General features: G+C 56.1%; 10 protein-coding genes across 13 annotated transcripts; 4 read left to right on the forward strand and 6 right to left on the reverse strand.

Moving 5' to 3' along the window:
* Positions 1 to 8883: 8883 nt before the first annotated feature.
* Positions 8884 to 19642, reverse strand: CCS (copper chaperone for superoxide dismutase). 2 transcript variants are annotated; one of them, XM_004596637.4, is made up of 8 exons: positions 19493 to 19641; positions 19109 to 19181; positions 15570 to 15707; positions 15127 to 15304; positions 14296 to 14356; positions 9368 to 9445; positions 9195 to 9298; positions 8885 to 9087 (listed from the first exon to the last, which is right to left on the reverse strand). In XM_004596637.4, the coding sequence occupies exons 1-8, from the start codon at positions 19529 to 19531 to the stop codon at positions 8934 to 8936; spliced, it is 825 nt and encodes a 274-aa protein (XP_004596694.2). In that variant the 5' UTR covers positions 19532 to 19641; the 3' UTR covers positions 8885 to 8933. The 2 variants fall into 2 exon arrangements, with proteins under 2 accessions (XP_058518742.1, XP_004596694.2); XM_058662759.1 differs by having other exon boundaries at positions 8884 to 9087; positions 9195 to 9445; positions 19493 to 19642.
* Positions 19643 to 19644: 2 nt separating this feature from the next.
* CCDC87 (coiled-coil domain containing 87) lies at positions 19645 to 22386 on the forward strand. The gene has a single exon (XM_004596833.2). It carries the CDS (start codon positions 19768 to 19770, stop codon positions 22366 to 22368), a length of 2601 nt encoding a protein of 866 aa, XP_004596890.2. The 5' UTR covers positions 19645 to 19767; the 3' UTR covers positions 22369 to 22386.
* Positions 22387 to 36171: 13785 nt separating this feature from the next.
* CTSF (cathepsin F) lies at positions 36172 to 41280 on the forward strand. Its single transcript, XM_012930246.2, has 14 exons — positions 36172 to 36549; positions 36739 to 36837; positions 37506 to 37590; positions 37686 to 37747; positions 37866 to 37941; positions 38491 to 38604; positions 38738 to 38883; positions 38992 to 39088; positions 39178 to 39258; positions 40158 to 40277; positions 40400 to 40464; positions 40571 to 40661; positions 40953 to 41011; positions 41103 to 41280. The coding sequence occupies exons 1-14, from the start codon at positions 36319 to 36321 to the stop codon at positions 41175 to 41177; spliced, it is 1401 nt and encodes a 466-aa protein (XP_012785700.2). The 5' UTR covers positions 36172 to 36318; the 3' UTR covers positions 41178 to 41280.
* A 405-nt stretch (positions 41281 to 41685) lies between these two features.
* ACTN3 (actinin alpha 3) lies at positions 41686 to 53404 on the reverse strand. Its single transcript, XM_004596638.3, has 21 exons — positions 53069 to 53404; positions 49975 to 50089; positions 49764 to 49883; positions 49413 to 49499; positions 49244 to 49331; positions 48393 to 48471; positions 48218 to 48299; positions 47554 to 47639; positions 47356 to 47448; positions 46733 to 46963; positions 46464 to 46611; positions 45058 to 45208; positions 44656 to 44764; positions 44428 to 44568; positions 44104 to 44286; positions 43562 to 43696; positions 43281 to 43460; positions 42745 to 42891; positions 42572 to 42637; positions 42076 to 42234; positions 41686 to 41981 (listed from the first exon to the last, which is right to left on the reverse strand). Exons 1-21 carry the CDS (start codon positions 53201 to 53203, stop codon positions 41823 to 41825), a joined length of 2694 nt encoding a protein of 897 aa, XP_004596695.2. The 5' UTR covers positions 53204 to 53404; the 3' UTR covers positions 41686 to 41822.
* A 617-nt stretch (positions 53405 to 54021) lies between these two features.
* Positions 54022 to 61003, forward strand: ZDHHC24 (zinc finger DHHC-type containing 24). The gene is made up of 3 exons (XM_004596835.2): positions 54022 to 54351; positions 55405 to 55682; positions 60497 to 61003. Exons 1-3 carry the CDS (start codon positions 54071 to 54073, stop codon positions 60790 to 60792), a joined length of 855 nt encoding a protein of 284 aa, XP_004596892.1. The 5' UTR covers positions 54022 to 54070; the 3' UTR covers positions 60793 to 61003.
* Positions 61004 to 65801: 4798 nt separating this feature from the next.
* Positions 65802 to 80087, reverse strand: BBS1 (Bardet-Biedl syndrome 1). The gene is made up of 17 exons (XM_004596836.2): positions 80022 to 80087; positions 79744 to 79820; positions 79611 to 79645; positions 77147 to 77419; positions 76731 to 76777; positions 76597 to 76635; positions 76431 to 76503; positions 73850 to 73981; positions 72726 to 72832; positions 71487 to 71607; positions 71185 to 71343; positions 69518 to 69587; positions 69132 to 69290; positions 68319 to 68452; positions 67488 to 67622; positions 66383 to 66469; positions 65802 to 66290 (listed from the first exon to the last, which is right to left on the reverse strand). Exons 1-17 carry the CDS (start codon positions 80075 to 80077, stop codon positions 66204 to 66206), a joined length of 1791 nt encoding a protein of 596 aa, XP_004596893.1. The 5' UTR covers positions 80078 to 80087; the 3' UTR covers positions 65802 to 66203.
* Positions 80088 to 80627: 540 nt separating this feature from the next.
* Positions 80628 to 96157, reverse strand: DPP3 (dipeptidyl peptidase 3). Of its 2 annotated transcripts, none has more exons than XM_058662760.1 (18): positions 96082 to 96157; positions 94875 to 95149; positions 93034 to 93123; positions 92168 to 92305; positions 91732 to 91806; positions 91413 to 91506; positions 90161 to 90291; positions 89901 to 90031; positions 89767 to 89825; positions 88920 to 89114; positions 88700 to 88812; positions 88358 to 88450; positions 87239 to 87301; positions 87019 to 87143; positions 86817 to 86937; positions 85811 to 85990; positions 84061 to 84223; positions 80628 to 81156 (listed from the first exon to the last, which is right to left on the reverse strand). In XM_058662760.1, exons 1-18 carry the CDS (start codon positions 96131 to 96133, stop codon positions 80984 to 80986), a joined length of 2271 nt encoding a protein of 756 aa, XP_058518743.1. In that variant the 5' UTR covers positions 96134 to 96157; the 3' UTR covers positions 80628 to 80983. The 2 variants fall into 2 exon arrangements, with proteins under 2 accessions (XP_058518743.1, XP_058518744.1); XM_058662761.1 differs by lacking the exon at positions 96082 to 96157 and adding an exon at positions 96049 to 96068.
* A 6131-nt stretch (positions 96158 to 102288) lies between these two features.
* Positions 102289 to 109763, reverse strand: PELI3 (pellino E3 ubiquitin protein ligase family member 3). 2 transcript variants are annotated; one of them, XM_004596639.2, is made up of 7 exons: positions 109612 to 109763; positions 109141 to 109212; positions 106153 to 106282; positions 105245 to 105346; positions 104575 to 104769; positions 104099 to 104287; positions 102289 to 103019 (listed from the first exon to the last, which is right to left on the reverse strand). In XM_004596639.2, exons 1-7 carry the CDS (start codon positions 109761 to 109763, stop codon positions 102450 to 102452), a joined length of 1410 nt encoding a protein of 469 aa, XP_004596696.2. In that variant the 3' UTR covers positions 102289 to 102449. The 2 variants fall into 2 exon arrangements, with proteins under 2 accessions (XP_004596696.2, XP_004596697.2); XM_004596640.2 differs by lacking the exon at positions 109141 to 109212.
* A 10204-nt stretch (positions 109764 to 119967) lies between these two features.
* On the forward strand, positions 119968 to 123232 carry MRPL11 (mitochondrial ribosomal protein L11). The gene is made up of 5 exons (XM_058662377.1): positions 119968 to 120323; positions 121144 to 121239; positions 121709 to 121802; positions 121893 to 122052; positions 122941 to 123232. Exons 1-5 carry the CDS (start codon positions 120201 to 120203, stop codon positions 123047 to 123049), a joined length of 582 nt encoding a protein of 193 aa, XP_058518360.1. The 5' UTR covers positions 119968 to 120200; the 3' UTR covers positions 123050 to 123232.
* Positions 123233 to 129693: 6461 nt separating this feature from the next.
* Positions 129694 to 134770, reverse strand: NPAS4 (neuronal PAS domain protein 4). The gene is made up of 8 exons (XM_004596642.4): positions 134501 to 134770; positions 133746 to 133897; positions 133503 to 133605; positions 133146 to 133413; positions 132900 to 133009; positions 132484 to 132619; positions 130924 to 132359; positions 129694 to 130352 (listed from the first exon to the last, which is right to left on the reverse strand). The coding sequence occupies exons 1-8, from the start codon at positions 134673 to 134675 to the stop codon at positions 130324 to 130326; spliced, it is 2409 nt and encodes an 802-aa protein (XP_004596699.2). The 5' UTR covers positions 134676 to 134770; the 3' UTR covers positions 129694 to 130323.
* Between the last annotated feature and the right edge of the window lie 305 nt (positions 134771 to 135075).

Here is a 135075-nt window from a genome sequence, read left to right on the forward strand (position 1 = left end):
GATTAACATAGATATGATACACTTTGAGATATTAGATGACCAAACGCAGATACAATTAGGTAGTTAGATAGAAATTTGGAGTTCAGGGGAGAGGTCTGAGCTAAAGATAATTGAAAATGTTAATACCTGATTTTTTTAAAGATTTATTTATTTTTATTGATGAGTCAGATTTACAGAGGAGAGATAGAAACATCTTCCGTCTGCTAGTTCACTCCCAAAATGGTTGCAGTGGCCAGAACTGAGCTGATCTGAAGCCAGGAACTTCTTCCAGGTCTCCCATGTGGGCACAGGGTCCCAAGGCTTTGGGCTGTTCTCCACTGTTTTCCCAGAGCACAAGCAGGGAGCTGGAAGGGAAGTGAAACAGCCAGGACACAAACCAGGCTCATGCAGTTGCCCATAGGCGACTGCACCAGGCCCAACTGACAATTTTTAAAATATATTTATTATTTTTTAATTAAAAGATAGATTTACAGATACAAATGTGAGAAATTAGATGGGCTACGAGGCAGTTAGGGTCTCTGATAACCAATAAAGTTACCTTTTAAAATATAAAATTGGGCCTGGCGTGGTGGTCTAGCAGCTAAAGTCCTTGCCTTGAACGCCCCAAGATCCCACATGGACGCCAGTTCTAATCCCAGCAGCTCCACTTCCCATCCAGCTCCCTGCTTGTGCTCTGGGAAAACAGTGGAGAACAGCCCAAAGCCTTGGGACCCTGTGCCCACATGGGAGACCTGGAAGAAGTTCCTGGATCCTGGCTTCAGGTCAGAGTAGCGCTGGCTGTTGCAACCGCTTGGGGAGTGAATCAGTGAACAGAAGATCATCCTTTCTGTCTCTCCTCCTCTCTGTGTATCTGACTTTACAATAAGAATAAATATTTTAAAAACATACATATATATGTATAATTGTGCTTCTCCCCATTTCTTATGCTTTCAAAACATGTTCTTCCTTTGAGGGACAGAATCAGCATATCAATCCCCATTTCTAGAGTTGTCATGACAAAACAAGGAGACAGAACCTGAAGCCACCCACATCTCTGAGTTACTGGTCTGGGAGGTAGTGCCTGAGACTTCAGCTTCTCAGGATGGGAGGAGGAAGCCAGCAGACACACCTTTATGATTCCCGAGCAAAGTGCAGGCCACGTGGAAGGAGTTTTTTCCTGCCATTCTAGTGACTCATTCTGTTCCCTCTCCCCTGAGATGCTGCATGAAAGACACCACTTCTACCATCTCCTCAGGTTTTTCCTTGCTTGGAGCACCCTCCTGTTGCCATGGCAAAGGACCTTTCTTTCATTCTCCCAAATCTTGGGTTTTTTTTTTTTAAGATTTATTTATTTTATTACAAAGTCAGATATACAGAGAGGAGGAGAGACAGAGAGGAAGATCTTCACCTGTTGATTCACTTCCCAAGTGACCACAATGGCTGGTGCTACGCCATCCAAAGCCGGGAACCAGAAATCTCTTCCAGGTCTCCCAAGCGGGTACAGGGTCCTAAGGCTTTGGGCCGTCCTTGACTGCTTTCCCAGGCCACAAGCAGGGAGCTGGATGGGAAGTGGAGCTGCTGGGATTAGAACCGGCGCCCACATGGGATCCTGACGTGTTCAAGACAAAGACCCTAGCCACTAGGCCACGGCGCCAGGCCCTTAAATCTTGTTTTGTACCCTAAAGTTGTCCACATGAAAATTCTTTTATGTGAGACAAGAAACAAGCTTGCTGTTATCTTTTGCCTCGAATTCCCTGCAATAGAAGAAAAGACAGAGGTCTTTCTCTCGCTGCTAATGTTCCTGGGAAAAGAACAGTATCAGAACCCCTGCATCCATGGCAGAGACCTGGATGGGATTCCAGGCTTCTGGCTTTAGGCTGGCATAACACAGAGGTTATGGCCATTTAGGGATGAACCAGTGGATGCAAGATCCCTCTCTCTCTCTCTCTCTCTCTCTCTCTCTGCCCCTCTTTGTAACTCTGCCATTTACAAAAGTAAATAAAATCTTAAAAAAAAAAAAAAAAAGACAGAGCCCTTTCACCTGCTGGTTCACGCCCCACATGGCCACCATGTCCAGAGCTGAGCTGATCTGAAGCTGGGAGCTAGGAGCTTCTTCGGGGTCTCCGACACAGATCCAGGGGCTCAAGCACTTCAGCCACCCTCCACTACTTTCCCTGACCATCAGCAAGGATCTGGTTTAGAAGAGGAGAAGCCAGGACAGGAGTCAACACCCTTATGGGATGCTGATGCTACAGGTGGAAGATGAACCAACTATATCCCAGCCCTGCCCCTTCAACTCGCAATTTCATAGGAAAATTAATATAAATGGTCAATAAATATAAAATCTAACTAATACCCAGGGAAATTCAATTTCTTAAGAAACACAAAAATTTTCACCCCTCAGATTTGCACAAATGTTTCACAAGGATGTCATTTATTACTGGTAAGGATGTGATAGAAGTATTTTGGCATACTGCTGATGGTGTGAGTTTCACATTCTTTTTGGGATTTAGCCTGACATTATGGAAACTATGCCCAGCTTTTGACATGCCAATTCTATTCTGGGAGCCTAGCTTACAAAAGACTTATAAATACTTTAGTATAAGCTTATGGCCGTCTTGTCTGCAGTCACGAGCAGTAGGGTAACCCTGAACGTCCGCAATTAGAGTGACAGGAACAGGCATTATGGGCAGCTGGTTAGGCTACTGTTCACCAGCTTCCGGCATCACACTGCCTGTCTGCACCTCTGCTCTTCAGGTTCCTGCTAAGGCACCTTGGAGGTAGCAGATAGGAGCTCGAGCAACGGAGTCTCTACCAGCCACGTGGGGAGACCCAGATGGAGTCTAGTGTCTTGGCTGACTTTATTACACATCATGTCCTCAAGATGCACCCAAGTAGTCTGCCTCAGGATTTCCTTTTCGTGGCTGAATAACATGATGTAGTGTACGTATGCTCCAGCTCATGCATCTAGTCACCCATCAACCAATTTGTGGGTTGCATTACCAAATGGCTATTGTGGGCGACAGCTATGAACATGACTGCACAGATATCTAAATGGGTTCCTCATTTTGGTACACACCCAGATGTGGAATTACTTTTTTCTTTTTTTATTTTTATTTGAGAGGCAATGAGAAACAGACTGGCCTAGCGCTCCCTAAACACCGCAATGGCCAAGGCTAAAGCTGGGAACTAGGTCTCCCATGTGGGTGGCAAGAACCCAACTACTTAAGTTATCACCTGCTGCTGCATTCTAGGATCTAATTAGCAAAAAGCCAGAATCAAGAGCAGAGCCAGGAGTGGAACTCTGGCACTGTGATGGGGGACATAGGTGTGTTAACACACTGCAGGGTCAAATGGCCAAAACAGCTAGAGCTGGGCTGATCCGAAGCCAGGAGTCACGAGAGCTTCTAAGCAGTTCTCCCATGTGGGTACCAGAACCCACTTAAGCCATCGTATGCTGCTTTTCTGAGTTCTGACCGAAAGTGGAAGAGCCAGAACTCTAACTGGCACCCATATGGGATGTTGATGCTGCAAATGGTAGGTAGCAGCTATACCCACTATGGCATGGTACCAGCCCCCAAAATCACCCTATGTAGAATACAGTTTTTTGAGTCTGGAGAGACATTTTGCCATGTACCCACCACCACACCTGAGCTGCAGAATGGTTTTAACACCTCATATGGTTGCTTTGCGGCTTTTCCCCATCCCCCAATCCTCTAGAAAGCATCTGTTTCGCCTTTCCCAAAATCTCACAGAGATGGTGTCACCCTGCATACAACATGATGTATCAGAAACACACTGAATGTTCATTGATGTCATTGCATCACAGATAGCTTTTTTTTTTTTTGAACAATGTCCTGAGGATCATATTGCATGGCTAAGCCACGATCTTTTCCATTTCCTAGGAGAAAGACATCTGGATTGTTTCCAGCTTCTGACGGTTAGGACTAAGTTCATGAGCAGGTATTTGTGCAAACAGAAGTTTTAATTTCCCCTGCTGAATATCTGTAAAGCTCAAGGTCATTTTGAGCAATAACAAGAGATTAAGAAGTGTAGAGCCTTCTATCAGGTGCACAGGACGAAGCCCAGGAAGCAGGTTTTTTTTCAGTAAAGTTTGCTATGGAATCCAATTACAAATCAAATGGAAATAATCTACTTAAAGAAGCTCAACCTGGGGCCCTGCACAGTAGCCTAGTGGCTAAAGTTCTTGCCTTGCATGCACAAGGGCCCCATATGAGTGCTGGTTCATGTCCCAGCTACTCCTCTTGCCTTCCAGCTCTCTGTTTGTGGCCTGGAAAAACAGTTGAGGATGGCCCAAAGCCTTGGGACCCTGCACCCATGTGGGAGACCTGGAAGAAGCTCCTGGTTCTGGCTACAGATTGGCTCAGCTCTGGCTGCTTTGGCCATTTGGATAGTGAACAGCTGAAGGAAGAGCTTCCTCTCTCACTCCTGTTCTCTGTATATCTGCCTTTCCAATCAAAATAAACAAATCTTTTTCCTTTTTTATTAGTATTATCATTTTATGACATAGTTCCATAGGCCCTGGGGTTTCCCCTACCCCCGCCCCAAGTTCGAACATATTGTTACAACAGCATAGTTCCTCATAGACATCATAAAGTCCATCACTGTGGGCATGGGCAATGGCAGAATCTGCAGCATCCCATTGTCAAGACACATCCAACGGTTTCACTGGAAGTCCATCCTCGATCTGGAAGTGGAGATGCACACTGTACCGTATCCTCACATCTGGACATGTCAGTCTCCACTACACAGTCACTATTAATCCCCCTAAGTGAAGACCCACAAAACAAAATCAACAACAGGAAGAAATTTACAATGCCATGAAGTTAAAAAACATGCCACTGGATATGATAGTCTCCATTTCACAGTTACTATACATCCCCTTAAATGAAAAGTCACAAAATAAAATCAACAACAGAAATAAAAATAGAAACTTACAACATCATGAAGTTAAAAAACATGCTACTGAATTATTAATATGTCAGTAAACAAATGAAAAAAAAAAACCAAGAACCTTCTTGACTGGACAACTACTCCAGTCAAATGATGACTTCAAACATCTCAGTGAATGGAGACTTGAGGCTTAACTCTATAAGCCAATGGACATTGGGAGGGTGACATCCTTGGATCAATGAAATTGACAGCATTCCAGAACTATCCAAACGACTTGAGCAGAATCCTCGGAATAGGTACACATTGAGACTGGTTTAATATGAGGTGACGGTTCCTCATCCCTGGGTACTGGGACGTTGGAAAGTTGTGTGTGGCTTCCCCCTTTGTCGCTCCCCTTCCCCAAGAAACAAGGAGAAATAGCAAAATTGAAAACAATGAACTCACCCAGTTTTCCTGAAACCTCAATTCTTTCCACCCTAATCAACCATGTAATCATTATAAAAAAAACAAAATTAACTTAAAAAGAACCTTCTTGGGCCCAGCACATAGCATAGTGGCTAAAGATCTCACCTTGAACACGCCAGGTTCCCATATGGGTGCCATTTCAAATCCCAGTCACCCCCACTTCCAATCCACCTCCCTGCTTGTGGCCTGGGTAAGCAGCCGAGGACGGCCCAAAGCCTTGGGACCCTGCACCCATTGGGAGACCTGGAAGATGCTCCGGGCTTCTGGCTTTGGCCTGGCCCAGCTTTGCCTATTGTGGCCACTTTGGGAGTGAACCAATGGATGGAAGATTTTTCTGTTTCCCTATCTGCAACTCTGCATTTCAAACAAATAATTAAGACTAATTTTTTTAAAAATTAGATTTATTTATTTATTGGAAAGGCAGATATACAGAGAGGAGGAAAGATAGAGGAAGATCTTCCGTCCGATGATTCACTCCCCAAGTGACCGCAATGGTTGGAGCTGAGCCTATCCAAGCCAGAAACCAGGAGCCTCCTCTGGGTCTCCCACATGGGTGCAGGGTCCCAAGGCTTTGGGCTGTGCTCAACTGCTGTTCCAAGCAGGAAGCTGGATGGGAAGCCGTGCCACCAGGGGTTGAACCATTGCCCATTTGGGATCCTAGCATATGGAAAGTAAGGACTATAGCCACTAGGTTGTCATACAGGACCTGTTAAGCCTAATTTTTTTTTTTAAAGATTTATTCATTTTATTACAGCCAGATATACACAGAGGAGGAGAGACAGAGAGGAAGAACTTCCGTCCGATGATTCACTCCCCAAGTGAGCCGCAACGGGCCGGTGCGCGCCGATCCGATGCCGGGAACCTGGAACCTCTTCCGGGTCTCCCACGCGGGTGCAGTGTCCCAATGCATTGGGCCGTCCTCAACTGCTTTCCCAGGCCACAAGCAGGGAGCTGGATGGGAAGTGGAGCTGCCGGGATTAGAACCAGAGCCCATATGGGATCCCGGGGCGTTCAAGGCGAGGACTTTAGCCACTAGGCCACGCCGCCGGGCCCAAGCCTAATTTTTTAAAGAGCAGTTTAAAGTAAAATATTTGGTAAATTATAGGACAGAGGGTTTGTGGACATGGCAAAGGTCAAAGATAACACAAAATGCCCATGCTGGGCAAAGATTTTCAGACCATCTTCGCTGGAGCGACAGGGATTGGGCAGCCCTTGGGCAGGGCTAAGCATCTTCCACTTTGCAGATGAGGCCTTAAGATACCTGAACGGACTTCTATGATTTTAAAGTTAAGGTTGCAGGGCCTGGTGCAATAGCAAAGTGGTTAAGGTCCTCGCCTTGAACTCTCCAGGATCCCACATGGGCGCCGGTTCTAATCCCGGCCGCCCCACTTCCCATCCAGCTCCCTGCTTGAGGCCTGGGAAAGCATTTGAGGATGGCCCAAAGCATTGGGAGCCTGCACCCGCGTGGGAGACCTGGAGGAGGTTCCTGTCTCTTGGCTTCGGATCGACGCAGCACCGGCTGCGTCTTCCATCGGATGGAAGATCTTCCTCTCTATTTCTCCTCCTTTCTGTATATCTGCCTTTCCAATAAAAATAAATAAATCTTTCAAAAAAAAGTTAAGGCTGCAGCCAGTTGTGATGGCTCAATGGCTAAATTCCTCCCATTGCAAGCGCTGGAATCCCATACAGGTTCGTGTCCTGGTGTTCCACTTCCCATCCAGCTCTCTGCTTGTGGCCTGGGAAAGCAGTCGAGGATGGTCCAAGGCCTTGGGACCCTGCTCTCATGTGGGAGAACCAGAAGAAGCTCCTGGCTCCTGGCTTCAGATCAGCTTTGCTCCAGCCATTGTGGCCACTTGGTGAGTGAACCAGTGGATGGAAGGTCTTTCTGTAAATGTGCATTTCCAATAAAATACATGTATGTATGAAAGTGAATAATGCCAACAAAATAGCTAAGTGTTCAGAAGAGAAAAAAAGATATGGGGTTGATAGCTTGTAAGTGTCAATACAGTGGTGGGTATAGCAGCCCATTTTGCTCTAACATAGTTAAACGCAGCTGTAATCCCAGAATGTCGGTGAGAAGGGTTCAGGGGACATCTGTGTGCACCAGTGGAAATTCTGTACAGCGACCAGGATGTGGGGACAAACAGCCTGGGCTCTGGGTTTAGAAGACTTGGGCCCCTAAAGCCAAGGGGGATGGGGAAAGAGCCAGAAGGACGGATGTGGCAAGACAGAGCCAAGTCCAAGGGCTAGGTGCAGGGGCAATCTGGCTTTGCAGAACAGGAGCTGAGCCAGGAACCCGGAGGCCAAGGCCAAATGACCGTGAGACCACCTACCTGGTTCCAATCAGGCAGCAGAGGGACAAAGTCTGATAGCTCGACCAGTTGTAAAAGCATCTTTATCCAGGCCAGGCAGGCCAGATAGGCCAGATGTGGTCCAACATGGGGTCCAGGGATGGAAAGGGTTCTGGGGAGCCCTGACCCCAAGGCCCCACATGCTGTGCCTTCCTCAGTGGCTGCCATGATTTGACAATTTCCCACCTTCCAACTACTGAGTTGAGCCACCCCCGCCAGTCTTAACAGCCCTCAGAGGGTGGGGACTAAATCCGTTGAAGGCATTTTGGAAGTGGAGCCTTGAGAAACTGATTAGATTGGATGAGTGCCCCCCCCCCCCACCGCCCAACTGATTCCTGGAAGCTTTATCCAAAGAAAAAATACACACGTTTGCACACACTCTGGCCTCTGGCCCTGGGATGCTCCGCCCCTGGACGGTGACACTCCAGAACCCTGAACCACACTCAAGCTGTGTCCTTGACAAAGGCAACCGGCCCGGGGAACTTTGCAACAATGACAGGAAGCTGATTCACCCAGCAGCCACCCCTTTGCCAGGGATACCTCCTGGGGACTCACAGGAGCACCCTCCATGGCGGCTGCTGCCCTTGCTGGCTGTGTGCCAACTCTGTGCCACACACTTAATTATTAATGAAGTCTTACTCAGGAGTGAAAAAGGGCAACTCAAGCCAGACTCTCTCTGGGAGCACTGGGAGGATACGGGAGTGTCTTCTGAATCCCGAGGCAGGGGGAGGCTGGCCCCAGGAAAGGCCAAGGAAGGAAAAGCACTGGGCCTCCAGCCTCCCCAGACTTCTCTCTGTGCCCCTGCCCCATCCTCCCTCCTCAGCAGCTCAGCCTTCTCTGATGCCGTCAACTAAAGAGGAAAAAGTCCCACGGATGTTCCCCTTGTCCCCTGCTATGGGTCCAACCCCAGGCAGCAACCACATCTGGAGCAGGCACAGGTGCAGACAGCCACAGTGACAGCAGGGGCAGGCCACAAAGATACGTGACATCTAGAGCAGGAAGAAGGGCTCTGAACATGTGTCGATCTGCAAAGCTAAGAGACGGCCCTGGATGGGGAGATTATGTCACCACGTGACACAGATATACACACACACACACACACACCAACTTCCATATGAAAATAAGTTTAATTTGTCAAACAGAAATCCTGGCAGCCCCTATACACCCCATGATCAGTTCCCCCCTGGAAGAGGAAAGTGGTCTGCTGGGAACAAGGGAACAGGCTCAGAGGTGGGCTGGGCGTGGAACGGGCTCCTTCCGGCCCTTGCCGGCGATAGGCCGCCCTCGCTCCTCCCAGATGGTGAGGCCATCGCAGGAGCATATCTGCTTGGGGTTCTGGAAAAGGCCTGCGGAACGTGCAATGATGCCACAGGCCAACCTGAGGAAGAAGGTGTGGTTAAGAGTCTGGTCAGGGCCCTCCCATGGTTCCCCAGGCGCAGCCAGTACAGCAGAGCGCAGCCTCCTACTGGGCATGGCTCCACTCACCTCTCCCCAGAGTTCCCCGTGATTTTGGACAAGGGATGGTCACCACGGCCCAGGTCATCTTCTCCTTCATCAATGACCAGGCTGCGGCCAATCACGTCCCACACCTTGGGGTTAACAACAGGGTCAGACGATGAAACGTCACTTGAAGGGCCCCACCCTCCCTCCCACCATACCTTCAGCTGCTCGTCCTCCATCCTGAAGACGGCTCGGCCATCGGCGTCAGCATGGACATTGCCCAGGTCTCCTCGGTGCTAGAAGGAGACCAGGTGGAGTTGGGGGCAGGGTTCCCTAGAGAAACAGCTGCCATTCCTGGCTTCCCAGCATCTTCCCGTATCTCCTCTTTCCCCGACCCCAGAAACAGGTGTCCTATTACTGGTGACCAAGTAGGGTTAAGGGATGGGCCCAAGATCAAGGAAGGCAAAGGAGTCCCTCCTAGGAATGTGAGAGGCAGGAGGGCAGCGATGCTGGAAGAGCTAGCACTCTCTCTGCTATACACACACCCACTCCCTGGACCAGGCTCCTGCCTGACACCATTTCCAGCCCCAGAGAGCCCAGCTCCTGCCGGCTCTGTGATCCCTGGGAAGCCCCCATCTTCTGGGTCAGCAGTACCTGACTGCCAGCAACAGGGCGGTCAGCATCATTTCCATGATTCCCAACCTGGGCCCCATTGCAGAAGGCGAAGTCACGTGCTACATACAGCTGGTGAGCGCAGAGCACAGCAGACGCTGTGTCAGGCACGGGCTGGGTGTGGAGGAAGTCTGTGTGGTCACTGCCTTCTAGAGGGAGGCGGGACCTCACTGGGGAGCCGCACACTGGACAGCAGGACAGCCGGGTTGGGGGCGGGGAGAATGACAGCTGATGTGACATGGGACGATAGTAATGAGCCACAGAAACCCTTGGTGGTGGAAACAACGCGTCCCCAGGTCGGCACCTTGGGCAGAAGCAAATGCCTACGCTGGCATGGGCTGCTCTGCACAAGCTTCCCGCTGAGGGACAAAGTGTGGCAGTGCAGGACGGGCTGCGTGCGGCAGGGAGTGCCCGCTGTGCTTTATCTTCCAGTCCAGAGGGACATCTGCTACCCGCACCTGGCACACTTTGTCACGGTGGCCCCATGTCAGTTCATGGCAGAAAGCTCAAGGGGAGTAAGGGGTGAGGGAACCCAGCGCCTTGACTGGAGTTTCTTTACTGGGAGGGGAGAGGGCGTAGCGCTGGGCAGCCTTCCCAGTCCCCGCCTCAGCACACAGGCAGGTGGACGAGCCAGAGAGGCTGTCAGTGTCACACCAAGGAGTTGGACCCCAGCCTGTGTATAGCCTCAGGCACCAGTGGGGACAGGACCCAGTTCCTCTCAGTTTTGGAGCAAGCTCTCTAGTTACAAGGAATGAAGAGGGAGGGCTGGAGGAGGGAATGAGAGGGACAGAAGCCAGCTAGGAGACGTTCCAGCGACAGCCGGGCCTGGCTGCGGATTCTCACACTGAATTCCTTTCCCCTGGAGCAGCAGCAGGTGCCAAAATCCCAGAGAATATGTGCTGCCAGATACCGTGGCGGCCCTGGCCACTCAACTCTTGCTTCAATCTTCCCCGACATGTGCAAGGAGCTGCTGCCACTGGCCCCATTAAACTTCCTCACCCAAATCAAGTCTGAGACCAAAACACAGGTGCCTGGGCTGCCTCTGTGGCCTCAGGAGCATGCCTTGCTGTCCTGCCCAGGGTAGGTTTCTCTGCTGGGTCTCCCACCCCTACTCTTGGCCCCTGCACCTGCACTGGGGGCTCAGTGGGGCAGACAGCTTCTCTAGGGTTTGTGTTGGGTGTGGGCTGGACCTGGCATCACTTTCCAGATTCTTCTACAGGCATGTGGCTTCAGTCTCCAACGCCCTCTCACCTGTCAGCAGAAGCCCGCTGACATGCCATGGAGTGGCTACATTGGCAAAGAACCCACACTTCTGGCAACAGCCGGGGAGCTCTCCAGGATTGTGGCCAGCAGTGCAAGTGAGCATAAAGTATCCCCCCGGTGTCCCCTCCTCAGATAGCCGCAGGGAGACCCAGGGTTCTGACCCAGAGATACCACAAGCTAACCAAAGTCTAGTGCTGAAAGCCTTGGAATCCTGGGCTGTTGCCACAGAACACGAAGACACAGCCCCGAGGCAGCTGCTGCTCAAGACCCTGGACACACACACCTCCTCAACTTCCTGGGGCAGGGAGTAAAATTTTGGGGCCATCACGATGACACTTTTATATCAAAAACCCACCAAGGGACTGGTGGTATGGCACACCAGGACATGGGCATCCCATAGGGTTCGAGTCCCTCCTGCTCTGGTTCCAATCTAACCCCCACGTTCAAGCAGCGGAGGACAGCCCACTGTACCCACGTGGGTACAAGCTCTTGACTGCAACTCGTCCCAGCTCTGGCTGTTACAGCCATTTGGGGAGTGATCCAGCAGGTGGAAGATCTTTCTTCCTCTTTTCCTGTCTGTCTCTTCATCCTACCTGGTGTCACACTCCCTTTCCATAAAGAAATCCACCTTCTAGGGCCCGGCAGCATGGCCTAGCAGCTAAAGTTCTTGCCTTGAACGTGCCGGGATCCCATATGGGCACCGGTTCTAATCCCGGCAGCTCCACTTCCCATCCAGCTTCCTGCTTGTGGCCTGGGAAAGCAGTCAAGGATGGCCCAATGCATTGGGACCCTGCACCCGTGTGGGAGACCTGGAGGAGGTTCCTGGCTCCTGGCTTCAGATCAGCGCAGCACTGGCCGTTCTGGTCACTTGGGGAGTAAATCATCGGTTGGAAGATCTTCCTCTCTGTCTCTCCTCCTCTCTGTATATTTGACTTTGTAATAAAAAAAATTAAAAAAAAAAAAGAAAAGAAATCCAACTTCTAAAAAGAAAAATCCACCCACATCTCAGCTACACGCCATCACTGTTTCTTGTGTCTGGAGGTCAAGACAACAGACAGTCAGCAAGAAAGAGGTGATGAAGTCTCCGGTCCCGGAAGCGCACAAGCTAAGAGGCAGCACTTTCTCAGGAGAAGCAGCCAGAATCTGCCCTGGGACTGAGGCCCCAAGAGGGCAGGAGGGGAACAGGAGCTGAGAGCAAGCAGGGGATGGGGTGCAGGGAGCAAGCCTGCCCTCAGGCATTCCTCAGAGGACACTGAGGACAGAGCCCAGAGCCAGCATTACCGTGACCTTGCACCAAGCTGGCATCTGCTTATCTCCACTGTGATGGGGGGATTGGTGGTGAAGTGGCCCCTACCCTTTCTCCTGTGCCTTGAAGCTCAACCTTTAGCAGGAGGCATACATCATGTTTTTTTTTTTTTAAAGCTATCTTGCTGTTACAAGTGCTCATTTTTCAGAGGTGTTTTCTGGTTAAAAACTACGTTTGGGCCCGGCAGCATGGCCTAGTGGCTAAAGTCCTCGCCTTGAACGCGCCGGAATCCCATATGGGAGCCAGTTCTAATCCTGGCAGCTCCACTTCCCATCCAGCTCCCTGCTTGTGGCATGGGAAAGCAGTCGAGGACGGCCCAAAGCCTTGGGACCCTGCACCCGTGTGGGAGACCCGGAAGAGCTTCCTGGCTCCTGGCTTCGGATCAGCGCAGCACTGGCTGTTGTGGCTCACTTGGGGAGTGAATCATCGGACGGAAGATCTTCCTCTCTGTCTCTCCTCCTCTCTGTATATCTGACTTTATAATAAAAAAAAAAAAAATCTTTAAAAAAAAAAAAAAAACTATGTTTGCTGGGCCCAGCGTGATAGCCTAGTGACTGAAGTCCTCGCCTTACACACACAGGAATCCCATAGGGTGCCAGTTTGTGTCCTGGCTGCTCCAATTTCTCATCCAGCTCCCTGCTTGTGGCCTGGGAAAATAGTGGAAGATGACCCAAAGCCTTGGGACCCTGCACCCTTATGGGAGACCAGGAAGAAGCTCCTGGCCCTTGGCTTCAGATCAGCTCAGCTCTGGCCGCTGTGGCCACTTGGGAAGTAAACCAGTGGTTGAAGGTCTTTGTCCTTCCTACTCTCTATAAAGCTGCACTCCAATAAAAATAAATAAAATTTACAAAACAAAAACCAAAAAACCCTACATCTACCTTCATTACATGAACTGAAAATGATGTCTGGATTTGGCCCCAAATAAAAGGACTCGCAGTGAAACAGCTAAACAGGCCTCATTCACACGACACTAGATTTCCTACCCTGGTCGCCACCTACAGCGCCATCATATGTGTGTAAACAGCAGAATGTTAGACCTGTAACAGCTACTAAGGGATTATATTGCTCTCATAATACAGGAGGGAAATATGTGGAGAGGAAGTGGCAAAGCAGAAAGGGGCGGGAAAGGGGGCAATCCCTACAAGACTATCACAGGAAATAATACAATAATAATTTTAAAAAGCAGCAGCAGCAGTATGGGGAAGGACCCCGGGGTGCAGCGGACAGAGGACTGGCCCTGAACTTGCAGCTGGACAACAGGGACCCAAGAGTTCATGACTTCAATGCCTCTACTTGGCCATTTCCCATGATTTAGGGAAGAAAACAACAACAAAACACACTCCAGTTATCTAAGGGAAAAAAAGGGAGTTACTTTAAACCAAACATCGCACAGAGAAGCAGCAAAGTTGTACTTAGATAAAAGCAAACATCATCAAGGCAATGAGTGCCTCCCTCGATGGGAAACCAACTGCCTGGCACGAAATGACTTCAGGCCCAGGGATAAGCTGAGGGGCAAACCCCACACCTTGACCTTCTTTGGGTAGCTCTCCCTTGCTGCTGCTGCTGCCCCTTGGGGCTCCCTGGGGACTCCCCTGGGGCCTCCGTCCAGCTGCTGGGAGGAGCATCTCCCTGCACCCCAGGCAAGGCAATGTGCAACCAGAATTCCATGATCTGAATCCTGCCTCTAGCCATGACTTCCAGGCACACGAGCACTGAAGTGGGCTGTGTTCTATCTCTCCCAATGGTGTTAACAAATGAGTTTCAGCAGAACAACAGAAACTGAGGGAAAAAGACCCCACCAGGCAGGATCTACCCTCAAAGGCCTGTGCCATCCCCCGGCCCCTGCCAGCACTGCCAGTCCCGCCTCGGCAACCTGCTTCAAGCCCAGCCCCAGGGGACACTTACCCGCTCAGCGTCCTGGGGGCCCCCGTGAGATGTTCCATCGGGGTTAAAGTGGTCTCCACAGCTAAGAAGGAAAGGCAGCAAGGGGGCAGTAAAACGAAACCCAGGTCGTCCACTCCCTACGTTTGCTTGGTCACAGTTTGATTAGTTTGTTTAATTCACATTAGTGCCAGGGATCGGGTTCCTGCCCTAAGCAAGTTTCTGGTGCAGAGGAGGGACACATGGTTACTGCTGACCACAACACAGGGCTGGGGCAGTGGCTGGGCAGGCTAAATGTCTGCCTTGTAGTGCCAGCATCCCACGTGGGCACCCGTGTGTGGCCTAGCTGCTCTACTTTCCAGCTCCCTGCTTGTGCCCTGGGAAAGCCCTAGAGGATAACCCAAAGCTTTGGGACCCTGCATCTGTGTGAGACCCAGAGGAAGCTTCTGGCTCCTGGTTTCAAATTGGCTAGCTCCAATTACTGTGGCCATTTGGGGAGTGAACTAGTAGATAGATGATCATTTCTCTTAATCTCTTCTCTTTGTAAATGTGCCTTTCAAATGAAAAATAAACAAATAAATATGGCCCAACAGATACCATGGACATAGGCTAGTACTCTCTTCTCTTCCCAGGGCCACCGTCCATCTCAGATGTAACACATAGTGGTTACAAAGAGGGGGAGAGGTTTCAAGGTCAGAGCTTGGTTCCAATCCCAGTTTCCTGGTGCAGGTTTTGGGGCCTTGGGCAAGCCCCTGGGCCGCTCTGCACCTCACCTTCCTTGTTTGTGGTGTCAGCTTGTGTGTCTATGTGGCTCACAGGGCAGGGCAGCCACGTGGGCGAGGATGGAGGACACACCTGCTGCAGTCATTTGTAAGGTCGCCGAGCTGATGAACGTGCAGTCCATGCAGCCCGGGAGCCAGACCATCAATGGTTCCCTCGATGAGGCAGCGCTCAGGGCTCAGCTGCAGGAAGCGCACTACCCCCTGCACGGTGCCCGGGCCTCCCAGAATGGCCACTGCTGCCCCCAGATTCTCTGAAAGGAATCAGATGCTTAGCATGGTTTGCCATTTCAGCCAACCCCCACCACCTGCCCCACCCTGTATCAACACGGGAGACAAAACTAGTAAAACCCTCCTGGAACCCTGTAACGTTCAAGCCTTCCCCACAGCCGCTCCCACTCACAGCCACAAGAATCCTGGGTTTAGAGTTGTACCAGCTCTGGGCCAGTTCGCTCCCCCTGCCGCCCCCACCACACCCCAGTCGGAGAGGGAGAGGCCAAGGCCACGAGGGTCACTCACGCAACTGCTTGCTGCCCATGCCCTTGAGGACTGCCTGCCGCCCTGTGGCTTCCAGCAGCGCCTGCACCTCCTGGCTGGGCAGAGAGGTCTGCACCAACACCATCTGGTTTTCCAGCTGCACCTCTACATCCTGGACACCTGTAAAGAGGGGAGAGCAGCGGCAGAGGTGACCCCGCCCCCGTGCTTCCGCATCTTCCCTTGGCCAGCTGGAGCTCACCATAGCTGTGTGGTACTGGGGAAACCTCTTAACCACTCTGGGTAGGAGAAATAACAATACCTCACCCAGAATTTTCTCAGGTCCTTATTATATGCAAAGATTACTTATAACTTTTTTAAAACAAAGGATATTTATTTATTTATTTATTTATATTGCAAAGTCAGATATACAGAGATAAGGAAACACACAGAGAAAGATCGTCCATCCTCTGGTTCACTCTTCAATTGGCCACAATGGCCACAGCTGAGCAGATTCACAGCCAGGAGTCTTCTCCAGGTGCCCCACGCGGGTGCAGTGTCCCAAAGTTTTGGGCTGTCCCCGACTGCTTTCCCAAGCCACAGGCAGTGGGAAGTGCAGCAGTCAGGATTAGAACCGGTGTGCATATGGGATCCTGGTGCATGCAAGGTGAAGACTTTAGCCACTAGGTTATCGCACCAGATCCTACTTATAACTTTTTTTAAAAGTTTTTTTTTTTTTTTAGATTTATTTTATTTTTATTACAAAGTCAGATATACTGAGAGGAGGAGAGACAGAGAGGAAGTGGAGCTGCTGGGATTAGAACCAGCGGCCATATGGGATCAAGGCGAGGACCTTAGCCACTAGGCCACGCTGCCGAGCCCCCTACTTATAACTTTTTAAAACATAGTTATTTATTTGAAAGGTAGAGTTACAGAAAGAGAGGGGGAGACAGAAGGACTGAGAGAGAGATCTTCCATTGGCGGCAACACTGGAGCTGAGCTGACCTGAAGCCAGGAGCCAGGAGCTTCATCCAGATCTCCCACTTAAGTGGCATGGTTCCAAGGACTTGGGCTGTCCTCTGTTGTTTTCCCAGGCCACAAGCAGGGAGCTGGATGGGAAATGGGGCAGCCGGGACACGAGAAGGCGCCCATAGGGGATGCCAACGTCACGGGCAGCTTAGCCTCCACAATGTCATCCTTATTACTTATAATTTTTGAAACACAGAAAGTACTTTTTAAAATATTACTTTAAAAATGCTTGATCCATGGCTCAATACCACCTTCAAGCAGCAGCATCCCATATGTGTTCCGGCAGCTCCACGTCCCTGCTTGTGGCCTGGAAAGGCAGTTGAGGACGGCCCAAAGCCTTGGGACCCTGCACCCATGTGGAAGACCTAGAGGAGGCTCTGGGCTCCTGGCTTCAGATCACCTTAGCTCTGGCCATTACAGACCAACTTGAGGAGTGAAACAGCAGATGGAAGATCTTTCTCTCTGTCTCTTTACTGTGCCTGAGAAACACTAATAAAAAAATAAAAAGTGCCACATTAAAAAAAAAAAGTGGCAACATTATTTATAATAGCCAAAAGCTAAAATCGACCCATCTGATCACCATCTAATATATGGAAAAAGAAAAGATAGCATCCATATGATAGGATTTTAGTCAGCAATAAAAACAAATTTAGGGGCAGCTATTTAACTCAGAGCTGAAGACACAGGTTACAAGGCCCACATCCAGGAGCTGGCACCGCAGGTAAAGCTACTACCTGTAATGCCAGCATCCTGTTTGGGTGTTGGTTTGTGTGCTGGCTGCTCCACTTCCCACCCAGCTCCCTGCTTGTGGCCCGGGAAAGCAGTCAAGGACGGTCCAAAGCCTTGGGACCCTGCACCTGTGTGGGAGACCCAGAAGAGCTCCTGGCTCCTGACTTCGGATCAGCCCAGCTCTGGCTATTGTGGCCACTTGCAGTGGACCAGCTGATGGAAGATCTTCCTCTCTGCTCCTTTTTTTTCCCCTGTAAATCTGCCTTTCTAATAAAAAAAATAAATCTTAAAAAAAAAAAAAGGTCCATATTCCACCTACAAGTGCACTGAAGTTCAACTCTTAGCTCAGGCTCTCAACTTCAGCTCCCTAATACAGACCTCTGGGGGAAGAAACGGGTGACAACTCAAGTCATCGGGTCCCTGGCACCCACATAAGAGACCTGGGCTGGGGTCCTCGCCCAGCGGCAACAGCTGGCATTTGGAGAGAAGGATCAGTGGATGGGAACACTCTCTGTCTCCCTTGCCTCTCAAATTGAAAAACAAGAAGAGGAATGGGGAATGCTGCCGCATGGGTGAACCCCCAAAATTGTGCGGCAAGTCACACGCATCACAAGATGCTGTTCCCATGAACGATTCCCCCACAGGCAGGTCTGCAGGCAGGAAACACATGCAGAAAAAAAGCAGGAGAAAAGAGACATAGTTATAGGACCAGGCGTTCGTATGCTCAAGGCGATGGTGGTGCTGGTTCCAGAACTCTCTGAGACCAGACCGAGAACAGCGACGTGGCCCACTCGTGATGAGTGGGGTTTTACGGTAGGAGGACACATCTCAGGGAAGGAAGAGGGGCCGTCAACAGTACCATGAGCACCCCATTTCCTTGGGTCACCCCTCTGGGATGCGTTTTTACCTGTACTAACTCACTTTTTAAAAATACTGATTTATGTATTTGAAAGACAGAGTTGCAGAGAAAAGGAGAAAAAGAGAGAGAAATTATCTTCCATTTGCTGGCTCACTCCTCAAATGGCTACAACGACGGCAACTGAGCCAGTCTGAAGCCGGGAGCCAGGAGCTTCCTCCCAGTCTCCTTCATGAGTGCAGGGGCCTAAGGCCCTGGGCCACCAGCTGTTGCTTTTCTAGGCCAGAAGTAAGGAGCCAGATGGGAAGTGGAGCAGTTGGAATTTGAACCACAACACAGGCAGAGCCTACTGCACCATGGTGCCGGCTCCTGTACTAACCTATTGGACACTCACTTCGTTTACAGATGAGGAAATGGAGGCACAGCGAGGTCAAAACACTTGTGCCAAGTTGTACTGCAGCATATTGTGCAACTCGAATTCCAGAGTTGAGCACCCTCCCTGGGCTGCCAGTTCCAGGAGGGAGCATCGTAGGGTCCACCAGGGTCATGTCCAAAGGGCAACAGTCAGGAAGAGAGCCCATGGAGATCCCGGTGGTGCAGCACTGTGAGATTCTGCCCTGACTTCACTTCACTCTGTCCAGCACGTGGCTCTTAAGGCTGTGATTCCTGGGGTGGTCTGCCCTAGCCTCAGCACGGGTGTTTTTCCCCTAGATTCTGGGGGTCTCCCATGAAGGGCTGGTTCACTGCTCCTAAGGCAGCCAAAGCCAAATTCTTCAGTCTGAACTCAACAGGTGGGCTCCCTGCTCAGCAGCAATAAGGTTTGGCCCACCTCCAGGCCAGGTTTGGTTAGCTGAGGGATCTGGGAGGATGAAAAAAAAAAAAAAAAGCCACAGCGTAGGCCTAAGAGATTGGCCTGTTCCCTTCTAGAAGCTTCCTAGGTTAGGTGCACCAGAAAAAGCCCATCTCTTACCTGCCACCCCTTGCAGGGACTTGCGCACGGCATCCACGCAGCTTTGGCAGGTCATCTGCACGGCGAACTCCAGCTGCAAAGGGCGATGATGAGTGAGGGCTGAGGGGATGTGTCCGGGGGACCACCCACAAACACCTGGGGGACACTCCCCTACGTGGTCCCTCTCCCAGCGCCTTTCCCGGCATTTCCCACGCTCCTTCGGGACCGCAGCCTCACCCACCACCCACGCCCTCGCCGGGGGAGGAGAAGGGGCCACCACCCACCTCTCCTTCACCCCCCAACCCCGCCTGCGGTCCTAGGCCCTGCCCCAGAAGTGCGCTCCTTCCCTGTTTGGCGAGATAACGATCAGCCCAGGCCCTGGCGAGGCCTGCCCACGACCCTCACCGTGCAGAGGGTCCCGCGGTCCCCCGAGTCCGAAGCCATCCTGGACCCAAGCACCTGCCCGCGGAGCCCAACTTGCACCCAGGAGCCCGGCGTCACGACGGGGGCGGGGCCTCGGAAGCCACGCCCTTCTCACCGCCTCCCATGGCGTAAGCACGCAAGGCCCCGCCCCCGGCCTGCTGGCCGCACGGACTGCGCAGGCTCACTGCCGCCGGCGGTTGCCTTAGCAACCATTCGGCGTCTCGGCGCCCGGAGGGCGGGAACCGCCAAGCGCCAAGATGGAGCCGCAGAAGCCCGAGCTGGAGCTGCAGCGCTTTTACCACCAGTTGCTGGGTCCTCTGTCGCTCTTTCCCCCGCGCAAGAAGACGACCCCAGAACCCCCTAAACCGGAAAAGCCTCAGCGACAGGAGGAGTCGATGCTTCAGTCCATCCCGCCCGCGAAGCTGAGCGTGAGGTCCCTGTGCAAGCAGGTGTCCCAGCTGCTGTCCGGCAGCGGGCTGGCGGCGCGAGTGCCCCCCGGGAGCCGGCACCGCTTCATCCAGGTCATTCTGAACGAGCTCAGGTGCAGCTGGCGGGAGCCTCCGGCCGAGCCCAGCCTCAGCTACGCCAACAACCAGAAACTGCGCAAGCGGCTCGAGTCGTACGTGCTGCTGTGCACCGAGCAGCTCTTCTTGCGTTACCTGCACCTGCTGGTGACCCTGTCCACCCCGACGGGCATCTTCACCGAGTCCGCCAACCTCACCCGCCTGGCTGCCAACCTCGCCCAGGACTGCACGCTCTTCCTCACTGGTCCTAACGTCTACCGTTCCTTGCTGGCCGATTTCCAGGCCTTGCTGCAAGGCGGCGGAGGCACTGACAAGCTGCGCCCAGCCTGCCCTCTAGGGGCTTTCAAGTTCTGCCCCCTGCCCTGGCCTCACAGCACGGGCTTCGGCCAAGTGCCGTGCTCCAGCCTGACCCTCAGCTATCTCATCCGGCTCAGCCGCCCTCCAGAATTGCTGAGTGAGCCAGACCTGGACCCAGTGAAGGAACTTGAGTCTATTCCCACACTTAAGAAGAGGCCTCTCCGCTGGCTGTCCACCCTCACAAAGAAGAGGGAGGGCGAGCCCAGCCTCTCACAGCAGGAGCCGGAGCCCAGGCCGTCCATGACCCCCACCGACAGGACATCCGCTGTCCTGGCCTCTCCTCTCAGCTTGCAGCTCGCCCGGGGCCAGTCCTTGCCCTGCTTGAGGAAGGGCTGGACGCTGGCGGACGAGCTGGGCCTGCCACCGCCCCCGGCTCGACCTCTAACCCCGCTGGTTTTCACAGTGGACCGCCGGCCAGAGCAGGCAGGAGACGTGGTGGCTGAGGATCTGAAGCAGATGATGAAGAACATGACGCTGGAGCGGACACGCTACCGCAAGGTGGACCTGGGCCTGCCCCTTCTGCTGAGGGTGGTGACCCGGCGCCCAGCTGCAGGCCGCCAGCTGGACGAGCTGCAGAGGAAACTGCAACAGGGCATCGAGGAGGAGGAAGAGGGGACCCCCTGGCAGTGGGACCGCCAGGCCCCCAGGCCCTCCCCACTGGCACCACAGCCAGTGACGGTCACTTTGAAGATGAGAAATCAGGTGACGGTGCAGGTGGCCACTGTGCGGCTCTCAGACCGAAACGTGTTGGACACCCTCCAGGTGGAGGAGGCTGGGGTGCTTTACAACCACCTGGCTGACGAACTGGATCCCAAAGCCATCGAAGACATGGACGCCAGTCACTTTGTGGGCAGCGACATCAGGGAAGTCTACACAGAGTTGCTCAGCCGCGTCTCCACTGACCACTTCCGCCTGGACCAAGGACCCCTGGTGGAGCCTGCTGCTGACCGCGACTGGTCAGCCTTCCTCTCCTCATGCACCCTGCGCCAAGACAAACGGCTCCGGATCATCAACCCTGAGCTGGCCTGCCTTTTCTCACGGACAGCAGGCGGCATGGAGCCTGGCTCCCAGAAGACACCCACCTTCAAATCGTCGCTGGCCCATAAACCCTGGGGGAAGCACTGGGGGAAGGACGTTTGGGCCGACTGGTGGAAAAATGCCTTGTCAGTGGACGACTACTTCAAGTGCCTGTCCAGCCGTGAGACGGATTTCCTCCACGTCCTCTTCCACATGTACGAGGAGGAGGCCCAGGTGGAGGAGGTGGTGGCGGCACCCGTCCGCCGGTCCCCAAAGATCGAGCGCCCTCCTCCGCTGCTGGAAGAGGAGGAGCCCGACTTTGTGCCAGGACTGTGGAATTGGAACACGGTGCTGGAGCACCGGCTGGGAGTTGGGAAGGCCCAGCCCCTGGCAGAACCCCACAAGATCCCGAGCCTGCAGAAACGCCTGGAACAGCTGTGGCTGGTGCTCGAGGTGCCCGCCCAGGACCAGCTGAAGATGGCCGTCAAGTACAGCTCCAACGCAGGGCTGAGGCAGCTGCCCGCTCTGGTGACCGCCTGGGAGCAGGCCCTGAAGCCCATTGGCCTCCGGGAAGCCTGGCTCGGGAGGCTGGAATGGTTTGAACGCCAGGCATCCGACCCCAACCGCTTCTTCCTGAGGAACCCATGGAGCTTGGATCACTTGCTGGAGGAGAGCCAGTTCCGCAGCCATCTGCACAGGAAGCTGCGGCTGCTGGAGTCCTCCCTGATGGCCCTCCTGCAGGAGATCGAGTCCGCCTTCGGGGAGCCCGTGACCTTCCGGGGACGGCGCTACCTGGACAAGATGAAACAGGACAAAGTGGAGATGTTGTACTGGCTGCAGCAGCGGCGGCGGGTGGAGCACCTGCTGCAGGCACAGCGGGTGTTGCGCCAGTCAGCTCTGCTCCGCAGGCGCGCCAGTCAGTCGCTGGTGGTGCCAGAGAACACGCCTGTTGCCCCTTAGCTGGGCCAGGTGCCTGTCTCCAAACACCCAGACAGAATGGGTATCCCCATCTGGGAGCACGGGGTTCAGGAGTAAGGCCCAGCAGATGGTGAAGTGAAAGTTGTCTGGATGGTGATGATCTGGCAAAGAAATTCCCAAACCCAATGTTCCCGCACAGCTACAGCCACGGTCTCAGATTAAAAGAACCGAGACCATCTCCCTCAGCGTCCATTGTCACGGCAAAGGGCAGACAGGAACAAGCCAAGGCAGGATTTTCTGGGAACAACTCGGTTTTAACATTGTTTTTTTTTTCTTTAAGTTATTTGTTTTGGGCCCGGCAGTGTGGCCTAGCGGCTAAAGTCCTCGCCTTGAAAGCCCCGGGATCCCATATGGGCGCCGGTTCTAATCCCGGCAGCTCCACTTCCCATCCAGCTCCCTGCTTGTGGCCTGGGAAAGCAGTGGAGGACGGCCCAATGCATTGGGACCCTGCACCCGCGTGGGAGACCCGGAGGAGGTTCCGGGTTCCCGGCTTCGGATCGGCGCGCATCGGCCCGTTGCGGCTCACTTGGGGAGTGAATCATCGGACGGAAGATCTTCCTCTCTGTCTCTCCTCCTCTGTGTATATCTGGCTGTAATAAAAATGAATAAAATCTTAAAAAAAAAAAAAAAAGTTATTTGTTTTTACAGAGAGAAGGAGAGACAGAAAGTTCTCCCATCCACTGATCCACTGTCAGAGTGGCTGCAAGTGGCTGAGCTGATCTGAAGCCAGGACTTTCTTCCGGGTCTCCCACACGAGTTCAGGGTCCCAAGGCTTTGGGCCGTCCTCCACTGCTTTCCCAGGCCACAGGCAGGGAGCTGGAAGGGCATCCATATGGAATTCTGGTGCATGCAAGATGAGGATTTAACCACTAGGCCACCGCTGGGTCTAGTGTTGACTTTTTTTTTAAATTTTGTAGAATTTATTTTATTTGTGATGATGTTTACATAGTTGATCAGGGTGGGAAGGGTCAAGGATCAGAGGATAGTGGGTGGGACCCTTGTTTACACATTTTCTTTTTCTTCTTCGCATATATCGGGGAGACGAGGGTACAAGAGGAGAAACCACGCCCAGCCTCCCAGCCACCACATTACCAGGGGGATGGAGAACTGCCACCCGATGTCATCCCAAGGTCCCCGTTGTGGAGCATTTCCTGAGGGTTCTGCTCATGCGGTTTCGATAGTTCTGACATGCTGCTCCCGCCACTCCAAGGGTGAGGAAATCCTTCCAAGGTTGGTTGGCTGCAGCGTTGACCTTGTCTCACAGTGTGAAGCTGGCAGATTGGGGCCCCCAGCCAGGCTCCCATGTGGGTTGTATGTGGCCTTCCGTTCTGGCCATGTGGCTCCTAGATCATCACATGTTAAATGCAGGGCCTCGGTCTGGGCTTGTTGCTTCTTCCAGGCCTCATGTGCCGTTGGTAAGGCTGATTTTCATTTTTAGAGATTTATTTATTTTTACTTGAAAGGCAAGTCTACAGAAAGAGAAACAGAGATCTTCTATCCATTGGTTCATTCTTAAAATGGCCACAGTGGCCACAGCTAAGCTGATTCAAAGTTAGGAGCCAGGAGTTTCTTCTGGGTCTCCCACGTGGCCTGCTTTCCCAGGCCACAAGCAGGGAGCAGGATCGAGAGAGGAACAGCCAGGACTAGGACTGGTGTCCATGTGGGATATTGGCACTTGTAGGCAGAGGATTAGCCTGTTGAACCAGGCTGAAATTTTTATATAATTTTTTTACCAGTTAGTACAATACCATACTACAAAGTATATCAGGGTTCGTGCTAGGCCCTGCCACACCTGCCTCTGATGGCTCAGTCCCTCTCCCTCCTGGGAGGACCACTGTGGCCAGTTTCTGGTATCTAGCCCCTGCTTAGTATCCTATCAGCAGAACCAAAGTTCCCTCCCTTTGGCAGGGGTGGGGAGGGGCGTCCCAGAAGCAGCCAGGTCACCGTGAGCAGAGGGGTAAGAGGCAGAGAGATGGCGAGTCAGACTCGGGTGTCAAGGGAAAGCCTGGCAGGGCGTTGCCCAGCAAGGCTCATGGACAGCCTGTGCATGTTGGAGCATGCGGCTACATGTGCGTCATACATGTGCTTACAGCCAACGTGGCAGCAGCAGGTAAATTATTCACTCACTGGTTCACTCCCCAAAAGTCACAAGAGCCGGGCCTGGGCCGGCCAAGGTCAGGAGCTGGGAATGCCCATCCTGGTGTCCCACTGAGGTAACGGGCTCAAGCACTGGGAACATCTTCCATTGCTTTAGCAGAGATCTGGGACTTGAACCAGTGCTCTGATATGGAATGCCAGTGTTGCAAATGGCAGCTGAACCAGTTGCACCACAGTGCCAGCCCTCATCTCCACTTTGCTAGTGACAAAATGCTTTTCTCCGTCATTTAACTGATTCTCGCCCTGCCCTTGGAGTGGGACGGGGAGTGGGCATGACTTAAACCCCATCTTGAGGCCTTCAGTTTCCCGCCACTGAAGGGCCCCTGCCCCATGCCAGGGTATGTTGGTTCATTTGCCAGTAACACACAGTTAATCCTCATGGCAACCTGTTTTTTCTTTGTTTTGTTTTTAAGATTTATTTACTTGAAAGGCAGTTACAGAGAGAGGGAATGACCTTCCATCCACCGGTACTTTCCCTAAAAGGCTCCGATAGGCAGGGCTGGACCAGGTCAAAGCCAGGAGCCTGAAATTCCATCAGGGTCTCCTGCATGGATGCAGGGGCCCAGGCCCTCTTCTACCACTTTCCCAGACACATGGAAAGAGAACTGGATAGGAAGTGGAGCAGCTGGGATTTGAACCGACGTTCAAGTGGGATGCCGACACCATACTCATTGTACTACAACACTGTCCCTGGAAGCTGTGTAGTTATCTGTAATCATTCCACCCGAACATGTGTTTGATGCCAGATGCTGATGGCATCTTAGGATGGTACCTTAGGTATTTTGGTCAGGCTGAAGCCAGGCAGCAAGAGGTCCCTCTAGACTCTCACCTGGACACAGGGGCCCAAGTATTTGAGCCATCCTCCTCTGCTTTTCCAGGTGCATGAGTAGGGAGATGGACCAAAAGTAAAGCAGCTGGAATTCAATGAGATGCTGGCCTTGCAGAGGAGATCTTCTGTCTTTTAGTTCGCTCCCCAAGTGGCCACAATGGCCAGAGCTGAGCCAACCTGTAGTCAGGAGCTTCTTCTGGGCTTTCCATGTAGATGCAATGTCCTAAGGCTTGTGGCCACTGCTTTCCCAGGCCACAAGCAGGGAACTGGATGGGAAATAGAGAAAACAGGGACAGGGACTGGTGCCCATATGGGATTCCGGCGCATGCAAGGTAAGGATTTAGCCACTTAGCTGTCGTGCTTGGCCCTGAAGGCTGATTTTCATCCGGTTACACCAGATCTTTCTCTGGCCCTGCCTCCCTGACCCGGCGGTTATGCTTTGGCCAGCAGGTCAGGGGAAAACTGGGTCATGTGTGGGCCCGAGTCTCCCCAGCGCCACCGTGTGTCAAGGAGAAGTCATAGCAGCAGTGAGCTCCCAGACACAGGCAAAGACTGGCCATGGCGTCGACTGACCACCAATTCTGCAAAACTCAAAGGGCGGAAAGGAGAGGGCAAGACATGGCTAGCCAGCAGAGTTTGCAAAATCACTTCAGGAAAATAAAGTGCTGTTGCTGTAGTAGGATGCCGCACAAGGTTCGTGGAAATATGAAACTAAAAGATGCTTTTTTTTTTGGCAGCAAAATTGAAATCCTTGTATAGCTTTTACACAATGTGTATTTTTCCCCCAGAAAGTTTCTTTGAAAGGTAGAGAGACACAGAAGGAGAGAAAGAGATTTTCCACCTGCTGGTTTACTCTCCAAATGTCCACAATGGCCAGAGCCAAAGGCAGGAGCCAGCAGTTTCATCTGGTCTCCCGTGTAGGTTCAGGGAGCCATTTTCAACTCATTTCCCAGGCCATTAGCAGGGAGCTGGATCGGAAGCAGAGCAGCTGGGACACAGACTGCTGTCCACACGGATGCCAGCATTGCAGGCAGAAGCTTTACCCGCTGTGTCACAGTGCCTGCCCTAGGGACCGAATCTTCTGAAGTGATGCCGAATCCTTCATAAAGACCTGAACTCCTAGAAGGAAAAGTCTTGTCTTTGAGTTATCTGTTCGTAGCACTTCTGGAACATTCAGTGTATATTAAAGCAGTGCACAGAACATTTACATATTTACACAGACAACAGAGTTTAGGTTCTTAGTTTAGATCACACTGAACAAGTGTTCCACTTGTGCAAACAGCTAGTGGGACATTAGGAAGCCATGCAGTTCACGAAGCAGCCCTGTGTGCAACAGAATGTCCTAAATTCTGAGAGGCGCCTGGCACCCCAGACCCATCCACTAAAAAGACATGGAGAACCCCATCAGTGTGGCAACCAAAAAAAAAATTAGTGCACCAACACCCACCTGAGTCTGCGTTCCCAGGGACAGTACATCTCCCTTTAACAAACACCTGCAGCGTGGGTTTTAACTCTCTGGGCATTTCCAGACCTGGGCCTCCGTCTCTTCTCTTGGGAGTTACTCTCCACGTGGAACTTTTCCCAAGAGAACGGAACCACTGTGATGAGTGAGATGCATTTCTACCTGCATCTGATTTCAACAACAGGGTTCCAAGAGAGGGACGGATCACAGCCACCTGATGTGGCGGCGCTGCAGTCGGAACTCCAGTTCAGCAGGGGCCCCAGAAGCTCATGCCTTTTTTTTTTTTTTTTTTTTTTTTGGTAAAGATTTATCTATTTATTAAAGATTTTTTTTATAGGAAAGTTAGATATACAGAGAGGAGGAGAGACACAGAGGAAGATCTCCTCAAGTGGCTGCAACCGCTGGAGCTGAGCTAATCCGAACCAGGAGCCAGGAAGCTCTTCCGGGTCTCCCACACAGGTGCAGGGTCCCAAGGCTTTGGGCCGTCCTCAACTGCTTTCCCAGGCCACAGGCAGAGAGCTGGATGGGAAGTGGGGCTGCCGGGATTAGAACCAGTGTGAAGCTCATAACTTTAAAAAAATATATATGAATTTCTTACTTGAAAGGTAGAGTTACACACAGAGATCTTATATACACTGACTCACTCCCCAAATGGCTACAATGGCCAGAACTGAGTTGATTCAAAGGAGTAGGAACTTTCTTGTGGTCTTCCATGCAGCTGTAGCGTCCCAAGAACTTGGGCCATCTTCCACTGCTCTCCCAAGCAATAGCAGAGAGCTGGATTGGAAGTGGAACAGCCAGGACATGAATCAAAGCCCATATGGGAAGCTGGCATTGCAACAGGAGGCTTAGCTTGCTATGCCACGGTGCCAGCCCCCAAAAAGCCCATGCTGATCCCCTTCCAATCCATCCACTTTGCCTTCCAACTTCCAGAAGAGCGTGTGCCCTGTCTGATCCCAGGAAGGAAGGTACCAGTGCCGTGTGGCTGGCAGTGCCCTTTCCTATGTGAACAGGCCAGACCTAAGCTCAAGGGGGCAGAAGTGCTGCGGTTGGAACACTCATCCTCCTGCTTCCAGGCTCAGGGGTCTCATGTTGATGGGCCTGAGAGGGTAGAAGCCTCATGTAGTTGAGGCTTGCAGGCGGGGCCTGTGGGATGAAATGGGTGTTAGGGTGATTGAGTCTCAACCACACTGACACAAACAGGTGCACACCTTCCCTGTCTTTTGCACGAAAGTTCGTGAACCAGAAACATCCCTTCCTTTTTGACTGCCCCCAGCCTCGAGTTCTAGTGATGCAAAACAGAGGGTGGACTCTCTGCCTTCCCCCAGGACCCAAGGCGAATGGGCTGCAAGTGACCGCCATCTCATTACAAGCCCAGGAGGTCCCAGAAGAAAGGCTAAAAGGATGTGGGGCTGAAAACAAACTTCACCCCTGTGTGTGACGTGGGCTCTACCAGCTGAGCTAGCTGGGCACTTGAGCCCCCCTCAAGAGAAAGTTGATGTTGAAGGGCACATATTGTAAGACTGAATTGGTCCCAGCAGGCATCAGTATATTCCCAGTTCCACAGCTGGTGAAGCAGCAGGCAGGACCACACGCTGTCAGCCACTACTCACCCGCTGTCCACCGGGCAGTGGATTCATTTACCTGGTAAGTATGCTGGGAGGTACAGGGCACCACGGGTCCATTGGTTTTGAACAGCATCTGCCAGAGGCCTGCAGCAGTCCCTGCAGGACACCCCTGTGGACATACCCCAGACTGGACCTAGCTACGCAATCATACCAAAAGCTTACCCCTATAGGGGCATGGTGGGGAGCAGAGAGTCCAAGAGCAAGTGTTGAGTAGTCAGAGCACAGAAGATTCTGTCTCTCCTCTCTATAAATCTGCCTTTCAAATAAAAATAAAATCTTATTTTTAAAGCTTTTTTTTTTAAATTGGAAAGTTAGATTCATAGAAGGAGATAGATCTTCTGTCCACTGGTTCACTCCCCAAATGACCACAATGACCAGAGCTGAGCCAATCTGAAGCCAGGAGCCAGGAGCTTCTTCCGGGTCTCCCACGTAGGTGCAGGGTCCCAAGGCTCTGGGCTATCCTAGTCTGCTGTCCCAGGTCACAAGCAGGGAGTTGGAAGGGAAGTGGAGCAGCTGGGACACGAATCGGCATCCATATGGGATCCCGGCGCAGGCAGGGTGAGGACTTAAGCCATTAAGTTATTGTGCCAGGCCCTAAAAATCAAATCTTAAACAAAACAAAACAAAACGGTCTCCAATTCTGCTTCACCACTTCTGCAGCCTGAGCAAGTTTGTGGGTTACTTTTGGCCTTTCATTTCCTGTGGCTGGCACCCTGCTTTTCTGCTGGGACTCTGAGGGTCCGGTGGGCCGACACACTGAGGACAGCAGGGGCCCAGAAGGCGGACAACAGGCATTCAAAGATGACCATGACTTGGGCCCTGCACAGTGGCCTAGTGACTAAAGTCCTTGGCTTGAATGTGCCAGGATCCCATATGGGCACTGGTTCTGAGCCTGACAGCTCCACTTCCCATCCGGCTCCCTGCTTGTGGCCTGGGAAAGCAGTGGAGGACAGCCCAGGGCCTTGGGACTCTGCACCCAAGTGGGAGACCTGGAGGAAGTTCCTGGCTCCTGGCTTCTGATCGGCGCAGCACCGGCCATCGCGCTCACTTGGGGAGTGAATCATCGGACGGAAGATCTTCCTCTCCTCTCTGTATATCCAACTTTGTAATAAAAAAAAAAATAAATCTTTAAAAAAAAGATGACCATGACTGCTCTGTGTGCCAGGGACGCCTCCGTGAGAGGTGGTGAAGACGCCTGCGGCAGGTACACAGCGAGGTGGTCCCCATGCTTCCTCCCTGCTATTTCTCCCCGTGGCAGCCTCTGCCCTGGAGTCCCCAGAGCTGAGACTCAATTCTGTCCAAAGAAACAGAAGCAGAGGTTACGGGCACAAGTGACCCCACGATGGGGCTTTCCTAACCTGGGCTGTGTCACCTCTCCCCCATACTGAGCCCTGCGTGATGCCGCAGCTCGAACTGACAGCCCCACGTTGCCTCACAGAGGACCCCGCCAGTCCAGGCCACCACTGGGCCACCTGAGCTGTAGGGAACAATAAACCACTGGTTCTGTGTTGATGTTTTGAGCTGAGCAGTGACAAATACCTGCCCTGGTCTTCCCAGGCGGCTAGCACCTGCAGGTCTGTCCTCTGGCTCCTGCAGCTAGTACCCAGGCCAGTTCGTATTCCCCTTAGCCTGTCAATAGGTTCTGGTCCTTTGGTCCTAAAAGCTCTGAGCTGTCGCTCAGCCCCCACGGATCCCCGCATCTCGTCTCTCTTTCCCAGCAAAGCTTCTTGAAATCCTTGCCTTGCACATCCGTCCTATTTCTCAATCCACTGTCCTATGAGAAAAGAAATTCTTAATTTATTATTTAATAGATTAGAAAAAATAGAGGGAGCCACCTGCAGAACAAGAACAACTAAATAGATTTGAAAAGGAAAGGAAGACAGAGACAGACGGAAAGAGAGAGCGCACACGCAAGTGTGACCACGTCTTCCGTCTGCTGGTCCACCCTCCAGCTGGGGCTGAACCAGGCAGAAGCCAGGAACCAGCACCAGCTCCTGCATCCCACGTGGGGTGCCAGGAACCCAACCACTTGAGTCACCACCTATTACTACCCACTGTGCATTAGCCACAGCCCCACCCCTGTATTCAGTATTTAAGAAGAAAGAATTTTTTCCCAGCTGGAGGCAACTGCCTAGATTGCATTGTACCTAGGCAAGTGTTACACTGCTAGAAAAAAAGCAGCTAAGAGCTGGTGGGCATAATGCCAAATTTGTGTTAACTATATCAGTGTGCCATCATAGTTGCCTATTCTAGATTTTTTTAAAAAGATTTATTTATTTTTTATTACAAAGTCAGATATACAGAGAGGAGGAGAGATAGAGAGGAAGATCTTCCGTCCGATGATTCACTCCCCAAGTGAGCCGCAACGGCCGGTGCGCGCCTATCCCAAGCCAGGAACCTGGAACCTCTTCCGGGTCTCCCACGCGGGTGCAGGGTCCCAAAGCATTGGGTCATCCTCCACTGCTTTCCCAGGCCACAAGCAGGGAGCCGGATGGGAAGTGGAGCTGCCGAGATTAGAACCTGGTGCTTTCAAGGCAAGGACTTTAGCCACTAGGCCACGCTGCTGGGCCCCCTTACACATCTTTTAAAAAAATACAGAATAGGGGGCCAGCACGATGGCCTAGCGGCCAAAGTCCTCGCCTTGAACGCACCAGGTTCTAATCTCGGCAGCTCCACTTCCCATCCGGCTCCCTGCTTGTGGCCTGGGAAAGCAGTTGAGGATGGCCCAATGCTTTGGAACCCTGCACCCATGTGGGAGACCTGGAGGAAGTTCCTGGCTCCTGGCTCTGGATCGGCTCTGCACCCACCGTTGCGGTCACTTGGGGAGTGAATCATCGGACGGAAGATCTTCCTCTCTGTCTCTCCTCCTCTCTGTATATCTGACTGTAATAAAATAAATAAATCTTTAAAAACAAACAAACAAACAAACAAACAAACAAGATGTGTAGGGGTGGACACTGGCGTGCCAGCAGATGGCATCTGGGGACCTAGGTGCGAGCATGCATGGGGTCTAGATAGGTAGGCAGGACCTCAGACCAGACAACACACCCCCCAGAGGACCAGGCTTAGGGGTCGGCACCTTCATGGGCATGGAGGGTGGCTGTGGATTGCTCAGGGAAGTATGTCTGGGGATGTGTAGGAGGGAGGACTTCTGTGGATATATGGGCTCACAGGTGAAGAGAACCGGACCTGGGGGTAGATTTTGTGGGGGATCATGGGGCTCGCATCTGTGGGCCTGCCATACCAGTTGGTTTGCTTGAGGGCTGGGAGCAGTGACGGGCCAAGCTAGGCACGACCATGGAACTCAATAACACTCATGTGTACTGGCACTGGGAACAGGTCAGGCTGGTCCCAGCTGCAGCACCCACAGATACATCCAAGAATTAGGTGTGGGACAGCAACAATCACCAGCACACACAGAGGCTAACACTAGAGGGCAGACTGTGCCAGGTGAGGATCACCACCTTCTGGCACATGAAGATCTGGGTCTTGGAGTGGGCCTGGTGGGGGACTTGGGGAACTCCTTGGTGGGTTGTTGCTCCTGCTGGTGAGCACGTGAGTCAGGACTGGGTATTGGTCAGACCAGACAGGGCTGCTTCACTTGTTGGCATGTGTGTGGGTTGGCTCTGTGGGGGCAGACCAGGCAGGGCTAAGCCAAACTGTAGCACACTGGCATGCACAGCAGCCAGGATGGGCTGTGGGCCATGCCACACTAGGCTAGGCTCTCATATCTACTGGTTTTCATGAAAGGCAGAGATGGGTACAGACTGGGCATGGCTAGGCTGCAGCACCCACCAGCAAGAGTTGGGATTGGGGTTTGCCAGGCAGAGCTGACAGTAACATCCAGAATGGGTATGGGAAGATCAGGTAAGGTGGCTATACTTGCCAGGACAGGAGGTAGGCCAACTCAGGCTATGCCAAGAATCCACCGGCGTGCATGAGATCTACAAACATATGACAGAGGAGTGTCTGTGGTCTTACTGTGGACTTACCTGTGTCAGAACAGGGCCTCCTCTGTTGCTGAAGATGGTGCAGTGGACGGCATGCCCAGACGCTCATGGGGGACGTAACCACCAGCTCGTCAAGGCCTGCAGAGGACGTCTAGTACCCTGGGGGGCAGAACAAACCTGACAGCTCTCCAGACAAGCTTTCACAGCAAGTATCTGGGAAAATGGAAACTCTAGGGTAGACTGTCAGCCAAGGGACCTTGGCAGGATTTCCTCAACCTTGTAGCAACGAAATCGACAGCATCTCAGAACTATTGAAACCAACTGAGCAGAACCTTCAGAGTGGGCTCCACATCGGGAAGCCTGGGATGACACTGGGTGGTCGTCTCCTATTTCTGGGTACTGATGCTGTTGGCAGCCTTCTCCCCTTATCTCTCCACTTTCCCCCAATACAGAGAAAAAAGTAGATTGGAAACAGTTGTGTCATGCATTTTCCCTCATTCCTCAGCGCTTCCCACCCCAATTTAATCGGTGGTCCACATGGACATGCATCCTTCTCAATTACATAAATATCATCAAAAGTAAAATCAACTCATTATAAAAAGAAAGAACTTCTTCCTTTTTAAAATGGTTTATTTATTCGTATTGGAAAGGCAGATTTACAGACAGGAGAGACAGGGAAAGATCTTTCATCTGCTGGTTAATTGCCCTGACAGTCACAACTACTGGAGCTGACCTGACCTGAAGCCAGGAGCCAGAAGCTTCTTCCTGTGTTGGCAACGCCTGCGTCGCCACGTACCCCGAGCCGAGCGGAGGGACTAGGGTTACACAAAAGACAATACGCAGAGAGCCAACACACAGTACACAGAATGCCAATCGATGATAGATTGATCTTTATTGCAACTCCAGGCTTTCTTTTATACTCTGCTTAGCTCCTCCCAGTGTTTATCCAGTCCTCAAGTGGCCACCCTAAATCCCTCGTGTTCCTCCCAGTGTGTATCCAATCCTCTGGTGGCCACCCTAAATCCCTTGAGTTTTATCCAATCCCTTGGCAGATAACTTGAGAAATAGGAAGCAGGCACTTGCGGTTAAGCCAGTGGCTAGATGTATCAGGCCAAAATTGCCAATCCTGTTATGCTCTGAGAAATAAGCTAAGCTGTGGAGTTAATCCTTGGGAGACCGGGGCCTGCATTCCTGGTATCTCACATGGGTGCAGGGGCAGGGGCCCAAGGCTTCTGTGCTTTCCCAGACCATAAGAAGGAAGCTGGATAGGAAATGGGGCAGCTAAGACACTGACTAGAACCCATATGGAATGCTGGTGCTTGCAGGCAAAAGATTAGTCAGTCGAACCATTGCACCAACCCTGAAGAACTTCTTTTATTCATTTCTTTATTCAAATTGGAAAGTCAGATGTACAGAGAGGAGGAGAGAAGGAGAGGAAGATCTTCCATCTGCTGGTTCACTCCCCAAGTGGCTACACCAATCTGAAGCCAGGAGCCTCTTCCAGGTCTCCCACATGGGTGCAGGGTCCCAAGGCTTTGGGCCGTCCTCCACTGCTTTCCCAGGCCACAAGCAGGGAACTGGATGGGAAGCGGAGCAGCTGGGACACAAACTGGCACCTATATGGGATCCTGGTGCTAACAAGATGGGGATTGAGCCATCACACTGGTCCCTGGATTTAATTCTTTTTTACATTGTATTATGAAATTATAACATCTTGTGTCCCATGAAGAGATACAACTGCAATTTGTCAGAATATGTTTTGTCCCCCATCAATAGTGCTGTGGCACAGTAGCTAAAGCTGCCACTTGCAGTGCCGACATTCCAGTTAAAGACCTAGCTGCTCCACTTCTGATCCAGTTCCCTGCAAATACGCCTGGGAAAGCGGTGAAGGATGGGCCAAGTCCTTGGGCCCCTGCCCGATGTGGGAGACCTGGAAAAAGCTGCTGGCTCCCGACTTCGACCTGGCCCAGCTCTGGATGTTGCAGCCATTTGGGAATGAACCAGTCGATGGAAGACCTCTCTCTAACTCTGCCTTTCAAATAAGTAAAAATAAATCATATCTATGTCTATGTCTATGTCTATGTCTATGTCTATATCTATATCTATATCTATATCTATATCTATATCTATATCTATATCTATATCTATATCTATACATACATTATTATTTGGAGAAGGTACCGAGGATTAGGCAGGCAGAGGAAATGGCCAAAGTGGGGGTTCCAAAGTGTGCAAGCATGGGGCTTCTTGCACATACACACATGGAGACTGGGCAGTCCGTGCAGCAGATGGACAGGCACCTGCTGGACTTAGGAGCTACCCTGATGAGCTGGGACAGGCTCCTGGAGAGCTGTGGGGAGCCCCAGTGGGGTGAAACCTGGACAGGGTCAGCATCTACCGGAAGCCCTGCCCTCCTGGGCCTGCGCCCTCTGCCGGGAGCACAGGGTCAGGTTCCTGCACAGCCTCCTGAGTAGCTGGGATGTCTGCTCCTGGGAAGGCCAAGTTTGGACTTGATGAGCTTGTGGGTTTTTTGTTTTGTTTTGTTTTTATATTTATTTTGAAAGTTGGGGCAGGGAGGGGTGGAGAGTGCGATTGTCCTTCTGCTGGTTCATACCCCAGATGGCCACAAGAGCCAGTGCTGGGTCAGGCTGAAGCCAGCAAGTTCCACGTGGGCCATCCTCCGCTGTTTTCCTAGGCCATTAGCAGAGAACTAGATGGGAAATGGAGCAGCTGGGGCATAAACTGGTGCCCACATGGGATTTTGGTGTCACAGGAGGCAGACTGACCGGCTATGCCACCATGCCGGTCCCTGCTCTCTCCAGCCCCGTCTGGGACTTCTTCAGTTCCCTTAAACTCCTTCCTCCCTGTTTCTTCGCTCCTGGCCGGGAACATCTTTCAGGAAAACTACCTCCTCTGCTGGCTTCCTCACCAGACCCCAAGCTCCCGGCACACAGCACCTTGCGTAAAGTACCTGCACCTGCCTCCCACAAAGATGGCTGGTGCAGAGTCCCAGACAACACTCTCAGGAACAGGGACGAGAGGGGCCTCACAGTCCTCCTAAGATGAGAACCGTCTCAAGAACCTCTCCCAAAAGTTCCCACCCCCCCAAATCCTCCCCACGCCTCACGTTCTTCACGACGCACACGTAGCCACACATGTCTGCAGCAAAATTTAACATGCCTTAAAGTGGCGTTGGGAGCAGACGCTGTTCCAGCAAGTGCCTCCACCAACGAGCTGAAGCCAACTGCCGCCAGCGGGCTCCAGGCTGCGCACGCCAGGTGCTCCCGGCAGAGAGCTCCAGCGCCCCTCCCCATTCCCCAGTGCAAGCACCTGGTGGCTTCCCACCACGCGCATTCCTGATTACCATCCTTTCGCTCACGCCTGAATAAATCCTTTATACTTGAGGATATTTTTCTCTCTCTGCTGTTTATTTCCACCTTGGACTTCCTCTTTAGTATAAGGTAGCCTGAGCACGAACGATGTTAGTAGCCAGGAACCTAGGCCAAGTTCTTGGGTTCAAGTTCGCTCTCTGCTTTCCAGGTTGGCACGCCACTCAATCTCTGAACCCTTAGCATGAGGACAACAGCTACTCAGGAGGTCTTCAGGGAGCCCTACAAAGGGCCCGAAGTTCCCGGTTTAACCCTCCGGGCACCGGAGATCCTCCGCTCCCCACACCCCTGCGCCCCAGCACACGCCCCAGCACGCGCGCTCTCCCACGTGCCTCGCGTAAATAAGCCTGCGCGCAGGCGCCTCTGGCCAGCGCCCATTGGCCGGTGCCCGTCACCTCCGGAGCAGGTGGGAGCGACCGGCCCCCACTACCAGAAGCCGCGGGTGCAGCCCCCGGGTCGGTTGGTTGACACGTCTGTGGGTCGGTGCGTCCTGACCCGCCCGCTCTTCGCCCTCACCATGGCTCCCTGGCTGCAGCTGCTTTGGCCACTTTGGCCGCTGTGGCTGCTGGGGCTGCTGCCCAGCGCCGTCCCCGCCCCTGCCCAGCCCCGAGCAGTGGTCGCTCGGGCCTGGAGGCCGCTGGACCCAGAGCTGCTGGGAGCCGCCCGCTTCGCCCTCAAGATGTACAACCAGGGCCGGGCTGCGGGCGCGCAGGCCGTGCTGGGGGCCGTTCGCGGGCGCGTCCGCCGGGTAAGGCTGCCGGGCCTCGGCCCTGGGATGGGGATTTTGGCTTGGACTTGCGGGGGTGGTGTATATTGGGGGGTAGGAGAGGGAATGGACGGTGGAGAGAAGGCTCTCTGGGGTCGGGAACTGGGAGGGGAGGCACCATGGGGAGGGAAGGAGTGCGTCCCTGTCCGCCTCATCTGCCGCTCTACCCAGGAGGGTCAGGGGTCGCTCTACACACTGGAGGCCACCCTGGAGGAGCCGCAATGTCATGAACCCACGGTGTGCCAGCTCCCTGTGTCCAGGAAAACCCTGGTGAGTGCTGGGGCTTCTGGGGTGAGTCGGGCATCCCAGTCCCCACTGGCTGCTTGCTGGTGATCGTGCCCCCTGCTAATGCACTGGGGAAAACAGCCATGGGTGGCCACAGAACTTGGCTTCCTGCACCCAGATGGAACTCCTGGCTTTTGGTTTTGGTCTGACCCAGCCTTGGCTTTTGTGGCCCTTTGAGGCGCGAGCCAGCAGACAGGAGAGAGCTTTCTTCTCTATGTCTCGGTCTGCCTTTCAAATAAATAAATAAATAAGTCTTTAAAAAGCAGGTGGAGATGGGATCTTGGGTGTAAGCAGTCACTCCATCTTGAGTCACCTCCCAGGTCCTGAGGGCAAATGTGTAAAAGGGAGGCTGCCTGGGTGCTGCTGGGTGCTGACTGGGAGCTGCTGGGTGCTGACTGGGTGCTGCTGGGTGCTGACTAGTGCTGCTGGTAGCATGACTGAATACTGCTGGGGGCCTACTGGGAGTCTGCTGGGAGCCACTGGGAGCTGGCTGGGTCCTGTTGGGTACTGGTTGGGTGCTACCTGGGAGCTGCTGGGAACTGCTGGGAGCTGGCTGGGATTGTCTGGGAGCTAACTGAGAGCTGGCTGGGTGCTGCTGGTGGCTGTGGGGTCTCTCGCCACACCCCAAGACTGGCTGCTGTTTCTCCCTGCAGCTCTGCAGCTTCCAAGTCCTGGACGAGCTGGGGAAGCACATGCTGCTGAGGCGGGACTGTGGCCCGGTGGAAACAAGAGTGACAGGTGCCAGGCTCCCCTGGGGGTGCTGTGAGAGTCTCCCCAGATCTCTCCAGGACCTCACTCAGTTCGGCCTTGGTTTCTGTTCTGACCTTCTTCAGATGACGGAAATGAGACTTTGAAATATGTGCTCCCAGGGCTGGGCAGGAATTCCTTGTCCCAGGTGAGGGGGCCGGTCCTTGTAGGCAACTGTAGCCTTACTCCCCTTGGCATCCCCACCCCCTGCCGGGGACTCCCCACATCCAGCTGAACTCGTTGGAGAGATGCTTCTGCCTTTCCAGGACTTTTCTGTGAAGATGGCGTCAATCTTCCAGAAGTTTATGCACACCTATAACCGGACTTACGAGTCGAAGGAAGGTGAGGAGCCCCGTCCCTGCCTTGGCTGTGCCTGTCCACCATCAGGTCAGCTGGCATTGGATGAAGGAAGGGACATGAAAGACAGGACAGCCCTTTGAGGAGCCCCTCTCCTGCAAGTCCCCTCGCCCCGTTCTTGTGGGACTGAGCAGGTATGCCAAGCACCTGGTGAGCCTGCCAGCTGACAGACACTCCGGGCGGGGTGAGGTGGGGGTGGGGCAGGTGTGCTGTGTGGGAGGCCCCAGCGCCAGGTGCTTCCCCCCCCAAGGCGTTCCTGGTTGATGTCTTCTGGACTCCACTTTGGTTACTGCTTTCTGCCACCTGCTACCACAAAAAGTTGTCACTCTAGCCTGACCCGAAGAATCCATCCCACCTCCCACCGCATCCCTTGCTGAGGCTTTCCTTCCGTTCCCGTCTGCCCCCGCCCTCCTCTGTTGTTGAAAAGAGCTTCAGGCCTGTCCCAGCATTCAACTCCTCCCTCGTGGGGTGGAGAGGGAGCCCTGCCTGCTGGCCCCAGCCAGTCCCCCTCCTCTCCTGCTGTTTGTTCCTCAGAGGCCGAATGGCGTCTGTCCGTCTTTGCCAGTAACCTGATGCGTGCCCAGAAGATCCAGGCCCTGGACCGGGGCACAGCTCAGTATGGCATCACCAAGTTCAGTGACCTCACAGGTAGGAGTCCTGGCCAGAGTCCTCGTGGAGCCGGGGAAGTGACGAGGCCTGCTCCCCAGGTGTGCCTGCTCCCCCTCCCATCAAGCACCCATCAAGGTGTAGACTCTACACACCCCATCCCCAATGCTTGCAGAGGAGGAATTCCGCACCATCTATCTGAATCCCCTCCTGCAGTCGGAGCCCGGCCAGAAGATGCACATGGCCAAGTCCGTGGAGGACCCTGCGCCCCCGGAGTGGGACTGGAGGAGTAAGGGGGCTGTTACCAAAGTCAAGGACCAGGTCGGCCCCCTAGGGAAGGGTGGGCGTACATGCCAGGCCCCAGGGATGGGGTATGGAGATGTGGGGTGTAGCCCTGTGGCCCTCACTCTTCCCATCCATCTCTCTCAGGGCATGTGTGGCTCCTGCTGGGCCTTCTCTGTCACAGGCAATGTGGAGGGCCAGTGGTTCCTGAAGCGGGGAACGCTGCTGTCCCTCTCGGAGCAGGGTGAGTGGCCCGTGCCCAGCCTCCCACCTCTGCCCTCAGCCCAGCCCCTCCTCTGGAGGGCTCTTTGGGACCGGCCTTTTGTCTTTTAGAGCTCTTGGACTGTGACAAGGTGGACAAGGCCTGCCTGGGCGGCTTGCCCTCCAACGCCTACTCGGCCATAAAGAACCTGGGTATGTGTGAGTGGGGCAGCAGGTGCTGCGGCCACTCTGCAGGGAGTCCTTTTGCGGGGTAGGAGATAGGAGAGTCACACAACTGCAGTTGTGGGGTTTTTGTTTCTTTGGTTTTTTAAGATTTATTCATTTGAAAAGCGGAGTTAGATCTTCATCCACAAAGTTGCATCAGCTGGGACTAGAGCAGGCTGAAGCCAGGAGCCTGGAACTCCATCCGGGTCTCCTTCCTGGGGGGCAGGGACCCAAGGATTTGGGCCTTTTTCTGCTGCCTTCCCAGGCGCATGATCAGGGAGCTGGATGGAAAGTGGGATGCCAGCCACATAGGCAGTGGCCTAACCGTACCACGCCATGCCAGCCCCTGTATTTTTGTCTCAATGCTGACCTTCACTGACTGGAGACCTTGGGCGAGTCAGCTCTTTGAGGACCTTGGTTGTCTCAGCTGTGAAATGGGACTCATAGGAGTAACTTGAGTGCCCAGAGTAGAAATGTGTAGATGCTTCCTGGCTCAGAGCAGGCACTTGGGTGAGCACTCTTGGCATCCCTGATGTTGGGAAATCTGTAATGCCGCTAAAGGAAGTGGCCACATACCTCACTCCTGAGGGGATGTCGGGACTGGTCCAGGAGCCAGGGAGGGTCCAGAGCAGACGAGGAGAGTGGGAGGGCGGGGGGGACACAAGCAAGCCATGACCAGGAGGCTCAGTGAGGAGGAGGCAGAAGCCCCCGTGGAGTTTAGTCTCTGCCACCTCTCCTGCAGTCCCCTTTCCTGTCTCCCAGCCTCAGTGATGTCAGCTGTATAATGGGTCTATTCCTCAGAAGGGATGGCCCATGCCTGAGCCCCTAAACCACCACCACTGTTTCCTCTGCCTGCCCCTGAACCCCCATCCCTGTTCTGGACACAGGGGGGCTAGAGACAGAGGATGACTACAGCTACCAGGGTCACATGCAGGCCTGCAGCTTCTCTGCGCAGAAGGCCAGGGTCTACATCAATGACTCCGTAGAGCTGAGCCGGAATGAGCAAAGTGAGCAGGGGACCGGGTGAGTCCCGGCCAGGGCGCAGGGGCGGAGAGGTGGGGGTAGGGGGCCAGTGGTGGTGCCGTGGTCTGGGAGCCCACCGACACCTGCCCTCCTTCACCCCACCCAGGGCTGGCGGCCTGGTTGGCCAAGAGGGGCCCGATTTCCGTGGCCATCAATGCATTTGGCATGCAGGTGAGAGCCGCCTGCTGCCTGCTGCCTGCGTCTCCCACTGACCCTCCCCCGACCCACCCTGGGAGACTGCCTCTCCGTCTCCTCATGTTCCCCCTGCCCCCCGCAGTTCTACCGCCGTGGGATCGCCCACCCGCTGCGGCCCCTCTGTAGCCCCTGGCTTATCGACCACGCTGTGTTGCTGGTGGGCTATGGCAACCGTGAGTCCACCTCTCTCCCTGCTGCTGCCGACCCTGCCCCAGTCCACAGACGGACCCTAGCATCTCTAGGTCTCTATGGGGAAGGTGGGGGGGCAATGCTTGGGACTGCTGGTCCTCCTCCCAAAATGGAAAAGGTGAGACTATGACAGAGAAGGGGTGTCCTCCCCCATGCCCTGAAGCTGTGCCAGGTCTCCATGATGGGTGGGCTCCCGTCCCTGCACCTGTCACCCAGTGGCCCTCCAAGGTGTCTGCCAAGTGCTTTGAGGCCCTTGAACCCCCTGTGTCCTGCAGGGTCTGCCACGCCCTTCTGGGCCATCAAGAACAGCTGGGGCACCGACTGGGGTGAAGAGGTGAGTTTCACCTGCATGGCTCTGGTGTTGCCCCCTAACCCCCACGCCCTCCCGCCTGAGCGCTCCCTCCATGCCGCCTCCTTCTCCACAGGGTTACTATTACTTGTACCGTGGGTCCGGGGTGTGCGGTGTGAACACCATGGCCAGCTCAGCGGTGGTGAACTAAGGAGCCTGCCCGCAGCACGGGACCTGGTGCTGACCACAGCTGCCCCCTCCCCAGCCGGATCTGCACGTCCGGGCCTCTCACCTGGGCGGGGGTGGGAGCACTACTGGCTGAGGGGCAGCAGAGGGCTGTGGGCTAGCGGCACTGCCCCACTCCCTTTCCTCAGCCCACTTGTTGCCACTTCATCTTTGTTGAATTGTGGTAGGGAAGGTGGGCCAAAGGCCGAGGTCCTGGCAGCAGGTGGCTAGGGCAGGGACCCTGGGCTCCAGTAAGGAGCAGGACAGAAGTACCCTGACTTCAAGTCCAGCCCTACCCTCAGCAGGTCCTGCCTGCCAGCCCCAGCTTTCCTTTGTTCCTATGGATTTGTCCCCTCCCCCTTACTAATGGCAATAAAGAGGCGTCCTGGAGGCCAGTGTGGTGTGAGTGCTGGGTCCTTGAAGCAGGTCATGGTGAGACAGCCAGGATCCCACCCAGGAGCTCTCAGGGACCCCATGACAGAAAGGAGACAGGGAGAGGCCCTCAGATGGGTCTTTATTCAGAACCGCGCGGCTGGCCGTTCCCGGAAGTCCTTGCTCCCACAGACAGATGGGATCAGCCCCAGGAAGCTGATCTTCCTGCCTTGGGTCAAGAACCCCCCAGGGGTGGAAGTCAGAGGTCGCTCTCCCCGTAGAGGGCGCTGGAGAAGGCCACATAGTCCAGGGCCCCAGCAGGTGCCCCAGAACCCTTGTAGGGCGTCATGCGGTGAATGCAGTACTCGGCCTGCTCGGCAGGCAGCTCCCTCCGCAGCTCCTCGGGGGTGATGTAGTTCTGGAGGAGTGGGAGCAGGTGGTGAGGCCTCCCCGGTCCTCTGCCCTGACCCCAGCCTACCACCGCAGCCCCATGCTCCTGGGCCCACACTCACCTTGTCTCCCGCCAGGATCTTGAAGGAGGCCACTACCTGCTCGGCTGTGTCCGTCTCGGCTGTCTCCCGGGTCATGAAGTCAATGAAGGCCTGGAAGGTGACGACCCCGGCTGCATTGGGGTCCACCATGGTCATGATACGTGCGAACTCCACTTCTCCCTGCAGTCACAGAGGTGGGGCATCATGCCCACAGTGGGTGCTGAGGCCAGGCAGGCTCCTGGGGTCCCCTCCGAGGACAGCCCTGGCACCCCAGGTAGCCCTCTCTCTCGGAAGTTTTCGGTGCTAGGTGCAACTCTGCTTGCTGCCTGGCAGAGGCCTTGGCTGGTGGCTGACTCTGATTTCTCTGTGAGGTGATGTTTTCCAAATGTAAGAACATTGTTGCAAGCTCAATGACTTTTGGGGGGAGTTGCTCAGTCCTTGCTGCCTGGATGGCTCCATGCAGGTGTGGAGGAGCTGCCTGCCATGTGTGGAGGTGGAAGATCACAGGAGGACTCACCAGGTCGTAGCCCATGGAGATGAGGCAGGCGCGGAAGTCATCGGGCTCCATCATGCCATTCCGTTTCTGTCCAGGGTTGGTGGGGTGAGTGGGTGTCAGGCAGGTCTGCCCCCAAACCCTGCCAGTTGCTCCCACTCCCCCACCCCTCCCTGTGGGCTGGGGTCCCTGCTAACCCGGTCAAAGTGGTTGAAGGAGGCCCGGAACTCGTTGAGCTGCTCCTGGCTCAGGCCCTTGGCGTCTCGAGTCAGTACCTGGTTCTCCACCTCATTGATGGTACGGGCGATGGAGGTGAGAAGCTGCTCCCAGCCCACACGGATGTGCTGCAGGGTGGGAGCCAGGCCAGTGAGGGGGCGGCTAGCACCAGGCCACCAGGCAAGCACCACCCCCCAAACCACCGTGTGTGTGTGTCAGAGAGAGAGAAACAGACAGACACCCTGGGCTAATTCTCCTCTTCAGATGGGTCCCTGTCCCATCTGGACATTCCACTGTCCCACCTGCCCTGTAGTCCTTCCCTCCTTCAAGGCTGACAGTGTGTCATTTGCTAAGGGTTGGTCAATCAGGTCTCATCCAAGCTTTAGGAACTACTTAGTGACTGTGGACGGGGTCACTTGGTTTTGCTGGTTCCCGGGGTCTTCCTTGGGTACACAGCAAGGTGCCCAGGCCCGCCGCCTGCTGCCCCCATGCCCTGTCCCGAGGGCGGCAGGTGCACCTCCATGCTGTAGACCGTGTGCTTGTTGTCAAACACCAGGCTCTCTTGCAGCAGCTGGTGGTCGCCCTCCAGCCGGTCAATGTTGCTCTTGTAGTTGATGATGTTCTGTTCCTGCTGCCGCAGTCCGGCCATCTGCTCCTCTAGCGAGCCGGCCAGCCCGGCCGCCAGCCGCCCCACCTCCTGCAGGGGTGGCAGGGGAAGGGAGGAAGGCGAGGGCTCCTGGGCCCTCATCCCCCATCCTGTCCTCCCCAAGCTCCCCTCCAACCTGACTTGGCCCCTACCTCCACCTTTGCCTGGATCCAGGGCCCCACAGCGTTGGCCTGGGCTGCAAACTGTCGCCGGAGCCTTTCGTTCACCTGCTGCCGCGCCAGCTCCTCCTGTAGCGTCTGGTCGCGGCTGGGCACCAGCTTTCGGACCTGGGCGGGTGGAGAAGGAGAGCACTCATGCCAGGGCTGGCTAGCTCTGGAACCTGGAAGATGATGTGGGGGAAGAGATGGGCTCTGTGGCTCCATCCAGCGTCAGACGCAGCTCCTACAGCTGCCTTGAGCTGCGTTGTGTTTGGGGCAAGTCACTCGAGCCCTGTAGACTCCTCTTATAGCTGACATAGATGGCTTTGCAGAACCTGCCCACGCACAGCCTGGGAAGCTGTCAGAACCATGATGTGGGTGAGGCCAGCATGGGCAGCCCGTGGGAGTGGGGTGGGTGCTTGTGGCTGACCTCAGCCCTGAAGGCGAGCATCTCCCCGTTATCTCAGAACCCCTGAGTTTCTGGGTCCCTGAGAGCATACTAGTGGAGGGTAGCAAGGGCCCAAGGCAACACTCACCATGTCCCACTTGCTGTTGATGTCCTGCGGGCTGAGGCTAATGTAGGGGTTGGTGGAGCTGGGCCGCAGCCCATACGTCTGGCAGATCTTCTGGATCTCACCCTGAATGCCCAGGATGGCGCCCCGCTCCCGGTCGGCTTCGGGCAATGTGGCTTTGAACTGTTCATGTGCAGTTAGCAGGCTCTGGAGAGGGCACAGGCAAGAAACAATGGTCAGCAAAGGGGGCAGCAACCCCTGCAGGCAGGGCTGGCACAAGGAAGAGAATTCAGGTCCCCACTGCCCAGGAGCCCATCCACACCCACCTTGTGCCCCCTCAGCACCTACCTGGGTCTCATCCACGGAGTGCACCAGCCACACGTCCTGCAGGTCCTCTATGGCACCGTCTAACCAGTTGTTGAAGGGCGCTGCCCGCCGGGCAAACTCTAGCTGCAGCTGGTCGATGGTTTCTAGGAGTTTCTCCATGCGCTAGGGCAGGGGGCCAAGGCAGGGGTCAGCAGCCTGCCTGGCAGGCCTGGACTCCACCCTCCCCAGCTTCCCTGCCCTGTGCCCCACCTCCAGCGCGTCCCGCCTCTTCTGGGTCAGTGTGCCCAGGTTGTCCCACTGGTCACAGATGGCCTGGCAGCGGCTGTTCACGGAGGCGGCCTCGTGATAGTCCAGCTCGCTGGGGGGGTGGGGAAGACGCGCCAGCTTGGGTGCCCAGAACCAGGCTCGATTGCCTCTGGACCACCCTCTGGGGGACGGGAGCCTGGACAGGTGGGTGGCCCAGTAGGCTGCTGCAGGAACCTGGGCTGCCTGGGGTGCTCTTGGCGGGTCCCCATGGGGAGGGGGGAGGCTTGGTGGAGAGATGGGACTGCATGGGTGGGGTTCTGAGAGAAAGGGCAGGTTCGTTGGAGGTGGCCTGGTGTGGGGCGGGGCTCTGCACCCAGGGGCGGGCCGACTGCGGGCCCCGCCTACTTGAGCTCCTGGGCCAGCGCAGCGATGTGCTCCACGCGGTCCTGGTGCGCTGCCAGATCGCTCTCGAAGGCCTCGTGGCGCCGCAGCAGCGCCCGCACCTCCTGCAGTGACGCGGACTCGTAGTCGCGCTGGTTCAGCATGTCCTCCTTGCCTGCGCGGAGACAGCTCCGTGGAGTTGGGTCGGGAGCAGGAGGTACACTCGCGATTGGTGGATGGGGGATGACCCTGTGCCCCCAGGCTGGTCCTGGGCACTGGCTGGGAGTGCCGTTGTGACCAGTGACCTCATGCCTCTCTATGGCTGTCCAAGCGTCCTGAGCCTCTGACTTGGTTTCCCCTGGCTCACCACGGTGAAGACTCTTAGGACAAAGTGCTTGTGCAGAATGAATACCCTATTTATGCAATTAAAAAACCAACATCCTAAGAGCCACAGTGGTTAAGACACGTGCATCTGGTGAGGGAGTCCAGTTCCCAGCTCTGGTTCTCAGCTCCAGCTTTCTAAGGGTGCAGACCCCAGGAGGCGGTCAAAGATGGCCCAAGTAGTTGGGAATGAGTTCCCAGCCTATGGGGTTCTGAGGAGTGAATTAGTGGATTGGGGCACTATGCCTCTCAATTTTTAAATGAAGAACAGTAGAGGCTGGTGTTACCTGCTAGTACTGGCATCCATGTAAACCACACAACTCCCAGCTGCTCCAGTTCCAAGCTAGTTCCCTGCTAATGGGCCCGGTGCTTGGGCCCTGCACCTATGCCGAGACACCCAGAAGGAGTTCCAGCTCCTAGCTTCAGCCTGGCCCAGCCCCCAGCCATTGTGGCCATTTGAGGAGTGCAACAACAGATGGAAGATCTCTGTTTCTCTAACTTTTTCAGATAAAAAATAAATCTTAAAAAAATGTTACACGGATATATGAAGTTCTTCAAAAATTTCAAGGGAAAAAGTAATGGTAAGTTTATTTTGGTAATTCTGACATTCATGAATATTAAGGCCTTTAAAAGTTAATGAAAGATGCAAAAACCATGCATGGGCTCTATTTTTTTTGCACTGTAATAAACATTCTATTTTCCACTGTAATAAAAATTATATTTTCCACAAACTTTTGGAAGTTCTCTTCTATCTGACATATGCACTATTTCAGCCTTAATATACTTTTGACTAGTAGAAGTGGTGTCAGGCTAAGGTCGGGGCTGGGGCTCAGACACCTGCTACATTGACAAAGAAACCGCTACAAAGTAGACTCCTCCCAGCAAGATCCCAAGAGGGCCGAAGCCTGGAGGGGGACGGATTGAGTTTGTACAGATAGCAGCCAGGGCCCAAAGAGCGTGGAGAGGCCTCAGCAAGGACGAAGAGGCTACCTGCTACCTTTCTGCTCCCTGCAGAGCCCTTCCCCTTCTGCCCCCCAGAGTGGACATACCCCTGGTCCAGGTCTCATGCAGAGAAGCCTTCTGCTGGAACTTCTCGGCCAGGTGCTGCAGCCTTTGCAGGCGCCGAATCTCTGAGAGCAGCCAGTCCTCGTAGCCCTTTTCCACTTGTTCCAGCCCCCGCCACGCATTGGCAATATCCTGTGCAGCATTGTCATGGGTCACCCATAGTGCAGATGGGGGGGTACCCCCGTGAGGTTACCCAGGGCTGTGTAGAGCACAGCTGAGCTGGGGATTAGGGGGACGTGGGGGTCAGACTCACCGAGACCAGCTTGCCTTCAGAAGGCATGAAGGCAGGCCGGTGGCTGAGGCGCAGCTTGGTCTGCAACGTGTTAAAGTTGATCTCCAGCTGGCACTTCTCCTGCACGCGGGGCGGCTTGTGCAGGCGCCGGTAGTCCCGGAAGTCCTCCAGCTTGCGCTGCATGGCACTCATGCTAGGCTCACCCACTCGGTTCTCCAGCCATGGAACAGTGCGGCGGATCCACTCCAGCAGCTGTGGGGCAAGGAACTCTGAGCCCGTTGGCCACTTCTGCACCTCCCAAGCATGCTGGGGGTGCAAGTGCATGGAGGGGGACTTGCATGATGACAGAGGGCAGAATGGGGCCAGTCTGTACTGGTCAGGGAAGATTCATTTCTAAGGCCAGGGGCAAGTCTTAGCAAAACACCTTGTGACTGTGGGTTAAGGAGGTAACAAATGGATCAGCAAATTAGTGATCCCTGAGCCAGGAGTGAATCAGCGAATGATTAGGAGCCTGCATGGTCAGAAGCACAAATGATGTGCAGGAGAGGAAGGTGAAGGGGTGTGGCCCAGGCAGGCCTGCGTGGGGCAGGGACCTGGACCCCCAGGTGGATGGCAGAGTGGGGGCGCCCTTGGCCCAGCCTTACCTCACTGGCCAGCTTCTCATACTCCTCCATCAGCTTCTCGTTCTCCTGGTTCACGGCCAGCACCTTGCAGATCCTGTTGGCTGCTGTCTCTGCCTGTGATGGGCATGGGCAGGCCCAGGATTCAGCAGGCTGCCTTGGAGCATGCCCCTCACCGTCCCACCCGTGCTCCCAGCCCTGGCGGCAGTGGGGCGCCCCTACCTGCTCAGCCCCAGCGAAGGCGTGGTAGAAGCAGGACACGTAGGTCATGATGGCCTTCTCATCCGGTTTTGGGGTGTTCACAATGTCTGGGTTGGGGAGGGCAGTGAAGTGTATGATGGCCAGATCGAATGCCCTCCTCCACCCCAACTCCCGGAGGAGGACTTCCTGGGAAGGGGGGACATCTATAATCCTGGCACCAGCCACCAGCTATGTCTTCCTCTTCCAGGAAGCCTTCTCTGATCACTGCAGGACCCTGTGACCTGCTCCTTTTGTGGTGAGCCCAGTGCAAGGCCTGGGTGAGTGAGGGACAGCCCGCCATTCCTGGAGTCTGAAACTGCCCTAACACCATCTGTGTGTCTACTCTTTTCCCCAAGGTTGTGGGCTTGGGCAGAGGAGCCTGAGGCAGGCCATGCCTAGGGGAGCTGCAATCTTGGGGACCAATAGGATGCCAGGCTACTCAGGGCTAGGGGTGGCGGTGGAGCTGGACAAGTAGGTAGGGAACGGAGGAGGACAAGCGAAAGGGTAATGGCAGGAAGACTTGGGCCAGAGAGTGGGGTGCAAGCAGAGCATGCTGGGAGGAGGGAGGAGCAGGCCCAGGTGCAGAGGTGGGACCAGGCACCCTGATGAGCAGGTAAAGTCCTATCCCGGCCAGGACCACCCTCACCTTCCGCATCCAGCATCTTGGGGATGTCCAGGTATTTCTCTGCCACTTCGAAAGCTGTGTTCAGGTTGCCGATGGGGTCATCCTAGATGCATATTGGGGTGTCAGGAGGGGAGAGGTGAAAGGTCAGCTGAGAGTGGAGCTTGGGGTGTTGGGATTGAAGGTGGCAGAGGCCCACCTTGCGCAGTTTGGCGTAGTCGATGAGGTCGGGGCGGTGTCGGTGGATGAGGGCGCAGAGCGCCAAGCCATCCTTCCAGCTGGACAGAGAGAATCGGGGGGTCAGGCCTGGATCACCTGAAGCCCTGCCCCCCTCAGCCCAGGAGTGCCCACAAGCGGGGCAGTCTTCTCTGTAAAATGGGCTGAAGCACAAATTCCCTGGCTGGGGCAGGTGTGGCTCATTCCCAAATCCACGACAATTCCTACACATACCCTACATAGGCCAGACCACTTTCTATTGCCACGTTCCGTGTCCAGCCGCCAAGCCTCTCCAGGGAGGTCCCACTGCACCTGCCTCCGGGAGTCCTCTGTCACCCTCCTCCCAGACTGCAGTCCATTAGACTGTCCACTCACTGTTTCCTGAGCTTGGCTATAGGCGCTGGCACTGTGGTGCAGCCGACGGAGCCGCCACCTGACACTGGCATTCTGTAATGAGCACCAGCCAGAGTTCCCATTGCTCTACTTCTGATCCAGCTCCCTGCTAATGTGCCTAAGAAGGCAGTGGAACATGCTCCAAGATCTAGGAGCTCTGTCACCCACAGACGAGCCTCGGATGAAGCTCTGGCTCCTGGCTTTGCCCTGGTCCAGGCCTGGCCATTGCAGTCATTTGGGCAATGAACCAGTGGATGGGAAGTCTCTCTCTCTTTCTCTCAATAGTTCTGCCTTGCAAATAAATGAATATTTTAAAATAATAATAGTAATAAAAAAAACTTGACTAGGACCTTTCCCTCCATCCCTGGCCCCATGCAGGGCCCATCCTTATGGCCCTTGTGGGCCTGGGGGGCTCCCCCACTCTGGGCTCCAGGACCCCACCTGGTATGGAAGTTCTGGACATTGACATTGCGGTACGGTGCCGTCTTGCGCTGGCACCACAGGAGTAAGCCTTCCTTGGCCGAGGTTTCTGGCAGGGGACAGGGCAGGAGCATTAGCTGGGCAAGGGCTTGGGCAGCCCTCCTGCCAACACCTCTTGGTCAGCGCTCACCCTCCACAGAGATGTCCTGGATGGCGAAGCGCAGGATGATGGTCCAGATCATGCCCAGCGTCATCTTGAGGTTCCCGTCGACGATCTCTGTGTGGTGGGGAGGGCCGGAAACCAGGCGCCTCAGCTCAGCTGCCCGGCCTCATTCCTCTCCCCCTGACCTGGTCCTCCCTGCCCATCCCACAGCCAGCACCAAGAAATGTCCACGGTTATTCAAGGACTCAACAACCCCTGCTGGGTGCCGGGCGCTGTGCACATGGAGTTTGCATACGGACGTGCACGGAAGTGTCTTGCCTGTGTTCAGGGAGCCCTCCCACCCCCTCTCTCCCCACCTGGGACCCTCTCCTCCTTCACCTTCAGCCCCAATAGACACCAGCTTCACTCCTTTACTGGCAATGAAGTCCAGGGCCTTGTTGACATTGGCGATCTTGTGGAAACGCATTTTGCCCTTGTCTGGCCTGGGCAGTCTCTCTCCTGGATGGGAGTGGAGGGATCAGAGGTCAGGGAGTCATGGGGTCACAGCAGGCGTCCCCTCCAGCACGCCACCACAGCCACTGCCGCTCACCTGAAATCACCTCCAAAAGCAGCATGAGCTTGAGGCCATTGCGGAAATCCTCCTCGATGTTCTCGATCTGGGTGCCTGCCTTGCGCAGGTGTGAGTTGCACCAGGCAGTGAAGGTCTGGGGGTGGGGTGGAGGCAGAGGGCAAGACTCAGGCCAGATCTCAGAGCTTCAGGTCCTAGGTTCAAGTCCCGGCTCTTCCATGGACCTGCTGTACACCCTGAACCAGCCCTTTTCCCCCGAGCTTTAGCAATCCCCACCCCACAACACCCAGGAGACCTCCAGCTGACCATACATGCTGGCCAGGGCTATGGGAAGACCTGTACATGCTCCCAGGTGACACTGCCTCTGTAAAATATGGGTAGAAACACACCTGGAGGGCTTTGACCAAAGGACCGTGCATCTGTGCTAGTCTAATTCCAGCCCAGTGGCCGCCAGGTGGACCCTAAGTATGCAGGTCCTCGCTGGCCTCTGTAGGCGATCACTGAGACCCCAGCCTGGTCTGGCGTCTGGGCTGGCAGAGGGCCTGCTCCCCCTGAAACTCACTGAGCCAGGCCTGTGGCCTCAGCCTCCAGCTGACAGGACGCAGGGGGTGGGGGAGAGGGTAGACAGGTGGTCCAAGGCAATGTGTCTGTGAAGCTGGCAGCCTGCCAAGCCTTGGACCCGGAACTCTTGCCATGGCCAGAGAAGTCTTTGGCCAAGTCCACAGTTGCGTTTCGAACCTCTCACTCTTCATGCTCTGGGGTCAGCCCCTTGCTCTCTCTGGAATGCTTGGCCTCAGTGGCTTTCCGGACACCCCCAGGAGCTGGCAGGCGAAGCTTGTGTTGTAAATACTTGAGGGGCTGCCCATTGCTGAGGGCAGGGAGTGAGCCGCCCATCTCTGCAGGTATGTAAGTGCATGCTGCATATCTACGCTACCCAAGTGAGGGCAGCTGGAGTCTCTTTTAACCCTGGAGTGTCTCGGGCCCACACAGACCCAGAGCACAGGACTCTTAACGAGAGCTGGTCCCTGTCGGCCGTCAGAGTCATGTTAGTCTAAGGCTTGGCAGGGAGTTGGGGGACAGAGGCTCTCAGAGAAGGCTACTATTTGCTTAGCACAATGATAAAACGGCAGAGAAGGGTGAGGCAGGACCAGCCCCGCCGGAGAGAGACAGGTGCTGTGGCCTCTCTGGGTCCTGCTGGAATGCAGCTGGGGTGCAGGGGTGGAAGTGATAAGAAGCAGGCCGGAGGGGCAGCAGGGGCCAGGTCATGCACACTCCATGCTAAAGCCGGGGGAGTTTGAACTTGATCCTGAGGGTGAAGCGTGATTCTGGCAAGCCTGGGGGATACAGGAGGGAGGTGGCAGGAGCTGTATTTTGGAGAACTGTTGGTTTTGCAGGGTGGAAAAAATGGCTCAGCAGGACAGAAGGGAGCAGGGAGGAGGCGGTGAGGGCTGGCAGAAGGGTAAGGGAGGAGGCCTGCGAGTGAGGGGTTCAGAGGATCACAAGACAGAGGTGCGGGCACTGAATCCTGGTACCCCATACGGTGTTGGCATGGCAAGATCGCCTTCAGCAATATCCATGGGATGAATGACTATGTTGGGGTGAGGGAGGAGGTGGATGTGCAGCAGGCCACGGGATGCCCTCAGATGGAATAGTCAAGATGGAGAAGGGGCATTCAGGGGCAGGGGAGCATGGGGCTAAAGCTGAGCCCAAGGCTGTTCAGTTAATAATCAGCGTTGGACGAGAGACATAACCAGAATGTTCAGGTACAGGGGTCTGCTGGCTGAATCCTGGAGCGGCCGGTGAATGAGCCAGGAGGGTGGGGGCTGTGAATTAGGGAGGAAGGATATTCAGGGCATAGTATACCAAGTGACAGATGCAAGTTACCGACAGGTCTGTGTCCTGTGAGGGGTATGCAGACCTGGAGTTGGGAGAGGCCTGGACAGACAGAGGTGGGGGTGGGGATGGGAGCGGTCTCAGAGCAGGTGGCCACAGAGCAAGTGGCGCTGGAGCCAGAGGCAAGGGTGACATCACCGGGAGATTGCCAAACCCTCCCACCCCCGGTCCCAGAGGCACAGCCACGCTTGGAGACAGGTGCAGAGGGAACTTGCGTGGGGGAGGTATGAAACCCCAGGCACCCCAGCCAAGCCAGCTGAACCTCCCAGGCCCTGGGCTCATCACCTGCCAGCTCGCTGACCCTCCAGAAGTGCTCTGCTGGCTGGAAATTCTGGGGTTCCCTGTGCCCTGTGCTTCAATGGGCTCCCCACACATGACGAGAGGGGTCCATGGTACCCATGGCGCTGTTCTCTCCAGTCCCCTAACTCCCGCCTGGCCTGCCATTCCCCAACTTTTTCTCACTCTAGCCCAGGTAATTTTCTTTCTTGGGAACCCAGATTTGGGAAAACTTGGCAGTCAAGTTAGCTCAGGGAGGAATGGAGGGGAGCCCAGAGCACCCTACAAGGCAGGGCCTGGACAGCAGCTGCCCCTGTGGCCAGGACCAGAGTCTCCAAGGCCTGCCTCAGCAGAAAAGTGGCCATCTGGCTGAGGAGTCAGGTTACGGGTAAGGGAACCCTTGTCCCCCTCACCCCAGTGTGTTGGCCTTTTCAGCTGCCCTGGGGAGGGGTATCTTGGGAAGGATTGGGGGTGGGGCGGGCAGTAAAGATCCTCTCCTTGGGGACATAAATGACACATACGTGACTTGGCACCTGTCTGGGCTTTGGTTTGCTCAGCTGTCACATGGACCAGAGTGAGGACCAATTCCTCTCTTGAAAGAATATGGAGGAGGGGGTGAGTAAGGGGGGGCCCTCCCACCACCACCCTTCAATCTCAGAGTCTATTTCTGGCCTGGCCATAAGCCCTGGGATGGAAGGGGGCTCTTTATCCATTTCCCCTGTCCCCAAGAGGTAGGTCTGTCTGCCACTGCCTAATCCTTTTTAACCCAGGGCAGGTGGATGAGCCCCAGGGAGGAGACCCCAGGAGTTCTCCTCTGTATCCCAAGCGGTCCCTTCCAGCCCTAGGTAGGAGACAGCGGAGAGGCCTGCGGGCAGGTCTTGGGCTGGGCAGTGGTCTCAACCGACAAGGCCTCAGTTTGTCTGCCAGCAAATGGGCCCACACTCACTTTGCGCTGCTGCTTCTCCCAGGCCGGGTCCAGCAGCAGGTCGCGGTCCCAGTCTTCCTCCTGCTCCATGTACTCGCCGCCCCCCAAAGGCCCCAGCCCGGCCCCCAACCCCTCAGGCTGCATCACCATCATCATAGCGCTGGGGCTCTCCGCTCTGCAAACGCTGCGGGGCTCGCGGGCCGCGTTAAGTAGGGCCCCCGTTCGGCCGGGGATCGGATTCGCGCTAAATATGGGGGAGGAGGGTGGGGCCGGATAGGGGCGCGGGCGCTGGGGTTGGGGCGCGGCTAGAGGCTGCCCTGGAGTCGGGGTGGGGAGGCTGGGGACTAGTGCACGGGGTGTGTGTGTGGGGGGGTGTGGGTGCGTTGGGGTAGGTCTCCAGGGTTCGAGTCCCGGCTCCACCACTGGGGTGCTGTGGGACCTTGGGCAAGCCGCGTAATCTCTCCTGCTTCCTCATCCATGCGTGGGACACCTTCCGGCACAGCTGGTGCCACTGGCCGACCTCGCTGCACCGCGCTGGTGGGCCGCAGAGCCCCCGGCCACGGGCGCCGAACTGCTTCCAGCGCTTGCTGAGGTAACCCAAAGAGTCACCCGAGCCCCAGGCGCGGCGCGGAGCCAGCTGGAGGCGCCGCCGCTGGAGCTATTAATACCGAGCGGCCATGGGGTGTGTGGGGGGAATGTGCTGAGCAGGGAAACCCCGACGCCGCCCAGGCTGCAACTCAATCCTCCCGGCGCGCCGACCCCGCAGGCTTCGGGGGCGGGCGGGGACCAAGGCCAGCGGGGCGCCCGGGGCGGCCACTAGGGGTGTCCCCGACGCCGCGGGCTCCGCGGGCCTGCAAGGTGGCGCCTGCTCTCTCGGCCGCCCAATCACGTGCTGGTATCTGCGGCCGCGGTCTTCGATCCCAGCTTCTATTGGTGGGAACAGACGTCCGTTAGCCGCCGTCCCCTCCCCAATACGGAAGCGGCAGGGCAGTGGGACTCCCTGGCCAGCGGGGTTCCAGGGCCATGGGGCTACCGTGGGCGAGCGCGAGCGCCGAGGGGGCACCCGTGCGGCTGCCTCTGGTGCTCACGGCGCTGTGGGCCGCGGCCGTGGGCCTGGTGCTGGCTTACGTGCTGGTGCTGGGTCCTGGGCCTCCGCCGCTGGGCCCCCTGGCCAGGACCTTGCAGCTGGCGCTGGCCGCCTTCCAGCTGCTGAACCTGCTGGGCAACGTGGCGCTGTTTCTGCGCTCGGACCCCAGCATCCGCGGCGTGATGCTGGCTGGCCGCGGGCTGGGCCAGGGCTGGGCGTAAGTGGGGCTGGATATCGGCCTGGGGGGAGAAGCTGGAGGCTCCCTCTTGGGTGGAGTTGCGGGGAGAATCCCGGGGTTGGAGATATTAGAACCAGATTTCATGTTAGCTTGGAGGGTGGTCTGGGGGGTGTTCGAGAACTCCTTTAGCACTGTGTACAAGATATGGGTGGGGGATGCAATAAAGCAAGGTTCTGACCTCCGGAACCTCCCTTCAGCCTGGCGGGGAGAGGGGAGCTCGGCAGAATGAGTCGCTCAGTTATCTAGAATGTTGGAAGGTGATAGCCAGAGTAGAGCCGGGAAAGGGGTGCAAGGTTGGGTTTTTCACGGGTTCCCCAAACACGAGGAGCATTGGAGGAGATGGGCACACATGTTCATCACCTTAGTTGAATTATCTCGCCCTGCATCTGGGAGGCATAAGGTGTCCCTGTACCCTTCAATAGGCAAAGCTGTCATTTTGAATTGAAAAAAAGAAAAAACATGTTTAGCACAATTTAAGATATATGGTCCAGTAGGCCTCACGGAGGAGGCCTTTGAGCAAAACCTTGGAGGTCGTGGGGGAGTTAGCCAGGGAGAGAGCTGAGGGGACAGATGGGACAGGTGACAGCAAGGCCCCTGAGGCACCACCTGGGAAGGGGTGCAGGGGTTGGCACCGAGGAAGGACATGGCTGACTTTAAGAGCCTCACAGTTTGGCTACTGGGGAAGGCTAGGCTGAGGTAGGGGTTGAGGGCGGCTGCAGGGACACCAGGCAGGAGCCAGAGGACCGTGTGGGTGGCCAGGGGTCCAGGTGGTTGTGGTAGAGGAGGTGACAGGACGCTGTTGGGAGCAGGAGAAAGGCCTCAAGGGGGGTGTAGGCAGAGCTGGGAACCAGACCCATATCACTGACACGCGAAGGGAAGGGGCCTGGGACAGGCGCCACTCCCTGTGTGTACCTGTGCTTGTGGAGACTTGGAGGGGCCGGCGTCTCCTGCTTCCCCAGGATGGGTTCTCGTGGGCTGTGCTGCGGGAGGGGAGAGGTTCCTGATGCAGCTTCTCCCTCCTGCCCCCTGCAGGTACTGCCACCAGTGCCAGAGTCAGGTGCCACCACGTAGCGGGCACTGCTCGGCCTGCCGTGTGTGCATCCTGCGTCGGGACCATCACTGCCGCCTGCTGGATCGCTGCGTGGGCTTCCATAACTACCGGCCTTTCCTGTGCCTGCTGCTGCACGCCGCCGGCGTCCTGCTGCACGTCTCTGTGCTGCTGGGCCCCGCGTTGGCTGCCCTCCTGCGGGCCCAGGCTCCCCTGCACACCGCCGCCCTCCTTCTTCTTCCCTGGCTCATGCTACTCACAGGTGGGGCTCTCCTGGGTCAGCCCAGGCTGGGTGGGCGCTGGGGACCCAGCTCCAGGGGGCAGGGGGAGCGAATGAGAGAGGGTGGTGTGCAGGATAGACAATCCAGGGCTTCAAGAGAAGTCAAGTGAACTCCAAAAAGTTTGTGTCAGGGTGTGGGGTGGGCAGAGGTGGAGAGGCACTGTGGCATAGTGAATTAAACTGCCACCTGCTGCACTACAACCTATATGGACGCTGGTTCAAGTCCTGACTATTCTGCTTCTCCTCCCCGCCAAGTAATATTTATTTTTATTTGAAATATCTGAAAGAGTTAGTGAAAGAGACACAGAACCAATCTTTCATCTGGTTCACTCCCCAAATGGCCACACTGGCTGGAGCTGAGCAGATCCAAATCCAGGAGCCAGGAGCTTTTTCCAGGGCTCTCACATGGGTGACAGAGGCCCAAGGCTTTGAGCCATCCTGCACTGCTTCCCCAGGCCATAAGCAGTGAGCTGGACCAGCAATGGAGCACTGGGATTCAAGCTGGTGCTCTTATAGGAATGCTGGCATTAGCGGTGGGGGCTTAACCTGTTACACTAATAGGCTCAGCCCCAGGAACTTTTTTTTTTTTTTAAAGATTTAATTATTTGAAAGACAGAGTGTCAGTAAAAGAGGAAGAGAGAAAGAAAGGCAGAGAGAGATCTTCTATCTACTGGTTCACACCCATCTTCAAATGGCTAGTACAGCCAGGAATTGAATTAGAACTGTGATACAAGATGCTGATGTCACAGATAGGGCCTTACTATGCAACACTACAACAGTGCCCCCTCGACTTTTAAAAAATGCATTTATTAAAAAAAAATCTTCATTTATGTATTTGAAAGAATGACGGGTCAGCCAAGTGCCTACAATGTTGGCATCCCATAGGAGCGGCAATTTGAGTCCCAGCCGCTCCGCTTCCCATCCAGCTCCCTGCTAGTGCACCTGGAGAAGCAGTGGAAGACAGACAAGTGCTTGGCCCCTGCCACCCATGTTGGGGACCTGAATGAAGCTCCTGCCTTTGGCCTGGGCCAGCCCTGGCTGTTGGGACCATTTGGGGAATGCACTGGTACATAGAAGCTCACACTCTGTTTCCCTCTCTGTTGTCACTCTGCTGTTCAAATAAGGCAGCTATTTAGAAATAAAAATAAATACATAAAATAAAGTGGGAGGGGGTGGTCTTTCCCCTGCAGGTTAGTTCTCCAATGCTGTGGCTGCCGTGCCTACATGAGCACCTGGATGTCCCCATGCAGAGTTGTGGCTGGGAGAACCAGGGCTGGGTTCCTGGGGTCAGGGGGTGAAGGTGGAGGGTGGTGCTCACAGTGATGCCAGCAGCAGGCATGGGGTACCAAGGGCAAAGCAGCCCTCTGTTGGGAACTGCACGAAATAAGGCTGGAACAGTGGTTGAGGGCGCTACGTGCTGGTGCAAGGAGGTGGCTCCGGCAGGCCAGGCAGCAGAGAGCCAGGATGGCTTGCTGGGGGTGGTGGTCCTTCTCTTTCCTGTTATGCACAGCGACGTGTCTGCTCCACATTCTCTTTGTGCCAGGATAGCTCCTCCACACTGCCCCCACCATGCTGCCTCAGCGACTGTTCTGCCCGCCTTCTCCACCCAACCCTCCACTGTGCCCCTCCCCTGCAGCCCAGCTCACCAGGGATACCCCTCCCTGTGGTCACCACAGCTCATGCCTAACCCTGAATGGCTTTACTTCCCAACCTCTTCCTTCATTTGACTTCCTTCTGCTGGTCCACACACCGGTCATAATCCCCATGTACCACCTCCAAAACCACCTCGTCCCTGAGTCACCCTCTCTCTCCTCTCCTCACCCCCACAGTGGTCCACGTTGTAGTCACCCAGCCCTCCTTCCTGCCCATTCTGGCAGCACTCATAGGTCTCCATGGCAGGCCATGTTCACGGTCGCTGGCCCATACCAGGCCTGCTTATCTCACTCTCTCTCTCTTTTTAAAGATTTATTTATTTTTATTGGAAAGTCAGATATACAGAGAGGAGGAGAGACAGAGGAAGATCTTTTGTCCGATGGTTCACTCCCCAAGTGGCCACAACAGCTGGAACTGAGCTGATCCGAAGCTGGGAGCTAGATGCTTCTTCCAGGTCTCCCATGTGGGTGTAGGTTCCCAAGGACACTTGACTGCTTTCCCAGGCCACAAGCAGGGAGCTGAATGGGAAGTGGGGCCAGCAGGATTAGAACTGGCGCCCATATGGGATCCTGGCATGTATAAGGTGAGGACTACCACGCCGGGCCCTTTCTCTCTTTTTTAAAAAATAAGCTGTATTGGGCCCGGCGGCGTGGCCTAGCGGCTGGGGTCCTCGCCTTGAACGCCCCGGGATCCCATATGGGCGCCGGTTCTAATCCCGGCAGCTCCACTTCCCATCCAGCTCTCTGCTTGTGGCCTGGGAGAGCAGTTGAGGACGGCCCAATGCATTGGGACCCTGCACCCGCGTGGGAGACCTGGAAGAGGTTCCTGGTTCCCGGCTTTGGATCGGCGCGTACCGGCCCGTTGCGGCTCACTTGGGGAGTGAAACATCGGACGGAAGATCTTCCTCTCTGTCTCTCCTCCTCTCTGTATATCCGGCTTTCCAATAATAATAAAATCTTAAAAAAAAAAAATAAGCTGTATCTATTTATCTGAAAGGCATAGTTACAGAGAGAGAGAGAGAACGTTTCCATTGGCTGATTTACTCCCCTAAACAGCCACAACATCCTGGCTGAAGCCAGGAACCAGGAGCTTCTTCCAGGTCTCCTGTGTGGGTGCAAGGGCCCAAAGACTTGAGCCATTCCATCGCTGCTTTCCCTGGAGCTAAAGCAAGGAGCAGGATGGGAAGTGGAGCAGGCAGGATTCGAACTAGCATCATTTGGAATGCTAGCGCCACAGGCAGTGGCTTTACAAGCTAAGCCATGGCGCTTATTCTCTTGTAAGCTTGCTCTTCCACTAGCTAACACTCAGACCTTCCGACTCTCTGTCCTCCAAGATCCATCATAGAGAGAACAGGGTGTCTGTGGGCACCTGTTAAAACCTGTACCTCTATCGCTGAGCTTGGCCACGTGTCCCAAGCCTCTGAGGGCTACTGCCTTCCTCCCTGAACAGACACCTCGTGCGATCCTGTCAGCCCCAGACCCTCAGCCCTCAGCTCCCCTTCCCCTTTCCCCACCACTCCTCCTGTCCCTTCTCTCTCTTCTGCCGCCCATGTGCAAACTTCCCATGGGACCTGCTTAGGCTCACAGCTACTGGCCCTCACCTCTCACTCATCCTGCACCTGCTGCACTGTGGCTCCTGCCTCCAAACTGCCACGGGACGTGGGGCTCTGACTCAGCAGAATCCGCAACACTCCAGGAGGTGTTGCTGTGGCCCGACAGTTGAGCCGCTTTCATCCCATCCCGAAGTGCCTGGGTAAAAATCCCAGCTCAGCTGCTGCTGATGGGTGCCCTAGTGGTGACAGCCCAGGTACTTGCGTTCCTCCTGGATCAAGTTTCTGGCTCCTGGCTTCTGTCTGGCCCAGCCCCAGCTGTTGCCGGCATCCGGGTGGAAGCTCTGTCTGCCTGCTCTTGCCTCATGAATCATTTTTTTTTTTTTAAAGATTGAGCTTATTTTATTTGAGAGGCAGAGTTACAGAGGAGAGAGAGAAATGATCTTCTCTCCACCGATGCACTCCCCAAATGACTGCAAAGGCTGGGGCTGGATCAGGCCCTCATCAGGAGCCTGGAATGCAGCAGGGTCTCCCTCGTGGGTCCAGGGGCTCAAGCACTTGGGCCATCACCCTCCACTGCTTTCCCATGTCCATCAGCAGGGAGCTGGAGCATTGGTAGAGCAGCAACTGGCACTCAGACGGTGCCCATAAAGGATGCTGGTGCTGCAGTGGCAGCTCAGCTCACTGCACTGTGGCTCCTTCGGAGTTGTTTGCTTCAGGAGAGCTTTCAGATGCAGGAAGCTGGCCATGGCCCATAGCCCCGAGTGTCCTCCCCTCCGCCTTGCGCTTCTGCCTTCCCTTCTGGGTTCCTTTTTGCTTGCTTTGATCTGATCTGCAAATGCTGCCTCCCTAATGCTGTGTTCTGGCCATGACTCTTGTTGCTCTCCCTGCATTCTGACTGGTCCAGCTTTTGCCGTGCTCTCGGACTGGTGTGGGTGCCTGGCAGATTGGCCTCCAGACCCTCAGGTGTCACTCCCATCTCTTTTGAGGTAAAATTCACACCGTGTCAAATCAGCTCTTTCAACTGTTTTCAGACGCACCAAGCTCTTTCATTCGTTGATTCACTCCCCAAGCAGCTGCAAAGGCTGGAGCTGAGCTGACCCAAAGTTAGGAGCCTGGAGCTTCTTCCAGGTCTCCCACGCGGGTGCAGGGTCCCAAGGCTTTGGGCCGTCCTCCACTGCTTTCCCAGGCCACAAGCAGGGAGCTGGATGGGAAGTGGGGCTGCCGGGATTAGAACTGACACACAGAAGAAGAGGACTTTAGCCACTAGGCTACTGTGCCAGGTCCATTTCTTGTAAATGGGACTGCCCAGCGTGTCCCACTGGGGTCTTGTGGCATCCCATGGTTCCTGGTTGGGCAGATGCCTGTTATCTCCTATTTAGGCCTAGGCATTGAACAATGGTGACCTAAGTAACTGAGAACTGACCTCTTCTAGGGCACTCCTGCCCTGCCCCCTAGCATATGGCACGTGTCCAGCAAACAGGTTCCCGTGACCCCAGCCGCAAAGGACTGGAGTTGTGGGGAGGACAGGGGATGGGCTGGGAGCGGGGTGGGCTGGCTTCTGTCCTCTGACCGCTCTGCTCTCTCCTTCCAGGCCGGGTGTCTCTGGCACAGTTTGCTCTGGCCTTTGTGATGGACACGTGTGTGGCAGGGGCGCTACTGTGCGTGGCCGGGCTGCTCTTCCACGGGATGCTGCTGCTGCGGGGCCAGACCACGTGGGAGTGGGCGCGGGGCCAGCATGCCTACGACCTGGGCCCCAGCCTCAACCTGCAGGCGGCCCTGGGGCCCCGCTGGGCTCTGGTCTGGCTCTGGCCTTTCTTGGTCTCCCCATTGCCAGGGGATGGGATCACCTTCCCCACAGCCGCTGAGGGGGAACTTAGGGCTTCCTGACCCCAGGAGAGACGGCACTGCCCGGGCACGGGGGTGTATGGCAGGGGCTGCACCTACAACTCTCAGGGAGGAAGTTGGATTGGCCTGAGAGCTGCAGTGGGCATCGTTAGCTCTGTCTTGGCTGTGGCCTTGCCCCTGCCCACTGTCCCCTCACCTCCCTCCTCACTCTCCGGTGCTGTGTTTCTGGTCCCTCCCTAAGCCAGGGCTGCTGCTTCTGCATGCCCTGATTGTCTGGCCTGAGGGCCCAGGTCTCCCTTCTTCTGGCCTGGCTGCAGGGCTGGGGCAGTGAGAAGGCCAACATTCCGGGGTCCCACACGTTGTTGTTAGAAGCACCTTTGGAGCGTGGCTACCTCCTGCGGCCTCCCTCAGCTGTCCATGGCGCAGCGGCTCTCCCGATGCCATGGTAAATATCCTGAGGATAAGTGACAGGCCGCACCGAGACCATGGGGCAGGAGGTGGAGCTGGGGAGGCTTAAGGCACTTGCCGGGAGGTGGCATGAGACGGCTCAGGGAGTGCGGGATCCTGCTTGGTGTGGGTCTTTGCTCCCCCTGCACCTTGCACAGCTGAAGCGAGCAGTGCTCCTCAGAGCTCCTGGAGAACTATTTCTCTATGAATATCGACAGGCTGAAACAGCTGGGCAGAGAGTAGAGAGGGAGACACGAATGTGGCAAGGAGGCTGCTTCCTCTCAGCAGAGAATCAGGGGCCCCAGTGGGGATGCGTGAAGGTGCTGCCACCCTTCTGGGGTGAGGCAGGGTGGAGGATAAACTAGAGGTAAGTAGTTCCAGTTCCCAGGGGTGCTGAGGGGGGGAAAGACTCTGGGCCCAAAATGGGGTTCAGTCCACAGGAAGGCCCTCCTGTGAAATGGGAGGCATACCCGACTCCTTTTTTAAAATTGGAGAGGGGTGGGCAGAGTTCACCCCCCAGGAATCTGCTCTAAGCCCCCAGAGCAGAGTCAGCCCAGGTCTCCCCTTTGCTCCAGCCGTCTCCTGCTGCCTCCCCATGGTGCATATGGGTCAGGAGCACCTGATATGACCAGACACCCTCATATGGAACGAGGGTGTCCTTAACCTTGGCTTCCCCTATGGCCACCCTCCCCCACTCCTAGGGCTCATGTAGCAGGTTGCATGCATGTGGGCCCGAGATGCCTGGCCCCTGGTGCTCACCCTGCTGCCTCCTCCCCTGCTCCAGGGTGATTATCACACAGTGATTAGTTGTGAAAGGACACCTCCCCACCCCATTTTCCACTGAGTCCTCCCTGACTGAAGGAGGGGATGCTGTCCTGTCCTGGTTGTTCCTGTGTTTGCGTTCCTCTCACAGGACTGTACTGCTTCTGCATGTTTTGTGTTTTATATTTTATACAAACGATGAGTACACCTTGCCACTTCCCAGCTTGCTTCTGAGATGTGTCTAGTCGTTATTCTGGAGCTGCAGGGCATCCCTCCCTCGGTGCAGCGCTCCACCGAGTACACCGGAGTCAGGTTTTCTGTTCCACTGAGCTCCAGTCTCGGTGCCGGCTTTCCCGTGACCATTTTAGGAATCGCTTGCTGAGCGCCACCAGGGAAAATCCTCCTGAGGTCGCAAGTGGGCACCCAACAGAATTTATGGATCTGCTGGGGGTGGGCAGCTGGTGCCTACCTGAGGTTGAGCTCCCCAGCTAATGTCAATCACGTTATCACAATGATGTTCCCTTTGTATTCTGAAGTAGCTAATGTCCGTCCTGTTGTGGAGTTCATGAAAATGTTTCGTGAACAGCATATACAAGACTCTTAACTGACTTGTCTGGTCTCTTCCGCTTCTTCCGTTGATGACTCTACCACTGACAGAAGGTTCCATCTTCCGTCCAGGTGTTTACATCTCCTATCTAACGGGCCCCCGGCAAAGCTAAGATCACTACCCAGTGTGGCGCGCAGGTAGCTGGAAGGAAGTGCAGTACTGCACCACTCAGTATACTTGCTGTGAATTCCTAACAGATGCCCTTTAAATTAAAAAAAATACTTAAGACAGAAAAAGATCTATCCGTGGTCTACTCCCCAAATGGTTGCAACAGCTCGATCTTGGAGCCAAGAATGTCATTTAGGTCTCCCACGTCGGTACCGAGGGACCAAATGCTTGGGCCATCGTCCACTGCCTTCCCAGGTGCATTAGCAGGAAGCTGGATCAGCAGCAGGGTCACCCAGACTTGACCCGGAGCTCTGATCCGGGATGCCTGTACCAAAGACGGGGTCTTCATCCGTGGGCCACAGCGCCAGGCGCTTGTCTTCAGGCTTTTTGGGGGGGCTTGGGTATTTTGCTGTGAGGGTTTTCTTATTCTGCAGATTCATGCTTATCAGTTCTAGGAATTCTGCCATTTTGTTTTTAGTTTTCTGCAGGAATTCATGTTAGATGTCCCCCACCCTGCCCTTGAAGTATATAATGGAACGGCAGTGTGACAGAGGGAAGACAAGGAGCAGGGGATCTTCCATTCACTGGCTCATTCCCTAAACGCTGACCACAGCCCTGATGGGGCCGGGCCAAAGCCAGGGACCATGGAGTTCCAGCTGGGTCTCCTCCATGGAAGGCAGGGGCCCAAGGGTCTGCATTATCCTCCATTACCTCTCAGCACATTAGTGGGAAGCTGCATCAGAAGTAACGGGGCTGGTGCCACGACATGGTGGGTAAAGCCACTCCTGTGGTGCTGGTCAGAGTCCCAGCTGCTCCACCTCTGATCCAGCTCCCCAATGGCCTGGGAAAGCAGTGGAGGCTGGCCCAAGGGCTTGACCTGTAGCCATGCTGGAGACCTGGAAGAAGCTCAGCTCTGCCATTGTAGCCATTTGGGAAGTGAACCAGTGGATGGAAGATCCTTTGTCTGTAACTCAGCCTTCCAAATAACTAGATTTTTTTTTTAAAGATTTATTTACTTTTATTGGAAAGGTGGATATACAGAGAGGAGGAGAGACAGAGAGGAAGATCTTCTGTCCAATGGTTCACTCCTCAAGTTACCGCAATGGCTGGAGTGGAGCCAATCCAAAACCAGGAGCCAGGAGCTCTTCCGGGTCTCCCATGCAGGTGGGTTTTGGGCAGTCCTCAACTGCTTTCCCAGGCCACAAGCAGGGAGCTGAACGAGAAGCAGGGCCACCGGGATTAGAACCAGTGACCATGTGGGATCCTGGCACATGCAAAGCGAGGACTTTAACCATTACACTATTGCGCTGGGCCCAAACAACTAGATTTTTAAATAAGCTATATTTAAAAGAAAACATTAAAAAAAATCCTGCCCCAAGATTAGGTATGAGCCTAGCACGAACTTGTTGGAATTTGAAGACAAGGCAGTGGTGTCTGCAAGAAAGCAACCTTCACCTCTGGTCTTTACGACCCAAACAAGCAGTGTCTCATTAGTCCTAATAATTCAGTAAAGATGGCCCCTATGGACAGACTTCATAAAATGGGGTGGATAAGGGGCTCTGTGGAGCTCAGAAACCAGGGGATGGGGCCTGTGCAAGGATTCCAAGAGGAAGCTCCCGGACAGCAGGTGTCCTGGCAGGCTGGGTGAAATGTCCGGAAATGAGGGAGGAGGGGACAGTCAGCCACTGGCACGCTGGAAAACGAGGAACATGAAGATAACTTAAAGACTCTCCACGGGAAAAAGGTACAGAAGGCAGAGAAAGTCATTTAATGACAACCCAACTCTAGGCTGTGCCGCAAGTTAACCTCCTGCAGAGTCACCAGGATCTAATATAGATTTTCCTGAAGACAGGAGGGTGTAGTCACAGAAAACCCCACCCACTACCCAAAGCAAGCCGTCCACAGCCAGGGTTGACCAGCAGGGGCAGCAGGAAGCCTATGGCTTGTTCACTGCTTTCCACTGAAGCCCTACACTAATTAGATGCATATTACCACATTTTAAAAAGAGGCCAACGCCCCCATCCTTGGTGTGCAGTGTCCTGGCGCTCTCACTGGCACATGCACTGAGTACCCGTACTGCCCACATGGGCAGTTACACTTCCCAGCAGTCACCACACGACCCAGCTCTGCCTTAGTGCCGGCCGTGGTCTCCCATCAATATGAAAAACTGTGAGGCAAACCCACAATAGACTTTGTTCTGAGTCACATGGTTTGTGGTTTGGCTGGCATGCAAAGGGCTGCAGGTCATCCCTGACCCTGCCACGTGAGTCCCAGACCCTGCTCCCATGGCTCCCACCACTGCAACAAGGGGCCTGTCCCTTTCCCGGCAGCAGCATCCCCTTCCCCACCTGTCCTGATGTGCCTCGGTTGGCTCCACATCCCTGGCCTCATCTGGTCTGCTGGCTGGTGGCCGGGCAGTGCAGGGAGGATGAGCAGGGGTGTGATGTGGCCTGGGGCAGCAGCTGCAGTCCCCATCAAGCATCACCTTCCTGGAGTTGATTCATTTCCACTGGCCTGCTGGTGCTGGAGCTGAAGCAGGTTCAGGGTCAGTTTGGTCCCGTGGCCTTATTTTACATACTGGGGACACAGCAGCCCACAGGAGCCTGTTAGTTTCTGCCATGCTCCTGGCCACACCTGGCCAGGCAGGAGCAGATGGAAGTCCTCGTGGGGCGGGGGCCCAGACACACAAGTCAGCAGCTCCAGAGGCAACCCATCCTCAGCTCCAATTAACGCCTCTGGCCTGGGCCATTCTGGCTAATTCTCACTGAGGCTGCTGCCTGGTGAATTTCCCATCTCATGAACTTCCCACCCGGGGACTGATCTAGGCTCCCAGGGAAGAGAAGTATCTCCATGGGCAGTCATGGCTTCCTGTGCCATGTGCCACCTGCCTGGGCCCCAGAAGTGCCCCTCCTGAGTGCCCCTGGCCCTACTGCTGCCCATCCGGGTTGGCTCTGCTCTCCCTGGACATGGGCACCTTGCCCTGTGGCTTTCAGTGGCTCTGGTGGGGGGATCAACCAGTGTCCTGCAGACACCCCTGCCCTCCTTTTCATGGAGCCCTCAAGGCCTGAGCAGCAGCCCCTTCCTTGGCGAGATTAGAGCTGGGTTGGAAACCCGGAACCCCAGGCAGTGACAAGGGAACTTGGTCTTATTGGAGAAAAGCTGACTCCCCAGGCCAGACCCTGGCCCTGACTGGTTCTTGGCCTTCATTGGGCCCAAAGGGAGTAGCAAGCAAGAAGGGTTGGGTCACCCGCATCACACTGTGACTGCTCCAGGCTCCTCCTTCAAACCTGGGTGCAGCAGTTCCTGGTACAGCTGGGAGGGTGCCAGCTGGTGGATGCTCCTGGGGAGAGAGCCCAGGTGGGCACTGCAGCCTCCTGGGTGATCCCAGGCTGCCACAGCCAGTGGTCAGGGCAGTGGAAAGGGATGCTGTCTCCCCAGCACACTGCTGAGGGGAGCGTGCGCCTGGGGCTCCAGCCCTGCCAGGCTCAATAGCAGGGGTCTAGTCTGGCAGGCTGGGATTTTGCGGGGCTCAGGCAGCCGCCAGCCCCTCGCTCACAGGCATGTTGATGTGGGCACTTAGCAATGGCGCACTCTGGCCTTCTCGAAGCACCAGCACCTACAAAGGAGACACCAGCGGCAGTGGGCGACGACCAGACCCAGGGTTGGGTCCCTCCCGTCCTCCCTCCAGGTGGCCCAGTGGCCTCTCACTTTGATGATGTCCGAGACGCCCTTGCTGCTTAGGCTCTCCACAAAGGTCTCCAGTGGGTAGCTGAGCCCTGGCACCAGCAAGGGGACCTGCATTTGGGGACAAAAGCCAGCCTGTCTGCTCTTGGCACTGGAGAGCATCTGATGACTGCCCAGGCCCAGTGGTGTCACAAACCCTCAGGTGCCCAGGGATGACTGGTCAGGCCACAGATGTGTGTGGGGAGGGGGACATCAAGGCTCCAAGGTCCTAGGGTATGTCCATGACCAAATCCAGGCATCAGGCTCCATAAAGCCCACACTATTCCTTGCTATTCATTTCCCGTTCAAGTCATTCTCAGCTTCTGGTCTCCCCGATCTGGGGCCCACTGTGCCGTCCATGCCTGTCCCATATGACACACGTGTGCAAACCCACAGGCTGCACGGGAACAGTGTCTGCAGGCAGGACCATGGGTGGGGTTTGGTCCTCAATAATGGCTAACGAGGCAGTGGGCTGGTCATCTCATTTCAAGAGCATCGCACCAAAGCCACCTGCGGCCTCTCCCAGGTCCCCTCGCCACCTGTGCCTCCTCAGGACTCTGCAGTGCCCACCGCCAAGCCAGCCCTCACCGGGCATGGTCCTCACCCTTAGACTTCCCAGCCCTCACAGGGCATGGTCCTCACCCTTAGACTTCCCAGCCCTCACCGGGCATGGTCCTCACCCTTAGACTTCCCAGCCCTCATGACTATTTAGGAAACATTCTCTTCCTTATACACAGCCAGCCTTAGGATTGAGACAGTCCACACCCTTCACTTTGGGGAGACCTCTGGGGTACATGCAACAGGATTCCCAGGCCTGTGGCTGCAGCTGCTAGGGCATGAGGTGGCCCCTCTGGGGAGGTGGAAGTGGGGCCTAGGCTCTGGCTGTCGCCCAGCCCTTCCTCCCTGGAACCAGTCTGGCTCGATGGTTGACATGCCTTGCTGGACTACAGCCTGGTCTGCAGCTGGAGCTGTGCTGCCGCTGGTCGGCCACGCCCACTCCCTCACCATGACCCAAAGGGGCTGGCCAGCATCTAACCAAGGCCCTGCCTGACCTTCCTTGCTCCCCATCTCAGCGAGGAAACCCCAGTACCTTGAAGAAGGCCTGGGGCAGGGCATAGAGCACCTCGTTGTACAGGAAGCAGAGCAGCAGCCCCAGGAGGGGCCGGGCGGTTGAGGTGTTCTGCAGGTGAAGTGTGAGCTTGAAGGTGGGGCCCAGACCCTGGACCTGTGCAGGGGTGGGGAAGGGGAGAAGGCCTTGGGTACCATGGCCTGGGCTGGCCCTCAGCCTCTCTCCCTCCAACTGGCCAGATGCTGCATCCATCTGGCCCTCCAAGTGTCCACATGCAGAGGAAGTGGGGCTCGGCAGAGGCCCTACAGCTCTGCTCATCCCAGGGGGTTGCCCTGGTGCTCCCTTCCCAGAGCCTGGGGCACTTGCACCCTCCTTCCTCACACCACTGCGTTGCCCTGTGACTGCTTCCTTCCTTGAAGAGAAATGAGCAACCCAGTTGGAGCCGGCAGCACACCCAGGGGTCAAATGGGGAGGGAGAGCAGGAGTCCCTGACCCTCTTCCCTCACCCCTGCACACAGCTCAGGATGCCCAGGGCAGAGATCACAGGGCAGGCAATTCCCCCTGCCGCAGGCTCTGGCACAAACACTCCAGGAAGATCCCACTGTGCCGCTGACCCTAGGCCTGGCCTGTCAGAGGCACAGCACGGAGGGGGGAACTGGAGTGTCCCTCTCGGTGGTCAGCCCTGGAGGGCGGGAGCAGGAGGGCAGTGTGGGTCTGTGGGAATGGGAGAGGGCAGCTCGGGCTACATGGGCTTGACACTGGCTTTGGGGCTCCGCGGTATGGCTGGGGGAGCTGACCCACCTGCACTCTGGCCCTGCCCTCCTCTCCCCATGCCCCCGCCACTGTGCTCACCACAGCCAGCAGCTTGAGCGGCTCCCGGGCTGTGGCGGACACGGGGCTGAGGCTGCACTCAAGGGCCTGCACGTAGGCCCGGGCCGCCCGGAGGCGCAGCAGGTAGAGGTCAGTCTGGAAGGCCCGATGCATGGCTGAGGAGGGAAACATGAAGGCTGAGATGGGAGGCGGCCAGAGGAGCATGGCTGCATCCAGGACAGGGAGAGGAGAATGCGGAAACAGGGCCTGCAGTGCCCCTGGACACACCAGGCCCACGCCCTGCCTCCCCCCAGCACCTTGCTGCTCACAGACCTGGGGTTCCTTCACTGGCTCCCTCTGTCCTAAAAGCTGGTGGTGCTGTGGGCTTGGCCTTGGTCCCTTCTCAGCCACCACCTTCTTTCCCTGCGTGATCCAGCTCCTGTCCCAGATCTGACCATCCCAGAGAGGAACAGCAGCAAGCAGTGGAGGCCAGGGGCTGCCTCACTCCCAAGTCCTTGGTGCCTGGGCTGGGCTGGGCTGGGGGCCACCCCGACGTCAAGGGTAGGGACTGGCCTGAGCAAGGCAGCCACGCCTGCCTGATCACGGGCACTCTGAATGAAGGAGTCCTTTGATCAGACCTGGAAGTGACAGCTGTCTGAATCCTAACTCATGCCTTACCCAGCCCCTCACCCTGAGCCAGAGTCAAGGCTGCAGGTGCCCATCCTGGGCATGGGGCCTGCCTGCTGGGCCAAGGTCTCTCACAGCTCAGGGCACCTGTGGGCACCAACCTACCTCGTACCACCCAGGGCAGGGGAGGAGGCGGTGGGGAAGAGTAGGGCCGGGGCCAGGCCTCACCGGTGCCAGCCTCGCGCTCTCGCAGTGTCTGATCCACATAGAGTCGGGTCTTGCGGGGTATACTGAGCTTCATGGCCTGGGCTGGTGGGGGGCCCAGCTCACCGGCCCCCTCCCCAAACACCGCCGTTCGCTTTAGGATCTTGATCAGTAGGCCACCACCTAGGGAGGGACGGGTGGTCAGACTCGTCCTGCCCAGTTCTGCCCCCCATCCCATCTCTTCCCCATTGACTCATCCATAGTCGCTTCTATCCACGGCACCTGCTGAGGTGGGCCAGCTGGACTGGCCTCGCCCTCATACCTAGGCCCACTCCTGCTTTATGGCCACCCCTTGCCCCGCCCCCATCACCCCAGCCACAGTGCCCCTGCCCAGCCCGATGCCCTGTTACCTCGAGTAGTCATGATGAGAGTGTTGTCTTCCCGCCCGTAGCGGCCAAAGCAGAGACTGGTCACTGCGTCCTACGTGGAGATGGCTGAGTTTAGTTGGGGCGTTGTCTTGCAGAGGAAAGCAGAGTGGGCATGATGGCAGGGATCCACAAGTAGGACATCACAGGAGGGTAGGAGGCTCGGTTGGGCGCTTCCTCTCCCCTCCCACCTCACGGCCACAGCCACAAGTGCAGGCTAAACCAGCCTGGCCAGCCCTCACTCATGAGCTGGACTCCCATAGGGTCTCACAGAACAATCTTTCTATTCAGTGTCTTTCCTCCCAACCTGTCCCCCCACCATGCTAGCTCTCAGGTTCACTTCCAAAAGTTTCTAGAAACAGAATAAAAGAAAAACCAAGTTGGTTGGGGGCTGGCACCGTGGCATAGCAGGTAAAACTATCACTTCTGGCGCTGGCATTCTATGTGGATAGTGGTTTGAGTCCCAGCTGCTCCCCTTCTGATCCAGCTCTCTGCTAATGCACCCAGCGAATGATGACTCAAAGTGCTTAGGCCCCTGCACCCACAGAGGAGACTCAGAAGCCCTTGGCTCCTGGCAGGCCCAGCTCATTATCACAGCTGTTTGAGGAGTGAACCAACAAATGGAAAACGTCTCCCCTCTCTCTCTGTAATTCTGCCTCTCCAATTACTATATGTATATTTTTTTCCAAGAATGTTTTGAAGACCCTCCCCACATACATATGTATCTGAAAATTCTTTTGGATCAAAATAATATATATATATTTTTGGAGACAGAATTGAGAGAGAAGGACATTTCCCATCACTAAGCCAGTCTTCAAATCTCTGTAACACTAAGGGGTGGCTGAGGTCAAAAGCTCCAGCCAGGTCGCCCACGTGGGTGGCTGGGGCTGCCTCCCAGGGGACATGTAGCAGCAGGAACTGAAAACAGAGCCAGGACCCGAACCAGGCACTCCAGGGATTCCAAGCACAGCTTTCCTGCAGTGTCAAACACATGCCCCTGAACTTAGCCCTGTAGTCCATTTGCCATGAACTTCTAGAAGGATCTCCATGTTTATTCTAACAACACAACGAAGTGGCAGTTTCTACCCTCCTCACCAACGCCTTTGAGGCGCTCCGCATCTCATCCCACCCATCTTTTTTGTTTCTCTTGTCTTTTCTCAACTTCACACAGCTGCCTACCCAAAGCCCTATGGCCCCATACAGCTGCTTTTAAAAGGAGTCGTTTCCCTGGGACATTGCATGCACACATACAACGCCATTTCTCTGATTTTTTTTAAATGTTGCTGACTGTGATTGCACTGACAAACCCTGGTTCAAACTCATCCAACTTCAGGATTCCTCATCATGAAGCCTCACGCTGCCCCTGGCCTGGAATGCGCTGCCCACCTCAGTGGTCAAATGGTCTCGCTCCAGGCCTCTGCCCTCTCACTCCCCAGGTCCCTCAGTCACCCTGCTTGGCCTCCGTCTGCTTCGTATTCCAATGTGCCAACATGCACCTGTCACCTTGAACACAAGGCTGGAGTCACTCCGAACCCTGTCCCACACACTGACTGGCATGTACGAGGTTCGCGGTACGAGTGTTTGGGTCAGAAGCAGCAGCCGGGATGGGCCCGGGGGAGGAGCCAGTGGCAGGTGTGGGAGGCGAGGCTCACCGGGGCTCGGATGATGTTGAGCAGGGCCTTGTCCCGGTAGATGCGGACCTCACCGTTGGCCAGCCCGGCCATGACAGCCTGCAGGCCCCGGGAACGCTGCTCCAGCAGGTTCATGGTCAGAATGGTTGCAGGCATCTGCACGGTCCACAGTCGCTTACCCTGGTGGGGAACAGTTGGTATCTTGGAGTGCGGTTTCAGGGCTGCGAGTGTGGAAGGAAGGGGTGGCTGGGGGCGCCAAGGGAAGGGACGGCTGGGGAGACGTGGGGGTCGGGGAAGATGCTGGCACTGGCCAGGAGACATACCTTGTGGGTGAAGCCGTTCAGGCTGTCTTGGGTGGTGCCTGCCACGAAGACCTTGTGGACCCGCACAAGGCCCACGGGCTGGGCGTTCAATTCAATGCAGTACCTGGGCAGCTTGGAGTCTCTGTGGGAGCATGGAACACCTGTCCAGGCTGGAAGGTACCCTCCTCCCTCCTCGGCCCCTGGCTAAGCCCTGCAGGACCGACCCAGAAGGCTCCCACTGGCCCACTCCGCAGAGTGTGACTAACAGGTGTGCGTCCCCTGCTGTCCCCATGGGAGGATCTGTGACAACCCAGCCTTGGAGGGTGCTCCGAGAGCCTCCCTGAGACCTGGCCTGCCAGCGCTAGTGGCCAGCTCATTCCTCAGAGAAGCAAAAAGGGGTACCCTGTGTAACGCATCTGTCTGCTCCAGGTCTCTCCACCTCAGTTTTGCCTTGTCCAGGATGTGGGAGTAACTCCTGCCTCCCACTCACAGGCAGCAGCCCATGAAACTCCGCTACCCAAGCCAACCCATTTCCAACCTGGTGACCCTGAGAGCCTCCCATGGGTCCCCGGGCACCCACCCAGCAGTGTCTTCGCTTTAGCATCTCTTCTGATGAAAACCCTGGCATGGCTTCTGGCAGCACTTCCGACGGAATCCAGAACCTCTACTGAGTCCTGCCAGGTCCTGAGTGAGCTGGTCCTGGCCCTCACTTGCCTCTTTGGCCACCCAGCCTAAGGAATACCTACCGGGGTCTTTCCCAGCTCGGTTGGCCCCGGCTTTCTGAACAACGGGCTCCTTCTCAAGTGGGCTCCACAAACCACAAACTGAGCCTCCACCCTGCTGTCTGTTCCACATAGACTCTGAGCGTCTCCGCCCCATACTCATCCAACTTGCAGTGACACGTGGTCTGTCGGCTTCAACAGCTGTCTTCCCCATGAGGGAGGGGACTGTATTGTTGGCACGCTGATCAGCAAATATATTCCCAATAAATTTATGTACTATCCTTGGGCCTGCATAGTAGACGCTTGGTGGTTCCTATGCAAAACTGATGCCTAAGGGGGTGTAAGGCACTCCAGAAGGTGACACAGGAGTCTTCCCTCTCCTCCCCTCCCCGTGCCACTCACTATCAGCCTGCGCACTTGCTCCTGGCCCTGCCTCCAGCTCATGGGACCCCAGACCCTGCACCCACCTTGCAAGCCCCCCGAAGCCACTAGGTGTCTAAAATCTCCCTTGGGCTTCTAAGGCCAGGGCGGGGGTTACCTTCTCAGCACGTAGATGTTCCCATTGCGGCACGCAGCAGCCAGGCGGAAGTCCACATCAAACTGGCCTGAGGCCTCCAGGAAGACAGGCACCCCAGGGAGGCTCATCTGTGAGGGAGAGGCTAGCACGCTCTCGTCCCTCTGTCCCCAGCTTGGCCAACCCAAAGCAGCTGCTCCGAGCTGGCTCCCCCCTCGTACCTGCCCATTCCAGTTCAGACTTTCTGGATGCACCCTGAGAACGCACAGAGACATGCGTGCTGACAGCATAGCACGCTGGTCTACTGTGGTGGTGTCTCTCACCAGAAACTGAAAGCCTCACACGCAAAGACAGGTGACGAGGAAATACAAGACAGCGCATCTCCCTCAGGGATGTCGCGTCGCCTTTGAAAAGACTCATATGGCTTTATAGAAATGGAAAAAGTGGGGCCAGTGCAGTGGCATAGCAAGCTAATCCTCCACATGTGGCACCAACATCCCATATGGGCACAAGTTTGAGTCCCAGCTGCTCCACTTCCCATCCAGCTCCCTGCTTGTGACCTGGGAGAGCAGTCGAGGATGGTCCAAAGCCTTGGGACCCTGCATCCATGTGGGAAGACCTGGAGGAAGCTCCTGGCTCCTAGGTTTGGATTGGCTCAGCTACAGATGTTATGGCCACTTGGAAAGTGAGCCATCTGATGGAGGATCTTTCTGTCTCTCCTTCTCTCTGTAAAATCTGTCTTTCCAGTAAAGATAATTCTTAAAACAAAAGAATGGAAAGAGGAGTGCATGTGAGGCTCTTTCTGGGGAGATGAACATACGATGCTCCACAGGGAACGCCTGGCACTTCAGCAGCAGAAACCATGGGTACATTTTTTTTTTAAGATTTATTTTCTTTATTTGGATTTTGGCCATCCTCCATTGGTTTTCCAGGCCACGAGCAGGAAGCTGGATGGGAAGCAGAGCAGCTAGAGCACAAACCAGTGCTCCCTTGGCTGCGGGTTCCACAGGTGGAGGACGCGCGTCACTGGGCTGTCCCCAGTACACACCTTTCTCTTTACGCTTATCTAAGGCTGAATTCTCTCTCCCTACACCAGGCTCTAACTGGGGAGGACTGCAGCCTGGCCCACAGCCGGAGTCCACACTGACCTTGGCCAAGATGGTGAAGGCCTCGGAGTCGAGCACCAGCAGCTCCCTGTTCTCCGTGCCCAGCACCAGGCAGGACACGGCGTCCTCATCAGCCAGGTTCTTCTTCAAGGTGGTCATGGCTGTGATGACCGTCTGCAGGAGGATCCAGGGGTCACCCAGAGTACCAACACACAGCAGCCCCCTCCCACCATGTTCCCAGATGAGAGGAGGGGCAGAGCAGGAGGAAGAGGAAGTACAAGAGATGTGATGGACACTTCATGTACCAAAGTGTGGACATAGACCCAAATTCCTCACACAGTGGGACTGTCGGGGTTGGCGACACACAGCCATTAAAACATACCACACATGGGCCTAACACAGTAGCTCAGCGGTTAAAGTCCACTTGCCAGGATCCAATATGGGTGCCAGTTCTAATCCTGGCTGCCCCGCTTTCCATCCAGCTCCCTGCTTGTGGCCTGGGAAAGCAGCCGAGGACGGCCCAAGCCTTGGGACGCTGTACCCATGTGGGAGACCTGGAAGAGGCTCCGGGCTTCTGGCTTCAGACTGGTGCAGCTCTGGCCGTTGCGGCCACTTGGGAAGTGAGTCAACGGATGGAAGACCTTCCTCTCTGTCTCTCCTCCTCTCTGTATAACTGATTTTCAACTAAAAATAAAATCTTAAGAAAAAAAAAAAACACATACTTCAGAAGACACAACAACTTAGGGAAATGGGGCTAGAGCATGAGCTTCCCAACATAAACTGAAATAGCCCTGCCTTCCCAGTGGCCTTTCTTAGGTATTTTTCCTTTGTTAAAGTAACAGGGAGCTGATGAAAACACATTCCTGAAGGCATGCTCACGCATGGCACACCTGGCCCCAACGTGCAGACACTGGCCACTGCTGGACAGGGGCTCACCTGGCTGTGTTTAATGTCCCCGCAGTGCTTGGTGCCTCTCTGACCTCCACTGTGGGAACGTACACTCTTTGGGGTGAACCAGAGGGGAAGCAAAAGGAGAGGGACGCTCCCCTATCTGGGATGCTCCCCTGTGGGAATGGGCTGAGCCCGACTGTCTATGGCAAAGCTGCACACTGAGTGACCACTGTTAAGATGAAAGGAAGCCATCTCGGGCTGCGTGAGGCACCCGGGCTGAGTGGCCGCCTGGGAGGCCAGCATCCCACAGACAGGCCCTGGCTGCTCTGCTTCTGAGAGAGAGAGAAACACTCCTCCATCTACTAGCTCACTCCTCAAATGGCCAGGCTGAATTCAGGACCCAGGAATTTCTTTGGGATCTCTCACATGGGTGCAAAGACTTGGGCCATCTTTCACTGCTTTCCCAGGCAGGGAGCTGGTATGGAAGTGGAGCAGTTGGGACTCGAACCCACATCCATGTGGGCCACCCGCACTGCAGGGAATGGCTTAACTCACTGTGCAACAGTGCTAGTCTCCCCCAAGCTGCATCTTCTAAGCAGTAATTGCTTTACTCCTTGATCCCACAAAAGACGGCCCAGTGCTTGGGCCCCTGCTGCCCACGTGGGAGACCTGGATGGAGCTCCAGTCCTTGGGCCCCTGCCGCCCACGTGGGAGACCTGGATGGAGCTCCAGTCCTTGGGCCCCTGCTGCTCACTTGGGAGACCTGGATGGAGCTCCAGGCTCCTGGGTTTGGCCTGGCTCAGCCCTGGCTGTTGCAGCCACCTGGGGAATGAATGAGTGAGTACAAGATTTCTCTCTTTGTGTTTTCCCTGTGTCATTCCACCTTTCAAATAAATATTCAATAAATAAACTGCAGAACAGTTCTTGGAGTCTGTACTTGAACTAAGGGACAATAATCCTGGCTGGAAGCCTCTAGAACTCATTAATGCAGGGATCATCGATAATGAAGGGATTATCACTAATCACCTGGTGACCTGATGTGAATGCTTACGTAAACTGTGACAGAACCAATCATTAAAATAATGAAGGGAGCTAATAAAAGTTGTTAAAGACTAACACTCGAAGTATTAAAACTCCACCCGTAAGAGAAGTGGGATAGAGAGCAGATTAGAAAGGAGAGGTGTGGGCCTGGTGTGGTGGCCTAGGGGCTGGAGTTCTCGCTTTGTACATGCTGGGATCCCATATGGGCGCCAGTTCTAATCCCAGCAGCTCCACTCCCCATCCAGCTCCCCCCTTGTGGCCTGGGAAAGCAGCAGAGGACAGCCCAAAGCCTTGGGACCCTGCACCCATGTGGGAGACCTGGAAGGGATTCTTGCCTCCTGGCTATGGATCAGCTCAGCACCAGCCATTGCAGCCACTTGGAGAGTGAGTCATCAGACAGTCATCCTCTGTCTCTCCTCCTCTCTGTTTATTTGTCTTCCCAAAAAAAATTAAAAGAAAAAGCAAGGAGAAGTGCCGAACAGTGAGAATGGGAACTCTGGGTAGTGAAATTACAATCCTTCCTCTTTTACACACATCTTGACTTCCCCAGTTCTCTGTAACAAGGTCTTTCTTTCACCTTCAAAGAGACGGAAGTTCAGCACTGGGCTGACTATGAAATCACCATGGATGTTCCATGTCTGTAAAGCAAGTCACTTTCACACAGGGCAACCCAAGCGCAAGCAGCTCTCACCTGCCGCTTGATGGAGTTGGACTTGTGCTGGCTCACGAAGGCGTCCATCTCACTCAGCTCCAGCTGCAGGAACCTGGGCACCCGGAGAACAGGCTGCTGCAGGCCCTGGGCTGGCAGTCATCCTTCCTCCCACCTCGGCGCTGCGCCAACCCCCCAGGGCCCTCACCTGAGGGACTGCACAGACAGAGGCACTTCCGCTTTCTCCCTGCAAGGACAGTGGCCGACCAGGCAGATTCAGGGGCGGGCAGGGGCCTGGGCAGTCGGGGAGGGGAAGGGGTGGATGGACAGGCAGGTTCTCACCGGATGCCCTCCAGCATCTCCTTCAGGGTTAAGGGGTCAATCTGGTCCTGTGACAGCCCAGGGAAGGAAGGGGAGCCTGTGAGTGCTGGGGCCAGGCAGGGCACGCGCCCGTCTCCAGGAATCTAAACTCAGGGCCACGCATGTGTGCACCACCCTCTGTGGGAATGGCTCTTGGCACCTTGCCTACACCCTTACCGGTCCTCCCTCTCCACTAGCTTCTCACGGGTGGGCCGGCAAGTGCAGGGGGCTTCTCTGGGCCTGGCTGGGTACCCCATGAGGAGCCAGTCCTTGGGGTCAAGCCCGGAGGTGCCCTTCTGCTGCAGCCCAGCAGTGATGAATGCCTGAAAGCAGCTCACCTGGGAGCCCTGCTCCCTCCCCCGAGTGTCTCTGGGATCCAGATCCCCCCAGGCACTCACCTCTTTGACTTGATTCCAGAGGTCTTGCTCCAGGGCATTGACAGGCAACAGAGGCAGGCTGAACTTGAAGTAGGGTCTGAGGTTCTTATACACATAGACACAAGGGCCGGAAGCAAGCGCAAGGGCTGGCATCCGGGGCTCGTGCTGCTCCATGACGAAGGCGGCAGCGGCAACCGGCAGGGCAGGCAGCGGGCTCTCGGTCAGCACTGCTGGCCCCTTGAGCACCTTCAGGCGGGGCTGCTGTGCCCCAGGGCCAAGGTCCCCGACCACCAGCTGTAGAGAGTGAGCAAGCGGCTCACGGGCTCATCCGGGGCTCAGCGGCCAGAGACCTCCCTGACCCTTTCCCTGGGCTCTACAGCTTCTCACCGCCATTCACTTCCATCCCAGCAGAAACCCTGGCCATCCCGCTGACAAGCTAAGCTGCCTTGGGGAACGCTGATCCCCTAGCTCACAACTGTTAGGGTGAAGAACAGGGGATAGGGACTGGCAGAGTCCAGGGCACGCTAGGGAGGAGCAGCCAGCAGCTGGCATTTTTATCACTCCTTTGACACTCTCCTCAGTGTCTGCGGCATGCCAGGCGCCATCCTAACACTGGGCAGTGCTTGTGTACCAGGCACTGGGACCTCTGTGTCTGGGTTTCCAGAAACAGTCAGATGTGCTCTGGGCACCCAGAGAGAGGTCCCTCAGTTTTCCAGCCTTCGGTCCACCCTCCACGCTGCTGCACCAGAAGCCTGTCCCCCTTCCCGAGCCCCTCGGCTCCGAGCCTCCTTGCGACATCCTCCTTGCTCTGTGCTCCCACCAGAACCCGAGACCGACACCTGGGTCTGCTCGGTCTGCTCAGTCTGGCCCCAAAGCTGGTGGACTGCTGTTTCACACTGGTGTCTGCCTTCTCAGTTTGCTTTTCCCAGATAGGCTGTGGATTTCCTAGCTTCAGCGGTTCTATTGCGTACCTTCAGGCTGCATCCCTCCTCCTGGCTCTGCCGACATACTCCATCCACCCCTTCACGCACAGGCCCTGGAGAATTCACCCTATCTGCCCTGGTGCATCTGCGTCCCCTGTTTCACAGTTGCCTCTGGCATCTACCCGCCCACTGGTTGCGCAGTCAGTTCCTGGCTGTCGGGCTCGCTCTGTGCCAGGGCCTGCTGGGCTGCATGCTGGTGGGAACCAGTGGAGAAGCATACAGCCACAGGAAGATACCCAACATCTCCGTCACAGACTGCCCCTCGCTGCTGTAACCCTGGGGCCACCAGCAGGATGACAGCAGCAGGACCCGATGTTCTGCGACTCTGTGGCCTGGGTGCTGAGTCATCTGCCTACGTGTCTTCATGACGCTTGTCCCACGGGGCCAGGCTATCTGTTCCTCCCTTCACTGTGAGCTGCTGAATGCCTTATTGGTAGGAAACTGGGGCAAACAGCACTGGGTCCTACTTCAGGATCCCCATGAAATGGGGTCCCAGGACTGTCCTTCAGCTGCCCACATGCCATCCTATTGTGGGACTGCCACCCACAGGGAGGTCAAGCTGTGTGGAAAAGAACAGGACTTGTGCTAGCGGCTACAAGTCTGTGGCTTAAAAACCATTATGCTGGGCCCAGGGTATAGCAAACTAAGCTTCTGTCCATGGTGCCAGCATCCCCTATGGGCACCAGCTTGAGTCTTGACTGCTCTACTTCCCATCCATCTTCCTGCTTAGGGTCTACAAAGCAGCAGAGGATGGCCCAAGGCCTTGGGACACTGCACCCATATGGAAGAAGTTCCTGGCTGCTGGCTTCAGAACAGCACAGCTCCAGCCGCTGCAGCCACTTGGGGAGTGAACCAGTGGATGCAAAATCTCTCTCTGTAAATCTGCCTTTCCAACAAAAATAAATAAATCTTACACAGAAAGTTTATGTGGCCTCTCAGAAACCATCTTCCCACTGGCAACATGGGTACAGACACAGCTACAAGCCTCAACGTGCCCTGACCAGTGCTTTGTCCACGATAATTTCCTCTCTCTTTAGCCCAAGACATTTCTCGACCCTGAAAAAGCCGTACTTTATTTCTCTGCTGACACCTTTATATTTAAAACTAAGCTTACAATAGAAGCTTTGATTAAAGAAGATTTTCGGTCCTGCAGAGTGGCTCACAGAAGCAGGCTCCATTTCCACACCTTCACTCTTCGCTTCTCTGCTGACAGTCAACCTTGATAAATCTCAAGCTCTCTCCTCCCCTTCCACCTTCCCTCGGGATTCCGACACCTGCCTTTGCCCAGGCACCTTGTCCCGGGAACCAAAGTAACAGGCTTTGTTTAGCAGATTCCCAAACAACGAACACCCATCATACTAGCACCCCAATACTTGGTGGCTCCAGATTACCCTGAGCGGCTGTGGAGCCACCACGGAACCTCACTTTTGGGGACCCACACCCTCACCAGCAAATAGAGTCAAGGTGGGTGGGGTGGGGTGGGGGATGCTAAATTCACTTACCTTATACTCTCCGTCCCCGTGTAGATCTGCCAGCGCTGGAAAACACCAAAGGGCCATCCATTAACAGCCCCCAAACCCTCCAGAGGCTCCCTCGCATCACCCCAGCTCCAGCCCTCAGAACCCCAAGACTCACCCAGACAGGTCGAGAAGGTGTGGATGTTGGCCACAGGGTCGTAGTGCGCATCCAGCCACTTGGAACTGGCCTCAGAGCTGGCAGCGGGCGGAAAAAGACATGGGGAGCGAGTTGGAGGTGGGAAAACAACGCGGAGCTGGGGGAGTGTGGGGTGCTGGGGAGGACAGAGACTGTGGGTCCAGCTCCATCAGCTGCGCCCCGAGCCTTGGATGCTCAGTCTAACCAGTGTCGGCGGTGACCACCGTGGAAAAGGAGGCCCTCCATGCCCTGGCTTTCACCTTTCGCCTCGGCCGCCGTCGGAATCCGAGCAAGCGGTGGCCGCTGCCGCCGCCATCTTCACAGGCGCTGTCAAGGCAACCAGCCCCGCCTCCGTCGCCGCGGCGCAACCCCCAATCTCGCCCGGATCCGGGCATGGAGAGCGCGCGCAAAGAGTTCCGCAGGCGAAGCTTTCTTCCGCCAAGGGTGTTGTGGGAACCAGTTGCGTAGAGGCGATGCCACCCTACTGGGTCCACCGGGCCGAGGCCCGACACCCCACGCCTCTGCGGGCAGGGACAGCCTCGCGGCCTGGAGAGGGGTGTCAAGAAAGCTACCGGGTGAAAAAGCTGGTGCATGGACAATCAGCCTTAACTCGGGCGCCCTGTTTGTCCGGACAACCAGAGGACCCCAGAAGTAGTACAAGGTTTTCCTATTTTCAAACTTACAGGATAGTTCAGAATGCTAGAGAAGCCACAGGGGAGGACCTCGGAGCATGTGCGTCCTCACTGGGAGCACATGCCAGGGCAGGTGAACAGGGGCTGAAGATGACCACCCCCCAATTCCCTCCTCCCCTGGCCTGGATCCCACTCCCCTTGCTGGGAATCACACACACACTGCAAAGATGGTGGTGGGGGTCATTTCTAGCCTTTATTTTCTGGTTATAAAAGTTTAACACATGGAGGGCGCTGAATGTGAACTCAGGACTGTGTGTCAGGAAAGCCCTGTGGGATCCAGACTCCTTAGCTGGCAAACAGGGAGAAGCCGTCCTGGAGTTCCACACTCCGCCCCAAGGCAGCATGACAGCAATGATACAACAGACTTGGCGGAGGGGAAATGCTTGGCAAACCGTAAAAAGATGTCTGTGGTCTGTGTCCCCACCCTCGGTGGGGGTAGCACCAGCAGGCTGAGCCCTGCCCAGCCCCTGGCATGCACACACCACCTGCAGCCTTCTGAGGGGCTGGGTTGCAGCCACACACCATTCCCCTCAAGCCTGGTGGAATGGGGCCTCAGTGGGGCCCTTCCAGAATCGGGCATCGGCGGCGGCCAGCTGAGTGAGCAGCGCCTCCAGCTGGGGTCCGTCCTCTGGGAAGCGCTCGGAGAAGGAGCGGATGAGGCCAGCGGCCGAAGCTTCATACTCCAGCAGCTGCACTTCAGAACCTGCGGGAGCAGATGGCAGGGGGAGGAGAGGTTGGAGCTCAACGGCAGAGAAGGGGCTGGACAGGGGAGCAGAGTCCACTAGTGACCACCATGACTGACTGGGCGCCGCCGGCTCTCAACAGCCAAGCCCTGGGCTTCAGGCCCAGGGCCTTAATTCCGTCCTCACAGTGCTACAGCAAGTTTACTGAATGAATGGCTGCTGGGGCTGAAGTTGTGGTGCAGCAGCCGGGGATGCTGGCACTGGTTCGAGTCCTGGCTGCTCAGTTTCCCATCCAGCTCCCCTGCTCAAGCGCCCCTGGTAGAAGGCAGCAAATGACGACCTAAGTACTTGGGCTCTGTCACCCATGTGGGAGACACAGACCTCACCCAAATGGGGGGGGAGGGGTGTGAGCCTGTGGACGGTAGATCTCTCTTCTCTGTTGTTCTGCCTCTAAAACAAATCTGTTTTTAAAAGATTTATTTTGCCTTTACTGGAAATTCAGATATTACAGAGAGGAGGAGAGACAGAGAGGAAGATCTTCCATCGATGATTCACTCCCCAAGCGGCCTCAACAGCCAGAGCTGAGCAGATCCAAAGCCAGGAGCCAGGAGTCTCTTCCAGGTCCTCCCAAGCAGCTGCAGGGTCCCAAGGTTTTGGGCCATCCTCAAAAATAAGAAGAGCTCCTGGTTCCTGGCTTTGTATTGGCTCAGCTCCAGCTGTTGCGGCTCACTTGGGGAATGAATCATCGGACGGAAGATCTTCCTCTCTGTCTCTCCTCCTCTCTGTATATCTGCCTTTCCAATGAAAATAAATCTTTAAAAACAACAACAAAACCCTGCTGCCTGTTTGCCTTCCTGCCTTCACTTCAGAAAGGCTTATGCCAGGTGCCGTGTTAGTCAAAACAGAGACAGCCTCCTGTTCAGTTTAGCAGCTGCTTCCTTTCTGGATTATTCTAAGCCTCAGTTTCATCTCTACAGGGGAAGGCTTGGTATGGGCTTACTGAGCACAACACTAACATGTTGCCTGGGGTTTGGCAGGTGCTACATCTGCTCCCCACATCATCACCTCCAAGCCAGTTTATTCATCTTTGAAATGGACCTATTGCAGGGAGCGACTGCAGGCTCATGCCAATCATGGCCCCCAACACTCCCCAACACACTGCTGCTGCTCCACCTTCAAATGGTGCCCTGGGCTCTTGGCATCCTAAGCTATATGGGAACTAAAAGCAAGTCCGGATGGCCCCAGTTCAAGTCCTGGCTGCAAATTGTGACAGTGAGGCCGACAGCCCTGCCTCCCCAAGCCGCCAGCAGTTCGTCTATAGGAAGTGTTAACCGGGTGCACAGCATACAGGGGTCCTGCTGAGTTAGCTGGCGTGTCATTGCCATATCATCACCATCACTCCTGCCTCTGAGGACCCAACCTGTCCTTCCTTCAGTGCTGGTCTAGCCCCCACTGCCTCCCTCAGACACTTCCAGAAGCTCTCAATGGCAGCCACTGTCTCTTCCTCCCTGTAAGGCAAGCGGGACGTCTGCGCTCCCATGCGGGCTGCTGGAGGTTGGTTGGCGAGATCATCTGATCTAGTTCTGCCCAGGTACACACAGGTGGGACTTGAAATTCCCTAAGTCTAGAGTGCTTCGTTTCCCAGTTGAAAATTCTGTGGGGGGCCTGGCGCCGTGGCCTAGTGGCTAAAGTCCTCGCCTTGAACACGCCGGGATCCCATATGGGCGTTGGTTCTAATCCTGGCAGCTCCACTTCCCATCCAGCTCCCTGCTTGTGGCCTGGGAAATAGTCAAGGACGGCCCAAAGCCTTGGGACCCTGCACCTGTGTGGGAGACCTGGAGGAAGTTCTTGGCTCCTGGCTCCAGAATGGCACACTTGGGGAGTGAATCATCAGACGGAAGATCTTCTTCTCTATCTCTCCTCCTCTGTATATCTGACTTTGTAGTAAAAATAAATCTTGAGAAAAGAAAAAAAGAAAATTCTGTTGGGCCCATGAATGGTGTCACAAATACCCAATGGCCTGGGGCAGAACAAAGGCTCCCCCATCCCCACCCCTGCTCCAGGTGTTCAAGGCTTTGTCTCATTCTTTGGGCTGTCATGCTTTGCTTGTGCAACGATTTGTTGCCATATCTTGTCGTCCCTGACAGGCCGTGAAATATCTGAAAGGAGGGCCTGGGTCCTCTTCACTGCTCAGCCCCCAGTGGGTCATGCAGGCACGGCAGGACCTGGTAAAACCAGCTGGCAAGCCCCCGGGGCAGCTGCTGTGCGAGCAGGGTCCATGCTGTCATGGAGACACACCAGCAATAGGCGAAGCATGATGAATGTGCCAAGAAAATGACCGTGAAGGGGTACGCTGCTGGCCGGCTGAGGGGTCAGGAGCACACCTCAAGGGCCATGCCTCTTGGCAGGAACTGGAATGGCGAGCAGCCGACCTACAGACCTGCGGGGAGACAGGCAGGGCCAAAGGAGCCGCGGCTCCAACCTGTCACAGGAGGCGAGTGAGCTCAGTGGACCACGTGGATGGAAGGTCCAGCGGGTCCAGTGGCATGCGGATAGGCTCAGAATGCCCCGGAAATGGAATGGTCATTTGGTAAGGCAGGAGGAAGATGAGGCCACTGATTCAAGTTCATCCCTGGGTTCCGCTGGGCCTGCTGAGTCCCAGCTTGCAGCCTGACCTGACCTTGTGCGTGGACACTCGCTGGGCCTCAGCGTCCAGATGCAGCCCCAGCTGCTAATGCAGCCCAGCAGGCTCCAAGTGCGCTTGTGCATGCGTGTGTGTTAGCGGCAGAGGCCTCGGCTTGAGGTCTGGCATGGGAAGGCCCCATAGCACAGGAGGGCGGCCGGTAGGGAGCGCCCCAGGCAGTGTCTCCGGAGCCCCAGGCACCCTCCCTGCGCCCTCACCCAAGGGCCCCGGGGTTCTCTACCTTCCAGGCGGGTGTTGGGCTGAACAATGAGCTTGCGGGCCTCCTTGCGCAGCAGCACCGTGTCCCGGAGGGTGAGGAAGCACTCGGGAGGCTCGTCGGTGACCGTGGCGTAGCCCTCGTACAGGGCTCTCCCGCCCACCACGTCCCCCGTGGACTTCAGCACCTAGAGGGAGCCGGTGTCTGGGTGCCTAGGCTGGAACTCAGGAGCTCCCGTGACGACCGCGACGGTGTTAAGGGGTGACTGAGCCATGGGGGCTCCTCCCCTGGGAAAGGAACTGAGGCCTTTCCAAGGTGCCCCGAACATGAATACTCCCAGCCTCTGCCAGTTCTGACAATGTGGGGTAGGCCGAGAGCACGGCTACATTTGGGATTCCTGGTCAAGGCTTCCCTGCTGGCTGTGCTGTTGGCTTTTTCCAGGACCTGATCCAGGAAAACAACCCCCTAAATGCCCCATTTTCTTTCAAATCATCGCCAAGACTGTGGCATGGAAGGGCCTCTCCGGCATGGAGACCCAGCTCCCAGAAGCTGCCGGGAAGCTCCATGCCAACTCGACATCAGCTGCTCAAGGCTGGCAGGAGCTGGAATTTGATTCCTCTGTCGAATGACTGATTGCTATTATTAATAAAGTGTTGGGGGGCGGGGAGGGCGCTGTGGTGGTATAGCTAGCTACTCCTCTGCCTGTGGTGCTGACATCCCATACAGGTGCTAATTCAAGTCCTGGCTGCTCCACTTGCGAACCAGCTCCCTGCTAATAGCTTGGGAAAGCAACAGAGATGGGTCAAGGCCTTTTGTGTCTCTTAACCCATGTGGTAGACTGGGAAGAAATTCCTGGCTGCAGGGTTTGGACCAGCCCAGATCTGGCCATTGCAGCCGTTTGCAGATGGAAGATCTCTTTGTCTCTCCCTCTGTCTCACTCTGTAACTCTGACTTGCAAATAAAATAAATCTTTAGGGGAAAAAAACAAAAGTTTGTGGAATAATTTTAGATCTAGAGAAAGCTGGCAAGGTAGCAGCCCAGCCCAGCTTCCCGTTGCTAACTCTTACATAACTGGTGTCTTACTCTTTAGCTATGGACGTCAGATGTCAGGGGTTTTCACCTCTCTGGGATCCAATCCATCGCGCTGTTTTACAGTGACTGGCTTTTAATTTCTAACTTTATTTTACTTTAATGGCCAGGACACATGATCATTTATGAAAAAAAATGGCGAATTGGGTAAGTCACACGCAGGAGGCCGTGGCAGGCAACTGTTTCTTTGTGTGACTTAGTGTGTAGATTAGAGGCCAGGCCCGGCAGAGGCTCAGCCGCTCAGACCACGTCCCCACCCACTGGGCTCCCTCCCTATGCTGTTTTGTTTCGTCTTTGTGAAGTAAGACAGTGAGACAGATCTAAGCCATCAACAGGTGGGGCCCCAGAGAGGTGACAACAGCTTCTAGCTGGTTCCTTCTTGACATTTCATGCCGGCTCCAGTGACACCTCCTCCACGAAGCCTGCCCTGGCCACCCAAGCTCAGGTGGCCCTGCACCCTGTTCCCCTCCAGGCACACCCGCCCATCATGTGGTTGCATTGGCTGTCTCCCGCCTGGCATGCCTTTCCCCACTGTGATGGGGCTTCGCCTGCAACTCCCCAACACGGGCTGTGAGACGTGTGGAATGGAGGAAGGAACTGACCCTGGAGACCCCAAGGCTCTGTTAACAGGGTTGGAGCGGGGAATGCAGAGATGGTGGGGGGAAGTCCAAGGGGACCCACTTACCTGCAGCCTCCGCAGGAACCGTTCTAGGGCAGGCCTGCCCACCGACCGGATCTTGTTCCGGTCAAGGCGCACTCGGGCATCTGGGCGTCCATCTGCGCCTGTGGTGGGGGTGACGGTAACGAGGCCTTCGCCGGCCTCCAGCAGGACCCTCAGGATCACAAAGCGGGCCTGCATGTGGGCCTGTAGGGCGGATACGGAGACAGCGGAGGAGTTCACATGGCCACCCCATCTTTGGGCACCCTGCCGGCCCTTTTCTGCCTGCCTACTTCCAAAGTTGCCCAGAGTGGCCGACGGTAAGGCCCCACCCCATCCTATGTCACTCATCCTGCTTCCTGCTTTCCCATCCTGGGGGGCCCCTCTCTGCCAGCACCCCACGTGCTTTCTCCTGCCCAGTCTTGTGGGTGCTCCTCAAGAATGATGCCACTGGGCACCGCCAGCCCCCGTTGACCAACAGAGGCCCAGAGGGGAGAAGGGACTGGCTCAGGGTCACACAGCGGGGAAAAGCAGAACCAGGCCCCAGACACGAGTGCATCTCACGATGTTACAATGCTTCTTCAAACCCACAGATGTGTGTTTATAGAAAAAAAATCTCTCTTGCTTTCCCTCTTTGCAAAGTGCACATGGGAACTGGGCAGTCCAGCTGGTGGGCTCAGGGGCTGTACGCAAGCTGTTTTGCTGCTCACCAGGAACTTTCTGGAACCACACTGCTCACCAAACATCTGAAGCTTCCCTACGGTTGGTCCTGGTACCAGTTAATTCCCTGGAGTGTACTTGGTGTATGCACAGTGCAAAATGGGCTGCTGGTGGGGGGAGGAAAATTGTGCCCTCTGACACCCCCTAAATATCAGGGAGGGAGGAGGGAAGACCACTCCCACTTCACAGACAAGGGACACTGAGGCTGACTCACAATAGTCACTTTGGTGGCCGGGATTAGGCCCAGTTCACCTACGGGCAAGCCTGGGGTCCCATCCTCGCACCCAGCCTCCCCTTCGCCTGGCCCCTGCACCTGTCGCCAGCTGGAGGCCTCAGGGGTATAGAACTCCAGAGCCAGCAGCCCGGCCCGAGCCATGTTGAGCCAGTTCACATAGATCACGTCTTCCGCATCAGCTCCCTTGAAGCCAAAGATCCTGGAATGACCGTGACGGGAGGGTCAGAGGAGAAGCCGACGGCGGGGTAGGGGCGTGCACCTCCCAGCCCACTGCTCCTACTCCAGCACTTGAGGGTTGAGGCAGAGGTAGAGGCCCACGCTCTCGGCCCGGCACTCCTCGTAGCTCGAGGCGATGTTGCTGAACTTGCTGTCCCAGGTCTCGCCGCTGCGGTACCAGCTCTGGATCTGGGAGAAGAATCCCGGGGAAGCCAGATTAGGGGTGGGGTGGCTCTGCCAACCCCCTCCCGTGCCCACCTCCCCAGCATGCTGGCTGCCCTCACCCGCTCCCCGGTCTCCGGATTGACCACTGTCTCCTGGTCGAAGTTCAGTGCTCCTTTCTCATCCTGCAGGAGGGTCAGGCACACAGAGTTGAGTGAGGGGTGGCGGGGTTGGGGGGGTCCCATCCCAGTCCTGGATCTGAGAAGTGGCTCCGGATGGTGAGGCTGGCAAGCCTGGGGCCTGGGACGCCACGGCCTCTCTGAGCCTGCCAGCTCCCTACCTACAGCACAGAAAGGGATACGGAGGGGCAGACTAAGAGGGTCCCCTGGTCACAGACAGACCCACACTTGGGTGGGTGTTGGGCACAGCAGTGAAGACATGTCTAGGCACCCACATCTCAGACCCCGAGTGCCTGGTTCAAGTCCCGGCTCTGCCTCCAAGTCCAGCACCCCACCAGTGTGCACCCAGGAGGCAGCAGGTGACGGCTTAAACACTGCCACCCATATGGAGACTTGGACGGGGTTCCAGGCTCCTGGCTTTGGCCTGGCCTAGCCCTGGCCGTTGCAGACATTTGTGCATCAGATGGTGGAAGACTTTCCCCCATCTCTCGACAATAAATCAGAACCCGCAAGTACCACAGTGTCTCTTAACAGGAACAGCCACGCGCCAAGTACCTGGGGCGGGCCAGGGAGCACCACCCAGCTTGGCCAGGAACCCCATCAACGCAAGAGCCATCCTGGGCCTAATGCGGGTAACATACATGCCAGGGAGGTCACCAGCTGGACAAGATGCCCACCAGGCTGCTGTCAGCAGGAAGGGGCAGCTCTGAGGAGAGGTAGCTTCCCACCGCCATGATACCCAGAAATTCCCGGCCAGGGGAGCAGCAACGTGAGGACAAAGTGCCGCAGCCTCAGCACAGGGAGCATGCGTAACCCAGCCCAGTCTCTGCCAGAGGCTACGCCCACCCAGACCCCGAGCACTGCTCTGCCTCAAGGAACGGGGGCAGTAGCTGCGACCTCCCAGAACCCTCCATACACCAATGGGCTCATCAGAGCTCTCTCTGCTGGCAGGGTTGTTTCCTCACCACCCCAGAGCCCGCAGAGGGCTGGGGCCTCTACACCCCAGGTGGAGGCAGAGGGAGCCCCACACCTCCAGTACCACCACTGGTGGAACCTTCTCACCTGCACGAAAAGCTTGCCGCTGCCATGGCCCAGCAGCTCATGCAGCCCGACCTGCACGTCGAAGGAGGGCCCCTTCCAGCGGATGTACAGGTCCTGTCAGGACAAGTCAGGGGACCCCTCTGTCTGTTGTCCGCCCAGGCCAACCCCAGGGCTGGCCATGGCGCACGGTCTCCCCGACCAAGCCTAGCAGCCACCCGGAAGGGAGGGAGGGGGCAGGGCCTGCTCCTTGGTGTGACCCACAGTGGCACAACTCAGTAGCCCAGCCAGGACGGAAGCCGCACTCTTCCCAGGGCAGTTCTTGAGCCAGAACTGCTGAGGCCTGGCCCTGCTCAGCCTGTTCACCTTGTCGTCCTCCTCCAGAAAGGTGAGTTTCTCCCGCTGTGTGGTATAGGCCACGGCCAGCACATTTCCCAGTGACACGTTCTTGAAGCCTTCAGTCTGCCTCAGGTCATCGTCTGGGGGTCAGGGAGAAGGGGCAAAGGTCAGATAAAACAGAGGGCTGGTAGCGGCACGGAGCAGGGGATGCATGGGGGAGGGGAAGACACGGAGGAAGGAAACTCACAGTTGGGGATGTTGATGCCGGCGGGGATCCCGGAGCCCGCGAAGGTGAGGACGTCCAGGGAGGTGAAGTCGGGGGTGAGGAACTTGTCCTTCTCGAAGGCGGGTGGCCAGGGCAGCTCCTTCAGCAGCTGCTCCGCACTGGCCACCAGCCGCTCAAACTTGGCACTCATGGCTTTGTTCACCATGGCCACGAAGCCTGTGGGGATGGCAGAAGCCATGGAGGGGGCGTCAGGCCTGGTCCCGCCCCTGCCATGCATGTGTGCCACGCCTCCTGGGCACAGCTGCCCCGTTGGGGACAGCAGGGATCCTGCCGCATTGGGTCCTAGGCAGGAGTGCTTGCAGGTGGGTGGCCTGGCCTACTCTTCCTCCGGCCCCTGGGCCAGGGGCTGCTCCTCCCAGGCTCACCCCTGGGATGGATGACTGTTCATGTCAGTCACTCTTCCAGCCTCCAAATGCAGCAGCCTGTGTTCATCACCTCCCATCTGGCCAAAGCTAAGGTCACTCAGCCCGAGGTCACACACCCAGGGAGCCAGGCCAGATTTGGGAACTTTCGCAGCAGTCTGCCTAGAGCCTGGGCCCTGCACCTGCTGCCTGTGGCCCAGGTCCCACTCAGGGCTGTCATGTGTGGATCCAAATACTGCTAACATGGGGATATCTGAACAAGGGTCAGCTTTGCGTCACTGCATCTGGGACACAGCATATAAGGTTAATATTTACCACAGCTGCTGCTGTTACTACGCTCATTGGCAGGTAGAAGGAAGAGACAGCCCTGGATTGGGGGGTGGGTAGCCTGAACTTGGACCAGGGAAAAAAGACGCTGCCCCCAACCTGCGTGCAGCAGAAGTTACCTTCAAACTCTCCCCGGGAACCGAAGGGGTCACGATAGCTCTCGATGAACCCGATGTAACTAGAGAGGGGAGAGAAGAACTCGGATGCAGCAGGGGTGGGCAGGAGGGGCTGGGGCTAGAGGCAGGGACCTCACCTCTCCACGATGGGGGCCTTGTCCTGGATCCAGAAGCGAGAGCCCCGCTTGTGGGCCTCGATGGAGCCCTGTGTGAAGCTCTCCATGTACTGGGCCAGCATCTGCTCCTGGTGGGTGTTGGCTGCGTACGCCTGGTGAAGTGGGAGGAGGTAAGCCCTGTCAGTCAGCTGCAGGCCTCCTGGGCTGCTCCAGCATGGGGGAGAGGGGTCCCCCCGACACACACATAAAGCCCAAGCCCCCACAACTGCAGCCGACCCTACCTTGGCATTCTCCAGCTGCTCCACCACCTTCTGGAGGATGGGACTATAGTCACCCCGGGTCACCCGGAAGTGGCTGCCCCGGAACTCGTAGCTCTTCAGCTTGGAAGCCACATCCGAGTCAGGAGAAGGCTCTGGGGGAAAGGCCGGCAGGAGGTACCTCAGCAGGCTTCCGACCACAGCCTGCAGGCTCTAAGATCATCAGTGGCTCCCCAGCACACCACTGAGGGATGAGGATAAAATGGCCAGGTGACACGCTTGGTTCAGGTCCTTTATACGATTAGCTTGTCAATGCCCACCCCAACTTTCCATTTTATAGATGGGGACTCCAAGGCACAAGGGGCATGTGGGCCACAGGAGGCCAGCCAGGATCGAAACCCAGAGGAACAGACTGTATCTTAAAAGATGGCTGCGAGGCATAGCTTGCTAAGCTTCTGCCTGTACAGCCAACATCCCACATGGGCACTGGTTTAAGTTCCCATCCAGCTCTGGGGAAGTAGTGGTGGATGACCCCAGTGCTTAAAGGGCCCTGCACCCACGTGGCAGACGCCGAAGGCACTCCAGCCTCCCAGCTTCAGGCCAGCTCAGGGCCGGCTGCTGTGGCCATTTGAGAAGTCAACCAGCAGATGGAAAGATCTGTCTCTCCCTCTCTTAACTTTGCCTTTCAAAAAATAAGTCAATCTTACCCAAGCAAACAGACAAAAAAAAAAAAAAAGGACAGTCACTTTCCCGGTGAAACTGAAACCGGGGAAGCTTGGGCGCAGCTGTGAGCCCAGGAGGGCAGGGGCCACATGACACCAACACGCCATCATACCCCGTGTGCCATATTTGCTTTTTGGATTATAAAGTTATCTGTGACACAGATAGGGTGAAGCGGGAGTGTCTACATCTGCTTCACTTTCTAAATGCCTGTGATGGCCAAGGCCAGGCTGGGGCTGGGGGTCAAGGGCCAATCTCTAATGTCCTTGGACACTCCTGACCCACTGGCACCACAACACAATGTTGTCCCTCCTAGAAGGAACGGCTGACCTCGCCCCTTGCCACCTGGCTCCAGGGTGGACTTGAGACCAGGTGGGGACCAACAAAGCGTGCTCCTCGCCTGACTGTGGAGAAGCAAACAGAAAAACCAGAAGCAGTGGCAGGCCCCAGGCATGGAGACCTGGGAGAGCAGGGCCCTGTCCAGTGGGAGTAGCTGGGTTGGCGGCTCAGGAGTGGAGGGGGTGAGGGCCCGTGGGAATCCAGGGCCGGAGCTGACCTGTGTTCAGCACCGACGCCAGCCGCACCTCGTAGCGGGGCTTCCCGTCCCCGTCAAGTTCCTTGAAGAGCCGCGTGTTGTAGGCACTGAGGTTCTGGAAGAGTTGGGGGCCAGTGAGGACCAGAGGGGGCATGGCACACGGAGGGGGAGAGAGATCAGCCCGGGGAAAAGCACCTCCCGCCCCCCACTGACTTGGCGTGGGCAGCAGTGGGCAGGCTGGGCTGGCTCTCCACTCTGCTCCACCTGCCAACGGTTGGGTCCCAGGTGAAGCCCAGGAACAGGTGCTGGCGTGGGGGTGGGGCAGGAGGAGGACTCCCACCTGTGAGTCCAGGAAGTCTTGGGCCAGTTTGGCGTCCTCCATGGTGCAGTCCCCAGAAAAGTAGGTGGTGATTCCCTGTCAGGGAACAGGGAGAGGCGAGGAGTTGCGGAGGCTGGGAGCGACAGGAGGGGCTGGCAAGGCCCTCTGAGAGCTTCCTGTACCTCTTCTCGGCAGCCTCTGGAGATAGGAAGCCAGCGACCACTCCCCTCACCCTCCCCAGCTCCCGTACCCAGTATCCTGGGATGTCAGCTTTGGGAGGTCCCCGGGAGACATTGTGTCTGCCCTGATTCCCATATCACAGGGGACACGACTGAGGCCGGCTGGGCAGAGTGGCTGGGCCTTGACGAGCATGAGGCAGGGCCTGCTGCCCACCCCTGCCTCCAACCTGGAGGGCCTGGGAGGACGCTTTCTGCCGCCCACGCACTTGGTGCCTCACCTCCTTCCCCAGCCCCAGGTGCCGAAGCCTTGGTGCCAAAGAGAACATGAGCTCCCCGCAGGTCTGCCACAGGCCCCTGACTTCTTCAGGATGCTGCTGGGCTGCCTTGCTTCCCAGGATCACCCGCTCCAGCTTCTCCTGCAGGGGAAGGATGCTGTTGGTGGGGGCACCACCGCACAAACTCAGCCTCCAGAGTATCCCCTCCCAGCTCCACGTCCAAAGACTCCTGCCTCCCTCCCAACCCAACCCTGGGGTCTCCACGGAAGATGCCCAGGCCAGGTGCTCCAAGATGGCACTCAGGCATTGACCTTGGGTGCCATGGTGAGGGGCTGCGGGGCAGGGACTTCATCTGACTCTGGTCTGGAGGTGGGGCCTTTGGGAGGTGACTAGGGTTACAGAAGGCCAGCAGGGTGACCCTGAGAAGGGACAGGTCTCACCCCACCATGCCCTGTGCCACCTCAGCAAGAAGGCCGCCCCTGGATGCAGGTCCTCAACCCTGAGACAGAACCATGAGCCAAAGCAGACCTATATTCCTCACGGAGTCACACAGCCTCAAGTATTTCATTATAGCAACAAAGAGTGGACCAATACACCTTCGTTCCTCCTCTCTCCACCCCTTGAAGATGAGGGGGTTCCACTCTCCCAGATACCCCAGCTTCCCACGGCCACATTCCACCCTGATCTGAGCCCTGGGTCAATACCATCCCAGGTGCTGGGCTTGTTCATCCACAAAGAGCCTGCCCACCCTCAGGGTGTCACAGTGTACCAGTGGCTGGCACCCCTCAACTCTGGGCTCCTTCTGCCATCCTTACCCCCACTCCACGAGACCCCTCCTCCCCATCCTCCTCAACTTCCCCTCACCTCACCTTGGGCAGGTTGGGAACAAACTTGGTGTCGCCAAAAGATTTATAGTTGCCCATGTTGGAGAAGACGCCCGCTGCATAGACCAGGAATGCCTGAGGGAGGAGACAGGCATCAGAGACAGGAAGTACAGCCTGCTTCTCCCACCCCAGGCCTCAAAGGCCAGAGCTGAGTGGATCCGGAACTGGGAGCCAGGAGCCCCTTCCAGGTCTCCCAGGTGGGTACAGGGGCCCAAGAACCTAAGCCAACCTCTGCTGCTTTCCCAGGCCATAAGCAGGAAATTAGATCAGAAGTGGAGCAGCCATGCCCTAATTAACTATGTAAAGATTATCAAACTAAAAGAAAACAAAAAAGAAAAAGAAAAGAAGTGGAGCAGCCAGGACTTGAAGTGGCACCCACATGGGATGCTGGAATCACAAGTGGAGGCTTAGCTTGCTATGCCATGGTACCAGCCTCTAATCCTCCTCTCTCACATACAGGAAAGCAGGGCCACATTCTCGAAGACTCTTGGTTGGACAGACTAGCCCAGTAAAGGCTTTTGGAGGATGATGTAACAGAATCGGGCAACGGTACATGCAAAATCTTGGGCCAAACATTCTGTTCTATAGGCAGACCCCTTCAAGCCCTGTCAGGAGAAGACAGGCACACTCTATACACCCAGGGACAAAGAGATGGTGACATGGTCAATCGAAAAGAATGAAGTGGAGTCCTACGGACCCTCTGTGAATTATCCAAGATGTAGCATTTAGTGAGAACGCAGGATGCAGAACACGGACGGCGCCCTCTCTCTCTCAGCCAAAGTACAATCAGGAAGTGCCCTTCGGGGTGAGCGTGTGACACGGACACACACACACATACACGGCCACAGCAGCCTTGCCGGGGTCCTTGGGACTAGCACCAGGAAAGAGACGTTGTGCTTCGTCTGGTGTCTTTCTGCCACTGAGAATACATGTAGCGCTTGTCTGCCGGATCCAAATTAAACACCATGGCACAGGCAGGACCTTCTGCCCAGAGCTAGGCCACACGCAAAAGACCCAGTCCAGAACTCACACCTGCTGAGCCCTTTGCCATCATTAGGGCAGCCGCATCTTGGGAGTCCAACATTGTTGTAAGGGGGTGAGCCCAATGCTCAGGCCCAGACAGCCCATATGGAGGTGTTACAGGGGCCAGAGTCGTGTAGTGGATAGCTACAACCTACAACATCAACATCCCTCATGGGCACCAGCTCAAGTCCAGCAGCTCCACTTCCACTTCTGGCCGCTGTGGTCATTTAGGGAGTGAACCGGTAGATGCAAGATCTCTCGTTGTCTTTCCTTCTCTCTCTCTGTTAAGTCTGCCTTTCAAATAAATAAACTGTTAAAAAGAGAAAAAACTTATTCCAGGAACCAGCATCACAGTTAGCAGGCTAAGCCAGCCTCCTCCTGTTGTACCAGCATCCCATATGGGCTCCAGCTCAAGTCCTGGCTGCTCCACCTCCCATCCAGCTCCCTGCTTGTGGCCTGGCAAGGCTGCAGAGCAGGATGGCCCAAGTTCTTGGGCTTCCACACCAGTGTGGAAGACCCGTGACTGGCTGGCTGGCTGACTCCTGGTTTTAGATCAGCTCAGCTCAGCTGTTACATCCATTTGGGGAATGAATCAGCACATGGAAGATCTTTCTCTCTGTCTCTCCTTCTCTTTCAATCTGCGTTTCCAATAAAAGGAAATACATCTTAAGAAGAATTTATTCCAAAGGAAAACACTGAGGGTTTAGCAGGGAAGGTCCTAAATGTGTAACCTTTTGTTGAATCCTCCGAGCTGCTCCCGAGAGAGCAAGCCATGTTCCTGTATCCCATCCGACAGAACTGACCTGATATTCCTCCTCGCTGAGGCCCTCGGCCAAGGCGTGCTGCTGCAGCTGCTCAGGGTCCTGGGCTCGGAAGAGGCGGCTGAGCAGGGCATAGATGTAGGGGGCTTCGGGGGAGGTCTGTAACAGCACAGCCAGGCCCCCGTACCAGGCAGCCCGTGACAGGTGGTGAGCGTAGAGGCGCTCCGTGGGCGAGAGCAGGCGAAAGGCCTCACGGCAGTCCAGGCTAGACACGCCGATGTCATTGGGCAGGATGTACTGGGTGTCCGCCATGGGCCCTGCCGAAAGCCAGCCACAGTGGTCATCACGGCCTCACACCACGCGCATACACACACTGGCTCCGAGCCCTGGCCATCTCCTCTCAGCCTTCCACGCCCACAGGAGGCAAAGACTGGGGTGCCTGCTCAGCGCACAAGCTGATTTCAGATGGCGGGCTGGATCCAAGGAAACAGCAAGTGCCCAGTGTTGGGGGGACCCACAAAGCTTAGGGGTCCGACTCACAGCCTTGGCCCCCATCCTCGGTCCCCTTCAACACCCTCAGGCCCCCAGGCTGCCAGCAGGTAACCCCACTAGCAAGCGTGACTCAGCCTAACTTCTACAACTTAACTCAAGTGCTTCATGTTTTGCACTTCCTGATCTCTTCTGTAAAAAACAAAAAAAGCGGGGGGTGGGACCTGCATGATAATAACCAGCCCCCAGTGTGTGTGTGTGTGGGGGGGGTATTTATAAATGAGATGAGTCACCCAACAGGAGCACTTCCTTCCTGGCGTCCCCCTGGCTCCAGGGGTCTGACCCGTTCTCCTCCCTCTACCCAATGAGCGGCCAGGGAGGTCGCAGAAGTCCATGGCTGGAGGAGAAACCCAGTTTACAGCTAGGGAAACTGAGGTTGGACAAAGCCAGAAAACAACCGGGCGGTTTCCAGGCTCCTTTAGGATCAAGGCCGTCTCACAACCCACGATACTTTCCACACCCCCTTCCCTGCCCGGGAACAAGCGTCCAGCCTCCCCATGGGACATCCCCAAGCCTCCGCCACAACAGCAGGATCCCACAGGTTCCAAAAGGGGTGCTGCTTGGAGCGCCCTTGGCCCCGAGGCCTGGATGCATCTGGAAAGAGTACTGGAGGGTGAGCAGAAAGAGAATGATCCAGCTTCGCCCTGACCCCCTGGGGATGATACACCTTGACCCTGAAACCCGGGCCGCCGCACCTCACCTGCAGCAGCTGCTCCGTTCCCAAACTCACTTCCTGCTTCCGGCTCCCCCATTCATTGGGGCGCCGCAAACCCCGCCCCGATAGGCCAATGGCGTGGCTCCGAGTCCTAGAAAAGCGTCAGCTTCAGCCAATAGACGTGCCGGACGGGCTCCTCCTCCCGCTCCGCCCCCGGCCGGGCCGACTCCCCGCCCCCAGGGGCTACGCGGCGGGGCGCTGACTGGGCCCTGAGTTCGTGACCTATAGTCCCTGTGTGAGTCTCGCGTTGGGACTGAGCAACCTTCGTGCCCTGCCTGGGGGCGGCCTAGGCCAGTGGGCCGTGGCTGGCTAGTTGACAGACCGACTGACTGGTCGGCTGGCTGGCTGACTGGATGACCAGCTGACTTGACTGGCTGACTGCCGGTTGACTGGCTGACTGGCTGGCTGACTGACTGGCTGACTGGCTGACTGGCTGATTGACTGGCTGACTGACTGACTGGCTGACTGGCTGACTGACTGACTGACTGACTGGCTGGCTGACTGACTGGCTGGCTGACTGATTGACTGGCTGGCTGACTGACTGGCTGGCTGACTGGCTGACTGGCTGCTGACTGACTGACTGACTGGCTGGCTGATTGACTGGCTGGCTGACTGGCTGACTGGCTGATTGACTGGCTGGCTGCTGACTGACTGACTGACTGACTGACTGGCTGACTGACTAGCTGGCTGACTGGCTGGCTGACTGGCTGGCTGGCTGATTGACTGGCTGACTGATTGACTGGCTGGCTGACTGACTGGCTGGCTGACTGACTGGCTGACTGGCTGACTGACTGACTGACTGACTGGCTGACTGACTGGCTGACTGACTGACTGGCTGACTGGCTGGCTGACTGGCTGACTGACTGGCTGGCTGATTGACTGGCTGACTGGCTGACTGGCTGACTGGCTGACTGGCTGACTGGCTGACTGGCTGGCTGACTGGCTGGCTGGCTGATTGACTGGCTGACTGGCTGACTGACTGACTGACTGACTGGCTGGCTGGCTGACTGGCTGGCTGACTGACTGGCTGGCTGACTGGCTGACTGACTGACTGACTGGCTGACTGACTGACTGGCTGACTGGCTGACTGGCTGGCTGACTGGCTGACTGACTGACTGGCTGACTGCCTGGCTGCCTGGCTGACTGACTGACTGGCTGACTGGCTGACTGGCTGACTGGCTGACTGACTGACTGGCTGACTGACTAGCTGACTGGCTGGCTGGCTGGCTGACTGACTGACTGGCTGACTGGCTGACTGGCTGACTGGCTGACTGACTGACTGGCTGACTGACTGGCTGACTGGCTGACTGGCTGGCTGACTGACTGACTGGCTGACTGGCTGGCTGACTGACTGGCTGGCTGACTGGCTGACTGACTGACTGGCTGACTGGCTGACTGGCTGACTGGCTGGCTGACTGACTGACTGATTGACTGGCTGGCTGGCTGACTGACTGGCTGGCTGACTGACTGGCTGACTGACTGGCTGGCTGACTGACTGGCTGGCTGACTGGCTGACTGACTGGCTGGCTGACTGGCTGACTGGCTGACTGGCTGGCTGGCTGGCTGACTGACTGACTGACTGGCTGGCTGACTGACTGGCTGACTGGCTGGCTGACTGGCTGACTGACTGACTGGCTGACTGGCTGACTGACTGACTGACTGACTGACTGACTGGCTGGCTTACTGACTGGCTGGCTGACTGGCTGACTGGCTGACTGGCTGACTGGCTGACTGACTGGCTGACTGGCTGACTGACTGGCTGACTGGCTAACTGACTGACTGGCTGGCTGGCTGACTGGCTAACTGACTGACTGGCTGACTGGCTGACTGACTGGCTGACTGGCTGACTGGCTGGCTGGCTGACTGGCTGACTGGCTGACTGGCTGACTGGCTGACTGACTGGCTGACTGGCTGACTGACTGGCTGACTGGCTAACTGACTGACTGGCTGGCTGGCTGGCTGACTGGCTGACTGGCTAACTGACTGGCTGGCTGACTGGCTGACTGGCTGACTGGCTGACAGAACCACGCTGCAGCCAGCATGGAGCTCTGGGAACTGTCCCCCCATGGCTCTGACCTGCTGGCCTGGGGGTGACACCCTAGTCTGGAAGCCTCCGTGGCTGGGGCCTGCAGTCAGGGACGGAGCACAACCCGCCCCGCAGCTCCTCACCACCCTGCTCACCACACTTGCCTCAGGCCCCTGCGCTTCGCGGTGAGGACGGGAAGAGCGTGGCTGGTTCCTTAGCTCTCCGGGTACCGGACAGACGGGGCGCCTCTGTGCCCCTCTGAGAGGCAGCCTGGGACAGACCGAGTCTAGCAGATCCCGGACTGGATGAGGACGGCCTGTGGAGGGGCCAGAGGGGAAGTCTCAGAGTTGGGTCATGTCACCTGGACTTAGGTGTCTGTGACCTTGCGTCAGTCAGCCAGAAAACCAAGCTATAAAGTGAACCCATTGTCAGGTTCGATGGCTCAACTGGCTAATCCTCTGTCTGCAAGCATCAGCATCCCATATGGGCACCAGTTCATGTCCTGGCTGCTCTACTTCCCATCCAGCAACCTGTTTACAACCTGGAAAAGTGGTGGAGGATGGGCCCAGGATGGTAGCCTAGTGGTTAAAGTCCTTGCCTTGTATAGAGATCTTTCTGTCTCTCCTCTCTGTATGTCTGACTTTCCAATAAAAGTAAATAAATAGGGCTCAGCACGGTGGCCTAGTGGCTAAAGTCCTCACCTTGAATGCACCAAAATCCCATATGGGTGCAGGTTGTTCTAATCCCGGCAGCTCCACTTCCCATCCAGCTCCCTGCCTGTGGCCTGGGAAAGCAGTGGAGGATGGCTCAAAGCGTTGGGACCCTGCACCCGTGTGGGAGACCGGGAAGAGGCTCCTGGCTCCGGATTGGCACAGCACTGGCCATTGCAGTCACTTGGGGATTGAATCATCAGACAGAAGATCTTCCTCTCTGTCTCTCCTCCTCTGTGTATATCTGACTTTGTAATAAAAATAAATAAATCTTCAAAAAAAAAAGTGGTGGATGATAACCCAAACCTTGGGTCCCTGCAGGTGTGGGAGACCTGGGGAATGCTCTCCTGGCTTTCCATTGTCGCAGCTCCAGCCATTGCAGCCACTTGGGGAGTGACTCAGTAGACAGAAAATCTTTCTATCTCTCCATCTCTGTCAATCTCCCTTTACAATAAAAATAAATAAATTTTTAAAGATTTATTTATTTTATTACAAAGTCAGATATACAGAGAGGAAGATCTTCTGTCTGATGATTCACTCCCCAAGTGAGCGCAACGGCCGGTGTTGCGCCAATCTGAAGCAGGGAACCAGGAACCTCTTCCGGGTCTCCCATGCAGGTGCAGGGTCCCAAAGCTTTGGGCCGTCCTTGACTGCTTTCCCAGGCCACAAGCAGGGAGCTGGATGGGAAGTGGAGCTGCCGGGATTAGAACCGGCACCCATATGGGATCTTGGTGTGTTCAAGGCGAGGACTTTAGCCGCTAGGCCACGCCGCCGGGCCCAATAATTTTTTTTAAAAAGTGAATCCATTCCAAATATACTACAGGTGTCAGGGATGAGTTGATTGGCAGCGCTGGCCCCTAGGGTTGTGCAGTGTATTGGGAGACAGAAATCCTGCATGTTCTCCTGGCCTGCCCCGGAACACAGGCCCAGGAAAGTGTCTGCCCACTCGACGGCCAGTGAGGTCCTGCCAGCATGACAATGCCCCAACCCTTAGGACTGACCACGGTGACAAGCGCAGCACCTCAGCACTGCCTACAGCGTCGGGGAAGTCACCCCTCTGCTTTTACGGGTATCCATTCTCATGATCTTTTGAAAAAAGAGGCCATGTAGTTGAAAAGCAAGCAGAGGAACAGAGAGGGAGGAACAGTGTCCACCTCTTCGTTGTCTTTAAAATGGGTAGGAATTGCACCCTTGACAAGTTGCACCCTTGACAAATTGCACCCTTGACAAGTGTACACTCAGCAGGCAGTGCTGTCTGCCGCCGCCAGGGGGCAGGCGATGAACGCAGTCCCCCAAACAAGCTGCACCATCGCCCCTTACAGTCGCTTGCTTAGCAGCTGGGCGGGAAGCTGGAACAGCAGATCACCTTACCCGTAGTACAACTGGGGAAACTGAGGCTGGGGTTTACTGACTTCTAGAAGGCCACGCAGCATTCCTCAAATATCCCTGAATGAAGCTCTGCTTTATTCAGACCTTCTATCACCCTGCTGGCTCCACCTTACACATGCAAACACACACACATGCATATCCATGGAGCCCTGGCCTTATGATTGTTCCCATCCTTGGCTCTGTCCCATGGGAGTTAAGAACCAAAAGAGAGACAATTGAGGAACTAACATTGAGTTTCTCTTGTTACAGGTGCCTTGCGTACATGTACGGCCAGTTCATGAGGTAGGGACTGCTATTTCATGGAACAGTTGGGGAAACAGGCTCTAAGTGCTGGCAACGGGTGGAACTGGGGCCGCTAGGGCCTGCTGACCCCTCCCACTGACCACTCTGGGATCCCTGCAGTGTCCGGGGTGGGCCCGCTCCTTGTCTCTCCTCCCACAGGTACCCATGCCTGGTCCCCAGCAGGGCCAGAGACACAGGAGAGAAGGATTTCTAGAGCTGGATGTGTAGGGTGGGAAGGGAAGACTTGAAAGCCCCTGCTAGTCCTCCCCCACAGCCCACCCATAGCAGGGCCGTGCTCCGGAAGCAAGACCCTAATTACATGTTCTCTCGCCAGACTCAAAGGTCAGACCTGGTTTCTCTGGCCTCAGACAGCTATGTGATCTTGGGCAAGTCCTTCCCTCTTGGATTTGCACTCCCTGAACTTCTAGAACTGTCTCCCAGCAGAGGTGATGCCCAGGTCAGTTTGTCTGTAGGGGCAACTCCAGTGTGGCCCTCGACCCATCATGAGAAGTGAATAGGGTCGGTTCAAACTTGACCTCCTGGGGAATGGAGGTCCATCAGGCCCCCCCTCCCATTCTTCTTTGCCCCCTTGCCCTCCAAGGTCATCCATCGATTGCCAGGCGTTTTCTCCACCATTCCATGCTGGCCCCCTCAGCTGGGCTGCCTGCCAGAACTTCACCCTGCCTCTCAACAGACTGCCATACATGGCTTGTCCTCAGAACTCCCTGGCTTGCCCAGGGTGGCAGTCAGCTGCCAGCACCAGTGTGTGCCCATCTGACCTTGGACCCCGAGCTTGGAAAGGCGGGATCTTGCTCACTTGCTGGCACCCTGCAGGTAGGTGCCACTAACAAGGCCCTGGCATCTGGATGGAACCATCTGCAAAACCCTACTCACTTCAGCCCGTCTCTGCTGAAGGAAAGCCACCCGTGATGGAGGGGCAGGCGTCTCCACGGCTTGCAGACCCGGCCGTGCCACCTCCGAGCCCAGTACCTGTAAACCCCAACCCAAACCTTCCTCCCCGGGGTTGCTGTGTGAAATAACAGAACAGCCAAGAAGCAGCGCCCAGTGCTGGGTGAGTGTTCGGCAAGCCGTTGTTATTATCGGTAGCACAGTGCAGGGCACACGCTGGGGGTTTGGCAATGGTGGTAGCCCTTGTGTCATGGCCTGCACTAGGGACTTGCCAGTCCTCCTGGCTGTCCACCAACGAGGTGAGAAGCCCGCAGCCAGCCTCTGCCCCCGTCGGCATCGCCCTTGCCTCTGCTCCAGCCCTCTTGCCTGAGTAACAACTGGGATGCCTTCTCCAAGCAGCCACCCTTGGCCTGGACTGCCATCCCCTTCCCCCAGCCTCTAATCTGATCTGAACACACCTACACCTGCGCTGCCACTGGCTACTCTGATCCATCCTCCATGTGACAAGGCAGGGAGCCAGGTCGCATCGTCTCTGTGTACCCAGCACTCATCTGGCACACAGCCCAGCGTAAGGTGGGTGGCAGCAAATGCTGGTCCCAGCCTGCCCCCCATCCCCCATCCCTCGCTCAGGGGCTGGAATGCTGAGCGCATGCAGGACACATGGGTTGGCAGAGGTGGAAGGAGCAACAGAGCAGTGGAGGAAAATCCTGGTTGGCGCAGGCGCAGAATGCATCCAGCCGAAGCTGAGGGTCAGGGGCCACCGCTCCTTCACTTCCCCAGGGGCACAGTGTAGGCAGCAGGATATGGGAAGAGCAGGGCTTCCCCCCACTAGCAGGCTCGCGCAGAGCTGGCGCCGGAGGTCCCATGGGTCTGACTGCCCAGAGAGGGGCTCCGCCCATCCAATGCGTCCATCCATCCATCTGTCTGTGCGGCCATGAGCCAGCGGGCCAGAGTCCCACATGCACAGCCCCTCTGGGTTGCAGGAGGTGGGGAACGTGGGTGGGCAGGCAGGTGTGGCAGCGGGGACCTCTGGGAGCCTAGTCCAGTGGGCCCTGGAATATGAGGCGGACACAGCCATGCTCACCGGTGAGCCAAGCCCCACAGAAGGGACAGGCGGCGTGGAAAGCGTGGGTGCCATGGGGCAGTGGTGTCTGGGCCCAGTAGCGGGCAGTCTTCTCAGAACACACGTGGCCGCAGGGCGCAAAGGCATGGCTGGGCGGCCCAGGGTCCAGACAGAGGCCAGCCTCCTGGCCGAGCCACAGGGGCACATAGGGCCCCACGAGGCGACACAGGGGACACTCGCGTTCCTGGGGACCTTGCTCCCGCCGGCAGCCCCAACCGTGGTAGCCGTGGACGTGGCCGCAGCGGACATAGACCCAGGGCTGCTGCTTGTCGGGTGCGGTGCGGCCCCGGGCCGGGCTGGGGAAGGCCAAGGTGCTCAGGCCTACAGGGCACTGGGGCCGGGCTGCGTTGGCCTCCTGCCGCTGGGCCTCTAGCTGCTTCAGTGTGGGCGCCCGCAGCAGCCCTGCTGGCGTGCGCCACAGCAGTGTGGCCCCACACAGGTCGATGAGCGAGCCGTCCTGCAGCACGTTGGACTCGTCCTCCACCTGCCAGGGCCAGCACAGGGGTCTGATCTAGGGCCCTGGGCTCTGGGTCAGCCTCCTTGCAGCCCGTCCCACTGCCCTTTGCTTGGGAAGAGGACCCCAGGCTGGCAGGGAGGGCTGCAGAGGGAGTGAGGCGAGTGCCTCCTGGCACGTGCTGTTCCTCACTGTTGGATCTGGACTTTGCCTCGGTTGAAACTCGCCCTAGCGGCAGAAGCAGGAAATGGCCTCAAGTCTGAAATCTGGTTCCCTCAATGGTTGACTCCGTGTCCCTGGGGATGGACGCGGGACACGACTCTATCTCTCACTGTATTAATATCCTCATCCTCGTGGCAGATCCCACTTCTCCTGGATCCCAAGTGGGCCTCATGGAGATGAAATGATTCAGCCCATGTAAACACGGCAGTGTCTGGCATGTGACGCCTGGCATGTGGGGTCCCCCCAACACACCAGCATTAAGCTCCTGTAAATCATGGAGCCAGGCTTTTAAGACGTGCCTTCCCCGCAGCACTCTCCACAGCGCTGGCATTCCAGAAAGATGGACCACACTCTGTCCTGAGGCTTCTGAGACCTCCTGGCCCCCTGGTGCCCAGAGCCAGAGAGAGTGCACCTGGCCCCAGGGCTGCAGACTAGACAAGCCCCCACCTCTCTCTGGGACTCACTCCTGCCTCTTGACATTGGCTGTCTGATCTGCACCAACGTGGGACTCCCACAGCTGTGTCAGAAACACCCCCCACACGGGAAGGGTAACAGAGGCACTTCTTAAACCCGCCCAGAAGGAGACAGACATGCATAGGCTGGCCACGTGCCACACTCCTAAGGGGCTGTGGTTTTTGTTTTAAGTTGCTGGTGGCCTCCAAGCTGCTGGGTACCACACGGGATACTTGTGTGGGGGTCCGATCCACATCACAGTGTGGGCCTTGGCGAGTAGTGCAGGCCATGCCTGGGAACACGAGCCTGATCCTGTCTATGGGGCAGGTGACACATGCTCCCAATTCCCTGGGCCTCGGGCTCCCCTCCCCGAGACACAGTCTTTGGGAACAGCCTGGGAAGGGTGTGTGATGGGGACGGAGCAGGCCACCTACCAGCTTGCCCCGCTGCTGAGCTGAGCGGCTGTCCCGTAACGTGTACACATTGCCGCACACCGAGATCTCCCGCCAGACACCCGGGGCCGAGTCCTCGGAGAAGCCGCCTGCTGGGTGCATCACCAGGACGCCATTGGTGGTCAGGCCGTCCATCAGGCCGTCGGGGGTCCGCCATTTGGCCGCCCGCTCCTGGGACCACATGAGGGATCAGATCATGTGCCTGGGTGGCTGCATGCCAGGGGCACTACTCCTGCAGCCTCCAGTTAAGAGGCAGCCCCGAGAGGCTTGCTGTGGGAGGCACCTGCTAACCTCCCGCTGGGCCCCAAAGAGAGAATCTGGGATGTGGTGTGGCTCCCACATCCCTGCTTGGGAACTAGTCCCTCCCCCAGGGGATCACACATACACCTCTCCCAGTCTGCCCCTGAGCCAACTCTTGGATTAAAGAGTCAGTCCCTCCTGCCTGGGACTCAACTCACTCCAAGAAAGATGTTGCTGGAGGCGTCAAAGCCCGCAGCATAGAGGCGGGCGGTATAGGGCGGCCGGCGGTCGCAGAGGATCCGGCAGGCATAGCGCGAGATGGTGCTCTGGGCAGAGGGGCCCTCGGCAGCCCCTCCCCCAGGGGATGTGTCCGTGACCACAAAGTCAATCATGTTCTCCGTGGAGCGACCGATCTGTGAGGAATGGGGCTGTAAGCAGAGGATCACACACAGGCGAGTGGACTGTCCCGGCCTCCGGTCCCAACACCCCACCAATGACTGTAAGCCAATGATTCAGTTACATTCCCAGAGCGTGGGTGGTGGAGGCTGTTGGTACTAGTACAGGCTCCATTCTACAGAGTAGTAAACCGAGGCCCAGAAAACCATGTGTCCAAAGTGACTGAGTTTTCAGTGACAAAGTGGGGACCTAAACTTGGGCACTCTGAACCGCCAAGCTGAAATGGCTTTCTGCAGCCGGTAAGCCTTGCACTGGGAGACTTGGGTCAGCCACGGACTTGGGGCAAGAGGGGAGTCTGGGATGCCCTGCATGACTCATTTACAGAGTGGCCTCAAAGCCCTTTCCCGTTAGCCTCATGGCCTTGGGTGACGAGCTGTCCCCTGCAGCTCCTGCAGATCAGGAGGTGGGGGGAGCGGCGGGACGTGGGCTTACCTGGAACATGTCTGTGTCGCTGTCGTGGGTGTACTCCACGATGACTGACTGGCTCCGGGACAGCGTGTAGGAGATGCTGTGCTGGCCACGGTTACTCAGGGCCTGGCGAGGAGAAGGAAGTCACTCCCGGGGAACGTGACTCCAGGCCCCGGGGAGCCATTCCCTGGGAGAGGGCAGCTTCCTCTGATGCAGGAAGCAGGTGCCTTCCACGCGTCCTGTGCAGTCACTCTGAGAACAGGGTTCCCAGCCCATTTCAGGTCAGGGGCAACCGCCCTATGCCCCCGCCTCCCCCACCAGCTGGAGGCATCAGAGGTGGCATGGTGAGCCTGAGGTTTTCCCCTGGCGTGGCTGTGTGGTGCTTGCGTCCTGCTCTCTGAGCCCAGCTGCCTTGACAATGATGCTGCTCATTTTCTCCCAGTCTGTGAGGTCTGACGCTCAGGGGAACATCTGCCAACTGTGAAACCCCGTGGGGGGCCACAGGAGTGGGCAGCATGGTGGTGCAGCGGGTTGAGCTGCCACTTGTGGTGCTGGCAGCCCATATCAGAGTGAGGGTTTGAACTTGGCTGCTCCAGCTTCCTGTGAATACACCTGGCAAAGCAGCTGCTGGCCCAAGTTTTGGAGCCCCTACTACCCATGTGGGAGACCCAGATGGAGGTCGGATCTCCTTGTTTCAACTTGGCGCAGGCCTGGCTCTTGTAGCCATTGGGCCAAAGTGAACCAGTGTATGGATCATTCTCTCTTTCACCTGCTCTGTCACTCTCCCTTTCAAATAAATAAATCTTTAAAAAAAAAAAAAAAGGGGGGGGAGGGCAAGGGAAGGCATGAGCAGATGAGACTGAGGAGGCCAAAGACCCAGGCCTGGGATTGCAGGGTGGGATAGGCCCCGGGGTGCTGGGACCCGTGCTTGCCTTGGAGACGAGTGGCGTGGAGATGTGGTGCATGATGCCTGGCTTGACCCCGTTAGCATGTGGCCGGCGGCTCAGGGCCAGGCGACTCCGGCGGCGGCCCTTGTCCCCGCTGGCCAGACACCCGTTGTAGCTGTGGATGTGGCAGATGCAGAAGAAAAAGTGGTGGGAAGAAAGAGACAAAGAGAGAGAGGAGAATGATAGAGAGAGAAAGTCAGCTTCTGATGAGGTTTAAGGAAGCTGCCAACTTCTGGCAGATGCATGTTAATCAATGAGCTCTAGAACCCCTTCCAAAGTGGAATAGTCTCCAATATCAAATTGGGGCATTGGGGGACAGGGAGAGCGGGCAATCATTCAAGTAAGCAAGTGTTCCTAGGACACCAAAATCATGCCTGGACAGATGCTGGACAAGTGCTAGGAGATGACAGGATGCCCCACAGGCCAGCCTAGTACCCTCAGTGTTAAGTGGCGGCGGGGGAGGTCGGGGAGGCTCGATTTCTCAAGGACTCATGAGGTCCCACCTGTTACAAGGCAGAGGTGGGAGGCGGGTCGGCTGGCCTCAGTATCAAGTTTCTGGGAAAGACAAAATCTATGCAGGCTGGGAAGAACTGGGAAAGCATTCATCCATACCCAAATCTGATTTCTTACGGCACCACCAGAATCAAGGATGCAAGAAAGTTGACCCACCCTTGCCACATGCCTGGAATCCCCTGCCTTCCTTTCCAGTCCTGGTGCAGGGAGAACGCTGATGACAGGCACACCACAGGAAACCGGGGCCTCTCGGACTGGTCCTCCGTCTTAGTGAGTCCCTGGTGGCACTGGACCTGGCCCCGTAGGCAACTGGCTTTCCGCTCATGTTGACTAAATAGAGACTCAGCGAAGTGACTTGCCTTGGGGTGGGGCAGGTAAGTGGAAAGTTCAGATCTGAACTTCCGTCCACCTGCCTCTAGACTTACAGGAACCCTTCCAGACGGCAGGCTGAGCCCACGCCAGGGCCCCAAGCTGGCAGGACTCGGTGAGATCCAGGGATGCTGAGTCGAGAAGTGATCTTGGTGAGAGGGCCCTAAATGCCACCATTCCCAGGCAGGGAGCCACCAAAGAATGCAGGGGAGGGAACAACAGGAAAAACGTCTGCCAATCAGACAACAGCCCTGGAATCAGAACTTTCCAGGCCAGATTTCTGGAGCTGGTGTTGTGGCACAGCGTGTTAGGTCTCCGCCTATGAGTCCCTGTCACTCCGATTCCAGTCCAGCTCCCTGCTGGTTCACCTGGGCGATGATTCAAGTGTGGGTCCCTGCCACCCACATGGGAGACCCAGCTGGAGTCCCAGGCTCCTGCTTTCAGCCTGGCCTAGCCCTGGAGGTTGTAGCCATTTGAAGAGCGAAGCAGCAAATGGAAGATTCTCTCGGTGCCTCTGCCTTCTCTTCATAACTTTTCAAATAAATAGATCTTAAGGAAAAGATCTTCTGGATTCCCTGGCCACCACGTTGGAGAATGAGTTTGTAGGTGGGGAGCAAGTGTGTGTTCTGGGCATTCTCTTGGAGGCTTTGCAGAAGACACATAGTTGACTGAGGACCATGTCCGCAGTCCTCAGCATCCCTCATGGGTGGCCCAGCCTTCAGCTAGGAAGCCAGGCTTTCTTTTGGGACACAAAGCAGGCCACATTTGGCCACATAAGCACCCCTAACAGGTACACCCCTTTTGCCCTGCTGAGCTCTTCCTGTGTGGTGTATGTAGCAGGAACCAAGGCCTTGTGACTGAGGCAAGGTCAGGACATAGATCGGGACTCCTAGTTGGGCATGGCTTAAAACCTGACTCTTCCACTTGTCACATGACCTGTCACATGACCAGTCACGTGACCTCTGCGTTTTCAGAACCTACTTCAAAACTTCCCTTTGAGAGTGAGGGGCCTGGCATGATAGCCCAGTGGCTAAAGTCCTCACCTTGTATGTGCTAGGATCCCATATGGGCACCAGTTCATATCCTGGCAGCTCCACTTCCCACCCAGCTCCCTACTTGTGGCCTCGGAAAGCAGTCAAGGACGGCCCAAAGCCTTGGGACCCTGTACCTGTGTGGGAGACCCAGAAGAAGCTCCTGGCTTCAGATTGAAACCTGCCATTGCGGCCACTTGGGAAGTGAACCAATGGATGGAAGATCTTTCTCCTGTTGTCTCTCTTTCTCTCTGTATATGTGACTTTCCAATAAAAATAAAAGAAAAATTTTTTAAAAAATAATGACATAAAATGTTTTTTTTTAAAGATTTATTTGTTTTTATTGCAAAGTCAGATAGACAGAGAAGAAGATCTTCCATCCACTGGTTCAGTCCCCAAGTGATTGCAATGGCCAGAGCTGCACCAATCTGATGCCAGAAGCCAGGAACCTCCTCCTGGTCTCCCACGTGGGTGCAGGGTCCCAAGGATTCAGGTCGTCTTCAACTGCTTTCCCAGGCCACAGGCAGGGAGCTGGATGGAAGCGGGGCAGCCAGGATTAGAGCCAGTGGCCATATGGGATTCCGGCGTGTTCAAGGTGAGGACTTTAGCCACTAGGCTACCACGCTGGACCAGAAATAAAACGTCTTAAAAATTCTTGGCATGTCCACCACAGGCAGCCCTTAGTGAATGTGAGTTGTTACTATGTTCTTCGAAAAGCTCTTGGTATGATCATACACCGACAGCCAGTTCTATGTCTTCACAATCATCATTACATCACTCTCACCCAGCAAATAGTGTTTTTTTTGGGGGGGAGGTTGGTTTGTTTTTTTCAGGACACACGGCAGAGAGAAAGACCCAAAGAAGCAATGGGGGTGGGGAACTGTGCTGCCCGGGCACGAGTCAGTGCAGGGATCTGGGCCAGGTGTCCAGTACTGACGCACGCCACTTCCTCATTTCTGGCCTGACCCACCTACAGCGTGAGGGTCAATGTGGCTGGATGAGAGAACACTTGACCTAGAGTAAGAAGGACCTGGGTTCCAATCCCAGTCCTGCCACTTACCAGCTGTGTGCCCTGGGGCCAGTCACTTCCCCTCTCTGAGCCTCGGTTTCCTCACCTCCTTCCTCAAGGCATCTTTGTGAAGATTGAAATGAGATAATGTCCATGAACGGGCTCGGCACAGGCCTGCCTCCCAGCACACGGGGCATGGGCTAGCAGCGGGTCTACACCCTGTATAGGGGCTGCCTCACTCCTTCCTGCCTGCTTACCACCCTCTGGAGTGGCCATTGCCTGTCTCGGCCAGAGGGGAACAGGGGGGCGCAGGGCAGACACCGGAATGGAGCTGAGCTGGAAAACCAAGAGTTCCAGAAAACACCACAGAGCCAAGGGAGCTGCCTTGGTTAAACTTGTGGGGAAGCCAGGATGGCAAGGACCAATGGGGCGGTCCGTGTAGTTGGCGGGAGAGCTGGGGGCCCTTGGGTGTGGGGGTCGGGTTGCTCTGGGGTGAGTGGATGGGGGTGCAGGGAGGCTCACCCCAAGACGATGAGTTCACCATACTTGATGGGCCCCTCGTCCGGCTGTGCACCTTCCCCAGGAGAAGAGAGGAGGCAAGAGCCCTGGTTCCCGGCGTGCTGGAGGTCACAGGTCCGGGGGGACCCCACTTCGGGGTTTCCTTCCAGCACCATCCTGGGCAGAGGAGAAAATAGCTTGGCAGCTTCCTGCCCCAGGATGGGGAGGGCCTCCCCTCCATCCTCGAGTCTTTTCTGCTGCAAAGGGACCTGGGACTTAGGGGAGGGAAGGGTTACCTTTCACCTTTTCTGTTGCAATGGCACCCGTTGTCTTGGGGACCTCTCCTCAATGGGCCAGAATTCTTCCAGGTCGCTCTGACCCACCAGGGAAGGAATAGAGAGAGGCCAGATGGAATCCAGCAGGAGTGCGAGAAGCCTTGGTGGGGACTCAGGCCGCACCCAGCCTGGGATGTGCTGGGGACCCTGACGGCTCAGATGGAGCCCCAGGGTCAGGTTCTCAGACTTCACCTGCCCCAGTGACAGGTCCAGGCCTGTCCGACTGTCTCTTTCTCAATGACTCCTCTGTCCTTCTCCGCGTCCTCTCTCTGCCCCCAGCCTGTCTGCCTTGGCCTCGGTCCCTCCATCCTTCTGTCTCAATCCCCTCTCCTCGGCTTCGCCCTGGAGCCAGGGGACGCCTGCCGGATGCGCGCAGGTGTCTGTCTGCGGTCCCTAGAGACCTGAGGGGACGGCACTCCCCTCCCCGTCCTCCTGCACCGGCCCGGGCTGCAGAGCAGAGCCCGGCTCCCGCAGGCGGGCAGTCTGCAAAACATGCCCACAGTAGCGGCGTTGCGCCCTGCGCCCCGCATGACTCCCCGCGCGCATATACGCAGCTGGAGCCCGCGGCCCCGCACAGCCCCGCTCGCCGCCCACAGCCCCGCCGCCCCTCCGCCCCTCCGCCCCGCCGCCCCGCGGGTCTCACCTGGCCCTGCTCGGCGCCGCTCCAGGCCCGCCTCGTCCGTACCCGGGCCCGCGGGGCCGAGGCTGCGGGATGCGCCCGGCCGGCGGCGTCTCTCGGCGCTGCCTCGTCACCGGGACACCCGGGGCTGCGGGAGGGGCGGGGCGTCTAGCGCCACGCCTCCCGCATCTGGCCCCGCCCACGGCCCCGCCTCCGGGAGCCCCGCCCCTGCGGAGGCGCGGAGCCTCAATCACCGGAGCTCCTCCCCTTTGCCGAGAGGCCACGCCTCTCGGGCGCGGAATCCCCGCCCATCACGCCCATTTCGGGACACCCTGGACTCGGTCCCTATTTCTGGCGAGGGGGAGGTCTCTGAGGTTCACCCCGGGGCTCCCCGTCCCACTACCTGGCCAGGGCCCTTCCTTTGGGCAGGAGGCCCCTTTCCTGAACCTTAGACCTCAGTACTACCCCCGGAGCTCCACCCCCCCGGAAGCCCAGAGGGAAGACCCTTAACCCTGTCTATGGAGTGAGTTTCAAGCGGGGAATCCAGGAGGGCTCAACAGAGGAGATGTCCTTGCATCCAACGTGGACGGTTGGAAGCACCTGCCAGTTGCTCCCTATCCCACCGGCTGTTCTTGAAACTCCCCATCCTGGATTCTTTGTGCCTCTGCCACCAATATCAAACTCCCCCCAGCTGAACATAGTTAAAAAGTGCTACCTGCTTTGTCCAATGTTGCCAGGCCCCAGTGAGAGCAGCAAGCTGCGACAGCTCATCCTTTGGGGACCTAGACAACACCCTGCTGCACGCCTTCCCTCTGTCCACGGCGATCTCGGTGGAGTGCAGCTGCTGGAGTTCACTGCCAGGTCAGGCCCGTCACAACCGTGTGTCAAATCACCTTGGAACACCCCAGTTTAGGTGGAAGCTGCCCAGGGAGCCTTGGCTTTAAAACAAACAAATAACCTCTAGGAAAAGATCAAGGGGCTGGCTCTGTGACTCAATAGGCTAATCCTCCACCCTGTGGTGCCAACATCCCATATGGGCACTGGTTCGGGTCCCAGCTACTCCCACCTCCCTGCTAACGGCCTGGGAAGGCAGTGGAGGATGGCCTGAGAGTCTGGACCCCTGCACCCATGTCTTTCTGTCTCTCTCTGTAAATCTGCCTTTCTTTTTTTTTTCTTTTTAGATTTATTTTTATTTATTTATTTATTTTTACTGGAAAGCCAGATTTACAGAGAGGAGGAGAGACAGAGAGGAAGATCTTTCATCCACTGGTTCACTCCCCAAGTGGTTTCAACAGCCAGAGCTGAGCCAATCCGAAGCCAGGAACCAGAAGCTTCTTCCAGGTCTCCTACACAGGCACAGCGTCTCAAGTCTTTGGGCCGTCCTCTACTGCTTTCCCAGACCTTAAGTAGGGAGCTGGAACAGAAGTGGAGCATCTGGGACATAAACTGGGGTAAAAATGGGATCCCAGCGCATGCAAGGCAAGGACTTTAGCCATTAGGCTATCATGTTGGGCCCAAGATTTATTTATTTATTTATTTAATTGCAAAGGCAGATATATAGAGAGAAGGAAATATCTAGGGAAAGATCTTCCATCCACTGGTTCACTACTTAACTAGCCACAATGGACAGAGCTGAAGTCAGGAGCCAGGAATTTCTCCCTGGTCTCTCACACAGATACAAGTCCCAAGACTTTGGGCCATCCTCTACTGCTTTCCCAGGCCGCAAACAGGGAGCTGGATGGGAAGTGGAGCAGCTGGGATATGAACTGGTGCCATATGGGATCCTGGCACATGGAAGGTGAGGATTTAGCCACTAGGCTATTGTGTTGGTCCCTAAATCTGCCTTTCAAATAAAATTACGATAATATAATAAACCCTTAAGATAATGTGTTGAATATCTGTATCAAAACAAGAAAGAAAGAAAGAGAGAGAGAGAAAGACCACAGGGGCTCAGTAAGCCCAGCAGTGTAGTACCCCGCAGCATTTCCAACACTCACCCTTATGGACACCCGGCTTCCTAGGATCAGATCGGATCACCCATCATCAGCCGGAAAGAAGAGCAAAGCTCAGAGCTGAACACAGTATGGTTTCTAAGGAATGTGTCTGGCTGTGCACTGTTGTGAAGTCCGAATGTTTTCCACCAAGACGTTGTCCGTCGGGGACCATCTGAATGGCAGCTCTTGGCAGCGTGGCATCCCACCTGGCACATCACACGTGGTCCCTCAGCCGGTTCCTTTAGTCACTCTGGTTAGAGCAGGGCTTTTCACGAGTCGTGGCTGGGAGTGCTTGGTGGCTATGGAATGGACATGTGTTGAATAAAACAGAGTGTAATGGAAATTACCAGTGTAGACCCCATAGGTGGGAACTGTTCTGTGAAACTTACATTCCCCTTTCCCTGTGTAGTCTGGCACAGTGCAGAATTGGTTTCTTACCAATCAGGGCTCAGAAAGGAAGCCTGTGAAGTGGTCTATGGAAGCCTCAAACGTGATGTCATACCTGGTTCATTTCCATATGCACACTCTATCGGGCGCTGGTCGGGGGCTGACATCACAGAGATGCACCTGCTTGCAGAGAGGGCATTGCCAGAGATCATGGAGTAGCAGGTGCATTGGGATGCTCTAGTGTGTGTGTGTGTGTGTGTGTGTATGTATATGTAAAAGATTTTTTAAAAAAATAAATGAGCACAGTGAGCAAGTCCTAGGCTTTGGGCTCTGCCTGCTGGCCACCTGGCGGGGAACTCTATGGTCTTTAGGGTATGTAACTGCTGCCTAGGGACATCCAGGGACAAGGCTAGTGTGACTGTAGGTGAGGGATGAATTCTGTGTGATTCCTAGTGACGGGGTCACGGAACTTTCTGGCAAGCATGGGGACTGAGACCTGACGATTTCGAGGGGAGAGACCATAAGTTCTATTTGGGTCAGATTGATTCACCAACCCACATGGGAATCCTGAGATGGGCTGTTAGCATAGGACATCACTGACTGCCACACACCAGTCCACATGAAAGCTATGGCTGGGGGCCCGTCTGGCAAGGCTAGATACCAGGACCTGATTGAGTGGTGCAACAGGGGATGAGTCACACTTGGCGGGGTCAGGGCACTAACCAACATGCAAAAGAACCAGATCTGGGGTAGATTCTCTGGGGGAAATGTGGGCCTAATCCTGTGGAAATACAAGTCCCACTGGATAGCTCATGTGTTGGGGTGGTGATGGGCTGAGCTAGGTGTGACCATGGAGCCTGCCATCACTTATGGGTAAAGGAATTAACGACAGTCTGGGTAGGTCAAAGCAGTAGCACCCGAATGTGCATCCTAAAACAGGATGTGGGGTAGGCTGAGCTGCAACTGGAAGGGTGTGGAATGGGCAGAGTTGAGCAAATCTTAACTCTCAAGGAAGAACAGAAATCAGGATGGAGCATAGGTCATGCTGAGCTTGACTCTTATTCTGACTGATCTGCATGAGACAGGAATAGTAGGCCACAGCACTGAGGGCAAAGGCCACGACAGGTGAGGTCATGCCAAGCTGGGTCAGAGCAATCACTGGCATGTGCATGATCTATGGTTGGGAACAGGCCTGATTGGGGAGCTAAGAAGACACCCTAACTGGGTTGGGGTTCTTACTGGTGAGTGCGGGGGCTGGAGTGGGGGCATTCTAGTCTGGACATGGCTGCAGTCTCCCTTGGCACAAGTGTGGACTGGGACTGGATGCACCAGGCCAGGCCAGACTCCAGCACCATCTGGTGCTCTGGAGGACCATGGTAGATGTAGGATGGACTAGGCTAGGTCTCAACCCCTACTGAGCCATGTGTGAGCTATATGTGGGTATGGACGAGCCGTGGCTGGGCTGAAACATCCAACAGTAATAACCAGTTTGGGTTGAAAGGCCACTGTTCCTGCTAAGACAGGAGGTGGACTAAGTAGGGCTGACTGATGGACCTACTGGTATGTGCGAATTCTGGCATTGGAAGAGGTTCTGATGGAGGAGCCTGGACAACTCCTCTGGCAGGACACAGTCCCAGTAGGTAAGCGCAAGAAGCATGATAGGAAACAGCCCAGACCAGGCCATAGAAAGATACCTACCGGCCTACATTTAGCATGGGTCGTGGGCAGACCAGGCTGAACCCGTTCACATCAGCTGCTGGCGAATCTGATCACCAAAACAGAATGTGGGTTGGTCCAGGTTCGGTTGTGACACAAACCAGTGCACATTATGGAATGCCAAGGTGAGGTAGGCTGTACCAGACATGGCCACAGCACCCAACCAGCACACGTGAGAACCAGGGAGAGAAGGGGCAAAGCTGGTAGGGGAAATATGGAGGTGCTCCCCTGCTGGAACACCACTCCCAATGGAGAGCGTGAGTCGGGATGGAGCAGACCAGACTAGGCAGGGCTACAACACCTGGGGGCCTCATGTGAGCTAGATCAGGGAAAAGCCAGGCTGGGCTGATTGTTCCTCCTGGTGCAAGCATAAAATAGAATGGGTGAGGTTTGGTTGGGCTTAGCCGCATCATCAGCTGGCAGAAGCTGGCACTGGGGGCTAATTTTGTCAAGTTAAACCACAGAACCACCTGGAGAGTGCATAATCTGGGAGTGGGAGTGACCAGGAGGGAAATAGTGGGCACCTCTCTCTTGGGTTACCACTACAATTCAAGAAGCAGCACCCGAATGCAAACCACATGAAAACCAGGACAGGGACAGGGGTAGCTGGACAAAACAGCATTTACCAGTACGTGTGTGGGCTGGATAGTCGGGTTGGTTGGACTGAACTAGGCTTCAATGCCCATTGATATGTATGAGAGCTAATGGGATGTGGGACAGACTGAACAAGTCTATGGTACATAGTGGCAAGCATGGGAACCAGGGTAGGGGTCAGGCCTGATGGGGGTTATTGTGGGTTGCCCTGACTAGGCTGCAGTTCCCACTGATTTGTGTGAGGGCTGAGTATGAAGTGGGCAGGATCAGGCTGGACTGCAACACCCATTGGTTCGTGTGGAAGACAGGGCTGGAGATAGAACTGACCCAGAGATTGTCACCACCAGCATGTGCATAAGCTGACTGGGGCGACGGACTGTGCCGAACCGTGTACTGGCAAGTACACACAAGAATCAGGTCTGGGATCACCTCAGATGAAGTTTCTTTGGAGATCCCTCCAACTGAACTGCTGATCTCAGAACCCCAACCACGAAGAGACTATGTCAGCCAGTGGATTCTAAAGAGAGTTCATCGCACTTGGAGAGGCCAGATTGGCAGCAATTCAGAACTGTTGAACTATCAAAACTGCATGAGCAGGACCCTCGGAGCATGCCCCACATCGGGGACCTGGGATGGGTGGGAGACTGGGTGGGGCTTTTCCCTTTATCTCTTCCCTGACCCTGGACACAGAAAAAAAAATGATATTAATGTGGAAACAATGGTCTGGCCCAATTTCCTGTAGCCCTTGACCCTCTGTACTTTAATCAACTATGTAAAACTTGCCAAAATAAAATAATTTTTAAAAAGATTTTTTATTTATTGCAAAGTCAGATATATAGAGAGGGGGAGAGACAGAGAGGGAGTTCTTCTGTCCGATGGTTCACTTCTCAAGCAGTCCCAATGGCTGGAGCTGAGCCAATCTGAAGCCAGGAGCCAGGAGCCTCCTCCAGGTTTCCCACACGGGTACAGGCTTCCAAGGCTTTGGGCCGTCCTCGACTGCTTTCCCAGTCCACAAGCAGGCATCTGGATGGGAAGTGGGGCTTCTGGGATTAGAAGGGAAGTGACCAGGGACAGACCTTGAAAGGTCTGGAACCTATGCAGGCCACCAAGGTTACCAAGAGGTTATCCTGGGTGCCTAGACAAGAGTTGGCAACCTCCGGGGCTGGCACTGCACTGTAGCAGATGAACCCACTACGTGGGACCCGGCATTATACAACAGTGGGTCCCAACTACTCACTCCACTCCAACTTGGCTCCCTGCCCAGGAGAGCGGAGGAGGAGGGCCCAGATATTTGTCCCACTTCATGTGCCCTGGATGAAGTTCCTGGCTCCTGGCCTCAGACAGACCACCGTTACAGGCACTTGGGATACGGACTAAGATGACAGCTCTCTCTGTCTCTCAAATACATCAGTTGGAAATAGAAGATTTTCAAATCCCCCACCCTGTTCTGTAAGGACCTGGAGCACCTGCTGACTTTAATAACTGTCAGATAGGGTCGGGGCAGGGCAGCCTGGGCCAGGTTTCTGTGCATTCTGCGGGTGGTGGTGGTGAACTTTTACAGGGTGACAACCAGACCTGAGCCCAGCACCTTCCCCTGGGTCATCAGGTTGAGTTCTTATGACAGCCTTCTGTGGTCGTCATTTGCATCATTATTATTATTTCAGAGTTGAGAAAATTGCACCTCCGTGAGGTGAGGAGACTTGCCCCAAGTCCCCGTGAGCGTGAGGTCAGCGTGTGACTGTTAGCAGGTACAGAACTTGGATCTCAACCCCGCTCTGGGCACAGCTGGTAGGAGCTGCTGGCAGAGCATGGGCAGGACTGGCAACACACCAGATGTGGGCAGGGGAGAGAGGCAGCAGCCACATGCAGGCCATCCCAGCTCCTTATGCTCCCTGCTGCCAGTCCCCCTACTCCTCCCTGTAGCTCCCCCGTTTGTGTCTGCTCTCCTGGGGTCCCCATGCTGCTGACCACTGGCTGGGATGGCTACAAACCCCAGCCCATTGTTCTTGTAGATGGGAGCTTCCCTCTCCCTGCCTCAGCTTCTGCTCTGTCCCCACTGCAGAGGAATTTGGAGTCCCTGTGGATTCCCCATGGGGACACTCCTGGTGGCACCCCATACCACCCATCCTCACAGGTCCTGGCAGACATGACCCACATGGCCTCTGTCCTCATCCGCACCCTTGAGCCCTCTCCTTGTCACATTTCGGAGCGGGTTGTTCTTTCTGTCACGTCAGGACACGGGCATTTGTGCCCAGCCCTCAACAGGCACGGCTTCCTCCGCAGAATCTTGCTGTTTGCCTTGGGAGTGGGACCAGCCGCCACCACGCCCTGGGATCACCTGCCATGTCAGCTGTCCTGGCTGAGACCACACCCATTCCCATTCTGCCTCCTTGAAATCCAAAATTTTTTTTGGATTTATTTATTTTTGCTGGAAAGACAGATTTACACAGGGGAGAGACAGAGAGTATCCTGTCCACTGGTTTACTGCCCATGTGGCCACAATGGCTGGAACTGAGCCAGTCTGAAGCCAGGAGCTTCTTTTGGGTCTCTCACACAGGTGCAGGGTCATTCTCCACCACGTTCCCAGGCCACAAGCAAGGAACTGGTTGGGAAGTAGAACAGCTGGCACATGAACTGGCACCCATATGGGATCTGGGCATGTGTAAGGAAAGGATTTTAGCCACTGAGCATTGCACAGGGCCCTGAAATTCATTTTTAAAGATATATTTGTTTTAATTGGAAAGTCATTTAAAGGGAGAAGGAGATACAGAGAGATCTTCCATCTGTTGGTTCTCTCCCCAAGTGGCCGCAACAGCCAGAGCTAAGCTGATCCAAATCCAGGAGTTAGGAGCTTCTTCTGGGTCTCCCATGCGGGTGTAGGTCCCCAAGGCTTGGGGCCGTCCTCGACTGCTTTCCCAGGCCACAAGCAGAGAGCTGGATGGGAAGAGGGGTGGCCGGGACATGAACTGGCGCCCATATGGGATCTCTGAGCATGCAAGGTGAGGATTTAGCCACTGGGCTATCTGGCTAATCCTGGGGTGACCTTTGAAAATGTAAATGTCCAATACCTTTCAAGGCTTCCTCCTGCAGAGCTGTGCCCCCACAGGCAGCAGGACCAGCTCGCCCCTCTCAGCCCATCCCTTCCTAGTGTCACACCTGGACCTCACCCAGATGTCAGGCTTTCCCAGGGTTCTCTGCAGAAGTGGCTTTCCGGTAACCTGCCAAAGTCAGAATAACTGAGGTTTCACAAACAGCAGGTGGGATCGGCGCCCACTGAGTCACTCTGGGCTCCCTGGTTAGGCTCTTCCTTGATTACCCTCGTCTAATTCACCATTTCCTAGGAGGCAGGCACATTCCTTAGCTGCATTTTACAGAAAACTGAAGATGGGGAGGGCTGGGGTCATGAGCCTGCCCAAGGTTTCAGTATTGGGAAAGCTGGGGTGGCAGAGTGTAATGAATGTTAGATGTTAGATGCAGGGACAATCACACTTGATTAGTGGATATCCAGCAAGAATTCCTAATGAAACATATGTGTATTTCTTGTGCCGTGTGGTTTCATATGGGAACGGTCATTTTTCAGGATGAGGTGGTACAGTGCAGCTGTGGTTAAACAGTCCGATGCTAGGGGCAGGCGCCATGGCGTATCGGGCTAAGCTTCTACCTACAGTCCTGGCTGCTCCACTTCCCATCCAGCTCCCTGCTTGTGGCCTGGGAAAGTAGCGGAGGATAATTCAAGTCCTTGGGCCCCTGTATCCACGTGGGAAACCCGGAAAAAGCTCCTGGTTCCTGGCTTCAGATCAGCTCAGTACTGGCCACTGCAGCCATCTGGGGAGTCAACCAGCAGGTGAAAACTCTCTTCTGTCTCTCCTTTGCTCTCTGTAACTGCCTTTCCAATAAAAATAAACATCTCTGTTGTATAAAAAAAGAAGTTAAATTATAAGTCAGATGACAGCAGCCCGTTTTATTGAGCATAGATGGCCTGAGTGTATTAACTCCCACAGTGGCTCTATGAAAGTGATTTTTAAAGATTATTCAATTTACTCGAAAGGCAGGGAAAGCGAGAGCCAACGAGATTTTCCACTCATTAGTTCACTCCTCAAATGGCCCCAATAGCCATGGTTGGTCCAGAGACAAAGCCAGGTGCCTGGAACTCCTTCCAGGTCTCTGGCGTGGATGCAGTTGCCCGAGGACTCTGCTGCTCTCCCAGGAGCATCTGCAGGGAGTTGGATCAGAAAGAGGACAGGGATTTGAACCTATGCTCACCTGGGATGCTGGAATTGCAGGTGACAGCTTAACTCGTGGGGCCACCACACCAGCCATAAGCATTTTAACTGTGCGTGTTATGACCGCACAAGCTTACAAGGCGCCGGGCACTGTCCTCCAATCCTTTGCCAACTCAGTCCTTATGAAAATCGAGAGATGGGAGCAACCTGTTACAATTCCCCACCTAAAGCGGTGGATACAACATAAATTAAGTGACTTGACTACGTTCACGGCCGGCAAGAGGAGCAACCGGGCGGTTTGTGCCCGGAGAACACACTCAGCCTCGTCCCCTTAACAACAGGTTGCAGGTGCGTTTCAAACCGTAGCATTATCACGGTGTCCGGCAGGCGGCGCTCTAGCGCGCATCAAGCAGCTTCACTTCCGTAAGAGCTAAAAACTACCGTGCCCATAATGCAGTGCATCCTCAAGGGCCCACTCTCCTGCTTAGTTGTCCGAGGCAATGCCTGCATGTATGCTCCCGAGGGAAAGTGAATCGGAAAGCCACTGCAGAAGGCAGATGGGAGATTTCCTTTCCCTCGTCACTGGACTCTTCTTGCCTTACCGGCTGGCCGCGATAGGATCGATACGGGTCAGCCTCCTCGGCCCCTCGCCTGAGGAGGACCCTTGACCTCTGGCCCATGATGGCGGCGTCCAGAGAGTGGCACTCGCTGAAGTGAACTAAAGGCGGAAAGCCTCCCTAGCATCATGTCGAAACTGAGCCGGGCCTCTCGGGCCCTCAGAAAGCCCGAGGCTGGAGGCGTGATCCGGACCATCGTGCGGGCCGGCCAGGCCATGTCCGGGCCCCCCCTGGGCCCTATCTTGGGGCAGGTGCGGCTGGAGCCCCGCGTGGGAGGCGCTGGAGGGTGGGAGTGGGCGCGCAGGTGGAGCCGAGGGGCTCAGCTCCGGGTGTGTGTGTATGTACCTGTGGACGCCTGGGGTGTGTGTATGTACCCGTGCACGCCTGGGGTGTGTGTGTACCCGTGCACGCCTGGGGTGTGTGTGTGTATGTACCAGTGCACGCCTGGGGGGTGTGTGTGTACCCGTGCACGCCTGGGGTGTGTATGTACCAGTGCACGCCTGGGGGGTGTGTGTGTACCCGTGCACGCCTGGGGTGTGTGTGTACCAGTGCACGCCTGGGGGGTGTGTGTGTACCCGTGCACGCCTGGGGTGTGTATGTACCAGTGCACGCCTGGGGGGGTGTGTACCCGTGCACGCCTGGGGTGTGTGTGTGTACCCGTGCACGCCTGGGGTGTGTATGTACCAGTGCACGCCTGGGGGGTGTGTGTGTACCCGTGCACGCCTGGGGTGTGTGTGTACCCGTGCACGCCTGGGGTGTGTGTGTGTATGTACCAGTGCACGCCTGGGGGGGGTGTGTGTACCCGTGCACGCCTGGGGGGGGTGTGTGTATGTACCCGTGCACGCCTGGGGTGTGTGTGTACCCGTGCACGCCTGGGGGGTGTGTGTGTGCTGGAGGGTGGGAGTGGGCGCGCAGGTGGAGCCGAGGGGCCCCTGCACTGGGGGGGGGGGTGTGTGAGGCGCAGACCCTGGGGTGGTAGCAGCTCTGGGAATCCCACAAGCTGAGGATGGATCCACGCCGGGGCTGCTGCTCCTCCGCTCCCTACACAAACTCCTTGGGCTTCCTCCACAGCGAGGCGTTTCCATCAACCAGTTTTGCAAGGAGTTCAACGAGAAGACCAAGGACATCAAAGAAGGCATTCCGCTGCCCACCAAGATCTTTGTGAAGGTGCCGGGTCTCAGCCCTCAACTCCAATTGCTTTTTCACCCCGCACCCCCTCTTGTTCTACCAGCCACCCCGGGGCAAATGTCTTCCCCTTTTCTGCCATCCCACGCCGTCCTCTTCCCTTGTTTTCAGATCGATTGTTCCTTGGGGGTCCTGGGGTGTGTTAGCGGGGGCGCCATAGGCAGTTGGGAAGTGGGACAGGACTTTAGGAGTTGCTGGGTTAAGCCTCCGCCTAGAGTGCCAGTGTTCCATTCAGACACTGGTTCGAGATCCCGCTGTTCCACTTCCCATCCAAGTTGCCTGCTGGTGCACCTGGGAAAGCAGCAGAGGTTGGCCTGCAGGGGGTCCCTGCACCCACAAGAAGCTCCTGGCTCCTGGCTTTGCACCATTGGGGGACTGGACCAGCGGGTAGAAGTTGCTTGGGCCTGGGTGACAGGAGGAGATGTTCACACGTCTGTGTCTTCCGGTTAAGCCTGACAGGTCATTTGAAATCAAGATAGGTCAACCCACTGTCTCCTACTTCCTGAAGGCAGCAGCAGGGATTGAAAAGGGAGCCCGGCAAACAGGTGAGGGCCAGTCAGGGTGGGCACGTGGGGGTCTTCTGGGATTGGGAAGGAAGCAGAAACACTGAAGATGGGCTGGTTTTTGCCTGGCAGGAAAGGAGGTGGCAGGCCTGGTGACTCTGAAGCACGTGTATGAGATTGCGCGGGTCAAGGCCAAGGACGACGCCTTCGCCCTGCTGGACGTGCCCCTGTCCTCAGTGGTCCGCTCCATCATCGGCTCTGCCCGATCCCTGGGCATTCGGGTGGTGAAGGAGTGAGTGTCGTGGAGTGGGTGTGGGGAAAGAGAGAGCCCGGGGGCAGTCAGGGTCTGTTCTGGGGGCCCTGGTTGGGTGGTCAGGGTCTGTTCTGGGGGCCCTGGTTGGGTGGTCAGGGTCTGTTCTGGGGGCCCTGGTTGGGTGGTCAGGGTCTGCTGTGGGGGCCCTGGTTTGGTGGTCAGGGTCTGCCTTGGGGGTTCTGGTTTGAAGTCTGTGGATCAAGCAATGTTCTGTGTTGGGTGCTGTGGGTGCCAGCTGCAGCCAGGCCTGTGTGAAGATACTTGGCCCGCTTTCGGGAACCTCAGTTCAGAGGAGGAGGAGGAGGAGGAGGAGGAGGCTGGCCCACAGCGCCTCTTGGTGGTCAGGGTTGGTGAAACAGTGGAGTTAAGGAGAGCAGGGAGGAGGGTTCCTGATATTTGCAAGGTGTGGCGGTGAGGGCTTTGTGTGTGTGTGTGTGTGTGTGTGTGTGTGTGTGTGCACGCGCGCGCGCGCGATGGTAGGGGCAGGTAGCATCTGACTGGGGCAAAGGTGCAAGGTGAGGAGGGGTGAAGCAGGCACGGGCAGTGGGGTCCCCTCAACAGAGCAGGTAAGTACAGCCTTGACCATGAGAGCCACGGGGGGCAGGGTGACTTGCCCCCTCGGGCTTCCGACGGCCACAGGAGGCTGAGGTGTCTGGCCTGGCCTAGAGCAGGAATGGGGACGACACTGAAGCCCCTTGTTGTTGTCTTGCTTTCTGTGTCACCCTCCCACCCCGTGACTGTTGGTCGGGAGGCTAGGGGCTGCAGGGAGGGAACAGTGGGGCTCCGGCACAGTGGTCTGGGCCCCCCGAAGCTTTGGGATGTCTGCCACTCTGTTCCCCCGACACCACTGGCTTTCTCTACCTGCAGCCTCAGTGCCGAGGAGCTGGCAGATTTCCAGAAGGAACGGGCTGCCTTCCTGGCTGCCCAGAAGGAGGCCGACTTGGCAGCAGCCCAGGCAGAGGCGGCCAAGAAGTAACCCAGTCTCCCCTTTCTCCTCCTGCACCCCGTTTGGAGGCTGGCATCTGGGGCCAGGGGGTACTCTGCCCCAGGGGAGGCAGGGAGACCACACCAGCCTGACCGTTCTATTGCTGACTCATCTTTTTAAAAATTTTTTGACATGAGTGGCTGAATCAACCAAATAAACATCCTTTGTCACCCACTCTTGGCTTTTCTCTTGGGTCCCCAGGGAAGGGTAGCAGAACTGATGGCATCCGACGCAGAGCCCACCCCCTACAGGTGGCCCTGGAGCATCAGTGGGGTCTTGGTCCCACTTTCCAGATGTGTAAACTGAGGCCCAGCCAGGCAGAGTCACATGGCCCAGGGCTTGGTTTTCCCTTCCTGTAACTGAATACCTCGTGAGGAAGACGCGTTTAAATTCGGTGTATGAATCTAGTCACTGGGTTATCCGAACAGGACAGCACCATGGCTCATGTGGAAGGGAAGCCAACACAGGAAGTCCCAGGCGTGACCCCATGAGCATGAACCCCTGCCCTGCTGCGCGACCCACCCCAGGCAAGACCAGCACCGAGGGAGCCCCTCTGACGTGGTTGCCCCAGGAGATCGAGTATCCATCATGCTGGGGGACCAGCTGGGGTCTCAGACTTCATCTACAGCACCCAGGCTCTGCAGCTGCCCGAGTGCCTTGGCTGTCGCCCTCCCCCACGGTGGGGGCCAAGGCGGGTTATCTGTCAGGGCTGCCTATCTCTTGGGGACTTGGAAATGCAGGTGGAGGCTGCTGCAGGCCCCTCGCCTTCCTCTGGTCAGAGGTCAGCTGGCCATGAACAGGAAGGAGGATCAGGGTGGAAGGCCTCGGCGCTCCCTGTTCACAGACACGGAGGGTCCTTGTTTCTCTGACAAGGTAGCCGTGTGGCACTTCCGCACGTGTCCAGAGAGGCTGGACAGTGTGGAGTGTGCCTGTAAGGAAACAAAACCACAATGACTGGAGCTGAGCCAAAATGCAGCCAGGAGCCAGAAGCTGGCCTGGCCCAGTCCCAGCCATCGTAGCCATCCGGAGGGTCAACCAGCCTGTCTGTGTCTCTCCCTCTCTGCGATGCATTTCCCTCCCTCCCTCCTTTCAGCCCTCCATCAGAGGGGCAGATTTTACAGAGAGAGAGAGAGAAGAAAATCTTCATCCACTGGGTCACTCCCCAAGTGGCTACAACAGCCGGAGCTGAGCTGATCCAAAACCAGGAGTTAGAAGCTTCTTCTGGGTCTCCTATGCAGGTGCAGGGTCCCAAGGCTTTGGCCCATCCTTGAATGCTTTTCCAGGCTATAAGCAGGGAGCTGGATAGGAAGTGGAGCAGCTGGGACACAAACTACTGCCTGTATGGGATCCTGGTACATGCAAAGTGAGGATTTAGCCACTGAGCCATTATGCTGGGCCCTAATGGATTTTTTGAAAGTATTTATTTATTTAAAAGATAGGGTGGGAGAGAGAGAGAATGTTTTACTCTGCAAATGGCCACAATGGCCAGGACTGGGCCAGGCTGAAGTGCGAGCCTTGAAGTCTATCTAGGTCTCCCATGTGGGCACAGGTGTGCAAGCCCTGGAGCCATCTCCACTGCTCTGGCAGGCCCATGCTCGTGTAGCTGATTGGACAGTGGGGCAGCCGGCACTGGAGCCAGCATTCACATGGGATGCCTGAGTGCAGGTGAGGCTTAAAACACTGAGCCAGCAGTCTGGATTGTAGAAAGTTGGATTTGAAGAGTTATTTTTTTAAAATAATAAATTTATTTCATTTTTGATGATATTTACATAGTTGAGAAGGATAAATGCCCTTGGACCACTGATCAGGGTGAGGACGGTCAAGGCATGGAGGACAGTGAGTGAATGACAATTGTTTCCATTTTTTTCTTTCTGTTTCTGGGATCGTGGGGTCAGGGGGTGATAAGGAGAGAGGGCTGTTCCCAGCAGCCGAATCGCATCAGTACCCAGGGATGGGGGACAGCTGCCCGATGTCATCCCAGGGTCCCCGATGTGGAGCAGGTTCCGAGGGCACTACAGATAGGGGATTTTTTTAAGATTTTTTTTAATTGGAAAGTTAGATATACAGAGAGGAGAAGAGACAGAGAGGAAGATCTTCCGTCCAGTGATTCACTCCCCAAGTGACCACAGCGGCTGGTTCTGCGCCGATCCGAAGCCAGGAGCCAGGAGCCTTTTCCGGGTCTCCCACATGGGTGCAGGGTCCCAAGGCTTTGGGCCGTCCTCGACTGCTTTCCCAGGCCACGAGCAGGGAGCTGGATGGGAAGTGGAGCTGCCGGGACTAGAACCGGCACCCATATTGGATCCCGGGGCGTTGAAGGCGAGGACTTTAGCTGCTGGGCTATGGTGCCAAGCCCTGGGGAAGATTTTTAAAGTATCTTTTGTTTGTCTAACACATGACTTGCCAATGTTTTATCCGACCATATGACTTGTCTTTCTTCCCCCATTTAAAAAATTTAGATTTTTTATTTATGAGAAAGAGTGAAAGAAGAGAGTGAGAGCGAGCTCCCATTACCGGCTACAGATAATCCGCAGTGGCCAGGATGGGGTCTGAAGGTGGGGACTGACAGCTTCATCCAGGACTCCCAAGTAGGTAGCAGGAGCCCAGTTCCTCGGGCTATCATGCCTGTCCCCAGGGTTTTTTTTTTTTTTAAGATTTGTTTTTTTTTTTATTGGAGGGTCAGATATACAGATAGGAAGAGAGACAGAGAGGAAGATCTTCCATCTGCTGATTCACTCCCCAAGCGGCCACAACTACTGCAGCTGAGTTGATCAGAAGCCAAGAGCCAGGAGCCTCTTCTAGGTCTCCCAATGCGGGTGCAGGGTCCCAAGGCTTTGGGCCATCCTCGACTGCTTTCCTGCGCCACAAGCAGGGAGCTGGATGGGAATCAGGGCTGCCGGGATTAGAATTGCTGCCTATATGGGATCTCTGTGTGTGCAAGATGAGGACTTTAGTCACTAGTACAGCACAGGCCCCCCTACCTCCCAGTTTTGCATTAGCAGGAAGCTGGAATCAGGAGTGTAGCTGGGACTTGAACTTCAAATTAAACCTTTAATGTAAGACCCCCCCTTCCGGCATTGGGTGGAGGGATTGATTGACCGTTTCCAGCAAGGATTGAGCTGACCCGAGATGAGCTGTAGTTCTACTACAATTCCAGCTTCTTCTTGCTTGCCTCCACTCCCTACCATGGCCACCCTGGACTTTGGAGCTTGGAGCTTGGCAGGTCTCAGCCCTGGAAGGCTCGTGGGGGCTCTGGCTGGGCCTCTCCGAAGTTCTGAGCTCAGCACTCCTCCTGGCGCAGGCAGGCTTGAAACCGGACGGGTGCCCGGGAGGGGAGGTTGGCCTCGATGCTGGGCTTCCGCCACCCTGCAGGCGCTCTTCATGTAGATGCATTCCGCCCTCAGCGAGAGCGATTCTGTGTGACCTTCTCTGCTTCACTTACCTGCCCTGCCTTTTCCAACGGGGCAAATGGAGCTGGGCACCCGCTTCCGTTCCTCAGCATGGCCCCACGTGACACCCCACATCTCATACTGTACGCTCCTCCTCCTGCACCAGGTCCAGACAAGGACCGCCTGCTTTACCCAGGGAGATGGCTGCTGGCGGGGAGGGTCTTCTTCCCACTTCTGAATTTTAGCTCATTTAGTTTGTTTCCTTTTACAGCATGAATTGAGCAATGTACTCCTGTGTTTTCTAGTTCCACATCTTTTAGATTTTTTTCTTTTGCTTTTTGTTAACATCTGTGAACCCAGGGCCCAGACCCCAGAATGGTCCCTGACCCCAGAATGACCCCTGACCCAGGCAGGCATGTGTCCTATGTGAAGAAACCAGAATTGGAAGTTAATTTTCTGACCCTAAAACTTAGTGCTTTCTAATATATTAGGCTTCCAAGACAGCAATTTGGCGCCGGTGGTGTGAGCACAAGTCAGACCCGATTGCCAAAGCTACCCCTAGGGGTGCCACTGGACAGGCCATATCCTTTCCTGGCGCCTCCGTTCACCCACTGTGAGCCACAGGGCCATGGCCGGGGAAGAGACGCAGGTACTTTTCTGTCCGGCAGGTGGCGATATTGGCTCGTCTGATTTTTCTCCGGGTGTTCGGCTGGCTTCCGCTCTGGAATGTTATGTGGTTTTTTTGGTGTGTTTTTTTTGTGTGTGTGTGTGTGTTTTTCTTCCCTTCCCTTCAGGATTTCCCTGTTGTTGACCATCACCAGGAAAGTTTGGCTTGCAAATTTCTACTTCCTTGCAAGGCAGAAGGACGGAAAGAGACAAATAGTTGGGAAGAAGCCCACCTGACAGTTCACTCCCCAAATGCCCTTAACAGGTAGGGATGAGCCAAGCAGGGAAGCCAGGAGCCCAAAATTCCATTCAGGTGGGCCACTAGCAGGCAGGGACACTACTTGGCCATCACTGGGTGCCTCCCAGGGTGTGCAAGAGGCAGGAAGCTGGAGGCAGGAGCTGAGCGAAGACTCAAACCCTGGCACCCCAATAGGGAATGTGGGCACCCTGGAAAGCATCTTACCCACTGCACCACTCACCCAACCCTCCACCCCATGGGAGGCTTTTGGACAGGACATCAGCGTGTGTGTGTGTGTGCAGCTCACGGTCCCTTAACATTCAAAGCTAAAAGTCATAGCTCTCAGCCCGGCAGGTTTTGGTTTGTTTATTGTGGAATTGGGTAACGTCATGCTCCAGCTGTCCCTGGACTGCTCTTTGCAGTGACCCCTCTACTAAAGCCGTTGTCATGTGGCTCTGTGCCGGCCTGTGTCCAGGGCCAGGGGTGGAACAGAACCAACACAGTGTGTTCCTGGAGGCCATGGTGCACTTCTTCCACTCAAGTCCAGGAACAGGTGTCCAAGGCTGGCAGTGGATAAGACCCGGTCCTCCTGTTCCCCCAAGGACCCAGTCAAGGTAAGAAAATAGTAGCCTGGAACCTGGAGGACCTGTGTAGGCATTGGTTAGAGTCCCACCTACTCTGTGTCCAATCCAGCTCCCTAACAGACCTGGGAAAAGCAACAGGAGATGGGCCCCCCGTGACCCACGTGGGAGATGCGGACAGAGTTCTAGGCTCCTGGCTTTCCTCCGGGCTTCTGGCTTTGTCCTGGCCCAGCCCTGGCCACTGCAGCCATTGGGGAGTGAGCCAGCAAGTGAAAAATCTCCACTTCTTCTCCCCACCCACCTCCTGCCAATAACTCTTTCAAATGAACAAATAAATCTTTTTTTTTTTTTAAAGATGTGGGAGGCAGAAACCAACTTCCTGTAAGCCAGCAAGGTCAATGTGAATTTCTAGTTTGACAACTGAAGTCTGTTCCATGTTTCTCACCCCTCCTCTAGTCCCTGGCAGCGAATCCCAGGAAAGCTCTGGGAACCCAGGGCTATTTCCGTCAGCTCCTCCCGCCCCCCGCCCCCCACCCTGTGAGGACCCTGAGGCTCAAGTCCTATTCAGCAAACTGTTGGAGGAGGGGAGATTAGAACCCAGGACTTTCTGTCTTGTTGCTTTTGTCCTTTATCACACCCTGGGCCTGTTGTCCCATAAGCTTGGGATGAAAACAGCAACATTTGGGGAAACTTCTTCATCTTGGTCTGTCGCATTAGAGTCTTCTCAGCTCTACTTCGCAGCCCCAGAGGGGTCTAAGGCAAGGGAGTGCCCTGGCCCACCCGGAGGGGGCGGGGAGAAGGCCCTTCTGGCTCCCACCAGAAGCTGTTCTCCGGCTCCCACCAGAAGCAAACTTGGTTGAGATGATGCTGCCTCTCGCCACCTCTGCCTGTGGCATGGGGCTAATACACCTGTTTGGGGCAGGTAAACATGGCTGTGGCTGAAAGTCCTGGTCAAGGACTAAAGGAAGTACCAGGACCCCAAGAGAAGAAGGCAGCCCCTGTTCAGAAACTTTACCCCCAAAAAGGCCACAGCAGACGGAGCTGAACCGATCTGAAGCCAGGAGCCAAGAGTTTATTCTGGGTCTCTCATGTGAGTTCAGGGTCCCAAGGAGCCAGGCCATCCTTCATAGCTTTCCCAGGCCATTAACAAGAAGCTGGATGGGAAGTGGAGCAACCAGGACACAAACCAGTACCCTATGGGATCCTGAAGCTTGCAAGGTGAGGATTAACTTGTTGAATCACCATGCTGCCCCCATGTTCACAGGCTAACGTCATGCCAAACCCTCTTGTCCACCCCCGAGTCCTCTCTCCACTCCTAGCACACCGAAAGCAAAAAGTAAACTCCACAGCTTCTAGGCTGGACACTAAGCACCTTAAAGACAAGACACAGCAACTATTTCAGTGCCAAGCTTTCCAGCACAACCCAGGCCACACATTACACACACATATAAGTGGAAGAGTGAATGAATGAATACGTGAGGGAATGAAGAAATGTCAGGGCCCGAAGCAAGCCCAGCCTTCTGCCTTGATGCCTGGGATCTTGGCTGGACCTCCCAACCTTCTCAGTTTCTCCACCTTCCCCTTTTCCCAGCAGGGCACGACAGCAGGGTACCAAAAAAGGCAAACTGGACTTTATTATAAAGTTGGTTACAAAGTCACCGCAGCACCACGAGCTGGCCGCCAGAGACAGGACCCAGGCGACCCGGCAGCCGGGTGAGTCCCGCACCAGGTACACGTGGCCGCCTGAGACAGGACCCAGGCGACCTGGCAGCTGGGTGAGTCCCGCACCAGGTACACGCACTCGTGCAAACACACGTGTGGCGGCAGGTCTGCCTTCCTCCATCGGAAAGGAACGTAGCGTCTCTTCGCGCCCCCCACTCCAGGCACGGGGCGCAAAAGTCACAGGAAGGCCGCCAGGGCGGCAGAGTCCGTCGGAATTGAAATCCCGTTACTGGTGTGTAGAGAATTCTACGTGAGTGTCAAGAGCCCCTCGGGGCACAGGCTCGCTCAGGTGGGCCCTGCCTTTCCCCCACCGAGATCCGGGGTGGTGGGCTCGGCCCCCTAGAATTGGAGAACTGGCCCAAGCCCATGGGGCAGTGCGGAGGGGGAGTGATACTCCCCCATTCTCCGCTTGAAATCCCATTCAAGGGGACTCACTACGAGTGAATACAGATTGAAATGGAAACTGGGATCGCTCGAAGTCTCTTGGTTTTAAAAAGAAGCTCCCTCCCTTGCCCTCCCACCTCCCCCCCCAAAATCCTGTAAGGCCTGGGGAATCAGACACATCCCCCCTCTGGCCCCCAGAATCCCCCCAACAGTCCCGGGGGGGTGGAGAGCGGCTCCACGTCTTGATGACAATATGCCATACTTGACGACGTTAAGTCACAGACTTATTCAAAACGTTGGTTCCCCTCCACTTCCATCTGCAGAAAGAGAGAGACAGAGAAACGAATGGTCAGTTGGATCTATTAGGGATGCAGGCCCTGGGGCTGAAGGGGTGGCACAACAGTAGCACATGACACAGGCTCAATGACCAAATGACCCACCTCCCTGGAGGCTCAGTGGATAAGGGGTCAATTTGGACAGGTGGAGTTGAACCTTGGCTCTGGTTGTGGCTAGGATAGATTTACAGGAGCCACAGCACCAGAGCCAGTGCTATGTACAATCTCTTTAGGACAAAAACACTGAGATGAGGCTCTAATTATCCCATCCATCTGTGTGGCTGGAGGAGTGCAGAGGACTGACTGAGGTCCCAAGGAGTTTAGAAGCACAGGTCCCTGGCTTTTGATCTCACACCCCCAAACTCTGTTTGCCAGGTCCACTTGTCCAAAACTGTCCTTGTTGAGTTCTTCATTTTTTCCCCCTATCCTGTTATGAGTGCCATCCACCTTCCTATAACCGAGGTCCAGGGAGGGGGCCCTATTCGCCTCATTTCCCACTAGCATCTCCTTGGGTGGGATAGAGGCACGTGTTTGGGATGCTAGTTGGACTCACCTTCATGGAAGCTGTCTTGAACTTGGCTCTGGAGTTGATGCAACTCATCAGTAAACCCATCGTAGGGGAATGCTGAGACACCTGTCTCAAAGGCGGTTTCGTATGTGGCCAGGTCCTCCAGGAAGCTGTGGTCTTCTGGGGACAGGTTGTTGTGAGGCGATGGGGCCCCTCCTGGGCCCTCTGCCTCAGGATCCCCCGAGCTCCATTCCCCATTGGGGTCTGGGGTGGAGAGATCCATGAAGATGTCTTCCACGGGCGTCTCATCCAGGAATATGTTCTCAGGGTCAACCAGAAAGTCCAGCTCCTGGCACTTCCAGGGTTTCAGGTCCAGGCTGAGCACTGGGGGACCAGCCCCCGGCAGGGACAGATTGGAGTCCAGGGGCTCCAGGCCTCCCAGGGGCTCCAGCCCACCGGTGCCAGCCTCAGCTGAGAAGGGCCTGTCCATGCCCTGAGCCAACTGGCTAATCTGCTGGATGAGACGGTCAATCCCATTCTGCTGCTTCTCAGAATAGTGGAAGAAACTCTGCTTGACCGGGGAGGCCTCAGGGGTGAGCAGGCCTTCGGGCACCAGGGGCACATCCACGGAGAGGGGCCCCCGGAGCTGGGCAAGGGCCAGAAGTGTGCAGTCCCCATTACCAGGGCTGCTAGGACTTGGTGGCAACTTCTCATAGAGAAAACTGCATCCCTCCTGGGTAAAGTAGGTCTTGGTAGCACTGGGGCTCAGCTGTTCTGGGAATGTTTGACTGGGGCTGCTCAGCTGTGCTTGAAATGCTGTGCTGGGGGGAGTCAGCTGTTCATGGCCAGGGCTGCCCAGGGGCTCTGGGAAAGTGGCAGTGCTGGGCAGCAGCGGGTCGGGGAAAGTGGAGGTGCAAGGAGTCAGCTGCTCTTCATAGCTTCTGCCTGGCGCTTCGGTCAACTGGCCTTGCAGTGGGCTGGTGAGTGGATCTGGGAAGGTGGCGCTGCTGGGTGTCAACTGTTCGGAGAAGGTCACGGTGCTCGGAGTCAGCTGCTCTTGGAGAGAGCTGGATGGGGTGGGCAGGTGAGTCTGGAAAGGCTCGTGAAGGCTGAACAGGAAGGTGCAGCCTCCTGGCTGGTGGGGGGTATACGGTGGCGTGCACACAAGATCCTTGCTCAGGTCTGCCTGGAGAGAAGGTGCAGGCCCAGTTGGGAAGGTCAGGTATCGGAAGTCCACCTCTTTGGGGGGCTGAGGAAGCTCTTCTGAGCCAGAGACGACGCCCAGTTCAGCAGCACTGGGGAAGCTGGTGCTTCTGGGAGCCCCCAAGGCTGTAGCAAAGAGTGGGTTTGGGTTGGAGCATTGCTCGTGAGAGAGGATGTTCTCAGGGAACGAGGTTGGCATGGCCGGGGCACTCAGGACGTAGGATGCCAGGGTGTCTTCGGAGCTCAGCTGCTGGCGGAGGCTCCAGGCTTCTGGGTCACTGGAGAGAAGGGAAGAGGCAGCCGGTAAGGGTCTGGTGTCCGTTCTTGGAGTAGTTGCCCGATTCGTGTTTCCTCCATGCCGATCTCAGTTGATCCCCCCAAGGCCCCTGCCTGGCGGCTCACCTGATCGGGTAGTTATTGGCAGTAATGGGGCCCTCAGGACCTTCGGAGTACAACAGGCAGTAAATCCACGCCCAGCCTCCGGATTTAGCCTGCAGCCTCACCACCATCTCCGCCTGGATATCTCTACTCTCAGTCACTGGGGAGAAAGAAGAGGCACCCGGTTAGGATCCCCATCAGACAGCAGCATCCAAATTTCCCGCCCTGCTCACCTCCCCACTGGCCTGAGATGGCCATGACATTCTGGTTTCTGACTCCCCCGATCTCCCCTCCCTTCACCTCACCACTCAGAGACACCCCCACATTCTGATGCTGCTCTACCTACACTCCTCATTCTGACATTCACCCTGGGACATCTGACAACAGTCAGCCTCTAGTATCCCCCCAGTTTTTCCAACACTCCCTCTCTGGACACTCACACAGGCGGTAGTGTTGAGCAGAAGCATGGGTCAGGTCTTCAGGGTGCAGCAGTCCATACCACGATTTACACAGCAGTTCTGTGTGTTCAAAGCCCAGGTAGATGAGGACGCTGGAGAAATAAAAAAGGTGAGGTCATCTTTCTGTTGGCTCTGCTCCCTCCCGGATCCCTTGTCCATCTCAGCCCATCCTCCCTGTCCCTGACTCCAATCCACCTTCCTCCTGGACTCTGGACATCCCAGACCTACCTCTCAGAAATGTCCAGTATGGCGAGATCCTTGGCATGACGGCTCTGGAACATGGCCAGGAAGAGAGAGGCAGGGCCAGGGCCAGGGCCAGGGCCAGGACGAGGTCTTGGTTCCAATGGGGCACAGAAAGCTGTGAACACAGGGTTTCCTGCCCAGTAGGCTCCAGGTGGGTGAGCATGGAATCGGCCTCGAATAAGCACCAGCTTGTTGCCTGCACTCTGGCGCCTAAGGGACTTGGAGGTGTTGAAGCGGCAGCGAAAGAGGCGATCTGTGTGTGAATAAAGAGAACTTTTAAGAGGGCGGTGGATATGGAAGAGCAGAGCAGAGAATGCACTGAGGAAGGGAGAGAGCCCTCACCAGTGTTGAGGGCAGAGGGCATGGCAAGCTGCTGGCGCACGGTGAGGTGATCAGCTGGATCAATGATGTCGTAGATACTATCTCCTTGGGCAACCAAATCCACCTGGAGGAAGGGAAAGAAGAAATGGCCATCAGTGGGGGTAGCAAAGGCAGTCTCTACCAGTAACTCTCAGTTTCTCAGGAAACAAAAGCTCACTGTGCCCCCTCCCCCAGTCTGCGCTTGAGTGGGTCCTCAGCTCTCACCATGGAATGGCCAAGGTGCTCGCTCACACTCTCAGACAGGTACAGCAACTTCCCCTCGGCTGTGAACACAAGCAGAAACCCAGGTAGTGCTGCCACGATGTCTTCAAGCTCTTGGGCTGAGAGGAGCCCTGTGGGGCCCTCCAGAGCTGTGCCTGTAGAGAGAGGAGACGTGGTGAGTCAGAGGAAATCCCCGCGAGCCTGCCTCTGCAAACACCTGTTGACCCACTGCCCTGCGGCTTGGGGCCAGGGAACCTGTTGTCGGAGCTCCCTAAGCTAGCAAACCCTTCTTCCAACTTGTCCCAGGAGCCTTGGGTTTCAGAACCGCGGACAGCGCCCCACAGACAGCTCTGTGTCCAGCACCGCGGACAGCGCCTGTCAAGCCAGCTCGCCCCGTCAGCACCGCGGACAGTGCTCCACAGACGCCAGGGAAGCCCTTGGGCACCGCGGACAGCAGCCTGTCCTTCCCCGGGCTTGAGCCGCGCCATCCCCGCAACTTCCCAAGCTTCCCCTCCTGTGCTCCCGGAGCGCGTCCCTCCTGGTTCTTCTCTCCTGGTTCTTATCCTCTCTTAAAAACCCGGAGCTGGGGACACCCTTTTGGCTCATCTAAAAGCAGAGTGAGGTCTGGACAGCGCTCAGAGAAGCAGGGAATCCCGGGTCCCCCTCTCTGCTGCTCAGTTTGCCAGTGCGCTGCCCTGGATCGCAGAGCATCCCCTCCGGCTCCCTGTCTCCGGTCGCCCCGGCTTGAGCTTGCTCACCTCCAGCGAAGAAGACGCCCTTGCGGGTGTAGATGCAGGCGAGGCTCATGATGTGCAGGTAGGACAGCCGCACCTTGTCCGCTTCGGCCAGCGGCAGCAGCTCCTTGAGGCTTCGGATCTCCGCGTTGATCTGGTCGCGGCGCGCCTTGGAGGCGCCCTTGGTGGAGCGGTACATGATGCCGGCTGCGGAGCCCCAGCTCGGCGCCCCGACACCTGCCGCCCGACCGGACGCTCGGCTGCTTCCTCCTGCTCGCCCGGCTCTGGCTCAGCCTCTCTCCTGGGCTCCGCTCGGCTGCGCTGCCCCCTCGTCTGCTTCACTCCGCCTTATATAGCTCCTGCCGGGCGTGGGGGGCTCGTGTCGGAGTGGGGGGAGCGTGAAGGCGATAGGCTGGGCTGAGCGAGCTGCAGCGGGAGCCGCCGGCGGGGGGGCTCCTGCTCCCTCCCCGGCTCCCGACGTCATCCCGTGACGTGGAACGGGAGGGGGAGAGAGCAGAAGGGGGGAGCAGCGGAGCGAGGAGGCGCGCTGCGCTCCCCAAGCCTGCAAGGGCGCGTGGGGACCCCCGCCGCGAGGAAGG

The sequence above is a fragment of the Ochotona princeps genome, chromosome 4, assembly GCF_030435755.1.
Source record: "Ochotona princeps isolate mOchPri1 chromosome 4, mOchPri1.hap1, whole genome shotgun sequence".
NCBI classification, from domain to species: Eukaryota; Metazoa; Chordata; class Mammalia; order Lagomorpha; family Ochotonidae; genus Ochotona; species Ochotona princeps.

What these genes read in the sequence shown, in the direction of transcription:
- CCS (XM_058662759.1), bottom strand. Translation starts at nt 19,531, where the DNA reads ATGGCTTCGGACTCGGGGGACCGCGGGACCCTCTGCACG. An exon ending in CATGGGCAGCAAGCAGTTGC is followed by an intron (nt 15,305 to 15,569) that starts GTGAGTGACCCT and finishes GATTCCTTTCAG; the next exon opens with AGAATCTGGGGGCAGCAGTG. An exon ending in GCCCCCAGGACGCTGAGCGG is followed by an intron (nt 9,446 to 14,295) that starts GTAAGTGTCCCC and finishes GTCTCCTTCTAG; the next exon opens with CACCGAGGAGACCTGGGCAA.
- CCDC87 (XM_004596833.2), top strand. Translation starts at nt 19,768, where the DNA reads ATGGAGCCGCAGAAGCCCGAGCTGGAGCTGCAGCGCTTTTACCACCAG.
- CTSF (XM_012930246.2), top strand. Translation starts at nt 36,319, where the DNA reads ATGGCTCCCTGGCTGCAGCTGCTTTGGCCACTTTGGCCGCTGTGGCTG. An exon ending in TTACCAAAGTCAAGGACCAG is followed by an intron (nt 38,884 to 38,991) that starts GTCGGCCCCCTA and finishes CATCTCTCTCAG; the next exon opens with GGCATGTGTGGCTCCTGCTG. An exon ending in GCTGGTGGGCTATGGCAACC is followed by an intron (nt 40,662 to 40,952) that starts GTGAGTCCACCT and finishes TGTGTCCTGCAG; the next exon opens with GGTCTGCCACGCCCTTCTGG.
- ACTN3 (XM_004596638.3), bottom strand. Translation starts at nt 53,203, where the DNA reads ATGATGATGGTGATGCAGCCTGAGGGGTTGGGGGCCGGGCTGGGGCCT. An exon ending in ACTACGCCAAACTGCGCAAG is followed by an intron (nt 48,300 to 48,392) that starts GTGGGCCTCTGC and finishes ATATGCATCTAG; the next exon opens with GATGACCCCATCGGCAACCT. An exon ending in AGATCCTGGCGGGAGACAAG is followed by an intron (nt 41,982 to 42,075) that starts GTGAGTGTGGGC and finishes CCACTCCTCCAG; the next exon opens with AACTACATCACCCCCGAGGA.
- ZDHHC24 (XM_004596835.2), top strand. Translation starts at nt 54,071, where the DNA reads ATGGGGCTACCGTGGGCGAGCGCGAGCGCCGAGGGGGCACCCGTGCGG. An exon ending in GGGCTGGGCCAGGGCTGGGC is followed by an intron (nt 54,352 to 55,404) that starts GTAAGTGGGGCT and finishes TGCCCCCTGCAG; the next exon opens with GTACTGCCACCAGTGCCAGA. An exon ending in CTGGCTCATGCTACTCACAG is followed by an intron (nt 55,683 to 60,496) that starts GTGGGGCTCTCC and finishes CTCTCCTTCCAG; the next exon opens with GCCGGGTGTCTCTGGCACAG.
- BBS1 (XM_004596836.2), bottom strand. Translation starts at nt 80,077, where the DNA reads ATGGCGGCGGCAGCGGCCACCGCTTGCTCGGATTCCGACGGCGGCCGA. An exon ending in CCTTCACCATCTTGGCCAAG is followed by an intron (nt 72,833 to 73,849) that starts GTCAGTGTGGAC and finishes TCTCCCTCACAG; the next exon opens with ATGAGCCTCCCTGGGGTGCC. An exon ending in TGAACGGCTTCACCCACAAG is followed by an intron (nt 71,344 to 71,486) that starts GTATGTCTCCTG and finishes GTTCCCCACCAG; the next exon opens with GGTAAGCGACTGTGGACCGT.
- DPP3 (XM_058662760.1), bottom strand. Translation starts at nt 96,133, where the DNA reads ATGGGGGAGCCGGAAGCAGGAAGTGAGTTTGGGAACGGAGCAGCTGCT. An exon ending in ACCTGGGGCTGGGGAAGGAG is followed by an intron (nt 91,807 to 92,167) that starts GTGAGGCACCAA and finishes GTTCCCTGACAG; the next exon opens with GGAATCACCACCTACTTTTC. An exon ending in GGTTCCTGCGGAGGCTGCAG is followed by an intron (nt 84,224 to 85,810) that starts GTAAGTGGGTCC and finishes GGCTCCCTCTAG; the next exon opens with GTGCTGAAGTCCACGGGGGA.
- PELI3 (XM_004596639.2), bottom strand. Translation starts at nt 109,763, where the DNA reads ATGGTGCTGGAAGGAAACCCCGAAGTGGGGTCCCCCCGGACCTGTGAC. An exon ending in GGCCCCAGGGCACACAGCTG is followed by an intron (nt 106,283 to 109,140) that starts GTAAGTGGCAGG and finishes CCACATCCACAG; the next exon opens with CTACAACGGGTGTCTGGCCA. An exon ending in CCAGCAACATCTTTCTTGGA is followed by an intron (nt 104,288 to 104,574) that starts GTGAGTTGAGTC and finishes ATGTGGTCCCAG; the next exon opens with GAGCGGGCGGCCAAATGGCG.
- MRPL11 (XM_058662377.1), top strand. Translation starts at nt 120,201, where the DNA reads ATGTCGAAACTGAGCCGGGCCTCTCGGGCCCTCAGAAAGCCCGAGGCT. An exon ending in CCACCAAGATCTTTGTGAAG is followed by an intron (nt 121,240 to 121,708) that starts GTGCCGGGTCTC and finishes CTTCCGGTTAAG; the next exon opens with CCTGACAGGTCATTTGAAAT. An exon ending in GGCATTCGGGTGGTGAAGGA is followed by an intron (nt 122,053 to 122,940) that starts GTGAGTGTCGTG and finishes CTCTACCTGCAG; the next exon opens with CCTCAGTGCCGAGGAGCTGG.
- NPAS4 (XM_004596642.4), bottom strand. Translation starts at nt 134,675, where the DNA reads ATGTACCGCTCCACCAAGGGCGCCTCCAAGGCGCGCCGCGACCAGATC. An exon ending in ATACTGGACATTTCTGAGAG is followed by an intron (nt 133,010 to 133,145) that starts GTAGGTCTGGGA and finishes TTATTTCTCCAG; the next exon opens with CGTCCTCATCTACCTGGGCT. An exon ending in TCAAGACAGCTTCCATGAAG is followed by an intron (nt 130,353 to 130,923) that starts GTGAGTCCAACT and finishes CTCTTTCTGCAG; the next exon opens with ATGGAAGTGGAGGGGAACCA.